This window comes from Canis lupus, chromosome 4 (assembly GCF_048164855.1).
Source record: "Canis lupus baileyi chromosome 4, mCanLup2.hap1, whole genome shotgun sequence".
NCBI lineage: Eukaryota > Metazoa > Chordata > Mammalia > Carnivora > Canidae > Canis > Canis lupus.
In genome coordinates, this window is record NC_132841.1 from 55,376,759 (window position 1) to 55,520,937 (window position 144,179).

The 144,179-nt window shown below is 40.1% G+C and overlaps 3 long non-coding RNA genes across 4 annotated transcripts; all 3 read right to left on the reverse strand.

Annotated features, from left to right (window-relative positions):
* Positions 1–28,660: 28,660 nt before the first annotated feature.
* On the reverse strand, positions 28,661–91,784 carry LOC140631586 (uncharacterized). The gene is made up of 4 exons (XR_012029125.1): positions 91,653–91,784; positions 86,848–86,998; positions 54,543–54,642; positions 28,661–29,097 (listed from the first exon to the last, which is right to left on the reverse strand). It is a non-coding gene; the product is annotated as an uncharacterized lncRNA (long non-coding RNA).
* A 15,008-nt stretch (positions 91,785–106,792) lies between these two features.
* On the reverse strand, positions 106,793–132,270 carry LOC140632410 (uncharacterized). 2 transcript variants are annotated; one of them, XR_012029962.1, is made up of 4 exons: positions 132,190–132,270; positions 128,580–130,046; positions 108,267–108,965; positions 106,793–107,192 (listed from the first exon to the last, which is right to left on the reverse strand). It is a non-coding gene; the product is annotated as an uncharacterized lncRNA (long non-coding RNA). The 2 variants fall into 2 exon arrangements; XR_012029961.1 differs by lacking the exons at positions 106,793–107,192; positions 108,267–108,965 and adding an exon at positions 128,194–128,383.
* A 1,648-nt stretch (positions 132,271–133,918) lies between these two features.
* Positions 133,919–137,801, reverse strand: LOC140631587 (uncharacterized). The gene is made up of 3 exons (XR_012029126.1): positions 136,954–137,801; positions 134,729–134,783; positions 133,919–134,054 (listed from the first exon to the last, which is right to left on the reverse strand). It is a non-coding gene; the product is annotated as an uncharacterized lncRNA (long non-coding RNA).
* Between the last annotated feature and the right edge of the window lie 6,378 nt (positions 137,802–144,179).

Here is a 144,179-nt window from a genome sequence, read left to right on the forward strand (position 1 = left end):
AGTGGAGACGGGACAGGAGCAGAGTCTGGAAAGACCAGCACAGCAGAAGCAGAGAGGCAAGAGCCACTCAGGCAGAGAGACTGGATTTCAGTACCAAGCCTCTTTCAAGCATTCAGCATTGTCAATAGCAAATATATAGGAGAATGCTACCTGTAGCCAGGGAAAAAGCCATCCAACAGGATTAGGTCACAGTTCCCCGTGACACTCACCCAGGTATCAGGCCTATCCCAGGCAGAATCAACCTGGAATCCTGGGCTGGGGGCCTGACATCTGTGTTTCAATAGGCTCACCAGGTAATATTCTGATATACAACCATTTTTTAAATTGCCCTTAAGACTGGTTCTCAACCCTAGCTGAGTATTAGGAAATTGATCATCTGATTTTAAAAATCCTGATGCCTAGGCCCCATCTAGGGGACAATTAAATCGATCTAACTCAGTAGCCTGAGAATCTGCATTTCTAACAAGTTTCTGGGTGAGACTGAAGCTGCTGATCTTGGAACCATTCTTTGAGAACTCCTCTTCCAGGGTCTGACGAGGGGTGAAGTCTGCCCTGGTAGCCTAGTGGCTCTAACTGGGGAGAACACAAATGGCACAGCTAGGAAATCAGGCAAAATTGGACAGATTTCCTCAAACCACTCTAGTGATGAAGAAATAACTAGGTTTTGAAATAGTCTACCTGGAGACAACTCTAGTTATTAAGAATTTCTTGCATGCTGAGCCAAAATCTTGCTCCTTATAACCTTTCTGTTTTTAATCCTTATTAAGGTCTTGTCCCTTTTCTGACTTCACTTGTCTCCCCTTTGAAGGGATTAAACTCCATTACCAAGCTGTACTTAATCATTTTCAGTAAAATGATGCTATTTGATGGATTTGTCAGTTTCCTAATGTCCTGGACTTATTAGGACTAGTGGTACTCAAACTTATTAGGACTAGTGGTCAGTGTACATGACATCACATGGGAATCTGATGAGAGGCAGAGCTTTCTGATTCTGCATTTTCATCAATACCAAGAGTACTGCTGATGCTCGAGGCCACATCCTAGGACCTACAACCTGAGGATCTTGCTTTTTTTTTTTTTTTTTTTAGGATCTTGCTCTTAATCTCAACATCCAATGAAGCATTATTTTCAGAATGAATCTTTCCAATAATTTTTAAACAAATCACTCCTACAGCATCCTAAGAACTTGCATTCTGAACACTGAACATTCTGCTAACATCTCCAGGTACAATTGTACCAATAAGGGCCCCTGCTGTTTCCAGGTGGCCTGGGTAGCAGAGTGGCTGCTAAGGTTATACACACCAGAGGTCTCCCACAACTAGAGGAAATCAGGCCCTCTCCTACCCCCACTAGCCAGTTAAGCACCACCTGGCCTAGTGGGCTTGCTGCCCAATGGAAATCCTGTTCATTTTCTCCCATCCTTTTCCTAATGTTTCTGCCCTTCCCCCAGCCCCCATTTCTCTCTTCTATCTTCTGTCAATAGCTACTGTAGGTGGAGCCCCTCTTATTTGAGTATAGTTGCCACACAATGTTACATTAGTTGCAGGTGCACAGTATGTTTACTGTGTCAACTTCTCTGTGGGTTATGGTATGCTCACAGGTGTAGCCACCATCCATCACCATACAACCCTACTACCATACCACTGACCTTAGTCTCTGTGCTGTGCCTTTTCTTCTCATGACATATTCATTCTCTAGCTGGATGCACACATTTCCCACTTCCCTTCACCCATTTTTCCCACTCCTCCATCCCCTCCCATCTTTTTATAGCTCTAGTTTGGCTTTCTACTTATTTATTCATTGTTTTTGTTTTTGTTTTTCTACTTCTGGAGCCTCTGTTTCAACAGCTGGCACCATGTTAAAAACATTACTTATCCTGTCTCGTTTAGTCTCCATGATGTGAGTTGAGGATTATTTTACAATTTGGGGGGAACAGAACTTACTAATATGGCTGATAGGAAGAGCTCAGAGCTAATTCTCAGAATATGTCAAACACACATGCATGAGACAAAGAAAGCACAGGTCAACCCCAGGTTTTGTGTGAATTCCTGTGTCCTGGAACAGGATAGGGGTCTAGGTCCTTTGGGGATATTTGGAGGCCTACAGCAGGAACAAAAGAAAAAGCAGTGGTTATCAATCCTTGAGGTTTTGACTGGCTCTTGTCTGACTCTCATCCTTCCCAAATCATAGTCCCATCCCTAGCAGCATGCCACAGAAGCTTGTCTCTGGCTTGCTAATCTGCAGAATACTCGGCCTTCCAGCAAAATGTTCATCCATGGGTGGTACACTTACTTGGCACCAAAGAGGGCAGCCTGGGTAGCAGGCATCAACAATAGGAGCTCAGGGGCTCAACTCTCCTCGACAGCTCACCTGGCTCAAGTGAAAGGGTACAGAGACATTTGGCTGAAGAGCCTTCCATCAGCTCCTGTGCCAAAAAGTCAAGGCCACACTGAGCAGAGGATCCCTCAGCTTTCATCCCTAGCATTTCAGCTTCCTTTAAGCACCCGTTAATGACTCACTTAGCGTACTCAGGGTGGTTAGAGCCCAGACTCAGATAAAGTTAGCTGCAATTCTAACAATCACTGCCACCAGAGAAGTTAATGGCTGGTTGGCTACAAGTGGAGTTCTCAGACCTTCCAATAATTCTTTTTTTCTGGGAAGCCCTAGTAACTATGGATCAGAGAGATTTCATACACAAAGCATTCAGAATGTGTGAGAGCATACAATTTTTTCTTCCAAGTAGCAAATATTAGTGTATTTTGTATGGGAAAGAAAACATCGACTAAACTCAAAGATTTCTCTGAACTCAAAGCAGATTTCGAATAGCTACAGAGAAGCATAGCTAGCACCCTGGGTAAAGCCGTGGTCAGTTTAAAACTTTTCCCTGGAAGATAACTTCATAGTCTTAGCTTAGTTAAGGGTAGGATCTTCCCAAACAACTTCGAAGATACTGTTGGTATACTGTAAAGATGACTTCATATACAAGACCTACTTACAGAACTTTGGGCAACCTCCCTAATTCAGTTTCTGGGCCTCCACAGAAGGGATGATAACCCCTGCCCCATAAATTTCAAAGCTTCTTACAACCATAGCAAAATGCCATATAAACTGCTTGTGTGCAAACAGTGAATACCACTTAGATTTTGCCATTACGTGTTTTCTAATTAACCCCTAAAGGGGTGTAATCATGTTCTCTAGAGAAATAGACCCAGTGGGATATACAGATGGAGACAAATAGGTCTATCTGGGGAAATTTATTATAGAAACTGGCTCATGCACTTATGGAGGCTGAGAAGTGCCATGATTTGCAGCCTGCAAACCATAAAACCAAGAAGGCCAATGATATAATTCAATACAAGTCAGAAAGCCTGATAACAACAGGCCAATAGTGTGGGTACTAGCCTAAGTGGGAAAGTCTGAGAAGCAGGAGCACTGAGGTCAGAAGGCAAAAGATAGAGATCAAACCAAATGAGACCATTTGCCTTTCCCTTTTTGTACTATTCAGGTCTCCCAGTGGATTAGATGCTGCACATCCACATGGGTGAAAGCATCTGCTCTTCTCAGTCTCAAACTAATGGTAACCTAGTCGAAAGATACCCTCACAAGCATACCCAGAACTATTGTCTTCCCAGCTTCCTAGGCTCAGTCAAATTGACATATTAAATTAACCATCAGAGGATGAGGCTTTCCTTACTGATCATGGTGCTACTCATGTCCACAAGCCCATCTAAGGAAAACTTCCCTGCCCATAGTCCTTAGTAAGGGGGCAGCCCCAAACCCTACCTACTACCCTCATCACCCATTCTCCAATGACTCTGGTTGGACCAGGATGATACCTATGTCCTAAGGCAGTCAATTCATGAGCTGGCTGATGGCTCTGAATTCTCAGAAGAAAGAAACCTTCTGACCAGTCTCGGGAATTTGAAATGGGGAGCAAAGGGAAGATGATAAAATCATTAGTAGAAAAAAAAAACAGAGCAACAGAAACTATGAGAAGAATGGATGTTTGGACCATAAACAGTTAAGATGGGAGACACACTTAAAGCAGCAGTGATACAATAAAGAGCCGAATGAGTCAGTGACGCACTGTCAGAGTGCCCATCCATTCGTGCCTGCTGTCCACAGCTCCACAGTGGTCTTTAACCTGATTCCTATCTCCAAGAATCCAGATCATACCATGGTGCCTTTGATTGCATTCCTGGGAAATCCCTTTCCTTTATGGTCACATGTCTCCTTTCCCAAGCTGGGGTTTGGGGTGTCTCCAGCTCTTCAAACCAGAAGAACTTAACTCCTGTGACATTCAACACTGGAGTTTGTTGAAGTCTATGCAGGTGCTAACGGAACAGATGCTATAAGAGGAGTTTAGGTCAATAATAAACTGCAGGGACCTCTTTCAAATCCCAGCCATTTTTCTAGGGGTCTTCACAACTTCAGGTAAGAGAGAATCTTAGTGACTCCTACCCTTGAACTTCCTCCTGGGCTGCAAGTTGGACTTGTCTGAGAAGCCTGGACATGAACAATTCAAAGAAGAGAGATACTCACTGACATATCAGTTAAACCAGAGCTTCAACTTATTCCCTTTCCTCTAGATTGCATCATGCCTTTTAAAAATAATAATAATAATAATAATAATAATAATAATAATAATAATAATCAAAGGAAGGGGCCCTTAATGATCTTTATTTTCTCCTCTTAGTTCAATGCAGACAGCAAGGGAGAGGAGAATTCGTGGACTAAGCAAGTTGCCAGAGTGGCTGTTAAAGTGATGTGTGGAGGGGACAGCAGCAAAACCTGCTTAGTACTCAGAAACACCTGCTGGGAAATATTTTTTCTGCATGGGTTGCAAACAGTATTAAAACAATTTTCTTGCCTTTAACAAAAGAGGAGGGGTGCTAGGGGGCAGCTGATTCTGTGGGCTAGCATCATGGAACAAGACCAGAGAGAATTAAGAAATCAGCAAGAGGTGGAGAGAGTAGGCAAGGGGTTTCTGGCTACACTGGGGCCTAGAGCTCTGCTGAATTGACCCTTGCTCTGCAGCTCTGAAGGGAGTTTCTGGCTCAGGTCATCAATTCCCACTTGGCTGCCCTCATTTTTGAGTCTTTGGGGATTTCAGAGTGCTCGCTCAGCCTCAATTCTCTACAGCTGGTGTGGCAATGGCATTTTTATCGTGTGCTGAGGGTGAGGGAAAGACACATCCAGCTCCCTCCTGTCTCTGGGGAGGTCAGGAGCTAACATTCCCCTTCTGTCCACATTCCTTCTGCCCTAGTTCAGGTTCAGAGCACCTCTCAGCAGAATTTTTCAGATGGCCACCTACCAGGTCTCTCCACCTCTAGTTTTTCCCCTCAGTCCTCCACACTAGTGCCATAAACATCTAAAATGAAAGCAATCCTATCTGGCCAATGTCCCATAATATCTAAGGCTTCCTTCTGGCCACAGAATTCAGTCCTCACCTCTCAGCCCTGCTTGCCTTGATCTAACCCCAAGCCACCAATTCATCTTTAAATCTTCCATTAGGCTCATACCATCAATCTATGCTCAGAAGCTCATGATTCCCTCTGCCTTCCGAGAGGCCCCTCTCTCCCTGGCTTTGTTCTTGCTATTTGTTCTCTCAGTAGTGCCTTTTCTTGCCTACAGGGTTCTAAATTTCAAGCCCCAGGAAACTGAAGGAATAATGACATCATGGGCATAAATACAACATTTGGAAAGGAAAACAAGTTCAAATTCGCATGACGTCAAGTTTGAGGTGGTAACAGGCCCTCCAAAAAAATATTCAAAGGATCAGAAATATATTTAATAGGTCCAGAAAGGAGAGCCAAAACCAGCTACATAGATTTAAGAGTCACTGTCTAGAAGACAATAGGTAGTTATAAACTGTTATGTTCTCCAGGGGAATAGGTGCTTTTGAGATTGTCTTTCTCACTGCTCAGATCCTTTTTTGATGTCTCATTTCATGTATTTTTAACCCTCTCAAAATTTCATCAGGCTGGTTTGGATCCCAGAAGAACCTGAATAATTAACATATGGATAGAGAGTGACAGTGGTGAAACATTTCATGAATTATGCCAACACCCATATTCCAAGATGGCCTTCTCCTTTGGGGGCACTCATTAACGTATTATACACAACAGCACTGAGACAGTAAGTTATATTCTGCTTCTGGTCTGTCCCCAGAGCACTTGTAACTTTCTCCCTCACTGTGTCCTACTTGCAAACAATCACATCAACATCGTAAAAGAATATTCCGAACTTTGAACTTTTCTTCTCCAACTGCTATCCTCTCAACAGAAGATCTAAAGAACTGGATGCATGAACACTTATGCAAAGTAGGAAAGATTTCTTTTGTTTTTCATCTTTCATACCTATAAAGAAGTTACATCGGTTATCACAGACAGGTTGTACTCAAGTGACAACCCCCAAAACCTCAGTGGCTCACAACCTTTATTTTTCACTCTTGCTACTTGTCCTTCTAGGTCATTTTATTTGGAATCTGAGGATAACAAAGCAGTGACTATGTAAGACATTGCTGGTTTCATGGCACAGGAGGGAACTCTTCACACTTCTGTGCAGAAATAATACGTGTCACACATGCTTACCATTGAGACTTTGTTTCTACTCGCATTTTGTTGACCAAAAGTAAATCACTTATCAACATGACAAATTATATAATCATTCCATCAGAGGGGAAGCAAATGTTGTGATCAATTACAATTTACGTGCAAACACAAATGTCATCCATTTGCTTATCTCAGCCAAGTTCAGGTACATGTGTTTAAATTGCCACCAACTGCATAAGCACCACATGCATGGACAGGCTGAGGAAATGAAATACAGGGGAACCGTGGCCACACATGGTAGGATAAGGACAGACTCTATTGAGATGCAACAACTCTCAATTCGAAAGCCACATAAAGACCCTCTGAGCTGCATGACTAGGTCTCCAGACCAGCCCTGAGTGAAAGGCCCTGGCAGGAATGTAGCCTAACCAGCACTGTCTCATCCTAAAATCCAAATCTACAGCCACCTTCCTCCGCATTAGGTGATCTCCCATGAATTCAATCTTGTATCCAATTGTTTATTCAACAGCTATTTATTGTGCACCCACAATGCATAGGTTCTAAGCTCTTGGAAAACAGTGAAAATATCAGGACTTCTGCCCTTGGTAAGCTGATATTCTGGTAAATGGAGACCATTAATAAAAGACAAACATAAGAAATAAATTACATAGATTTGAGGATGAAAGTACTATATGAAGAAAAAAATACGTCAGGGAAAAATAGCCTACCTTCTCTAGAGGAAATGCTAGAAGCTCACAAATTAGACCAGGGCTTCTTAACATCAGTGCTATTGACATTTTGGAATGGATAATTCTTTGTTATGGGGAGCTTTGCTGTGTATCGTCAATTGTTTAATGGCATCTCTGACCTCTACCCACAAGAGACCATTTCCCCAGTTGGCATCCACTTCCCAAGTTTCAACAACCAAAAATGCCTCTGGATATTGCCAAATGTCCCCTAAAGGGTGCAGTAATCTTCAATTGAGAGCCACTGGGTTAGAGACACATAAGGTGTTCAACGTGTACTCAAATTTAAGTACAGATCCTCACAACTAGTCTCTTACCAGTTGACAACCTATCATCTACCAGCTGCATGACCTTGATTTCATTTCTTACCCTTTCTTATGTAAAACAGGAATAGTAGTGCTTTTCTCAAAGATGGGTTATAAGAATTCAATAACATGATATAGGTAAAGTACCTAGTACACACTGCCACGAAGAATAAACCTTTCCAGCTCAAAATCAGCAATTAGTAGCCCATTTTTCCATTTTGTGATCTTTTGATTAAGATAGGTTATCACTGTAGAGAATAGAGAATAAAGCTGGACCCTAACAGATTAAGCCAAGTGTCAAAACCCACGATTAGCAAGCAGAACTAAGACAATCCTCTCCATCCCAATTCCATCAGCCTTCTCACTGACCATACCACTTCTACCTCCCTAATTTTGATTGTAACCATTTAAGGACATGCCTACCAAGCCAAGCAAAAAGCGTACAAGTAAAGGAAAATATTTGAGTTATGACAGTTGTTACTGGAAATTGATTTAACTCACGTGTAATGCTGACTGATACACTTTTGATGTGCCTTTCAGGAACCTCCAGATGGAAAAGCTCTGATCAAAAGGGCCCCATCCTGACCACCTCCAACACTGCCAACAGCATGGAAGCCCAGATCAAAGAACATTTTGTGTGTGGCTTCTCCTTGTCCCACTGAGTGTTAGTAAGGCAAGAGCTGGTAGTGCCCTATATCCAAGCTTCCCTTACTGGACCCTGGTACCTCAAAAGTGCAGATGCAGACAAGATTCAAATAACCAAATGAGTTGAGGAGGGGAATAAAGTAGAAAGACTAGATTAGACCATGGTCGACGGCTTTGGACAAGTAAGTGCATGCATCCTCCTGTTGCCATTTTAACAAGACTGGAGTCCTCTCAGAACACTAATTCCTCCCTGGATCACTGCTTCCCAAAGCAATAACATAAATCCACCTAACATTTAAGCAGAAGGATATTGAGCTTGGCAGATCAGTACAGTGTATGTTTGCCTCCTGGAGTGATAAGGTCACCTATTCAAGACCCACAAGGAAAGGTGTGTGGACATGCAGAGAGCCACAACATGAAGTGGCCAGGCCTAGTACAAAAAGTGGAGATAATCTTTGAAGAAACAAAGAATAATTGAGGAGAATCAAGCCAGATCCTTCCAAGAAACACAGGCTTGAGGTATCCAGCTGCCATTAACAAATGCAGAAAGTTAAAAACTGCATCCTGGTATTGAAGGGACATAAAAAGGAAGCATTATTATGTCTGGAACCCAAAAGAGGCAAGTTTCCAGCCCTAAAACATTGAACTTCAACTGCTTCATCCTGGTCAGGTGATTTTTCATGTCATTCAGTTCACAACCTCCCGAATCTAACCTGTACCTAACTTTTCAGACAAAACACCCAGGTGTCCATCATAACAGTATATCTTAGCAGGTGATCAAAACTTCTCAAACAATACAGAAGGAAACAGATATCTTCCCATGTTGTTGATAGCAATTTATATCAGTGCCACGTTTTGGAGAGTAACTGGGCAATGTCTAGCCCAATCTAAAAGTTAACATTTCATTTGAAAATTCCACTTTTAGCAATTTATCCAAAAGATACATGCACATGTGAACAAATTTGTGGGTACAGCTTTATGTAGTGTCTTTAGTAATAGCCAGAAACCAAGAACATTTTAAATGCCTATCAAAAAGGAATCTAGTTGAAACATGCCTGTGGAATAATAATCAGCTGTTAAAATGGATACGGTATGTCTGCAGGTACTATGACAGAACAGATAATCTCCCAAATATACTGTTCAATGGAAAAAAAGAGCAAGATACAAGATTTACTATAGCATGCTACTCTCTATTCACGTAGAAAACGAAATCGGATGTGTATTCATACTTCTTTACATACACATGTGTGAACATATATATACACACACTGATATTCACATATGTTCATATAGAATCTCTAGAAGGATGCACAAAGACATACAAGGATGCACATAGTAACAATAGCTGCCGCCAAGAAGGGAAGGAGACATTTCCTTTAATATGTTTTACTTTTTGCAGATATGACAGAGGACAAATTTTAAGGTAGATTTTTTTGTAGGTTTCATAATCATTGTAGCCTGTAGAGGACCCTCAAATCTACACATCCAAGCAAGCCCCAACCTAGCTAAGAGGGCATACCAGGGATCCAGGAGGAGTCCTGCGAATGTTTTTAACTTCCCGTCATCTGTGTACATAGGATACAAATTTGCACATTATCCACTACAGTTTTTTTCCATTCTAAGGCATATTAACCTTGACACCTCAACACCCTCTTGAGCTACTTCAGCACACCAGTGGTTTGCAGTGAAAACTAATTTTCAAATTTGCCCCAGAAAATAGGATTTAAAAAGAAATCCACTCACTTAGGGACAACATGTTCAAGTCAAATACAAAAGGTTTACTGAAGCAGACAGCATGCCCTGAAAATCAGAGCGAGGGCAAATCATGAAAACACACTCTCATTTGCAGGTATAGGAGAGTGGCTTGGGGTGCCGCACCGGGGAGGAAACCTTCCCTCACACCCCCACCTCACCTGATTAAGGCTGCACTTCTGTGTTCTTCTCACACCCTCCAGCACACCACTTACCGTGCTGTGTTCTAATTGCCCATTTACACATCTGTCCCTCCTACTAGAGCACAGGCTGCTCAGGTTCAAGGGCCACATCATCACTCATCCCCCCAGCCGCTCACTCGGTATGTGGCAAACAGAGGATAGTTAATAAACATTTACTAAACCGGCTGCTCGGTTTCCCAGCAACACACGCAGTACTCATCAAGCACCGTTCTAGGTGCTTGTAACCTTTTGTACAATATTGAATGTTGCTACCCTTTGCTGTTTTAGGTATCCTTCTGCATTTAATACCCAGGTGAGGATGGAGGGGGCTATAAATGATAGAATGCACAGGCAGAGTTGGAATCATGATAGCTGTGTTAGCTAAACAGGTTACCTCGTCTCCGGGAACCAGTTTTGTTATCCATGAAACAGAAATGTTATCACCCACCTTGCCAGTATGAGGTGAGGAGAAAATGAGATCATGTTGTAGTCTTGCTTGCACATGGCAGCCACTGAGGCAGTACTGGTTTCCATCTTTATCTTCCACATCCAAAAGTCAGGGGAGGGGTTTCCAGAGAAGGTCTCCCTTATTCACCTTGTACTGTCCTCATGCTAACCATGGTACCTCATGTGAACTGAGTGTTCCACAAAGGAGAGAAAATACTCTGGATGCAGTTGGACAGAAACTGGAAGCCAGGCTGTAGCTGAGTTTCAAGCTGAGTGTGGACAGACAAGTCACCTCAGCTCTGAGTCTCAGTTTCTTTTTCTGTAAAATGGATAGGTCAATGCTAATCTCATGCAGTCTGGTGACTATTAAATGAGATGATACATTTAAAGTATGTAAAGCCTGAGAGCCAAGTGTCATGAGATGGTAGCACTTTTATTACCTATAATAAAACCCTTTGCCCACTGGGGCTTTGAGACACAAACACAACTCATGTTGATTTTACTATTTCCCTTGGGAGTAGAGAGAAGAGTCATACATCATGAAGAGATGCATTCTGCTAAGAACTAATTGTGTGAAAGGTAACCTGAAAGCAGTCCAGCTTTGAGGGCCCATGATCAGCCTCAGCGGAGAAAAGGAATTTGTCTGAGTAGCTACATGATTTTGCCAAACAGCACTACAGAAGGACAGCCTCCAGCAGGCTACATTAGAAGGTTACACAACTGCCCAGGAACCTGGGTAGTATATTTCCCATTTTTATGGATACAGAAACTGAGATTGAATTACTTGATCAGGAAAACTAAAATGTGGCTAAGCTGAACTTTACACCTAGGTCTTTTTGGACAATTAGCTCAATGCTCTTTCCACCACATCATCTGCCTTTAAAATAATAATAATAATAGTGATCAGAACCTCCCCACATAATAGATGACATTTCTCAAAGTATAATTTCAAAAAGTTAAAAATATAATCCCCCATACAAATATAGAATGAACATATGCCAACAACTTAAATCATTAAGGAAGAAAGCAGCTGGATAGTTCAAAGAGCGTTTGAGGAAAAGAAATTCATAAAGACAGAAAACAGATCCAAGTAAGTTCACTACATTTGTTAGGTTGGAGTCCTAAGGGGCAATAAGCCTATAACCTTTTGAGGTCCTCTCCATCCATGGATGGAAAATTGTTTGAACCTTGATCCCACATTACTGCATCATAGCACAGAATCTGGTCACTAATAAATAAAGGTACATATCCTAGAATTATATGACCCTTGGGTAAGCTAATTCAACTATGCTCCAACAGAATGTTGAAGGAACAAGCACTTTTCTTCTAATTCTGAATAATCTTCTAAACACTTTTTTTTCTTCTAAACACTTTAAATGCACTTACTTTTGGGAAAGCATTGTGTTAACACTTCATGTATATTCATTCATGTGATCCTAGTGACAGTTGCTGTCATTATCGCATTTTTATAGATTAGAAAAGTGAGACGCAGATGGATTGAGGGACCTGCCTAAGGTCAAAGAGCTAGTAAGTGGTATAGCAGGGATTTGAACTCAGACTGACACTATAACCCTCATCCTTAAGTAATATGGCATTTTCCCTTACCAAGATGGGGTCACGTGACACTCAGCTGTTACAGCAGGAGTTCCATCTCATCATTGTTGAATCCTGAGCACCTAGCTCAGTGTTCAACAGATGGATAATTATTAGTGTCTATAGGTTTTGCTTTTTGAACCCAGAGGTGAAACTAAAGAAAGCCATGACATTCCAATGTCAGTATGTGCTGAACACTGAGCTCGTTAATGAACTCCTAACTCGAGGTTTATGCTGAGCGATCCAGAAACATACCTACCAAGCAAACATAAAAGACAAGCCCCACCCGCACAGTCCACAGGAGAAACAGGTGATCGAGGACAGCAAATAGGACACATGTGGGGCCTGGGGGAATACAGGGTGCTGTGGAACACCACTACATGTGGGCTTCATGTGCTCAAGTGACCAGGGTCATTGGAGAATAACACTTGTCTATCTGTTACCGTTAGGCCCTAAAGGAACCATTTCAGGCCAAAGTCAAAGATTAGCCTAGTAGGGGCCTTATAAATGTCCTCATCAATATATTGCAGGGATTGGGACAGTTTGAGAAGACTGTGATGGTAGATGCAGTCTGGAGAATATGTACCACCTAATCAAGATCCCCAACAGGACTGTGCCATAGTGGATGTTCAAATATAATTTGATGAATTTGATGAATGTGTCCATTTAAACGGATAGTTTATGGCTTTGTTTTATAAAGATTAGATGTGACCAATAAAATAAACTATTAGGTAAAAATACCTACTTGAAAACTTTGCCTTGAAGCTGAAGGAAGCATAAGTTGGCACTGAAACGCTCAGCTGCTCAAGCAAAGTACCCCACTGCTGTTCCTGACTTAGGTCAGGCTATAGACCAACTATCTTCAAGCAAGGAAGGAATGGTGTTTCTCCAGGAGGGAGAATGGAAGAGCCATGGTTTTATGAGTTCCGACTCATAGCTCCTCCTGAGAAGAGAGTCTCTTACCAGCTATAATGAAGAGAATGGGGCCCGTGGAAGACACCAAAGAAAAGTAAGCCCAGCAGGGAAGAAGCCAATGATATATTTTATTCAATTAAGCCTGCTCTTTGTACATCCTTTTGGGCTTGAGCTAATGTAGCATGGGCCAATGGACATGGAATTAGTGCCAAGGCTTCCTACAATCAGCTGACACAAAGGCAGAGGTACCTTTGATACTCTTCTCCAGGATTTACAGTGTAGAATTCCATGCATACCTCAAGTCAAGAAGGTTCCAAATGTGTCTTATCCACCTGGTATTCCTAAGGGCCTAACAGAGTGTCTGAATCACATAAGAGATGCCACATATGCTCATTCTCTCTGGGCATGTGCCCTCTTGCATGCTTTGACCTGGCAGTTCCCATTCTAGAAGATGGACAGAAAGGAGCTGCATGCCATGCCTCTCAGCTTAAAAAAGAGCTTTGGTTACCTCACCCTGACAGAAAGTCAATGAGAAGCCATGTGATTTGTAGAGCCTGGCTTGAGCAAGCAGAGATGGATGGCCCAAGGCCAGGCTGGCCTCTGGGGTAAGGTGGCACTGGGCCAGTGAGTTCTTCTGGGAGGGTGATGTGGGCAAAGCTCGGCAATTTTTAATGCAGCTTTGAGCCCTTTCTAAAGGGAATTTACTTCCAAGCTTTGATCTTGGGTCTTTGTAGCTGAGGTCTGCATCTTTCAATAGAGAACTCCAAGTTGGCTTCTGAGAAGGGGTGGAATAGAATTGAAGGGTTTTTGTTTTTTAAGTTCTTGAAGCTTAATTAAGCTAGATATACCTGGTTCTTGGGGCATGCTCATACAGTACTTATTGAAGTAGCTAAAGTGTTCAGAGAGGTATAATACCCAAACTAGGGTTTCTAACAAGGTATATTTACCACTTCAAAATAGTCTATTTCTAATGTGTGCATACTAATGGGAAGGGGTGTAGGTTTCCAGGTTCTAGAATTTTAAGTTAAACAACACCAAAGCACCATCTAGGCCAGAGGTTGACACCAGTTTTTGTAATAAAGTTTTATTGGAACATAGCCATGCTGATTCCTTTCCAGGCTCTCTGCAACAGCAGAACTGAGTAGCGCAACAGCATGATCCGCAAAACCTCAATCGCTACCTGGCCCTTCACAGAAAAATGTTGCCAACCTCCTGTCTGGGCTTTCCACGCATTTTGCATTCTTTCCAGGTGAACAATAAGGGAAATTTCCTTGGCACTTTAGCTTACAAACTTGAACAGAATTTCTTTGCCTCTGACAAAGAACATGTCCTCAGCACTGTATCAATGATAATTTTTAACAATTTAATCAATGTATTTTTGCTCTCATTCCCAAGTCTATTGCAGCCTCCGAGCTTTTTGCCCCAAAGCAGGAGAAATCTTTGCCAGTCTTCAGCAAGATAATAAACAGGCTTGGAGAACAGGCTATTTGGAGGGGCTTTTCTAAATTCTTTATAATTCTTTTAAATCCCCATTTAACATAACCAAGGTCAGGCCACCGCTTCTCTAAACAGTTATATGCACCTGACACCTGATGGTCAATTTTACCCAAATAAAGCAATCACACTTTTCCTGTACTGGAGGGACTTTGGAACCCTGGCTAAAAGGGAACCATACTGAGGCCCCTTGGTCACTTTTTTGACCATAACTTCTGATTAATGTTGACTCCCTATGCTGCCACTGCATCAATTTCCATAACCCCAGGCTAAATGTTCATCTTTCTGGTCTGTGCTCAGTTACTCCCCATCGCCAGAAGTCATGAGTGGATGCAATTCACAAAGGGTAATGGAGGAGGTGGTGGTTAAAAAAAGTCATCAAATTGGGGCACTTGGGGCTCAGTTAGTTAATTGTCTGACTTGATTTCAGCTCAGGTCCTGACCTCAGGGTAACGAGATTGAGCCCTACATCAAGCCCCAAGTCAGGCTCTATGCTAGGTGTAGAGCCTGCTTGGGATCCTCTCTCTCTCTCTTTGATCCTCTCCCCCACCCCAATGACACACTCCCTTGCTCTTTCTCTCTCAAAATATTCTTAATTTTTTAAAAGATTTTATTTATTTATTCATGAGAGACACAGAGAGAGAGACAGAGACATAGGCAAAGGAAGAAGGAGGCTCTCTGTGGGAAGCCTGATGCAGAACTCGATCCCAGGACCCCAGGATCACAACCTAAGCCAAAGGCAGATGCTCAACCACTGAGCCACCCAGGTTCCCCTCAAAAAAATTCTTTAAAAAAAAATTCAACAAATCTACACATATACACATACATGGAAGATCAACTTACCCCCAATAAACTTAGGACTAGTTCATGTGTTCTTTGACTAACTTGTTCATTTATTCATTCAAAAGGTATTTAATATGCACCTAAAACACATCTAGCATTGACCTGGTGTCAATATTAATAAATTCTGGTGATACAGAAGTCAACACAGGAGAGAATGACTATCTCCTGGGGCTTATATTCTAATATGACGATCAACAAACCAGTGAATAAGTGAACATTACAAATTGTCATCACTGCTATGAAGGAAGCCATCAGGGTGAAATTATAGAGGGAACCTACTTGGAATGTTCATTGCCTAGAACAGTTCCTGGTACCTAGACTATGGACCATCTTTTTTTTTTTTATGACTCAATATACAACCAATTGTTTAAAATGCTGTATCTGTAATCACATCTATGTGGGCAGCTCAGGGCAACTTCAATTTGTAAAACAGGAATAACAGAAAGAGAGGAAAGTCCTAGAAGGCACTCCTTGCCTCCAATAAGATTATGATGGGCAAAACATTCTCTTTCAAGAGAATTTTTTAAACTTTTTTTTAAAGATATAATTATTTGAGAGAGTGAGCACAAGTGCACAAGTGGGAGGGGCAGAGGGAGAAGGAGAGAGAATCTCTAGCAGGCTCTACACTCAGCCAGGCTTGATCTCACAACCCTGAGATCACAACTTGAACCAAAACTAAGAGTCAGATGCTCAAGTGACTGTACCACCCGGGTACCTCCTCCTTCAAGAAAATTTTAAGGACAAGATATATACTTTACAAAGATCTCTCTCAGCAAGCTAATCTGGAAATCAGAACTGAGCTCAGTGGTTAAGAGAACAAAATCAAGTCAGATGTCCTAGGTCCAAGACCAGATTGATACATACTCATTATAGAACTTCAAGTTCTTAACTTGTCCAAGGCTCAGTGCCTCTTTAAGCTGGGCCTAAAAATAGTATATTATTATTATTATTATTATTATAGAAGATTCAATGAATTAACATTATTAAAACCACTTAGCAATGAACCCCACCTGTCACATGCATTCAATAAATGCTATGGCCCCCTCAGCTTCTGTGTGCCAGTCTCTTTGTGTAAGGATGAGAACAAATAATATTCACCTCATGGGAGTATTGAGAAGATTAAATGAACATAAAGCAACCACCATAGTAAGTGCTAGTAGGATCCTGCTCCGTAGGATCCCCAATTCTTATGAGGTGCCTTGAGGGGGGTGGTTGGGCTGTGTCTGTATCATAGACGCAAAATTTCAAGGATGTAGAGAAGCAGAAGAAAAATAGGGGGAGTGACTAGGGCATCTTTGCCCAGCATGAGGTGCCCCTGGCCACCTTCTGATGGGGATATAGACATGACCTAGGTACAACCAATCCTGGTACAGGGATGGGCAGATGATTTCAGCTGAGCCAGTTAGCCCTTCCACCAGTTTTTCTGGCTAGAGATGGTAGGAAAGTTCCCCCCACCCCACCCCTCACCCCCCGCTGCAAGTTATAAGAACAAAAGGCTGGAGCTATCTGAGGGCACACTGTCCCCTACATGGGGAGAAACCTTATCTGGAACAGAAGCAAGATGGTGACACACAAAAGATATTAAAGGAGAAATGAAAACTTAGAGCTCATGTCCCCATATCTAGTCACTGAGGTCCCTCTACATCTGCCACTTCCACATTTTATGTCAATGAAAAAAAAAAAAACAGAACTGAACAGTAGTTAGAGTAGTAACAACAGATTTTACTCAGGACTATTACAGTAGGGAATGAGAGACCTCAATATAGAACTAGGCTCGTTTTTAAATAAAACATGAATAAGTGGGAATTTACTGCCAAGGAGCAGTGCAGGGAATCAGTGGATGGAAAAATACCAAGAGAAAACATCAAGGGTAGGAGTGTTGAACTAAATCACCCCCTAACAGGATCTTTACTGAAGATGGACCAGGATGAGCAGTTATCACCTGAGGATAGTAGATGTGGAAAAACCCCATTAGATATTGGGGGTGATCAGATATCAAGGTTGGGGACTCTTGCTAAACTTACTTAGGTTTTTTACTAACACTGTACTTTACAAGGAAGTGCACAGATAGGCCTAGGAGAAGGTGCAAAGTGCCCAGCTAAATCTTGGTCAAGCAGAGAATCTTTGTTACATTGGCTGAAACATTCCATTTTTCCTAAACTAGTTAAAATTGCCTTTCCTTATATCCAAAAGTCTAAAAAGGCTCTAAGAAGGGATCATCAAGCTCATTGATGACAAAAATGTGACAAGTATCACTTGTTGAGGGCTTACTCTGCATCACACTACATTACATATTTTTTTCTGCATCATTTCACCAAGTACAACTCTATGGGGTAAATACTTAATAGTACCCCCTTTTTACACAGGGGAAATAAGCACAGAGGTATCAAGTAATTTGCCCAAGCTCAGAAAGTATCATAACAGAGATTCAAACCATATCTAACATCAGAGGCAAATACACATACCAAAGCCAGTGAGTCTTCAAGTAGAGTTCCTAGACTACCTGCATTAGGAATACTTCTGGTGCTTATGTAAAACGCAGATCACCAGACTCCTCCATCATTAAACCTCAACATGGGGATTAAAATTACAGTTCAGCAAGTTCATGGGAGGCACCGAAAAAGACACAAGAACATATTTTCTGGGTGATATCCTCACCATCACACTCACTATTCACCAAAATAAATCTGTTGAATGAGTAGTACTATTATTTCAGTCCTTCACAGAAGGAACCATATGAAGAATAAAAAGAAAGAAGGACAACAGGATGAATGGACAAGAATCAAGAGACCATCTCCCCAGTCTTATCCCCTCCTCCATATCCAGTCAGAGCTACAGACTCCATAAAAGCAAATCAAGGAGAAACAAGTTTAGCAACATGGCTTGCAGAATATTGTTAATAATTCTCCCCCTTGTACCTTGTGTATGGCTTAGGACCCAAAGGAGATAAAATTAAGAACTTACATAAAGACTGCTTAACCAACAATTTCAGACAGATCCTCTGAAAGCACATGGAGCTCCAAGAAGAATCAAAAGAAATAATAACAAGAATTTATTAGGTGCAGCTCAATTCTTCTTTGGCCACTTTGAATTGCTTTCCTTTCTCTCATTCTGGAAAGACATTTTCATTTTATTCTTATATTTGAGTTCATTTAGGTTTTTTTCCCTGAGAAGTAATGCTTTCTTGCCACTCCTTGTGTTTTATTTATTATACTTCACCCCCCACTAAGTTTCTCCCCAGAAAGGTTTTATCTGTATCTTGCAGATTCACCTCTCCTGTGACCCACCACTAGGAGATGATGGGCAGCTGTCCTCATTATTTTGTTACTCTGCACCAGCAAGCACTGCATTTCCACAGAAAGGAGAAAGGGAATAATGGCTAAGAATGCTGAAGTTCAGCACCTAGCTCATAGGAGTAACAGCAGGAGATCATGTTGGGTTTACAATTCTATCCTTAATCTACTCATTTTTGTTGTTAAGAGATCCAGAATCCATTTTTTTGCCATAGCTGTGGCCATAAAGTCAACACAGTGGAGATAGACCCTCTGAACTCAAAAAAACTCTAGGAGTTTCAACTGGGCACATGGTAGCCAAACTCACCTGAGGAATAATCTCACAGATTTTTCTGAGTCCCAACGTCATATGGACTCTTCTGATTGACTCCAAACCTCACTGCTACCGCCCCTACCCATCACCATGGCAACCCACTCAAGGAAAAGGAAGACATTTTCTCTTATGTGATATGTTTGAGGCCTTGCTTATCACTTGTTATTTCATGGTTTACATCACCACCAAACAGGCTTCGGTCAAACTGATTTATACCACCACCAGAGCACCTGGGTGGCTCCATAGCTGAGCATCTGCCTTCAGCTCAGTTTGTGATCCCGGGGTCCTGTGATCAAGTCCTGCATCAGGCTCCCCGCCCATGGGAAGCCTGCTTCTCCCTCTGCCTATGTCTCTGCCTCTCTCTGTGTGTTGCTCATGAATAAATGAAATCTTTTTTTAAAAATGTTTTCATACCGATGCCAAACAGGCAGCTAAACATAAATATTTAAAATCCCAAATAACCAAATTTAATATATCTTTCAAGGTATGCTACCCCCAAGCCTCCAAACTGTAGCAGAGACCTCTTAAGACACTCAGGAACTAGAGGAAAGCCATTTTGCACATATATGATTTCTCAAGGCAAAAGAGATTTGAAGGACCAGAACCAGACAAGTAGAGAATGGTAGGGTAGGAAGAATTAGAAATTTGTCTTCCTGTTTCACTCCAATACTATTTGAATATTAAATCTCTGAAATATCAACTTATTATCCTGCAACTCATTTTCCTGACTTGGACTCCTAGGGCAACAAATGAAGCAACAAACAATGTTCTGTTGTTGTTTTCACTGGCAATAATAAATGAGAATCACCTCCCCTCAACCAACACTACTTGGCCATTTTGCTGACATGAATTTGATAAGGGACTTTGCACAGTAATAGGAAAACTCTGCCTAGAGCTGCAACAGGCAGGTGTCATGTTGCCTGCTAATGACCCAGAGTCTTTTAACCCTCCTGGACCTGACTGAGGACTAATTCTCAATGTCCACGACATAAAACTAACATCCTATCTCTCAATAAAATATGTACAGTTCACTCTCAATACAATCAGAGATGGATAGCAGACTTAGGTCTTACTTCTTGTGTAGCCTAAATCTGGCTCTCTTTTCTGTTTGGGAAAACTGAAGCATCTTTCCAAGGGGTGTGTCTCTCTTGTCTAGCAAGTCATCAGTGCAACTTCGTTCTGACCTGTTGTAGTGGGCCTTGTGTCTGTTCTGTGATAGGCCCTACTTACTCCTTTCATTCTATCACACTGGTTAATAGATAAGCATAACTTCCCATTGGCTGGAACATCCATCTACATAGTTATTCTTCTATCCATGCGACATATAGTGTAGTATTTCCCACCCTTGTAAACATCATAGCACACCTAGATTTTATTTCATACTAGAGTAAACAGATGAAGCTACTATAGGTGGGAGGAGACTTGTCCTGGGACTCTGGCAATCCCTATTTCTGCGTGACCCCCCAGAAGGGCTGAACAATCAGTAATGCAACACACCTGTAACTCATCAGGGTACATTTATGCCAAGGTATCTGGTTGAGCATGGGTGGGAGCAGGCAGTCTGAGTTACTGTACTTGAGCCACACTAGGCTAAACCATGAGGACACAGGATTAACAACCAGGGTTCTGGCCCTCATGGAGCTTACAGCTTACAGATAAGGGCAAATAATAAGCAAATTACTTCAAGAGTAACAGGTGCTACAATAGAGAAATTATGGAGGTGGCTCAAGCACATAACAGGAAAACCACCTAACCTGAGAAGTCTTACAGAGCTCAGTGAACTTTGGAAGTGATCCAAAACAACTGGGTGAGGATTTACCACTGTGAGAAGGTGAGAAATGTATTTAGAGGACACTTCACAAAGGATTAGCTGTACTAATCTGTTCTCCCTCTCCTTTTGAAATAGTCCTATCTAACTACTCCTTACACTCTTCAAGATCATTAACCATCGGGCTATTGTTGCATATAGAAGATACTTCTGAGATATAAGAATCTGTCAAATACTTTACATTTTCCTTCACATTTACCTATCATTCTCACATGGCCTATTACAAAAAAAAAAAAAAAAAGCAACTTTCTTCTGAAATCTGCAGAATACTGACAAGTAGACTAACGATGCTTAACATTTACCAAGTGCTCAATACATGCAACCCACCATGCTGAGCATATTTACACGCACTGTATCTTTTGACTCCTCACAAGAATTTTATAAAGTAGATACTGTGTGCTTCCTTCCCCTTTTGCAGAAAGGGAAGGAGCGACTGAGACAAAAAGTTACTTATCCAAGTTAGGAAATGGTGGAGCTCCCAGGAAAAGCAAGCAGCACAAAGCCAGAACCACTACTCACACCATCAGGCAATACTGCCTCTGTCACAAAGAGACCAGAAAAACTCAAGACTACAAAAGGATTTGACAGCTGACAGGAACACTCATTTTCTAGCAAATATATTTATGTACTGAATATTCATGATCACAGCACTTGCTTCTCTAGAGCTAAAGCCAGAGCTCCGTCTTGGGACTACTGCTGGAAAGTATCCTTGCCTTCTAAAAGGTAAACTGATATTTGATTTCTATGTGCAGAGGGTGTTAAACTGATACAGAAATGCAAGGAGCAATGTACAAAATCACAGATTTGCCATTTGGAAGTGACACCTGAAAACAGGAAGATCTTGCTGTTTGGGTTTTTCAGCATCAACTCTGGTGTCTGAGATTGGAGTTTTTATAATGGGATTGTTCACACCTGTTCTCAAACTCTAGCGTGATCAGAATCCCCTGGAGGGCTTGTTGAAACAGACTGCTGAGCCCCAACCCCATAGAGTTTCTAATTCATAGGTCTGAGTGTAGCCTGAGAATTTGCATTTCTAACGAGTTCCCAGGTGACAATAATAATGCTGGTCTAGGGCCACATCTTACTCAGGCCTCAAAAGACGAAGTGACTTGTCCTGGATCACACAGCCGGCTTTTGACACAGCCAGAAGTCTTCCCTCCTGAAGCATGTGGTAGCTCTATTCTCTCTTCTCTTTTCCCCATCTAAATTTTTTGATATATTGTTTTTCCTTCATAACGACAGAAAGCTTGTCCATCACTAGAATAAATATGTGGGGTTAGGAAGTGATTACATTGAAAAATAGAGCAGGCCCATGCTTCTGCAATAAACTATCTTGAAGTCAAACTTAAATTCTTAGTTTTTTCCTCATATTTAACAAGCACACTCATGCATTCTGATTTGCCCAAGGTCAACACCAAGGAACTTCATGAAAATCCTTCAGTGGGGCGTCCAAGTGGCTCATTCAGTTGAGTGTCTGCCTTCAGCTCAGGGCCTGATCTCAGGATCCTGGGATTGACCCGTGTTGATTGATAGCGGGAGTCTGCTTTTCCCTCTCCCTCTGCCATCCCCCCACTCATGCCCTCTCTCTGTCTCTCTTTCTCTCAAACAAGTAAATAAAATCTTTTTAAAAATATCCTCCAGTTTGGAGTCAGGCCTCCTAGTTTTCCACGCAAACCTTAAAACTCATATTATTGCTTCTCCGTGATTCCCACAGGCAGTGTGTAAGAAAAAACAAGAGCCTGTGTCCAGTTCCAGCTTTGCCTTGGGCTGTCAGTCCCCTCTCTGGTCTCGGGGTTTTTTTACTTATAAAATGAGAAGCATAGCCTCTAAGGTCCCAATTCAGCTCCAACTTTCTAAAGAGCTGAGTAGAAGCAGAAGCAACATGCCTGAATGACAATGAATTCTTTTTAAATAGCATACCATATAATATATATAATTTAACCACTGGGGAAGAAACATACAATCCTGGTGGAATAATAGTGGGGTGATGATAGTGAATAGAAGGCAGTAAGAGAGGTGGAGAGCCATTTGGGGCTGGGGCTAGGACCAGAAAGAGGAACAAATAAGTGGGCACGTTCACAGTGATTCATTCTGTTTATCCTAGTTCCCCTTCCCTCCAGTGAATACATAGATCCATGACACATATAAGGATTTTTTTAAGACCACTTTATTTATAATGATTTCTCATTTATGCTTGGCAAAGAGACCAGAGAGGCAAAGGATGCTTGAGCATTTTTACAAGAAGAAGAGATGCTGTGGAGGGACACAATGTATTGCTCATTAAAGGAAAATTCACTCCCTGTGTAGCAGCAAAACATATGCCAACCAGAAATATTATTAAGCCAAATTTGCTCCCATTTAGGTAAAAGGATAAAACTGTCAAAAGTCTACAGTGCTATCATATCAGAGTTAACACCTGTCAAGGAGAAAAGGAAAGTACCTTAGCGCATAATCTGTCTGAGAGTCAAGGTCAGAAGCAAGCGGGTCCTTCTTATTTTATTCATTTTTCCACAGGTACGAAAAGATTACATCTAGCAGATGGAGGCTTTTAGCATAAAATAAGCTCCTGTGGCTGCATTTACTTGCAACAACAAGAAATATATGGCTACAGATGACCATCTGTTTCTTAATTTTAAGGTGGAGGGCAAAGAAAGTTTTTCAACTTTAGTTTTTGGATTTACTAAATAATCATTATTATTGTTAAATACAGACATCATTAACAACCCCCCTACTGCACTGTTTGTCATCTAAGATCTTGCATATTGCATGAGGGGTTTTGCCAAAATGATAATACAGGGCATCAACACATATATACCAATAACACTTTTTTTAAGTGACCATGTTTGCAAATTAGCACCTAAGCACCCATTCCTGTTGAGAGCTCAATTTGCATTAGTGCATTATACTGTGCTCTGAGTGATTTATTCACACAGAAATGGGGCTGTTCCTGTTATTATGGGACACACAAAAAAACTGATGGGATTTACTACACCTATTCTGAGACTTCCAAATAAGACCAAGGTGATCAAGAATAGAAAGGTAAGGCCGGACACCAGCAAGAGATGTGCGTGTTGTGACTAATTGAGAACTTCTACGTGGAGGCCCTGAAGAAATTAAGGGGCCTGGATGTTCACACCTGGCTCCTGCGAGGCAGATGGGGCCGCTGTGAGGATGGTGCTTGGAACATGTTCTGGTGGGAGGAACAGCATAGGAAAGATGCAGAGCTTGAGGGAATGGCAAAAGGGCCAATGCTCCAACCAAAGGGATAACCTGCAATGGCTACTCAGAATGGAAGAACTCAAGCCAACCTAAGACCAGCAGTGAGAAAAGCTCCATTCTGAGGTCCTGCACCTAATTTCTTGTGCCAACCTATCACCCATCATGCATGGAGAAGTTCCTTCAGCCTATCATGTCCTCGATGGGATACTTAAAAGGGGAAAGCCTGGTACAGCAAAACAGAATGAACATAGTGTTGTGAAAAAATCTATGCTGTGAACCTAAGGAACATCAAGCAAAACCCAAAATAATACAATTTAGCTAGTTAGATACTGTCCGGGGGTTTCCAAATGCCAGTTTTGGAAGTTAGGCTACAAAGCATTCTCAGAAAATCCACATGAAGACTGAAAGTAGGGATTCCCAAGATAGATTCTCAGGCTTCTTTCCCCCAGTGGAGAATGGCAAGATGGATACAGACCCCCAATACTCTGCGATCATCAAACTCTTGTTAGCGTTTTCAGTGGAAGGGGAAGAGTTTGGGACATCAATGCTAATAAATTAAAATAGATTTGTCTTATTTCTCTGATATAGGCCTGCAAATCAGTAATCTAACATTAACAAACTAAAGTATCCAGGTAGCAGGGTTTTGCCTTCTGAACCAAATTAACAGATGCAAAAGACAAAATTTCCTGCTTTTCAGAGGTATGATTCAGCTCCAGTTGCTGCAAGATGGACACCTCTTAACATGCTGTCATCTCTTTAGGTACAATATTAGGGCAAAGCATTTAAACAAACTGTGTCCTGGAAACTAAAGATTTGAACTTATTACTGACACAGAGGAAAGTCATAGCAGGCTTTTTCAACTAAAAATAGTACCACCAATGCAGGAGAAGGTACAGCTCCATGGTCACCAGAGCCCATCAGGGTCCAACCATCCCACCCTCCTCCCATTTACCCCTATCCTCAAACTTAACTTGTTCCAACATGACTACTGGATTGTCGGCCATCACAAAGGCATTTCAGGCTGCAAGAGAAGAAGAGAAGGACAACGGGCACTTCTGCCACATGAGTAACTCCATTTAAGCAGCCAGTGTTAAAGATTCCACACAGCAATTCCAAAGCCAGACAAAGACCCCGCCAAAAAGGAGAATTACAGACCAATATCCCTGATGAACATGGATGCAAAAATTCTCAACAAGATACTGGCCAATAGGATCCAACAGTACATTAAGAAAATTATTCACCATGACCAAGTAGGATTTATCCCTGGGACACAAGGCTGGTTCAACACCCGTAAAACAATCAATGTGATTCATCATATCAGCAAGAGAAAAACCAAGAACCATATGATCCTCTCATTGGATGCAGAGAAAGCATTTGACAAAATACAGCATCCATTCCTGATCAAAACTCTTCAGAGTGTGGGGATAGAGGGAACATTCCTCGACATCTTAAAAGCCATCTACGAAAAGCCCACAGCAAATATCATTCTCAATGGGGAAGCACTGGGAGCCTTTCCCCTAAGATCAGGAACAAGACAGGGATGTCCACTCTCACCACTGCTATTCAACATAGTACTGGAAGTCCTAGCCTCAGCAATCAGACAACAAAAAGACATTAAAGGCATTCAAATTGGCAAAGAAGAAGTCAAACTCTCCCTCTTCGCCGATGACATGATACTCTACATAGAAAACCCAAAAGTCTCCACCCCAAGATTGCTAGAACTCATACAGCAATTCGGTAGCGTGGCAGGATACAAAATCAATGCCCAGAAGTCAGTGGCATTTCTATACACTAACAATGAGACTGAAGAAAGAGAAATTAAGGAGTCAATCCCATTTACAATTGCACCCAAAAGCATAAGATACCTAGGAATAAACCTCACCAAAGATGTAAAGGATCTATACCCTCAAAACTATAGAACACTTCTGAAAGAAATTGAGGAAGACACAAAGAGATGGAAAAATATTCCATGCTCATGGATTGGCAGAATTAATATTGTGAAAATGTCAATGTTACCCAGGGCAATATACACGTTTAATGCAATCCCTATCAAAATACCATGAACTTTCTTCAGAGAGTTAGAACAAATTATTTTAAGATTTGTGTGGAATCAGAAAAGACCCCGAATAGCCAGGGGAATTTTAAAAAAGAAAACCATATCTGGGGGCATCACAATGCCAGATTTCAGGTTGTACTACAAAGCTGTGGTCATCAAGACAGTGTGGTACTGGCACAAAAACAGACACATAGATCAGTGGAACAGAATAGAGAATCCAGAAGTGGACCCTGAACTTTATGGGCAACTAATATTCGATAAAGGAGGAAAGACTATCCATTGGAAGAAAGACAGTCTCTTCAATAAATGGTGCTGGGAAAATTGGACATCCACATGCAGAAGAATGAAACTAGACCACTCTCTTTCACCATGCACAAAGATAAACTCAAAATGGATGAAAGATCTAAATGTGAGACAAGATTCCATCAAAATCCTAGAGGAGAACACAGGCAACACCCTTTTTGAACTCGGCCATAGTAACTTCTTGCAAGATACATCCACGAAGGCAAAAGAAACAAAAGCAAAAATGAACTATTGGGACTTCATCAAGATAAGAAGCTTTTGCACAGCAAAGGATACAGTCAACAAAACTCAAAGACAACCTACAGAATGGGAGAATATATTTGCAAATGACATATCAGATAAAGGGCTAGTTTCCAAGATCTATAAAGAACTTATTAAACTCAACACCAAAGAAACAAACAATCCAATCATGAAATGGGCAAAAGACATGAACAGAAATCTCACAGAGGAAGACATAGACATGGCCAACATGCACATGAGAAAATGCTCTGCATCACTTGCCATCAGGGAAATACAAATGAAAACTACAATGAGATACCACCTCACACCAGTGAGAATGGGGAAAATTAACAAGGCAGGAAACAACAAATGTTGGAGAGGATGCGGAGAAAAGGGAACCCTCTTACACTGTTGGTGGGAATGTGAACTGGTGCAGCCACTCTGGAAAACTGTGTGGAGGTTCCTCAAACAGTTAAAAATAGACCTGCCCTACGACCCAGCAATTGCACTGTTGGGGATTTACCCCAAAGATACAAATGCAATGAAATGCCGGGACACATGCACCCCGATGTTTCTAGCAGCAATGGCCACGATAGCCAAACTGTGGAAGGAGCCTCGGTGTCCAACGAAAGATGAATGGATAAAGAAGATGTGGTTTATGTATACAATGGAATATTACTCAGCTATTAGAAATGACAAATACCCACCATTTGCTTCAACGTGGATGGAACTGGAGGGTATTATGCTGAGTGAAGTAAGTCAGTCGGAGAAGGACAAACATTATATGTTCTCATTCATTTGGGGAATATAAATAATAGTGAAAGGGAATATAAGGGAAGGGAGAAGAAATGTGTGGGAAGTGTCAGAAAGGGAGACAGAACGTAAAGACTGCTAACTCTGGGAAACGAACTAGGGGTGTTGGAAGGGGAGGAGGGCGGGGGGTGGGAGTGAATGGGTGACGGGCACTGGGTGTTATTCTGTATGTTAGTAAATTGAACACCAATAAAAAAATAAATTAAAAAAAAAAAAAAAAAAAAAGATTCCACACAGCACTCTCACTTATAGCTCATCTGTCAGAATAGTCACATGGTTCTGGTTGCAAAGCAACCTGGGAATGTAGTCTTTCTGCTTGAGTCATTACCATCCCCATAAAATCAGAGTTCTGCTGTATGAAGAGGACTCTCAGATGACAACTGTTATAAGATAAAAGGAGCTAATATGAGTAAAATATTTGGTGCAGTGCCTGATATATAGTAAACCCTGAATAAAAGATGAGAGTAGCATAGGAAGGGAATAAAATATCTTCTCCTCACTTTTGAGTTATTATATAACTGGTTGGTCTTTGTGACATTAACACAGTGTTCCCCAAACCCTGGTCATCTATATACCATCTTTGTGATTTTTCCCATATTGATATACTACCTGTATCATTATTTAAATTTTTCTTTAGATCAAGTCAATTTTTACTTAACTATTTAGGTATACTATCCCCGTAAATAGGAAATCAATATTCCTCTAATACAATAAAAATTATCACTATTAAAATGAAAGTATTCATTTTGGATAGGACCAAAAACCATTTCATATGCCACATTTTAGAAAACGTTTCTCTGTTGAATGCCCTGGAGTAAATGACTTTTGTGATTGATTACCTCATGTTGGCTCTGGTCATTAATCAATCTCTGCTGCCATTTATTTGCTTCATCTAACACTGTACGATGGAGATGATTCTTTAAATATCTTTAGTAATTAGCAAAACTGGCATTTTCTTTAGGTTCAACCAACCTTTAATGAGAATTGATGACAAGAAGGATGTGGTTATGGGACTTTCCAGAAAGCTGACACATTCCACAGCTTTTTATTTTCTTTTTCAAGATCCAGACAGAATCGTATCGAGAGCTAATGATTGAACACACTGTCAACTCAACTATGTCTTCCATTTCTTTTCTTTCCTTTTTCGTCTCTGATTTATCTGTATGTAACTTTCCCCACCAAACTCCCTGACACAGCATTTAGTGTCCTCCATGATGCCTCCCTGTGGGCCTCTGTACACCCTAAAGTTCTTTTCCCCATAGTCTGAGCATGAGCAATTCTGACAATTTCAAGCTGCTGTTGACATCATGGTTACCTCAGATATAAACTGGCAACTTTGCCTCCTATCCCTGTTAACAGCTAACCCTGTCATCAGGGCAAAATAAGACCACTTTTGAAAGTTGTTGGCAAAACAAGAAGGGCTACACAACAAAAGATGGCACCATCTAAGTCAGCTACCTTCATGCTGAAGTGATCCTGAGGATGGACTCCACATCCAGAGGACTTTGCTCACGACTGTTTATATGCTGCATGACCTTGAGGAAGCACTGCACCTCTCTGTGTCTCAGTTTCTTCCTCTGTAAAACAAAGATAGCATACAACACCACACAAGGTGGTGTGAAGAGTCAGTGGGTTAATACGGATAAAGCACCTAGAACACCTGGGACATACTTAGCTCTCAAAACATGTTAGTTATTATTATTATTACCATCTGCAAAGCCTATCATTGAGTCTCTGGGTCCAGAGATTCATAGAATTGAATTCTGTGGAAAAGTAAGGAATTTTATTTGTCTTCCTGCTACTACCTTTTAGAAAAGGATCCCAGGGAGCAAAACTCCTTCCCACGGTCATCCCAGTGAGCTCTAGATTCAGGCAAATGTGATTTCAAATCCCAGCCCCATGACTCACTAGTGATACATGGTTAGGATACGTTGCTGTCCCATGTGCCAAGAAAATGGCGTTTCTTTATCCATCTCCCTACCAGACCTGCTCTTCCACACAAGAAAGAGCACAAGACCTGGGTAGTGGGAAACAAGCAAACAAAAGACACACCCTAGATTCAGTCTATTCCAGCAAACCTACACACATGCAGTACTTTAAAATTCATTAGATGAGGTTCACCCTCCCTCCCAAGATGTTGAACAGGAATATGGGAGGCAGATTTATGTAAACTTGGAGAAGCAAGTACCTCCTAAAATTGTGTGACCTAAGCACCTCATGGCCATCACACTAGCCCCAGCCCTAGGGCAAGAGTACTCTGGTCTCATATTGACTTTGGGTATAAGCCAGCCACTTGGGGATCTCATAGTTGTTAGCAGTTCTATCCCTTGAGCATCCTGCTACTGTTGAAATCAGTGCCTGATGCATCTGTGTCTGGTCTCTATCGATGATAACCTAGAGAGATCCTCACTGCAGCTCTTGCTAAAGCTGCTAGTCCCGGTCACATCTTCCCATCCAGAGCTTAGAAGTGGGCAGTCCACCAGCATCCTCCTTCATGCAGGTTGATGTCCCTCAGACCACTAATGACAGGAAGCACTCTCAGAAGCAGTGGGAATGTCAGGGGTCCCTTCACACCACAAGGACACTGAAGGTGACTTAGAAAGCTATCTTTGGCCTTCTGTTTGCCTAACCATGCTGTGTTGCCAAGCTTTCCTTGATACGGCTCTCCCTCAGTTTGGAGCCGGGCAGCCTGAAGGCAATCTCTGCCCAGAGCCCCATATTCACCTTGAGTCCAAAGCCCTTGACCTGGTCACCTCCTCCACTAAGTCCACCCACCCCTGCTCCATCCGACCCAAAGCCCATAGTGGAGAGATTGGGACCCACATGCCCAGCTCTTGCCACTTCTCTTCATAAAAGCCCTGGTCAGAGGAGCAGGATCCTACTATTCTCATCATCACACTTTGCCATATCCTCATCCCAACATGGAGCAGGATGCCAAACAACCTAGCCAACAGGTCGAAGAGGTTTCTTCTCCACTCCATGAAAGAAACTATGACCTAAACCTTCCAAGTTGTCCTCTTGATATGCTAAAAATAAATTAAAAATAAATAAATGTCCTATCCTCTTCTCTCCCTACACCCCCTCCTTCTAAAACCTGGCTTTTAATCTTACTGCCTTGTCCCAAAATCTTATGCTAAGTATCAGAAGCTGATTAACTTATTCTATTACCTTTGCATTTCTGCTATAATGTTCCTTATACCGCCACCTCAACCTGAAGTAGATGAGTCACTCAGGACTTAGCTGGGGAGTCAGCAAACTATATGGAAGTGACAAAGAAGAAAGTGCACTTAATAATTTTTTAAAATATTATCCATGTTGCATTTATTGCCTTGGGCAAGTTTCATAATTTCTTGACCTTCAGTTTCAGTATCTAGAGAAAAAAATTATCATGGTTTAAACCATAGGGTAATTGGGATGATTAAAATTTTATGTATGTGCAGAGACACATGAGCAAATAGTCATACTGGCATTCATAATAATCTCAAACTGGAAAAATTCCAAATGCCCATCAATTTGTGAAAGGACAAACAAAAAGTTGTATAACTACATAATAAAATACTATTTGATAATAAAAATGAATGGAAAGCTGGCACTTGGTACTACATGGGTGGATCTAAAAAACTTAGGCTACGTGAAAGAAGCTAGACTGAAAAGACTACATACTGTATAATTCTATTTATATGCAATATCCAGAAAAGGCAAATCCATAGAGACAGAAAGTAAAGCAGTCCAGGGCTGGGAGTGGAGATGAAATTGATTACAACCAGGCACCAGAGAAGAACTTGGAGTGATAGCGGTGTTCTAAAACAGGACCGTGATACAGTCAGTACTCACGTCTATATTTTACTCAAATCACTGAACTGTACATTCACACTGACTAAATGTTATGATATATAATTATACCTCGATGAAGTTGTTCTTAAGTGTTTCTGTATGTGTGTGGAGCCACACACAAGGCCTGACACAAAATCATCACTTAACAGATATTGATCACAACTGTTATCATGTTATTGAAATGCTTATTATTGCTATTAAACTCTCATTTCCCAAAAAAATAAAAAATAAAAAATAAATAAACTCTCATTTCCCATCACTTCCATGGCTATTGCCCCTAAAATAACTTGAGAGCTATTTATGTCTGGAAGATCATCTGCTTACTTAAAATGCCTATTATCAAAATCTTTGTATGTTCACAAATTCCAAGAGCTGCAACAGAAGGCCAACAAATGTCCTCATGATTTTATTGTCCTTGAAAATAAAAGGCAAACACACATTGTTAGAGTATTATTAGAATTCCCAACCGCTCTTTTTGCCTGTTGTGAAAGTCAATTTTCCAAATCACAATACTTGAGACTATAAATGAATAAATAAATAAAAACTAAGGCATTTAGCACACCTGCTTCAATCAGGTGCTGCAGCCTTTTTATAGAATGTTAATATTTTTACCCTTCCCTTTAGTTTTTATAATGGATGCTCCTTCCTCAATGTTTAAAAGCATAACTACATCACCTACGTAGAGCTTGTAACCATTTGTTGCTATTCATAAGGTAATGTCTCTTTCAGCAGAAAAAGAAATCTGAGGCACGCATGCCCCTCTCATTAACCAGGTACTCAGGCACATCTTTATGCTTTTTCCTTAAGGAATCTTTTTTGTTTTACTTTTGCTATGATTGACCAATCTACATTCTCCAGGGTTCAAAGACTCTTTGGCTTCATCCTCATTTGGCCTGTTTCCAAAATCCATTCCTTTGGCCTCCCCAAATTGGTCTTTGCCATATAGCCAGCCAGGTCCCTAAATTCCCAGTCCCCCTATCCACACACATTCTCTTTCTCACCACATGCCAATGAGATTTTACTCCCACCTTCAACCCAACCACAACTGCCTTCACCCCTCCAAGTCCTCAGTGACCTGGCTTCAGACTCCTGTCTCTGTCCTTCCAGCTCTATCCTTTAACTCAACACTCAGGACAACTTACCCTCTATTACCTGGCATGCATTTATTTTAGAATAAATGGCAGTATTTTTCTCCAGCATAAATTTGGTTATAAATGTCTCAAAGAAAAAGATCAGTGCTTCTATTTCTTTGAGAGTCCTCTGTCTCTCTCTTTCTCTTTCGGTCTCCCTCAGAGGTGAATTTCTCTAGCTCCATGGTTCTCAAAGCCTGGTCCCTGCCATTGGTGTCTCCTGTAAACTTGATAATAATGCAAAATCTCAGGCCCTACCCCAGACCAACTGAATCTGAAATTCTGAAGACAGAGGCCAGCAATTCACAGTTTCACAAGCCCTCCAGGTGACTCTAATGCACATTTAAACTGAAGTATCACTGCCCTCAATCAAGTGCCTGTATAATGCAACACTACTGTAATTGAGATCAATGGGCTACACACTTTGAAATCCTCACTATGTTACCGTATTTCTAAATTGTCAGCCACCCCATTAAAAAGACCTCTGTCGCCCTTCAGACATTTTGCCTTTACTGTAGCCAGACAACCACATTATGAGGATTAAAGCAAATCAACTGGTTAACTTCTGAGTTTCCAGAGCTGAGCTGACTTTATTACTGATCATCATCAGAGATGCTGATGGAAATAAAAAAGGCCTTTGGTGAGAACCATCTTGGCTTGTGTTCCATTGAAAACAAAGATGGGAGACATTCACCTTTGACAGGTTGAGGAGGATCAGTATAACAGGAAAGATCATTTGTAGCAAAGCTTTGACCAGGACTTAGAAAGTATAGCGCAATGATTTAAAAATCTCTTTAGTTAGTAGCACCTAGGTGGTTCAGTTGGTCAAGTATCTACCTTTGGCTCAGGTCATGATCCCAGGGTGCTGGGATCGAGCCCCTCATCAGGCTCTCTGCTCAATGGGGAGCCTCTCCCTCTCCCTCTGCCTGCTGCTCTGCCTACTTGTGGGGTGTGTGTGTGTGTGTGTGTGTGTGTGTCTGTCTGTCAAATATTTTTTTTAATTTTTTTTTAATTTCCTTATTAAAAAAAAGTGGAGAATAGGCAGTGGCTTTCAAACAGCAGACATGATGGGTATATTAGCAGACTACAAAGGTGTATTAATCTTAATTCTTAAAAACTCCTTTTAAGTTATTGCTCTTTTTTTCACATTTGGAACTTCTAAGAAGATGTCCCTTTTTCTGTAGTCTGAAAACAATACACTTAAAAAGTCTTTGAAAAAGAACATAAGAGTGGAAGTAAAAAACATTTGCCTTGATAAGGCCAGTTTTTACAGATAATAGAGTGGAAGAAGATTGGGATTCATGTGAATGAAAACTATAAATACTTACTGATTGAGCACTGCATGTACATAATGCTCTCTGCTAAGAGGTGATCACCACCTCTACCATCAATTCACCATCATTCCTCCATGGATCTGCTGCAAGAGCCTCCTAACAGCCTTACCTGCTTCCATTATTGCATATAGCAATGGAGAGACTTCTTAAACATGGATCAGTCACCACACTCCCCATCCAGCACCCCACTCCCAAGGTTGCCATCACACTCAAAGTCCAGAATCCTACCCTTAACATGCTCCACCTATGTAGCCTGTGCTCTTCCTACAAGACCTCTAAACTCTTGTCCTACCTCCTCCTCTGACCTTCTTCCCTCCACTCCACCCCTCTTGTCTTACTGCTGTCATTTAAACATATTGAACACACTCTTACTTCAGGGCCTTTGCATCCGCTGTTCCCTCTACCTGGAACTCTCTTCCCCCCATAACAAAGTGGCTGCTTTCCGCGCTTCCTTCAGTCTCTATTCAAATGTCACCACAGCAGAGAAGCCACCTACAGAAAAGAGCACAGACATCCCTCTCTTCATTCTCTATCCTTATTCCCCTGTTTTTTCTCCTACCTGATGTATTATATTCTAATTTTTTAGCCTCATTCTTCTTGAGAATACTAGCCCCATACAAGCAGAGATTCTGTTTTGTTCACTTCTATATCCTCATCCTATGGTGCCTGGCACACAGTAGGTCCTCAGTAAATATTTGTTGGATGAAATAGTTGTTAGATGGATGAGGGACTACTAGGTGCTAAGGATACAAAAAGATAAACTACAGATTCCTGCCCCCAATGAGCTCACAATCAGGTTCATATTTATGTCCTTTCTCCTCTTGAAGACATTAAAATTGGTGGCGTATGCCAGTTCTGCAACATATCTGCTTCTCATGTTCACATTAGGAAAATGTGCAAACATATTAGAACCCAAATTGTTTCTATAAACCATTTGGTAAATCAAATTCATAAGGACAATTGGTTTAAAATTCTGCCTCCCGAAAAACCAATCTGTCACTATTCACTAGAAATAGCCACATTACTTCACTCTGTCTGATGGTAGAGCCAGGTATCTAGAAGTTCTTAATAACTGGTGAGTGACTTTGTTTGAATGTTAGTCCCAAGGAAACAGGAATGATGCACCTTTAAATGCCTCTAAGTGCAGGAAGGTCAACAAGATTTATGGTGTACCTAACGTGTAAAATACTTCACTTCATAAGTGATTCCCCAGGGAGTTGGAGAATCCTCAATAACCTTTCTTCCATGAAAGCAAGCAAAATAATCGTTACTATTAGAAATGCAGTTTCCTCATTAAGTCAGAGTAGTATGTCATGAGATTGACGTAAGCAATATTTTTCCCCTCTTCTGCCTTGTTTTAATGAAGGTAACATTATGAAGACATTTTCTCTCACTTTAACCAGTTGTGGAATAAAATGATTTTTTTCTTCCAAGTTTTTGTTTAAATTCTAACTAGTGAATCACTAAATCCTACACCTAAAACTAATACTATGCTGTATGTTAACAAACTGGAGTAAAATGATTTTAATAACACTCACCCTCCAGATAAACCTCACTTTTGGATTATTTGTTCCCTTGGTTACTGTATTTTTATATAGTAGAATCATGAAATAACAGCTTTTAGCACAAACTAGGATGTATTGGTGAAACATTAATCAATCATTGCATAGCAATGCCCTTGCGGAACCTAACTCAGGACATGGTTTTCAAAGGTCTTCAATGAAAATATATCCAAAGATTTTAAGTCCAATAAGTAAACGTCTAACAGGAGAAATTCTTAGACTCGAAGATATAAAATATCACAAAGGTTGAAATCTGAGCCTTTGTGAATTGACTCCACATGGGTTGGTATCCCATCTCTGCATATGCCCTAAGTAAGGGGGTGACCTCTCTGCAGGGGTTCCCATCTCTCTGGGAGGAGGGTATTCATTGGAAAATTCTCCCATGCCAGGCCCAGCATGTGGGGATTTCTAGTGAGAATCAGTCCTCTGCTATTCCAAAAGAACACCTGGAAGGGACTGATTTGGTTTCAAAGTTCCCTGTGGACCAATAACAACAAGCCTCTTGCCATTAGCCTGGCAGTAAAGACTGGTCCAATAAAAAGTTTTGCTCCATTACATCCAATTTTCATGCCTCAGAATCAGAAGCTTGAAGGCTGGTTGGTGATATATCCCCTTTCCACAGATGGCTCTTACAGAGGGCTCTACTACATACCCAGTCCTGATGGGTTCAACTGTAGAGAAGTACCAGTGTTCAAAGTCTGGACATTAAAGCTCCACTCAAGCTATATGGAAAATCAGAAACTCTAGCAAGCACTGGGGGGCCTGGCCTAAGGTTATTCTGGTGCATAACTTTCTGTTCTGAGCAGTTCTGTTATGTAGTCTCCTGAGCTAAATAATAGATACCAGACCCTAGAACACAAGTCTGTCTACCAGCAAGCGCTTCAAAGAAGGAGGGTGTGGAGTTTTATTAGCCAGAACTTACCAAGATATGGACTAGTGACATTGAAAGAGAGGAATGGATAGAGGAATGGGGAGATGTCTTTGGGTAACAGAGAATGACAAGCTTCGGCTGACATGTCAGAGAATTCAGGCAGCTTAAGAATCTAAGATCTCTCAAATTCCCTTGAGTATAAAGAAAAAAGTAAACAAGATGCAAAGATACCCTAAATATGAAGAAAGATAGAGGTTACAGGTTCCTAGAGATACCAGGTTAGGGGTCTCGGGAGCCTCTTCTCCAGTAATAGTTTAATGCTCAGGTTGGCTGTTATTCTGAATGACTTGTTGGTAATATTTCTAAATTTATGAAATGTATTTATTTATAAGATCTGGGGACTAAATAAATAACAGCAAATAACATTAGAGAAAAGACTTTAAAAATACTAGAGGACACATCAGGGGAAAGACTTTACAGAAACCAAAGTTTTTATGGACATAAACACCCCAGGGGGAGTTGCTGGCCTAACAGATTATGATTATAGGAATACCACCTACCCCCAGTAGTTCCCCAATAGTTCCCTATTGCAGCAGCACGAAATCAATTCGTGTGAGATTGGTCTTTGTCTTATAGATTCATCCATTATGAAATATTTTATCTATTTACTCAGAGACATTTGCCTTATTAGCCTAGGGCCCTCAGTGAAAGTGAATGGAGGTGCTCAGCCACAGTTAGCATGTGGGTTCTGGACTTGGATGAGCCTCAATGTGGACTTCAGCTCTACCACTCATGAGCTGAGGGCCCAGACAAGTTCCTAACCCTCCAAACCTGTAAACCATGTGTCACAGTGCCTGGAGCAGCATCACCCAAGATGCCATTGAAAGAGAAGGGGCAATAGGAAGGGCTTGATGGAGCTGAACAACAGACAAGTCAAGCAAGAAACATCATCTCCCAGTGGAAAGAGGAATTTGGAATTCAGACAGATTGAAGACGTTTTTAGGTCCAACCATGGCAGGAAGATTCTGAATCTGTGTCTCATTCATCTTTTTCCTATGCATTTCCAAAAGTTAGCTAAGGGAAATGGCTCAGCATGTCTTGCTCAAACTGAACTGGATTTGCAAACAAGGCAAGACTTAAGACTTACATCTATGAGTATTTCATCCCACTCGAATACCTACATCTGTTGTTTTTCATTTTCAACACTAAATGGAATATTTAAGGGCTGATTTATTCTCTTATTTATTTCACATGGCTAAGAATGGTGTGTGAAAATGGCTAAATATTTTTTAATTACCGTTAAGTAGTTTCCATGTGTCTACAAAACATCTGCATCCCACGCTGCAGGGGAAAAGAAAGAAAAAGAGGAGATCCCCACTTTTAAGAGGGGGAAAATCTAAATAGGCACATAAAGCATCCAAAAATCTGGAAGGAGTGATGTGGCCTTTTACAAAGAAAAGCAACAATAATGTACTGTTTTAAAACAGACAAAATATCTCTTTAAAAAGCTCGCTTTTAAAAAAAGGTCAGAGAAGTTTAAGGTTTACTCAAGTGTAAATGTCAATTGGAATAAGTGATACCTGTGAGAAAATGGGGAGACCACTGACCTTTTATCCAAAAGAAGGCTAGAAATGATGTCTAAGAAGGGTGAAGGGAGGGAAAATATTGTAAAGATTTTGAACAGAGAAAGAAGCAAGAATGAAGTAAAATTTAATTAAAATAAAAAGTTCCACACACAAGATGCTTTTAGTTGCTAAGCCATAACCAATCTGGTTAGACTTTTTAAAAGATGATATATTAAGTTATTAACTGATCCAACTGCAGGGGAAGTTTTACTCAAGTCTCATTGTGGTGCCAGACAACCTCTTTTAACCTCAGAACAGAGCTTCATCCTCAGACATACTGATCCCTGGTAGTCCCAGAAACTTCCATGTTCACACTTAAAAAAATCTGCTCACTGATATAACTTAACCAAAATCCTTTAGTTTTCTCTTGATTAGTTTGATCTGGTTTATTTGCCCATCCCAGAGCCAAGTGCTGTGACCCAGAGTGGGGGGTGGGGAAAGGACATGCTGATTGGCTTATGCCCTTCGGAGCCTGTCCTTGGAGCTGAGAGGTCCATCCCACCCAAACCACATGGCTTGGCATACTGTGATCCATAGCAAGAAGATGGAATCAGAGAAAAGGACACAAGGTAAGCCACAAAAAGATATCCCCTTCACAAAAGAACTAGGTTTCTGTTTGAAAACAAGCATCATGCCTATGACTAAGCCACCCTTTCTTCAAAAGTTTGAAATGAAGTAATTTGCCCTCTTTTTTTAAAAAGATCTTTTTTTTATTTATTCATGAGAGACACCACGAGAGGGGCAGGCAGAGTGAAAAGCAGGCTCCTCGGTGAGAGCCCGATGGGGGACTCAATCCCCTGACTGATCCCTCCCTGAGCAGAAGGCAGATGCTCAACCACTGAGCCACCCGCATCCCAAACTAACCTGCCTTCTTAAGAGAAGAGCATACAAGCATCCTTGTGAACCTCATAAACTTATCACAACCCTATTTATCATCTAAAGAAATAGTATATATAAATAAGCACCATGAAATCAGCTTAAAGTGAAAAATCTTTATTTATTAAGTTGATGAGAAAAGGTGTTATTTTCTTAAATATTCAATATCACTAATCTAGACCAGTTTATAAAATTTTTCATAATCAGCATCTTACATGCTTTTCCAGCTTTATCTTCTTCACATTCTGTGCTCACCCCATTCTTTCTGTACAGTCAACATTTTTACCAGGATTTTCACAATTTCCTCCATCACAATTTTTACATATCTGTACAAAAATGTAGGTTATTTTTTTAAATTCCATTTTACCTCTATTACTGGCTTACTAAATATACCTTTTGTTATATTTTTAGTTGTTTCCCTAGGATTTATCAGCCTACCTTCAAATATGATGTGACTTCATGTAGAGTATAAGAACTCTACAATCCTATACCTCCAATTCCTCCCTCCCATAATTTATGATGCCACTGGTGTACATTTTACCTTTATAGACACCACACCCCAAAATACATCATTACCATTTGTGCTTTAGACAGTTATCTTTCAGAGTCTTTTAAAAATAAGAATAAAATCCCCTTCTATTTATCTTCATTTTTTACCATTTTTAGAGCTCTTTATTTCTTTGCCTACATCCATGTTTCTGTCTGATGTCATGTTACCTATGCCTGAAGACCTTTCTTTATTTCTTCTATCACAGGACCACTGGCAATAAATTCCCTCAGCTTTTGTTCACCTGAACCATTTCTCTACTTTACCTTCAATCTTGAAAGATCTTTTCACTGGGTATAAAATTTTGTGTGGCCATGGTTGTTGTTTTTTTTTTTTCCTTTCAGTAATTTAAAGACATTACTTTATTGCCCACTGACTTGCATATCTTCTGAAAGAAGTCAGCTGTAATTCTTATCTTTATTCCCATCAATGTGTCTTTTTCTATAGGTTTTTTCAATATTTTCTTCTTATTATTAGTTTTCAGCAGTTTGTATGTGTATTTAGTTGTGTGGTTTTTTAATTATTCTCAATTTTTTAATCCTTCTGGGAGTTTTCTGAGTTTCTTAGATATATAATTTGGTATATTTACTTATTTCTGGAATATTCTCAAATTTTTCTTCTGTCCCATTCTCTCTCCATCACTTTCTTCCTAGTGTTCCAATTATAAAAACGCCAAATCATGCGATATTGTGTCACAACTCTTGGATGTTTTGTTATGTTTTTTCTCATTGTGTTGCAGTTTGGATAATTCTTACTGACCTATTTTCAGTTCATTAATTCTCTCCTTCTCTGTGTCAAGTCTACTGATAAGCCGAACAAAAGAATTCTTTATCTCTGATGTGTGTGTGTGTGTGTTCGTGTGTGTTTCTGGCATTTCTATGTAACTCTTCCTTAGAGATTTTATCTCTCCACTAAAATTCCCCATCTGTTCTCATATGTTATTTTGTCCACCTTTTTGACTAGATCCTTTAACATACTAATCACAATTACTTTAAAGTCTCTGACTGATAGTTCTATTATCTTGATCATCTCTGAGTCTGGTTCTGTTGATTGCCTTGTCTCTTGAAAATGGGTATATTTGTTTTTATAATTCCTGTTTTGTGTGTCTCATAATTTTTATTAAATAACAGATATTGTGTGTAGAGCTGCGAGATCAATATTATTTATACCTGGAAATGGTCATGCATCTGTTTTGGTCAGGCCATCAGTGTCAGGAATTGAGTCATTCTAGCAAATGTAATGTAACAGAGGCTAAAAATGTGCCCGTGCAGTTATACCTTATAGTTATACCTATATCTTTTGAGCCTCTGTTTTTTCCTCTAGCAATAATGGATCCTTAGCTATTTCAGAGGGTTACAGAGTGCTGCCCTTCCCCAGCAGTTTAAGTCTTTTGCTCTGTCAGGAGATAAAGCTTTGGGCAGGAGGGTAGGGTTATTTTTCTTAAGATTTTATTTATTTATTTATTACTGAGAGACACACAGGGAGAGGCAGAGACACAGGCTCTGCCACCGGAGAAGCAAACTCCTCACCGGAGCCTGATGCAGGATTCAATCCCAGGACTCCAGGATCATGACCTGAGCTGAAGGCAGATGCTCAACCACTGAGCCACCCAGGCACCCCATGGACAGCAAGATTTTTTTCCCTTCTCCAGTCTCCTCCTCTATACCTGCATGAATGAGGATGACTCTCTCTTGTCTCTTGCCCTGCCTCCAAACTCTCTTATGAATACCTGGTGAAGATGTATAGAAAAGAGCCTGAGAGAAGTACAAATCCCTCTTGTGCCCCAAGATCCCCACTTTCTCTTATTTTATGCTAGCCCCTACTCACCCTAAAAAAATGATTTGAATGCTATTTAATTTCTTTTTACCTATTTGTACAGCAGCCTCCCTTCTTCCTGTCACAGAGGAAACAGTCTACATGTCAAGTCTCCCGTTGGAGGAACCTCTTCCATCTCAGAATTTAGGTTGTTTGCTCTGTGACCTCGGCTCTTTAATAGGTCCAAAACCCAGTTATGATTTTGTAATCAGCTGAATTTTTCCCATTGTTATACTGGGAGTGATCCTGTTCCCAACTTTCTACATCCAAAGTGGAAGCATAAATCCTCTATGTTTGTGTACACTAATAATAAAAAAAAGCTAATATTTATTGCATATCTATGATGTGCCTAGCATAATACTATGGGATTTACATGAATTAGCTCATTTAATCCTCACCATTTTTACATTCATTTCCTAGTTTGGGAAACCAGGACACAGAACAGTTAACTTACTTGCCCAAGGTCTCACAGTTGCTAAATGGTAGAGACTGAATAGAAACCCAGTCAGTCTGATTCAAAAGTAGTGCTATGACTCTATATTGTTGCCTCTACCTTATGAGCTCCTTGAGGACAGAAAGAAATTCAATTCTTGTGTTTATTTTTCCAGAGTCTTTCACATTGTCTCATTCAAAAGAGGCATTCAGTCAATGTTTGTTGAATTAAAGGCCTTCCTCCTGCCCCTGAAAATCAAAGTGGGGTTTGGAGGTAATAACCTGGTGCGGGGCTAACCCATCTTGTTGTTCTCACCTTCCAGTCCCACACACAGGAACTGTATGTCATAATACATGATGATAAAAAGTCCCCAGTACCTTGAACAATCTCCTCCCCATGCTGAACAAGTCAATCCATGACAAGAAAGCAATGATTAATGGCTTCTCTGCCAAGTGATGTTTGCTTGATTAACAGGAAATATGATCCATATTTCATATAAGTTTCCCTAAACTTCAAACACAGAGACTGGAAGTTCATACTCTGTTCTATCTAGCTACAGCTTCACCCTATGTGTCTTTGCCCTCCTCTTATCCTGATTAAGCAATAAAAACTTAAAGGGCAAAATCTATAAATTGTACTTCTCCATATCCCATACAGTACCTAGTGCGAAGCTCTACAAATACCTGTTGAATGAAGGAATGAAAAAGATTAACTTCCACTGCTCCAATGTTGCAGCTCAAACAAACCATGTCAGAGTCACATCTTCTACTGAATGCTGGAAATTTTTAGGATATATATGATTCAAAGGCTTGGCACCAAACTATTTCAGAGATAAGTAGTTTTATCCAACATGGGTGAATGTCAGTTCTAAATCTTTGTACTTGATATTCTCTTTCTGATTCTTCAATCTAAAAGGACACTGGACTTCAGAAAATAAAATCTAGATTCTAGCCTAAGTTTTACCATTTACTAACATTAAAAAATAAAGGTAATGATATCTCAGAGGCTGAGTTGTTGTGAAAATAGAGTAAGTTAACAAATGCAAAAGCACCTCAGAAATTATAAAGTACTATATAAATGCCTGTTTCTTATAATCATTTGCTCTTGGGTCAATGCATTTAAATCCTATGCTTAATAATTGGAATAATAATAATAACCAGTTTTTATTTAAGGTTATAAGCTTCTAGGCTATAACATCATTTAACCTTCACACAAAATCTCTACATATTAGATCCATTATTATCTCCATTATATAAGGAAACACTGAGACTCAGAGAAGTTAAGGGACTGGGTTAAGGTCACATAGTAAGTTAAAGTGTCTGTATTCAAACCCACACAGTCTGGTTCCAGAAACCTCACTCCTTAGCACAGTACTCTGCTATCTCCTAAATAGAAAGCAGAGATTTTGTTAAATCTGGTTATGGAAAAGCTGGTTAGAGAGTGAAATCACAGGACACTTCATGGGTTCTATTCTTGACCATCATCTCTACCCTATCCCTAGATTATCTCTACTACCTTATTGCTTCAACCTTCACTTATGTGCAAATAGTATCCAAACTTCTATCATCCTGATCTCTATATCCAACTATCTGACCAACTAGTCAGTCATTCATTTATTCAGCCAATGCCCATCAAGCATCTTTGTGTCAGGCCTGAGCTAGGTGTTGAATGGAGCATAAAATAAATAAGAGACATGATCTCATGGAGTTTACGCAGAGTAGAGAAAGGCAAATAAATATATTTACTAATTGAAAAGTAATGCAAAAATTTCAGACAGTATTTATTATATTGCATGAATGTTTCAAGGGTGAGCATCCTGAAAGGGAGAGTCTGATGGAAGCTGTATTGCTTTTTCTAACATAGGTTCAAAAGTCAAAGCCACTCACTTTACTCTATTAATTAAAAGTGAGTAACTAAAGACCAACCCATATTCAAGAGGAGGGGAATTAAAGCCCATCTTTTGATGAGAGCCATGCCAAAGAATTTGTTAATATACTTTAAAACTATCATCCCAGTCATTTTTTTCCAACCTTCAGAAGGATATGAGAATCTCAGGTCCTCTAGTCCAATCTGGCAGCTTTAAGTAAAGCTGCTTTGACACCCCCAGTATAAATCTCAACTATTCTTTAGAATTCTTTAGAATTCTAGGAAGATGGCTTTGTCCATTCTGCTCAATGTAACCTTTTGTCTTCCCTCTTCTGACCTCATAGCACCCACACTCCCATCATGACATTGCCTTAATGATTATTCCATATTTCAACCGATATCAAAATAGAACTTCTTCTGGTCTCATCTAGATCATTGGCTCCTAAAGAGTATTAAATATGTATTGCATGTGATTTCTGAGTATCTTTCACAGTATTTTAATTGGAGCTATAGTCACAGAGCATGGAATAGAGAAAGGAAGGAAGGAATTTTTCTCTATTTTCTGAGAATACCTATTGCTCTAAGACCTAGTCTATTTTTTACACTATGAAACACACACACACACACACACTGTGGATTGCTCTGTACGTTATATAGAATATCACATTCTCTGACACTTAGGAAGTCCTTGAAGATCACCTAAGGTTCAGCCACCTTATTTTTTCCTTGAGTTTTACAAACATTTTTTATTTGATTTACATAATAAACCCATGAGGAAGATACTATTATTATATGTTTCTCCCATGAGAAAAAGGAAACTAAGAGAAAGCTATCCCTGAATTTACCTCAGTCAGCAATGGGAGCTCAAATATGGGTCTTCCTGCACCTAAATTAGGGGAGTTCATCAATGAGAAATCTCAGAGACTTGTCCAAGATGAGGATTAAATTCCCAATTCCCAATACAATGTTATACTCAGATAAATGAGAGAAAACTCTTTTCTTACTAAATTCAAAATTAGAATCAGTTCGCTCTCAACCTAAAATTTCAGATCATATATTTTATCTTCATTTTTTCCCCTCTTGGGTCCGAATTCAAATAAGTGGGAAAAGGTGAAAGGGCAAAAAGAATCATAGAAAGAGGGAGCTCTGATAATACAACATCTTGCCACATGAAAAGGTCAAATGATGCTCTGTTTCAGTCTGTAATAGGCTGCAATTTGAGCAACCCCAGCCATGAAATACCGGGCAATTTCCTGACCTTTTTAGCTGTGGCTGCAAGTGCTTTGATTCTTGGGACATTCTATATCTATATTTAAAACTAACTAAAAAGACTGTTTCTCAAAACTCCACTCTCATGATATAAAATATAACCTACAGGCATGATGGACAATGGTTGTTGGTGGTTTAACTTGTTTGCTAAGCTTCATTTTGGTTGCCAATTATCCAAATGTCCTTCCTACCACTGAAGATATCGCATCTTAAGAATTTTGGTGGGACCATTTGCTTCAACGTGGATAGAACTGGAGGGTATTATGCTGAGGGGAGTAAGTCAATTGGAGAAGGACAAACATTATATGGTCTCACTCATTCAGGGAATATAAAAAAAATAGTAAAAGGGATTATAGGGGAAAGGAGAGAAAATGAGTGGGAAATATCAGTAAGGGTGACAGTACATGAGAGACTCCTAACTCTGGGAAACAAACAAGGGGTAGTGGAAGGGGAGGTGGGTGGGTGGATGGGGTGACTGGGTGACGGGCACTGAGGGGGGCACATGATGGGATGAGCACTGGGTGCTTTGCTATATGTTGGCAAATCAAACTCCAATAAAAAATATTTAAAAAAAGAAAAATATATACATATAATTTTTCAGTAAAATCTCTTCATACAGATAAAAAAAAAAAGAATCTTGGTGGGAGGCAGCATCCACCTCCTACCACAGAAGCTGAAAAGACAAGACATTCCCCTCCCAGTGTCCCTTGCAACTAGGGCATAAAACCTGGGCATGATCAATCAGATGCCTCCACCCTGGAACAGAAGAGAGCAGGAACAGAGGAGAATCTGTTCTGGAAATGGGAGCAACAATAGCAGCAGAAGCTTCCAATTTCCAAAGACATCAGAGGCAGAGCATAGTATCCTCTGCCCATTGCCAATGACAGTGCAAGCCATGGCATCCAATATTCTACAGAGGGAATGGCATTGTCTTCACAAACTGGTTCTAAACATGATTTTGGCAGTGGTTGTAGCTGCTGCATTATCCATTGCTTTTGCCCATATTCTGAGCTTGGATCTCCAACCTTCCCAGGGATTCTTTGACCAAACCTGTATCACTTTAATAAACTCCTTTCCTGTTTAAGTCATCCAAAGACATTTTCTTTTGCTTGCAACTAATACATCAAGGAATAAAACTAAAATGTAACAAAAATACGAGGGGCTGGGTGAGGTAGAATTTCTTTTAAAATTATATTCAAATGTTCTTGATGAAAAATTTCACTCAAAATGACTCCTGTACAAAGGAGTCAATACCTCAGGCTATTATCACATTTTCACAATTTGAAAAACAGGATCAAGATCTAGACTGGTTTCCCACTCATATCCAGGTCTCCCTCTAGATAATCTCCATTTGTGTCAAGGACACTATCAATTTCCTCATCATTCATGCCTGAAAGCCCCACAACTGTCCCCATCTTTCTATTTTCCTTAATAATGACTTCTCTCAGTTCTCTTCCTGCCTTCATACTCCCAGTGGCCAAACTTAATAGAGACAATTATCACCCTTACATGAGTTATTGCTATAATTTTTTAACTGTCCTACCTGTCTCCAATGTGTTCCATGCCAAATTAATTTTCTCAAGACATTGTGCCTCATCACTCTCCAGATCAAAATCCTCAATAGCTTACCACTATCTACAGGATAAAATCCAAACTGTTCACCATGACATATGAGACTCTTCATGATCTGATGGTTTCTTGCCTTCTCAGTTTGACCACCACATGCACTATAATAGTATTTGACCAAGGAAAATATTTTTTAACATAATATACTTACTTTTTAATAAAATCAAGAATATAATACACGCTCAAATAGAGAATTTGTATAGCAATTAAAAATTGCCAAATATGTTGTTAGAAGATTTTTATGGCCGCAATATTAAAACAACCAATGCTAAAAATAACTGTCATGTGCAAAATGCTTATTATGTGCCAGACAACGTTCTAAATGTTCTATTAGTATTGTCTATATAAATATGACAGCAACTTTATAAGGTGGGTGTTATTTACATGTGGGAAAACTGCAGTGCTGAGGGTCTGAGAAATGTATTCAAAATCATTCAGCTAATAAAGGCAGAGCAAAAATTCAAATGCCATGAAATCAATTCTTAAGGAGCATATTTTCTCAAAGGCAGATTATCACAGGAGTAGAACAACTACATAGATATTTAAGGTTTTTGTGATATGTCCTTTAAGCTAATGGTAAAAAGAACAATATTGCTAGCATCAACTTCCCAGTGGAATCTTATTAGCATCTAATAGACTATCGGTGTTCCATGCATAATAACTTGTAAAAAATCCAGATTCTCAAACCCTGCCCTCCAGGAATTCTATTCCAGTGGATCTTGCATGGAGTTCAGTACCATGCATTTTTATCAAACACCTGAGTGTTGCTGGTGCAGCTGATGTAACTGAACCATGACTCTAGCTTTGAGAGATCCTGAGACAGCTAACCACTATGTGGTAATGGCCATGAGACTTGAGTTCTGTTTCTTTGGCTCTGTCATTCACTTGTATTACCTTGAATAATTATTTTATTGACTCTCAATTGTATCATCTCTCAGTGAAGGAATATGGTATATATTATCTAACTTTTTCTGCATATTTTACTCATGAATGTGCTAGTCCAGGAAGACCCAAAAATGCTCAAACTGTTCAGTTGGTAGTGCCTGCCTGAAGCTCTGTTGGGAAGGATTCTGAGGTCCTATTTAAGACCAGTCAGGGAAGGGGGAGAGATGATCATTCAGAGATGTGTCATTCATGTGGGAAGGAGATTGGAAACATGTGTTCTGAGTGTTTGATAATTTCAATATAGCCAACCAGATCTATTTTCCCTTTCTCTAAAAAACCATTCCTTCACTCACATTGTTCCTTTAACTTACTGAAATTAGCCCTCTATTTCCACTTCAAAGGTTCCATAAATACTTTCTCATTACCCCTTTCTACATCCTAATTTTTATAATTCCAACAAGTAATTGCTTCATTTTGCCTTGTAACATGGGTAGTATTTTATCTGCCTCTCTTTCCTCAAAAGAAAGCAAAGTCACTGAATTGATGTGGGGCTATGGTGAAATAACTTATCTAAAGTGCCTAGAACCCAGTAGAAGTACAATTATTATTTATTATAATCTATTCAGTTCTAAAATTCTAGACATCTAGGGTAAAAGTTATTAAATATTGGCAATAGACAAAAGATGCTGGAGATGGAGTTGGAACTCAGAACCTTGGACAGCTCAGAACGTTTTCACAGCATTCCTACTGCAGCTCTGACACTGCCCACAATATTTTCCAGCCTCATCTCTCTGTCAGCGTAAACTAAGGGCTCTTCGCCTAACAATTGTGTAATCTGCCCATCTCCAGAAAGAGGAACATTCTTGTCTATTAAAGATTTATGATGTATGTGATGTCTAAGTAGTTCTCTCATTGCAGAGTAACAGTGAATTTAAGAGTGCAGGCTCTGGGTCAGATTACTCCAGATCCAGAGTCCTGACTCCCCTCACTTGACAGCTGTGTGACACCAGATAAGTTGTGTGGCATTTTAGTGTCTCTGTTACCTCATCTGGTACATGAGAATAATCAGTACCTACTTCATAGAACTTTAGTGAAGACAAAAAGGATATAATCTGCACAGTGCTCAGAACAACCTAGCACATATCAAGTCCTTAGTGATGTCAGCTGTTAGCTGCCACCATGAAGCCAAAGAACTGGTTCTATCCTAGCCCTATTGTAAACTCATGTGACCTCAAGAAAGGCCCCTTCAACTGTGAAACAAGAGAGTTGGACCAGAGCAGATATATCTATAATGTAATCCACAAAACCTGAAATCTTCTTTCTTGTGTCCCAATAAAACTTTTCCTATTTAACTTCTGTTCCTTTGTTCATTCATCCTTAGATGTGGTCAAGGGTCAGACTTAGAGTAGTATAATGATCTTGAACACCATTACCACAGCAATTAGTTCAGAACCCCTGACTTTAGTGTCATGAATTTTGGATGAGAGCCTCCCTACCAAAGAAAAAAAAATGCCTGAGATTCTCAGCCTCCCACTGGCCCAACTTTTCCGAGCCTTTCTCAGGTCCAATTCCAACTTCAACTAACTGGTGAAGGAGATACCCCCAAGAAAGGGGAGGAGGCATAAAGCATCAGTATTTCCATGCCATCATCCCACACTCCACAGCAAGATCTTCCTTGGTCCCTCTAGTCATCCATTTCAATAATCCTAGATTTTTATTTCAAGGGTTTGGATGGCCTGGATATTTTCATTTTCTATTGCATATTTCTTACTAAGAGCTCCTGAAACAAAGGCATGAAGCCCCAAGTCCCTGTATACAGACCTGCTTATGAATTTTCTCTTTAATCCTCAGCATCTTTCCCCAAATGCTTTTAAAAGTGGTATGAACCCAAACAGTTCCCTGGCCCACTGCAGCTTCTAACATGAGATCATGACTTTAAATCTGAAAATCACAGTATACCTAGTTATTAATAGCAGGGGATTTCAGCTCAACACAATGCTCTGGTAGACTGCCAGCAATCCAAGTTTAACATCCTCCAGGGTGTGAAATTAAAAGGAAAAAAATTCTAAAAGCCTGAGAGTTTCTTCATTTGAACTAGAGTTTAACTCCTTCTCTGCACCTTCCATTGGCTATAAGATCACTACACTTGCAGTTCATGATCAATTTTTTAGTGTTTTTAAGGCAAATGACTCTGTCTTACTCATCTTTGTAGCCTTAGTGAGTAGTACATATTAAGTGCTTATAGGAGACTGGATTATTATTCAGTAATATTTATTTTCTCTTTTTTTCTTAGGAGTAACATGTTTCACTGATTTGGGCTTGGCCATGTGTCTTGCTCTTAGCCAATAAGATGCTAACAAATGTGATATAGCCAAGGCTGAAAATGTGTTCCTGCTCTCTTCAACCTCTGGTGGAACCATGAGAAGAAAATTTCTAGGATACCTCACTGGTCTCAGAAGGAGTATAGGAAATATGGGGAGCAGAATTTAATGGCTCCTACTGAGTACAGCCTGTATCAGTCAATCTCCAATAAATAAATAAGCATCATGATTTCAGTATTGTCATACACCAACTATTTATCTCCTAGAGAGTAACAAGAAAGAAACCAGGTCATACATCACTAGAGAGTAATTCCAATACCTGTTTCTCCTTCAACTGGGGATGAAAGCTTAAGAGCATCATAGCCACATTTGGAAAGTTAGTAGACATGATCCATAACATGTTCTTACTTAACCTCAGGTTAAGCAAAGGGACAAAGTTTGCTAATTTTGTTTTATACTCTTTCTTTCACTGACCTTGTCTCTATCTCACAAATAAGGAAACTACTCTTTTGAGAAGGGCAGAACTGCCTGGAAGTCACATTGTGCTGGGGGAAAATCTAGTCTCTGCTGTAATAAAACTCTATAGAATTTATAAGAATCAGGAATTCCCAACAAGCATATAATTGAACCTGTTTTTACTACCATGATAAAACTGGGCCAAAAATTAAAAATTCATTACCTAGTGTAGTTTACAGAAGCTATGTCTCAGCTCCTTGGAAAAGGTTCCCAATCTACTCAATGTAACAAACATAAGAACACAAAAATTACCAAACCAGGTCACCCCTAGTACCGTTCAGCATAGTTCTCTGTCAGTTGAAAAAACAAAGTTGCCTTGATGAAAAGTTAGGTTTTGCAAATAAAAGACCCCGGTTGCCCTCAATAAATCATGTTGGATTTATGAAGCTTGTGATAGAATATCTGATGCCATATTTTCCCTATGCTACAAACAACCTAAAAATAGATACACCAAAGAAACCACTATGACCAGGCACCGAACAATAGTGCAAGAACTGCACCCCTGAGAGACAGGGAACTTGCGAACTGAGCTGCAAAATCACCCTAGTAATATGTGTAGGACAGTTTGCCAACTAAAGCACAATGAGCTGAAGTCCAAGCACAACCTGGTAGTCTTACTGAGGTGAAGTGGCAAAGAGCAAAGTTTGCAGCAGCTGACATAGGGCCCTGGAGAAGAGAGAACAGAGAAGTTCATGTTAGACCCATGGGGTTCCCCCATGTTCGGAATCCCCTGATTAGATACACAAAGGAAACAGCTTAGAACCTGAATCCCACCAAATTAGAGAGGCTTGTGAATTACCTTGGGCTTTTCACAGATAAGGCGTAACAAAAAATAAAATAAAATAAAATAAAATAAAATAAAATAAAATAAAATAAAATAAAATAAAATAAAAAAGTGTACACATTATTGGGTGATCATCCAGCAATTACACTGTCTACTAAACAAAAATAAATCATCTTCAGAGGAAGATTACAAAATCCAGAGTCTACAAAATATCACTAATGAGCAGTTCATAATAAAATATTACAAGATGCAAACATACACACACACACACACACACACACACACACACACATAACCATAGTGAAGAGAAAATTAGTCCAGAGAAAGTGACGTAGATATTTACCCAACAAAAATGAAAACCTACATTCACACAAAAACCCTGTACACAAATGCTTAAGACAGCTCTATTTAGGGATGCCTGGGTGGCTCAATGGTTGAGCATGTGCCTTTGGCTCAGGTCGTGATCCTGGGGTCCTGGGATGGAGCTTCACATTGGGCTCCCTGCATGGAGCCTGCTTCTCCCTCTGCCTATGTCTTTGCCTCTCTCTCTGTATCTCTCATGAATAAATGAATAAAATCTTTTTTAAAAAAGACAGTTCTATTTATAGTCACCAAAAACTTAAAACAATTCAAATGTCTCTGGACAAATGAATAGATAAACAAATGTTTGCACATCCATCCAACAGAACACCACTTAGCAACAGAAAGAAATGAACTATTGAATACTTAGAGCAATCTCAAAGGCATTTTGCTGAGAGAAAGAAACCAGTTTCCAAAAGTTTCATACTGCATGATTACACTTACATTACACTTGAGGAAAGGCTCTATAGCTGTAGAAAACAGACCAATAGTCACCAAAGTTTAGGGATGGGGTAGGATTGGACTATAAATGGGCAGCAAAAGGGAATTTTTTGGATGATGGAACCTTTCCATGTCCTGATTGTGGGGGTGGTAACAAGAGTCTATTACATGTGTTAAAAGTTATAGAACTGGGCACCAAAAAAGTACATTTGACTAAACGTTAATTTTTTAAATAAAGCTTAAAGTCTGCAAGGAAAAAGTTTATAAAGGGAATGTTATAAACATGTTTAATAAATTTAATAACAGAAAACTATTACATATCCTAACCATTTAAAGATAGGCGAAGGACATATACAGACAACTTACAGAATAGGAAACATAAATTACCCTTAAATATATAAAGATACGTTCAACGACATTTTTACACTTATTGGTTGCCAAAGGCAAAAAGAATGTATCATGTTGGTGAGAATTTAAGTCAACAGACACTCTAATACATTGCTGATAAAAGGTAAATTGGTATAACCTTCATAAGGAAAACTGTCAAGAGCTATCAAAAATTTTTTAAATGCATGTGCCATTTCATCCAACAACCCCTCTTCCAGAAATTTATCCTACAGATATATTCGCACATGTATCAAATAACCTATGAACCAAATTATTTATTGAAGCCTTGTTTTTATTAGCAAAAGGTGGGGAAAACCCAAGTGTCCTTCAGTACCAGATTGGTTAAGTGGAATATGATATATATACCATGGGATACAATGTGCCATTCAAATGAAAGAGAACCTCTCAAGTTCTAAAATAAAATATTAAGTGAGTAAGAACATAACAAAGTAAAAAAGAGTCTCTTCAGGGGTACCTGGGTGGCTAAGTCAGTTAAGTATCTGCGTTAAGCTCAGGTCATGATCCTGGAGTCCCAAGATTGAGCTCCACATGGGGCTCCCTGCTCAGCGGGGAGTTTACTTCTCCCTCTGCCCCTCACCCCATTCCTGCTCTCTCCTCTCTCCCTCTCTCTCAAATAAATAAATAAATAACCTTTAAAAAAAAAGAATCTCTTCATGTTAAGCATACATATGCATTGTCCGTTTTTTTAATCCACAAAGTTTGACATTCCACAAACGCTTATTTTTCATTTTTAAATTAACCTATGGAATGTTTTTTTTTATTTATTTTTTATTGGTGTTCAATTTACTAACATACAGAATAACCCCCAGTGCTGTCACCTGTTCACTCCCACCCCCCGCCCTCCTCCCCTTCTACCACCCCTAGTTCGTTTCCCAGAGTTAGCAGTCTTTACGTTCTGTCTCCCTTTCTGATAACCTATGGAATGTTAACCATGCTTACTGTTGGAGGTAATACATAGCCACTTTCAGGGTCTAATATAAGAGATTCTGTATGAGCTCTTAGATTCTGCCCCAAAATCTACCTCTGGCATGTGCTAATACCTAAAATTCTTAGAATCATAATAATAGCAATAATAATAATAATAATAATAATAATAATAATAATGGCTAAAATTTATTGAGCACTTATAGTGTGCTTAGGATATATGCAAGGCACTTTGCTATGCTCTTTACATCAATCCAATTTCAGTCTCAGTTACAATTTCTTTGAAGTCGTACAGCATTGGAGATGGGTTACAAATTGGAAGGAAGAAAGATAAACACAGACACACACAAACTGAGATTTAAAGAAATCAACTTGCATAAGATAATTTCATTCATGATCTCTAGATCCAGATGTGGGCAGCCTGACTTTAAAGTTCATGCTCTCCTCATTACCCAACACCAGATATAACTTCAGAATCTTTGCACAGGGATGAAGTCTTCAGGTCTTCTAGTTAAATCTTTCAATGACTACAGGACCCACTGGACAACATGCTTGACAAGAAGCAATGCAGCCTCTGCAGAGTGACAAGGATTTCACAATCTCCTGAGACATCCTATTCCATCACAAGACAACTCTGATTCTTTTTTTAAAAAGCTCTTCTTTCCGTGGAGCTCAAACCATCTGTTTCCCTCACACTCCCTTTTTCTCCCCACTGGAATGACACAAATGGGCATCTAGTCCCTCCATCACAGACAGTTCTTGCAGTCTCTAGTGTCAGCTCTCCTGCTGCCTCTCTTCTCTCTCCTCTTCTGGCTCAGTCCTTAATTCTTCCTACACAATGACTCCAAGATTCCTCAACATCCAAATGGGCTTCATTTCAATACCTCCTTGGTTTTTTTATGTTACAAATCAACCCTATTAGGTACAACTTACATATAATGAAGAACACAGACTTTAAATATTATATTTAAAGTTTTGACCAAAAAAGCACCTATGTAACCCATGCCTCTATTAAAATATAGACTATCTCCATCACCTCAGAAACTTCTCTAGGAACTCCCCTGCCCACTCCCACCCAAGAGAACTTCTGAACTGACTCCTATCACCATAGATTAATATTAACTCTAATCACATAGTAAGTACTCTTTTGCATCTGACTTCTTTAACTCAGCACAATATTTTGGGAATTCATTGTGTTGCAAACTACAGTAATACATTCCATTTTTATTGTTGAGTAGTATTTCGTTGTGGAAATATACCATAATTTTTGTATCCATTCTCCTATTAATGGACATTTGATTATTCTCAGTTGGGGGCTCTTTTGAATACAGTTCCTTCAAAATTCTAAAACAAGTTTTTGTTTGAGCATATATTTCTATTTCTCTTGGGTAAATACCCAGGAATGAAATAACTGAGATCATGGGGTGGGTGTATATTTAATTTTCAGGGAAATGCAATTAAAAGCACAGAGATATACCATTTCACACTCAGTAAAGCAGGTATAATTAAAAAGACTGATGACCCTGAGTGTTGGCAAGAACGTGAAACAACACTCCATTCAAAGGGAGATTCTTCAAATTGCATAAACAACTCACTGTGTTGGTTGATTAGCTCCAGGTACAGTTATCTCCTCTGCTCTGGGCCTTCAGCATCCATTCATTAATCCAGCTGGACTTTCTCCTGGCTCCGAGTGACCTGGCCATTGCAGAGACATTGTTGCATTTAGTCTTATTAAGATTATTCCCTTGAACTTCTTCTGTGCAAATAGTTTTTCTGATCCAGGTGCTGAACACAATTTTCCAACTTTAATGAACTTTATAACAAATTACATTTGTCCCCACACAAAAAGAGGAAATCACTATTTAACATCAAAGCAATCAAAGAAAGCACATAAGAAAAACTGAAATTAAAATGTTTATGAAATATCTAGAGAACAATGTCTATAAAACAAAATCCAAAAACTACAAAATACGGAAAAGAGGAATGCAAGTAGTTGAGAATGAAGATATAGTAACTATCTTTTAGTCTAGAAAACTGTCCTAGACCTGATCTCACTTAGTAGCTCAGCCATCCTGGCAGGTGTTTATATTCCTTCTATTTTGTAAATGAGGAGGCAAGTTCAAAGAGGGTTAAGTGCTCAAGATCACACGACTAATAAGATCAAATCATGACCTAAAACCAAGTTCACGTCTACAAATTGTGTGATTTTTCTGCTACATTGGCACATCTCACCCTGATTACTCCAAATATCCCATGAGTAACCCAAATCCATTTGACCCATTTGCAATAGACTTACCGAGGATAGCCTTTGGCCCCCATTTTATAACCCTTGGTTAGAGTTAAAATATGCCTTTTGAAACACTTTGATTAGCATTTTCTTCATCCTTGTGTCTGAGTTCTGGTAGCAGCCTGCCACAGAGCCAAGAACACTGACAGAAGAGTCAAGAGGCTTGTATTCTGATCCTGCCTAGGGCAATGACAAGCCCTAGGACTTTGTGTAGAGAGAAAATGGTGGTGGAAGAGAATGTGGGCTTTGAAGACAAAAAAGACCTGAGTTCAAACCAGCTACTACAATGACCCTGGTGACATTATTTCACCTCTCTGAGCCCTACTTTCCCCACCTGAAACTAGGATAACAATACCTCTCTTGAAAAGTTATTGTAAAGATTAAATGAGGTAATATGTGTAGAGGAGGTCTGAAATAGTAGGTGTTCAAAGAATGCCATCTACACCATAATAATCCTCCTCCTCATCATCATGACTTAACTGCTATCTCAAAGTGCAATAGATGAGTTTTAAGCTCATGACCAGCTTTTTCTGATATTCTTTGAGCCCATTTATGATCACATCTTTGTATATATAACAGAAAACTAGTTGCTTAGAAGTTCCTTTAAAATAATTGGACAGTTCCAAATAATTGAATGGTTACCATCTCACTCTCTGGAATGTTCACATAGAAGTATTTTCTTGACTCAGTCATGCATTCATCCATTATTGCCAACCTAGTATGGGCCAGACACCTTGTTAGGCAGGGAGTGAGCATCCAATGAACCTGATAATTATCCTCTATATAGGAGTATGCATTTTTTTTTCCTGAAGGGAGTGCTAAGGAACCAGTGCAGATCCTTTCTAAAAGTAGTATTGCTCTTTTAATGTCTGTGAATGTTTATCCACTTCTGACAATCACCATTCAGCTAGAAGGACTTACCAGAGAACCTCCTTATTGTTCCACAGATGGTATGTTTGGTGGGGGGAAAATGTGAATTACACATTAATTCAACAATGCTGCATATTTCTTCAGATTAGAAGCTGCTTCCAGTAGGACCCATAAATGCAGAACTAATGAAATGGAGTTAAAAGCCAAGGCCCAATACCAGTTCTAAACACAAAACAACACAGAATTCATAAGCATTTTACTTCTCTTCCAGGGGACTGCAGGTAGGCTCCTCACACAAATGGCATTCTGAACAACTGTGTGCAAATTGATTACTCCTTAAATGAAAGTCCACCTCAAATATACCTAAAGTAGCTATCTTTAAAAGGAAACTATACCAAATGCTTTTGCAATGCTAAAAATTATCTTGGAAAATAAATAATGAATCCTGGAATTTATAAATCTAGACTGTCACATATCAAGGTTGCTTAATAAAACAACTTAGATGAACATTTTCTATGAAAATTCCATTTAAACCTTCCACATGTGTGATTATTCGTCATCGTGGTCTGCAGCCACCAACGAAGTCCAAAAATAATTCATTCCTACTTCATTTCGTTAAACAGGCACATTATGGATATGAGGCAATAAATGGCAATTTTCATAACATTTAGCTCTTTCACACAATGAATTAGCAGGAACTGAGACTACAAGAAGGTTTGAGTCAATGAACAACTCTCATCCTAATTATGAAGGATTTACAAGAAGGGAGTGGAGTGACTAGGGCATGGTAATGGGGCTGGAAAAGGCCAACTTCCAGAACAGGAAATCTATTTGACTATCAAGCTGCAAACTGTAATTTATTAAAAATGTAATTATCCACAAAACTCTTATTTGCAGAACCCATTGAAGAAATATTGACATTTGGAGCTGTGTTAAGGTCTCTGAAGTCCTCATAGGGCAATGGAACCTTCCTTATCTAGTTTCATGTTTGTGAAGGTTTTCTCCTTCCCAAAAGGCACAAAAAAACAGGAGGAAATTGCTCTATAACAACAGTTCCTCAGGTCAGTTATTGGAAAAGAAAAAAAGAGGTGCAGGGCCTTGGGATCCTTCCTTTGGCCCTTCTCATCCCCTTTCCATAATGACCCCAAGTCCAAGGGCTGGTGTCATGGGTAGGTGTACAGCATGTGCACATGCTTCCGTGCTCTGGGCTCGGAAGAGCCCCCATGCAGGCTTTAATGTTCTGCTGTCACTGTCTTTAAATTCTGAATTAATTTTTAACAAGGGGCCAATCATTTTCATTTCTCACTGGGCCACACAAATTATGAAGCCATCCTGCCAAGCCTCCTTCCCACCCACGCACACACACCACAGACATCTTCTCCAGGACCTCTTCATAGCCACTTGTTCTAACCTCCACTGGGTCAAGATGATGGAACACTGGTTTGGAGCTAGAGGTCAGAGTGCACTACTGGGTTCAAACCGTCCTCCTTGTGAGCTTTGTGACTCTGATCTCCTCATAGAGAGATAGCACTCACCCACCTCACAGGGTTGTTACAAGAACTAAATGAGATAAAGCATGTAAAGGTAGGTGAGAACACATACCACAGAATATTCTTTCTGTGGTAATTACTACATTAGGAACAGGAAGAGAAGAGGAAGGAAGAGGACGGCCTCACCTGTGAAACGCTGCCTGCCCTCCCAGGCTGAGTTCACTAGCCTCCCCTCTATTTAATGAACCATTCTGAGTATAGCATTACCATCCCACCAAAATACTGCATTTTCCTAGACTTTAGACATCCATGTACCACTTTCAAATTCCACTCTATCACTGCTATCTATCTATCTAATAGGTTTGTTTAGATCAACTTACTTGTTTAAGTGAAATTGTTTTACCTTGCAAATAAACTGTGTAAAGTGAACACCAATATCCCACATAAAAAGGGAAGGTAACACACAACAATTAGAATTTTTACATGGTTATTCACATACCACCTAAAATCCTCTTAGACACCACCAGTAGCACCCATGTTGACTTTGTGTCCTCTTCCACTGGGCTCTGAGCTCTCTAAGCGTAGCAATTATAGTCTCAATTCTATTTCACCAGCTAGAGAACAGTGCACTATGAGCAGAAAGTTCTCTGGAACCATTTGCTGAATGAATACTTGTCAACAAACTGTTAAGAGTGATAGGCCCCTACAAAGATGCTCATGCTTTAGCGGGCGGCTTCCTAAGGCCCTAAAACCTTCATATCCTAAAGGCAATGGATCTCTCCAATGCAGCATTCCTCAAAATGTGGTCTGAGAACCACCTGTATCAGCATCACCCTGAGAGCTTGCTAAAAAGGCAGATTCCAACCCTAGTCAGAACGTATTGAATCAGAACCTCTGTACATAAAGTACAGCCTAGTGGTAAAATTTCAGGTATTGACATATAGTAGTAGTAACAGTAGTACTAAAAACAGCTAACACTCTCTTTGTTTTGCATATGTACCAGGACTTATGCTAAACATATTACATACATTATCTCACCTAATCTGCTTATCAATTCAATGAGGTAGGTGCTTGCCAAAGTCACAGAACTATTCAGGGGCAGGGACCATTTAGGCCAGGCAGCCTGACTCCGGAACCAAATTCTCAATGACAGTACTATACTCATGAGTAGAACAGAAGTTTCTGGAGAGAAGAACTATGGATCAATCCATGGGTCCTTTGGATCTCACCATGTATTTTTCCGTTTATAAGCTCAGATCTGCCTGCAGTATAGTCATCAGCCAAGTAGAAAGCATCACACACAAAAATTATATTTTGGCTCATCATGTGCATTCAAAGTGCAACCTATCAAAGTTGACTGAATACAACTGGAATAAAAAAGCATTCCTCATTATCAAGGGAATAGGGACCTCCATTACTTGGGGGGACAAAGCTGCCCTTTCAGAGTCAGAAGACCACACTGAGGAAGCCACAGTCTCTAACCTTCAAGAAGTGGTCGAATGTTCTCATAAGTGAGCTGTCTCAATCTGAAATACTGAGTTCCCTGACACTGTAGATGAACACTGCAAATGAGCTAAATCATCAGTGTCCAGATATTCTAGAGATTTCTGCCCCAGGGAGAATTAAAGTTGATTAACTCCTGAGACAGTCTCCAAATCTAACTTTGGGATGCTTCCATCTTGCAAATAACAAAAAGAAAATCAATTTAAAGTACTGTTTGAAATAGATACATTTGTGTTCTGCTTTAAAAAAAAAAAAAAAAAAAGAACAACAACAACAACAAAGAAGAAAGAAAAAAATGGAAAAAAAGAAAAGGAACCCCACTGGCTGATGTTAAGAATCATAGAAGTCTCATAAACACTATGGAAGAACAGACCAGATGCAAGCATTGCTGAGCAGGCATATTATTAATCATGAGTCAAAAAGAAAACAAAAAACGCACTGAGTTGGGTGACATCCATTCTGGAAATATTTAGCACAGCCTGGTTCCTGCTGAAGTCCCGATGTGGGAGTTTACAGTTCAGTGCCCAATGGAAACATTTACCTTAGAAAGAGCTGAACACCATGCACATTCTTGTTCCATGCAATTATCAATCTCAGTGGTGGCAAAAAGATTCTTAAATAAATAGGCTACACTGCCTGTTCTTGAGTCTTCTGATTTAATAAACCAAAGAGATAGGAACCATCTTTATCTAAACTGGATTAGTAGGTCAGTGATGAGCAATTGTTATTATAGAAGAGTCATTTCTGAAATAGTCACCACGAGAAGAAAGTCCTAGAATGAGTCCCTTTAGTGTTTTTTGTTGCTGTGAACTTCGTTTGGATACTTTGTTTGGAATTTTGGATGAAAAGCCACATATATAGGCCATGTTCCCAGGGCTGTTGTTAGGCTGGCTGGACATTTCAACAGTATTAAAAGCTGCTTATTAACAAACTGTTGTGATTACAGGGGTAAGGAGAGAAAATGAATGGGAAATATCAGAGAGGGTGACAAAACATGAGAGACTCCTAACTCTGGGAAACAAACAAGAGGTAGTGAAAAGGGAGGTGGGTGGGAGGATGGGGTGACTGGGTGACAGACACTGAGGGGGGCACTTGACGGGATGATCACTGGCTGTTATGCTATATGTTGGCAAATCGAACTCCAGTAAAAAAATATACAGAAAAAAAAAAAAAAAAAGACTGTTGTGAGTACACAAATCTGCCCTCAGTGCTATGAGGCTTTTATGTGGCTCAAATAACTTCCTGTATGTAGGTGGCAATCATGGGGTTGGCCATTTTTTTTTCTCCTTGTTAGTATTTTTGTTCACTTAGCTCTTTAGCTAGTTGTTATGCTGCTGCCATGGTTTTGACTTCCAATTTTTTTTCATTTGTTAATTTGTTTCCAATGTAACTACTTGTGGAAAGAAACATTTAGAGTTACTTTGCATAAATGGAGTTATTTGGGAAGTATATTTTCTTGGACTTTTGCATTTCCTTTGGATCTCTTGTTCAGAGAATACCATCTTCTCTGGATATAAAATTCTTGGAACACAGCTGAGATCACTTGGATACTCTGTGTCCTTCTGATGTTAGTTATTTAATGTGAAAAGGCTGAAACTAATTTGATTTTTGTCCTTTTAAAATTACCTCTTTTCTTTTTTTCCTCTAATTTTCTGTTTGGAAGATTGTCCCCAAAACTTGAAATCCTTACCAGGATTTGTCTTGACATAGAGTCTATTTAAGGTTTGGTGGGAAAATCTGGGAAACAATTTCTATCCAAGTGGGTTTTTGTTGTTTTGTTTTGGAAGATTTTCCTTGATTGTTCATTTAATCATTACAGATAATCTCTTTGCTCTATATTTTTCTTCCAATATTCTTATCATTTGTAGGTTACACTTGTCACCTCTGGTTTCTGTATCTCTCCCTGCCTTTCATCTAAATCACCTTTCCCTGCATTCTTTCTAAAATGTATCTCCTGGTGGCACCTGGGTAGTTCAATCGGTTAATTATCTTCCTTTGGCTCAGGTCATGAACTCAGGGTCCTGGGATCAAGCCCCACATTGGACTCCCTGCTCAGTGGGGAATCAGCTTCTCCTTCTGCCCCTCCTTCCTGCTCTTGTGCATGCTCTCTCTCTTACTCTCTTACTCTCTTGCTCTCTCTCTCTCTCTCTCTCAAATAAATAAAATCTTAAAACAAAATAAAATAAAATGTATCTCCTGTTCCTGATGACATTTCTACAGTATAGACTCCATTTTTCCCTGCTTCTAATCAACAATCCCAGTTGTGACTTTCATTTTGTTTTACTTTCTTTCATCCCAGACATTTTAAGAAATTATATCCTCTATTTATCTCATTCAGGATGAAGTATTTTCAAAATTGTGCTTCTGCCCATTGGAAAGTTTATTTCAAGAGAAGAACTTTCCCCTGCACTTCTGACACTTGACTCTCCTCCCCTGGTGCTACAGAGTTTCTCCCCACACCCAGGGAGTTCTTCATTTGGCGCAAGTTCCACGGGTGTTTGTACAGTCTTGATCTTTCTCAGGTTCTGGCTGGGACAAGTAGTTTTTTGGGTTTGGGATTTTTAAAATATATATACATTCTTATTTTCTTCAACCTATGTCCACGGGGAACATGGAAATCTTAGTGTGATAAGCTTGAGGAGTGGCACCCCAAAATATACCACTTTGGCATAAGGATTATTTTAAGCTAAAGATTCTTCAAAAAGCAAGAAGGAAATTCCGATCTTTCCTTTTCTTCCTGAAAACGAGAGATAAAAACTCCCATATGAAAGATACCCTCCCTGTACCAGAAAAAAAGAAACATTTTTTCAATGGTGAATCATAGAAAAGAAAAATCAACAGACCTTGTTAAAATAGTTCATATCTTCCTTTAGCCTCCCCACATAGTTTACTTTTTCCAAGTTGCTTCTCTTTGTTCAAGGCAGCACAAAACTATTTAGGTTTCACCATTTCATTGGGTCTTCCCTCCTTATGAGGACTCCCTTGACACATAAAACTCGTATTAAGTACATTTGTGTGGTATTTTCCTGTTAATCTGTCTTGCATTGGCCTTGTCCCTGTCCTTGTCCCTGTCACTCCACTTGAGAATCTCCCACCCGCATCCCTGAGCACTTATTGAAATCCTCCTTATCCCCAACCCCTGGGTTAGTCTCAGGGCCAATGTTATTAGTCTTAGCCCTGTTTTGTATCTCTCCTTCTACAAATCATTTCTCTGCCATGCTTCTTTTAATTCTCTTAGTATTTTCCACTCAAGGTGTATTAACAGGTCCTCAATATAAAATTTACTAATGCAATATTTTCTATTTTTTATATGAAGCATTCAAAATTACCTCCTTGAGGGTTTTCTGGTTTTGCTGACCAGGTCTGGAATTGGCTTCTGATCAATATTTATTAAAGTGAGAAGTATTCTTCTGCTCTTTTAGAGAATATGAACAACTTTCCAGTTACCCACGTTCCATATTTCAAGAATGGACTAGATTTCCACTTCCTCTTTCCCATCAGATCGGCATCTGAGCCTCAGCTGTTGATCTGCAGCCACAGGGCCTAGCACAGGCTTCCATACTTCTACTAAGTGAGTGTGTTCATCTCTGAGATGTGAGGGGAGAACCTCTATGGGTCTGCTTAAGAAAAATCAAGTCTTGCACGGTTTGTCGGGACGGAGGATGTTAGCAAGCAGCCCCTACGCTGAATCTAGCACGCATGTGTTGCATGGCTTGTATCATGTCTTTAAAAATTGCCAAGTTAGTTGTTAATGTATAAGCCCCTGGATTTATTGCTGAAATATCCAGATTTTGACTAGGATGGTTAGCACTTTCTGCGGTTACCAGCTGTCTCTGGCACCACCTGCTGGCCACATCACTCAGTGCATCCATCAGACAGTTGACTACAAAGATGAGGTCCCTAAAGGTGAACCAGAATCCATTTGCCTTGAGGATCAGAAACATCCCTTAAAGGCCAATGTTCCAAGGCTCAGATGGACACAACAGTAAGTTCTTCCCAAGAAAATCTCTGTTTATTCTTCTTCTGCTTTCTAGGGTCAAAACGTGTGCTTTATTGTGGTTGTTGTTTTAATAAATACAGCCACTATTGTGTATGGTTGAATGACCATAATCATGACACTGCCTTCCCCATCTAGTGAGTTTACTATGTAGTCTGCACTGCATTACCTCACGATATTCCCAAAATGGAAGGTGCTGGTAATAGAAGGGCAGACACCTGAGTCCACTTCTCAAAGACCACCCCTCAGCCACGTGGCCTTGATAAAGTCACTTCTCCCTGCAGTGCCTTTAGTGAGTGCTAGCTCACCAACACTGAACTCCTCTCCAACTGAGATAATCCTATAAAGCTGTGAACACAGGCATCTTGTTGTATTGCACCTCACAGATATCCAACTGTTTACAAACTGAAGCTGTATAGCAACCCTGTCTGGAGCAAGTCTATTGGCACAATTTTCCAACAGCATTTGCTCACTTCATGTATCTGTGCCACATGTGGGTAATTCTCACAATATTTTAGGCTTTTTTATTATGATTGTATTTGTAATGGGGCTCTGTGACCAGTGACTACACCTTTTAACTTTAATTTTTTAATTAAGATATATACATGTTTTTAGATTTAATAGGCTACAGTATAGGGTAAACATATGCACTGGGAAACCAGAAAATTCATTGGACTTGCTTTGTTACAGTATTCACTCTTTTGCATGGTCTGAAATTGTACCTGTGGTATCTCTAAGGGGCACCTGATTAGGGTCAGGCCCTCAGGCACCATCCAAACCCATGCTGTCCAGTATGAAGCTACCAGCCATGTATGACTATTGAGAACCTGAAATGTAGCTAATCCAATCTGAAATATGCAATAAATATAGAATGTATACTGAATTTTGAAGACAATATGAAAAAAAGAATATAAAAATACCACATTCAGGGTTACCTGGGTGGCACAGTCGGTTAAGCATCTGCCCTAAGCTCAGGTCATGATCCCAGAGTGTTAGGATCAAGTCCTGCATCAGGCTCCCTGCTCTGTAGGGAGCCTTCTTCTCCCTCTCCCTCTGCCTGCCGTTCCCCCTGCCTATGCTCTCTCTCTGTTGAATAAATGAACAAAATCTTTTTTTAAAAATACCACATTCATATTTTTATATTGATTGCAAGTTGTTATGATAATATTTTGATTATATTCAGTTAAATAAAATGCTATTAAAATTCATTCCACCAGTTTCTTCTTAATTTTTTATTGTGACACTAGATAATTTTAAATTGTACACATGATTCATGTCATATTTCCACCGAATAGCACTGCTCTAAACAGCTGAATGTTTAAAGCACACAGTTATCTTACATAGCAGCAGGAAGAGCAATTCTATATCCAGGACCTTTTTAATTTGTGTATTTTGTCCTTTTATGTATGAATCTCTATGATAAATATAAATACCTGGGTCTTCTGTTCATAGGATGGTCACTTTAGTCTGTCAGCACCTGTGAATCTTGAAGATGGCCTCCTGGGAGCAGGAGTCAGGCTGCCTGGGAAATCTCATGAAATCTTCTCTACAAGGCATCTTAAAGAGGTGCTCTGGTTCAGAGATAGAATTAGAGGGAGTCAGCAGCGACTGAAGAAGAACTATAAATAACTAATACACTTATGAAAATGCTCTCTCATGCTGATAATCAAAGAAATGAAATTAAAACATGAGATTTCATTTTTAGTCTGTCAGGACACAGAATTTTTTTTAATTATAGCCAAAGTTAGCAAGAGTATATAGAAATCAGTATATGTATTCCCTGCCTGGGAGAGTTGAAGTTTACACAGCCTTTCTAGGGGGTAAGTTAGCAATATGGAAAAACAGCCTTAGAACTGCACATGTCCTCTGAGCAAGCAAGTCCACCTCTAGGGATTTCATCTAAAGCAATCGTCATGGCTGTGCACATTAACTTTTCTGTAAGGATATTCATTATTTTGCAAATTATAACAAAAATAACATCAAATAGAGGACTTTTTAAAATTAAGTCATATTGAAAAAATAAAATGCTGCCATTAAAAATTATGCAACAGACTATTCAATGATAAATTCCTCCTCCCCCTCCTCCTCCATCCACACTCTTCAATTCAGCGTGTGTGATCTTTTTATGGTGAAGCAGACTGTGTCACTCTCCTGTTTAAAACCTTCACTATTAAAAAACAAATTAAAAAAAAAACCTTCACTATTGTGGCACCTGCGGGGCTCAGTCGGTTAAGTAACCAACTCTTGATTTCAGCTCAGGTCATGATCTTGGAGTCATGAGATGGAGCCCTGAGAGGGCTCTCTGCTGGAGATTGTCTCTCTCCCTCTCCCCCTCCCCCAACTCTAAATAAATAAATAAATAAATCTTAAAAAAATAAATCCTTCACTCTCTTAATTGGGTGTTAGGATGAAGCCCTTAATCCACGTATGGCCCTGGGGTCTGGGCCTGACTCCCTCTCCAGCTTCATCTCCCGCCAGGCTCCTCCCTCTGCTCCCGTCCTACTGGCCACAGGGACCCTCTTTCAGCCCCATGGGCCTAGAAAGCTCTTGTTGGCTCTGGGTCTTCATTCATATCACTCTGCTAAGATGCTGCCTGCACCCCACTCTTTCTGGCAAAAACCTCCTCATTCTAGAAGGCTCATGTTAAGTGCCGCTTCCCCAGAAAACCATTCCCTAACCCCTCCCTGTAAATTAGGTCTCTTTGTTTCCTAGCATCTTCTCTTCCTCCCTGTGACTTCTCAGTTTCTGACTCTGCATTTATTACTGTGATTATTTGTGGAATGCCAGTCTCCCCACCTCCCTGTAGGACTTTGCTCATATCTGGCATGCAGGAGATGTCCCATAAATGCATGCTGACCAGGGGCACCTGGGTGGCTCAGTGGTTGAGCATCTATCTGCCTTTGGCTCAGGGTGTGATCCTAGGTCAAGTCCCGTGGGGGGAGCCTGCTACCCCTTCTGCCTATGTCTCTGCCTCTCTCTGTGTGTCTCTCATGAATAAATAAATAAATAATATTTTTTAAAAATGCATGCTGAACAAATGAATGATATTTAATTCATAAAAAGCAGGTTATACTAAACGAAGTCAGACACAGAAAGACAAATACTATATTATCTCACTTATATGTAAAATCTTAAAAAAGAGAGAAAGAAAAAGCCAAACTCACAGTTATAGAAAACAGATTGACAGAGGCAAGGGGGGTGGGCAGGGGGGAATGGGCGAAGCTGATAAAAATAAATAAGTCCTGGTGATGTAAGTTACAGCACAGTGACTATAGCTAATAACTTTGCATTGCATATTTGGAAGTTGCTAAGAGAAGTAGATCTTAAAAGATCTCATCACAAGGGGAAAAAATGTGCAACTATGTTGAGGTGACAGATGTTGACTAGATGTATTGTGGTGATCATTTCACAATAAATACGAATATCAAATCATTGTGTGGTGTACCTGAAACTAGTATCATGTTGTGTTATATCTCAATTTTTGAAAGGCAGGTCATAAAATGGTGTAATAGGATTTTAGTATCAATGTGCATATGCATATGATTCTAACATCTAGACGTAGAAAATAAAAAAGACCAGAGGAAAATCCAAACTGTTCATAGAAATGTTTCTGTGTCATGATGTTACTTTGCTTCTTTCATTCTGATTTTCTACAGGGAACATATCTAACTTTCAAAATCAGGAGAAAATTTATTTCAAAAATACTAATAATCACAAAAGCCCTGGGTTTGAGTCTCCACTCTTAACGCAAGTTTGATCTCGGGAAATCTCAGTCAGCTCTTCACAGACTCTTCACTATAAATGGGGACAAGGACACCTGCCCTGACTATTGATAGGAGAATTAATGGAATAATATACTTGTAAAGTTTTGCACATATTACAGTAATTACTCGGGTGCTTTAGGGTGTGAGATGGACCCACTGTGTAGGGTGACTGGCATTTGCCCAGTGGTTGTGTACTTTGCAAATACCGCAAGGAAATGAGTTGGGTAAATGGAAGCTGTGTCTTTTGATGGACACCTTGATAGTCATCACCACCCAGTGAGGTGAGGCTTGGGCTTTGTTAATGCAGAAGGAGAGCCACTCTGGGGAGAGAAGTGTAAGGAATGTTACAGAACAAGGATATTGCCTCTCCTTTCCCCAAGACCAAAAGCTGGGGAAACAGGTGGCCTCCCTGCTGGCTCTCAGCAAGGGTGAGAAAGATGCAAACGGCAACATGCAGCTATTGGGAGAGACAGTATTTTTTTTGTACTGAATAACTCAACTTGGTGGACTCTTTCTACAGTCTCTTGGTAAAAATCCAATGATTATGGGCATTCTTTCGGGGTTCTTTCTCTTCAGTCTTTTGCTTGTTGAATGCAACTTCGAAGAAGAGCTGCTCTGATTCTGATGGAAGAAAGCAGCTTATTCAACTTATTCCATAAATATTTATTGAGCATTTGTAAGTGGTGAGGCACTATGCTAGGAGCAGAGGATCAAGTGGATGAACAAGGCACTGCCCTTGCATTCAAATAGCACAATCTAATCATTATGATCTCCTGATTGTAAATTCCCTTAACCTCCCCCCACCCTGCACTGCCCACTTCCTGACTTCTTGCTCTGTGTCCCCACCACCCCCATTTTAGCATTTATCCCACTGAACTGTACTCATGAACCTTGGAGCCTATCTCATTTAGCCTGTAATCTCCTTGAGGACACAGACACTACTCTGAATCTGCATCTGCAGCATAAGTCTGTTATATATGGTGCTCAATGAATCAGCAAGTGAACAAATGACTTAAATAATTTCGTAAGCAAATGCCAATAAAATAGGGAAGATGATCTAGGAAGTAACTGTTCAGTTAGGCTTCATGCTTTGCAAACTGAGTAGAGATATCCGCTACCTTCACACCTGTGTCCTTTCTACAGGAAATAGACTGGGGGTTCACCTAGAGGATAGGTACAGGAATAAGGAGCTGTTTCTCCAAAGCTCTCTCTAATCCAGATGTATGTCTGATACAGGTGCTTCAGTGCCCCTGGAGAAGCTCACAGCTAACAGGATTCCAACAGACTAAGAGTTCCTCCTAAGAGAAGTCATTGTATTTACTGAAGGCTATCAAAGATATAGGTCATCACTACCCTCCCCCCATTATCACAAGGTATAAAACTGGACAAAACTGTATAACAGCTTGTGTACCCAATGGCAAGGGCCATATTCTGAGAAACACAGGAAGAAACTGAAGATAAATAGTTCAGAAGAAACAAAGTTCAGGGAAGATGTAATAACTGATTTCAAACATCAGAATGGGGATCCCTGGGTGGCTCAGCGGTTTAGCGCCTGCCTTTGTCCTGGGCCTGATCCTGGAGTCCCATATCAGGCTCCCTGCATGAAGCCTGCTTCTCCCTCTACCTGTGTCTCTGCCTCTGTGTCTCTGTCATGAATAAATGGATAAAATCTTTAAAAAAAAATCAGAATGACCAAAGTTAGAAAATAAATGATATTTTTTCCTTAATGCCCCCCAAGGTCAAAGCTAGGCCCCCACAGGTGGGTATTAGAGAGAGGTGGGTTCCATGAGAGACTTCTAACTCTGGGAAGCAAACAAGGGGTAGTGGAAGGGGGGATGGGGTGACTGGGTGACAGGCACTGAGGGGGGCACTTGACGGGATGAGCATTGGGTATTATACTATATGTTGGCAAATCGAACTCCAATAAAAATATATATACAAAAAAAGAGAGAGAGAGAGATGGGTTCCTGGCTCAATGGAAGAGGTACAAGTCAGGAAATGATTATAAAGGATGCATGTTGGTAACTCAAGGTCAAAGGCAATAACACAAAACAGAACTGCCTTTGAAATGTTTCTTTCCAAGTTCACAAATACAATGCTGGATATGCTTGCTAAGGATACTTAACTGAATCACTTAGTTCCCTTCTACTAGGAAAGGATGCCAAAGCTAACATCCTGTGAGTGCTCTTCTCAGATTGATGGACTCATGGCTTTGAAGGGGCTTTGGCTTTTCGGCAACTTGCCCCCTTCATAACAGCTCTACTTACTTTGAGTGCACTTTTGACCTGTTCAAGTCCACAAGGCTCAGCTAACATTTCTATAATGAAATGTCCATGGATCGCTGTGGGCCACAATTATCCCTCCGTTCTTCAAAACTCATCGCCAGGGTCCTTCTGCTTTGACCTCTTTGGACTTGTCATTTCAGCTGTTCAAGTATTTATGTTTGCCCTCCAGTTAGATTCTAGTCTCCTTAAAGGAAGATGCTATATGCTTTTAATCCACAGGGACTAACAGAGTTTCTCACATTTAACAGGCCCTCAATAAATGTCCACAGATCTGGTGCTGCTGGATTCAAGCCAGAGAATGGAGGGAACCCATTCTGTCAAGGTCTTGGAAAACATCTGTGTTTTTTCAGCACAGCATTTGCCATCCATCATAGAGGAGATTGAAACAGAAAGAAGTCAAGCAAAGTACAAGGTCATTCGCAGGAGCCCCAGCAACTCCATTCTCCAAGGTTGGAATGTTCTCTCCCTCTCTCCAAACAGCAGACCAGATGGTCTCCTAAATCTTGGCTTTCATGGTTTAACTCTAATTACAATGTTAGTTAGCAATGAGCTCGGTGATTCAAAATCACTAGTAGATACTTTCCAGGCAGTCGAGCTTTTTTTTTTTCTGCTCTCACTACCAACAGGGCGGCTTTGTCATCAGCCTTGCTTTTGCCTCCTGTATTATAATTGCCTAGCTGTTTAGAAAATGAAATGAGCTCAAGACTACCAAACCTAGCTGAAAACAGTGAGCACTCCAGGAGACAGGAGGTAGCAGCAGCCAGATGGCTAAGTAGCCTCTGATGATATTGCAGTCAAATTGGGAGACACAAATCAGAGAATGCTCCTCAGTTGTGCAAATGCCATGTACCAGGTGTGGAACTCAGAGGTGCACATGTGTTTGCCTAGTCATTTTGTGAATGTGGGTGAGAAGAAACCCTTACAAGTGAATCCCTGGAATTGTAAATGTTAGAAAGAACTTTTCAAGGTCATCTCATCAAGACCTTTCCAAATACACAAATGCTCCATTAAAAGGACTCACTCAAGTTCTGGTTCAAACTTCCCATAAAGGAAATTCATAAAAGGGCCTCCTCATCCATCAGATAAACCTTTTCAAATAATTAAAGAAGATCTCATGTCCCCCCAAATCTTTACTTGTTTAAATATTCCCCCAAGTACTTAACTACACTACTTGTTTTAATCTCAAATTTCTGCCCTTAACCTCACCATATATTTTCCCCAGGGAATCTATTCCCCACCAGAGCCCTGCTGAGGTGGCTTGATCAGGTTCCATACCACATGACCCTACCTCCTGGTCATGGTTGATTGGTCCAGAGGTGGACACCTAGCATAAGCACAGCTACCCATTGGCATCCTGCATCATCAGTCTGGCAAGAAAGATGAGCTGGGCCAATCTGGTTACCCTCCTAAAAACTGGGACCTTGGTAGCTGAGAGATTGTTGTCATTCAACTGTGGGCTGCTAAATTGGAGGGTTATGCAGTCAGGGTAGGAGTAGCCATTTGAGGCCAGGAGCAGGATGAGTAAGCAAAGGAAGGAAGCATTTTAGGAAAGACAGAATATTGGAACAGATGTAGAGAGAGAAGCAGAGTCCCCACCAAGTAAGATTGAGATGAGAAAAAGACCATTCCTGCCTACCCCAAGACTTGAGTCGTAGCTTTTTCGGGATCCCAGGGCTCCTCAGCCTTTAATTAAAGGATGAGGAAAATTGAAAGAATCTCTATTCCTTGCAACTCTAAGATGCTGGGCTAGGAACTCTCTTTTCTAGTGGCTCTCCCCTTGAAGGGCAGTCATACATTTCCATGCTACTCCAAGGGTAGACTTTTTTCAATTGGGTTTGCCATATGTGTATGTGTGTGTATGTGCACATATGTGTATGATAGATACCACATACATTATAAAGTCTGTCTAAATGAAACAACTTAGAAATGACAGCATGTGACAACCATGCAGATATTTATTGTATGCTCACTGCCCACAATGTATATAGTACTGGATACAAAGTAGTAGTGGCCATGTTCAAGGAGGGTAGAAAGTCCAGTAGTGAAGTAAATGCAGTCACATAAAACACAGCAGATTGTTATATGCTACAGTTAAAGATATGCTACAGTTAAAGATATGGGGGGGGGGGCGCCATTATTTTTTCTCTCATTCCTTTCTGTACTATCAGATTTTTCCAACAAAACACACGCATGATTTTTTATGTCAAGAAATATTATCTGGGCATGGAAATTATGGGTACTTTCTTTTGTTTTCTCCCATTTATTTTTGACTATGAAAAAAAGCTTTGGATTTTTAATAAATGCAAAGTTAAGATAAAAGAGAAATTTAAGATAAATAATTTCATGAGAAATTTAAGATAAAATACAGACATCAACACATTTGGAAATACAGGGGAGAGAAAATTCCTGACTGGGGAGATCCAGAAAGATGTGGTAATGACACCATTTCATTAGGACTATGACAGATGGAAAAATAAAATAGGAGGCTATGTGAGGAGAAGATCCTCCAGGGATCTGCAAAAAAATAGCTAAGGCAGAAAGGCACGATACAAGGTGGTATGTCCAGGGTGAGCAATCCAGCATAGCTGAACAATGGCTATAAGGCAGGGAAAAGCACAAAGGTTATTTGGCCCAATTTGTGGAAGGTCTTGAATGCCCAGCAAAGGAAAGACATGGTCAGAGTTTTGCTTAAGATGGCAGCAAAGAGAATGGAAATGAAAAGAAAGAGCTTAGAAGCAGGATCAGTAGTGAGAAGTCATTGCAATATCATTTCCCAAAAAAAGTGACCTTTTGTTCATGTGAAGCTATCAACATGAAAGTTATATTGTATGATGAGCATGTTTGGAATCGCCTTGAAACATGTTTCAAGGCACCTGTGACTACATATCTTTTTTATCCATTTCATTCATTTTAAGCTAACTGTGTCATCCAGATTGCTTGCTGGCAAAATTGAATTCAAGTACTTCTGTCTTTTCCTTGGGGGATGCAGGGAAGTATTGGGGAGGGCTTGTGTGAGAAGCCAATAACCAAATAAATCTGTGAAGATGAAAGTGAAAGTAGGGTAAAAATGAAGACAGCATTGAAAACTTCATCTATAGTTTCATCAGGAAGAAGGTAATGGTGGCCATGTGTCAGAACTTCAAGCAGCTTCTCCAGCTTAAGCTTATTCCATGTGGTTGGGTTGTGAATACTACACTCTTCCCTCCACGAGGAGTTTTAAAATATTACTACATGGCTTTGATCAACTAAAAAGATGTACTTCTTCATGTGTCAATGCCCACATGAACTTACAGAAAATTCAGGAATCAAAGTTCAGCCTCATTCAGCCTAGAACCCAGACCTAGCATCAACAGATCACAGTTTATTCTAATTTGTGGCAACTTTCTATTCACTGGGATGGTAGTTTGAGGCATTCAGCAAGGTTGTAACACACTATTAGAGAGTCTTTACTTCCAGATTCAAAGACTGCTTACAGAAAGGTGAGCCACAGTCACTGAAAGTGATCAACCTTATTTCACAGAATAATCTTGCTCGTTTATCACTCAATAAACTGTTTCTTTGCAGAAATAAATGCTTGAGAACTTTACTGCCCACACAAGAGATCATGAAGCCAAGCTAAGAGGCAAGGAAATGGGAAGTGTGCAGTGGGATGGGAAGAGAAGACACTTGAGAGGTAGGAATTACAATATCTGATGACTAAGTATAAAGATCGAGAAGGAGAGAAGAAACAAAGGTGGTGCCTTTCCTCCATCAATAATTAGGCACGTGTGCCCACTATGTCTTCCACATTGTGCTGGGTGGGGAGGTTACACCTGTGAGGGAGCCCTCATGTTGCTCGCTCTCTGGTAACCATGACAAACAAGTGAGTAGGAGATCACAACAAAGTGGAGAAACAAGATGACGCTGTGGAAATGGTTAGAGGAGAATTCTAACATAGCCAAGAGGCATCAGAAAAGATTGCCAAGTAGAATGAATAATAAGAGGTACTGTATAAAAGTAAGCCATGTGAATGGCAGATCACAAGAGGAAGTGATTCAAGGCATATACCCTGAGTCAGATGTTGCAGATTCAAATCCTGGCTCTGATACTTGCCAGTGGTGTGACAAGTTACTAATTCACTTTGTGTCTCATTGGCCTTATATATTAAGTGGGCATAATAATTCCTTCTTTGCAGAGCTGTGGTAAGGACCATATTAAATCAACTAACAAAGCTCTCGGCACAGTGACTGGCACATGGTAAGTGTGAAGTGAATGGTAACACTATTTCTGAGAAGAAACAGCATGTGCAAGGCTATAAGGTACAAAAGAATATGTGAAAAGGCTGTAAGGTAGGAAAGAACGTTCAAGGGAAGTAGTTCAGTGTTGACGAAGTGAACAATATGTGTCAGAGGAACCGGAAATGCTGAGCCTAGAGAGGGAAGCAAAGGCGAGATGGGGGAGGCTCTTCTAATATTACCTAGATGGCCAATAGGATGCAGTAATGTTACTTGAAAAGACACAAACTTGGAGAGAAATCTAGCACGTTCTTCAGGGTTTCATAGTCTTGGGGATTACTTAACAATCATTTTATAACTACTCCCATGAGGAAGCATGCATTTCCCAGAGGAGAAAACAATGGAGATGAGACTGAAGTAAAAGCCATAAATGTCAGGTCAGTAGTGGGAAGCAGCCAAGGAGTCAGGAATGGTAGGAAACAAGGAGGTAGCCAAGCCCTTGGATCAAATTCCTCAGAGAAGGAATTGGGCCCATTTCAATAATGTGACAGAAGGAAAAGTTACTTTATCAAAACTATTTCTGACCTGGCAACTTACTAGTGACAAAACCACTCCCTTCCTCCATGTCTTAGTAAACAGGGGAGTAGCCTAGCTTGGTCCTTTTCAACCTAGGAACGGCACCTAGGAATCCATGAAGATGCTAAAGAGAGGTTCACACTCTCTTGTCAACACACTTTTTTAAGACCCCAAGGCAATGCTACTTCTTTCAAAGCTCCAGTAGACATGGTACATCTTCAATTGATTCATAATCATTAGGAGACTACATCATTTGTTTGTTTTTCAAAAAATTGAAAAAAATATATAATAAAAGGAGGACTGGTAGTAAAGAAGTTTGAGAACACTGGACCAAATCGTTTCAAAAGACCATTCGGGTTCTAACATTCCAGAATCCTACTTTCACCTACAGTAGGTATTGGGCCTATAAAAGTCAATGTCTTTGAGGTTAAAAACATGGGATTCAGAGTCAGAAAGACCTGGGTTCAAATCCCAGTTCTAGTACTTGCAAGATAAATGCCCACAGCCAAATTATTTAACCTCTATAAATTGCAATTTTGTAATAACTAAATTGAGATTAAAATAACATTTTCCTGACAAAGTTGTTGGAAGGAGTGAAATAATACAAACTTCAGTCATTGGTGTATTCCTTCCTGATCTTTACCATATCTGCTAAAACCTGAAATATTAGTCAGATAATATTTTTCTTTAAATCAATTTATGTTTTCACTTAAGTCAATGTACTGTAACAGGAAACTTTAAATTGTTATCATAAATAGAAAACCAGTATCACCATAAATTGATAGTAACCATAAGAGATGCCAATAAAAATCATATTGAAAATTTTGTCACAGTAAATAACAATTACATTTTTGTTAGATTATAGCTAAATACTATTTCCTGCTTAAGGCTCTGGGCCTGAGGCTATCCTCTCTTCATTAAAATGGAGATTAGCGTGCATTAAGAATAGAGTCAAAAACACAGCAATTTCCAAAAGCTCAAAAGAGAGTTAAGAAGGAAACTTTCTACATGATTCAGTGCTATTCAGTGCTTCAACTGGTATTACCTAAAATAATCTCTCATAACACATATGCCACATTTGAGGTACACTGAGATAATGTATTCAGAGCTCTTGTCATTAGGCTTCTCATAAAGTCACTGGATAAGTGTTCATTTTATTGCTCTTGTTAAGAACCAAGCCACCTGGCCCTGACACAGGCCCCTGCCCTCCCCACCCCACACTGGCTAGAGGCAGCCTGGCCACATCACTGCAGAAGCCTCCATAAGGAGCATAGTCATTCACTCCTCCTGTCTTTCAAGATCACTTAGTCAGTTGGATACATCCAGGATACATCTTTAATTTACCCCTTTCTGTCCATTTCCATAATGACTGCCCATCATATAAACCTGGTTCTTATAACAATCTACCCTGCCTCCTTACCCTTCAAGATTCAGCTGGAAACATTGCACTAAGAAGACTTTCCTGGCCCTCAACCCCATGCCAGGCTGAGGCAACAACCCTAGACTGGTGTACAAACTTCTATAAACCTTGCTATATTGCAGTACTCTGTTTGTGTCTGTCTTCCCCACTCAATCATAAACCTCGGGAAGCCAGACGCTATGTTCAGTTCACCTTTGTATTTGTTTGTACTTAACATAATAGATACTGAGTTCAGTTTTCCTACAAGGACAGAAAAAAGAATGGATGGATGGATGGATAGAAAGAAGGGAAGGAGGAAGAGAATGAGAGAAGGAAGGAAGGAAGGAAGGAAGGAAGGAAGGAAGGAAGGAAGGAAGGAAGGAAGGAATAGTGGGTCTGACAATGATAGATCACATTGTTTCTGACTTCCTGATTTCCTAAAACAGAAGAAAAACAAGGTAATTCAGGCAGAGTTGGCTTAATTCCCTCTTGTCCAATTTCTGTACATCCCCTCCACACACCATCCGTGGCATTTTCCTCGTCTTACAAATACCTAAGGACTGTAGCCTTCACAGAAACTACCTTGGCTCCCTGCCAGAAAACAAACAAGCTTAAGAATAAAGAAAAATAAATAAATAACAACAGTGACATCTCGTACTTTGAGGTCTGGGAAATGAATTCCAAATGGGAGCTGAACTCCAAACCAAATGTTTGGCTTTCAGTGACAACCAGCTACTTGGCCGAAAGCCTCAGCCCCCTCCTGAGACCACTTAGAAAATGTTGGCCCAGAGCTCTTCCTGAGAACTGCTGTCTCCCCTACACCTTTCCTAAGCAAAGAAGAAATTACTGCCAAGAGAAAACAATCAAACTTGTCTACCAACTTCCTCAAGGCTGTTGTTTGTGGTTGATCTTTTTCTTACTTGGGAACTTTCCAAATAATTCCTCAGCAATTAGACTGTGTTTAGAGAAAGTCTACTCAAATCGGCTGATTAACACACCTCTCTCTCTCTCTCTCCCTCTCTCTCTCTCTCTCTCTCATACAGACACACACACACATGAAATCAGACTGTTAATCTGGTGACTCTGTGCTATTCAGATTGCGCAGAAATTTAGGTCTCACAGCATGTAGCTACTTACACACCCTGCACTTGGGAACAAAATGAGCTTCCAGAATGTGGACAAAATTGAGAAGAGGGACCACGGAGGCTCCAAGGCATGCCAGGAGGGGACACTGGGAAAAATGCACACAGTAAAAGAAAACATTTCCTGTGTACCTGACTCAGCTAGACTAAGCTTCTGGAAAAATGTTAATAATGCTGGTTCTGACCGAAATCATGGAGTTATTTCTCTGCTCCCATCCTCTCTTTAAATTTCTCCTCAAGACCAATATCCCTGATGAACAAGACCAATATCCCTGATGAACACAGATGCAAAAATTCTCAACAAGATACTAGTCAATAGAATCCAACAATACATTAAGAAGATTATTCACCATGACCAAGTGGGATTTACCCCGGGATGCAAGGCTGGTTCAACACTAGTACAGCAATCAATGTGATTGATCATATCAGCAAGATAAAAAACAAGAACCATATGATCTTCTCAATAGATGTAGAGAAAGAATTTGACAAAATACAGCATCCATTCCTGATCAAACTCTTCAGGGTATAGGGATAGAGGGAACATTCCTCATCATCTTAAAAGCCATCTACAAAAAACCCACAGCAAATATCATTCTTAATGGGGAAACACTGGGAGCCTTTCCCCTACGATCAGGAACAAGACAGGGATGTCCACTCTCACCACTGCTATTCAACATAGTACTAGAAGTCCTAGCCTCAGCAATCAGGCACAAAAAGAAATAAAGGCATTCAAATTGCAAAGAAGAAGTCAAACTCACCCTCTTCGCAGATGACATGATACTGTACCTAGAAAACCCAAAAGACTCCACCTCAAGATTGCTAGAACTCATACAGCAATTCAGCAGTGTGGCAGGATACAAAATCAATGCCCAGAAATCAGTGGCATTTCTATATACTAACAATGAGACTGAAGAAAGAGAAATTAAGAAGTCAATCCCTTTGACAATTGCACCCAAAAGCATAAGATACCTAGGAATAAACCTAACCAAAGAGGTAAAGGATCTATACCCTGAAAACTACACAACACTTCTGAAAGAAATTGAGGAAGACACAAAGAGATGGAAAAATATTCCATGCTCATGGATTGGCAGAATTAATATTGTGAAAATGTCAATGCTACCCAGGGCAATTTACACATTTAATGCAATCCCTATCAAAATACCATGGACTTTCTTCAGAGAGTTGGAACAAATCATCTTAAGATTTGTGTGGAATCAGAAAAGACCTTGAATAGCCAGAGGAGTATTAAAAAAGAAAACCAGAGCTGGGGCTGGTTCACAATGCCAGATTTCAGGTTGTACTGCAAAGCTGTGATCATCAAGACAGTGTGGTATTGGCACAAAAGCAGACACATAGATCAATGGAACAGAATAGAATCCAGAAGTCGACCCTCAACTTTATGGTCAACTACTATTCGACAAAGCAGGAAAGACTATGCACTGGAAAAAGGACAGTCTCTTCAATAAATGGTGCTGGGAAAATTGGACACATGCAGAAGAATGAAACTAGACCACTCTCTTGCACCATACACTAAGATAAACTCAAAATGGATGAAAGATCTAAATGTGAGACAAGATTCCATCAAAATCCTAGAGGAGAACACAGGCAACACCCTTTTTGAACTTGCCCACAGCAACTTCTTGCAAGATACATCCATGAAGGCAAGAGAAACAAAAGCAAAAATGAATTATTGAGACTTCATCAAGATAAAAAGCTTCTGCACAGCAAAAGAAACAGTCAACAAAACTGAAAGACAACCTACAGAATGGGAGAAGATATTTGCAAATGACGTATCAGATAAAGGGCTAGTTTCCAAGATCTATAAGAACTTATTAAACTCAACAGCAAAGAAACAAACAATCCAATCATGAAATGGACAAAAGACATGAACAGAAATTTCACAGAGGAAGACATAGACATGGCCACCAAGCACATGAGAAAATGCTCCGCATCACTTGCCATCAGGGAAATACAAATCAAAACCACAATGAGATCCCACCTCACATCAGTGAGAATGGGGAAAATTAACAAGACAGGAAACAACAAATGTGGTAGAGGATGTGGAGAAAGTGCTCTTGCACTGTTGGTGGGAATGTGAACTGGTGCAGCCACTCTGGAAAACTGTGTGGAGGTTCCTCAAAGAGTTAAAAATAGACCTGCCCTACGACCCAGCAATTGCACTGCTGGGGATTTATCCCAAAGATACAGATGCAGTGAAACGCCAGGTCACCTGCACCCCAATGTTTATAGCAGGATTGTCCACAATAGCCAAACTGTGGAAGGAACCTCGGTGTCCATCAAAAGATGAATGGATAAAGAGGATGTGGTTTATGTATACAATGGAATATTACTCAGCCATCAGAAATGACAAATATCCACCATTTGCTTCAACATGGATGGAACTGAAGGGTATTATGCTGAGTGAAATAAGTCAATCGGAGAAGGACAAACATTATATGGTCTCATTTATTTGGGGAATATAAATAATAGTGAAAGGGAATAGAAGGGAAGGGAGCAGAAATGGGTAGGAAATATCAGAAAGGGAGACAGAACATAAAGACTCCTAACTCTGGGAAACGAACTAGGGGTGGTGGAAGGGGAGGAGGGCGGGGGGTCGGGGTGAATGGGTGATGGGCACTGAGGGGGGCACTTGACGGGATGAGCACTGGGTGTTATTCTGTATGTTGGCAAATCGAACACCAATAAAAAATAAATTTATTATTAAAAAATAAATAAATAAAAATAATAATAAAAAATAAAAAAAAATGTGGTCTATGTATACAATGGAATGTTCCTCAGCCATTAGAAACGACAAATACCCACCTTTTGCTTCTACATGGATGGAACTGGAGGGTATTATGCTGAGTGAAATAAGTCAATCGGAAAAGGGCAAACATTATATGGTCTCATTCATTTGGCTAATATAAAAATTAGTGAAAGGGAATAAAGGGAAAGGAGAGAAAATGAGTGAAAATATCAGCGAGGGTGACAAATATCAGTGAAGGAGACACCTAACTCTGGGAAATGAACAAGGGGTAGTGGTAGGGGAGGTGGACAGGGGGTTAGGGTGACTGGGTGATGGGCACTGAGGGGGGCACTTGGCGGGATGAGCACTGGGTGTTATGCTATATGTTGGCAAATTGAACTCCAATTAAAAAAATAAATTTTAAAAAATTTAAAAAATTAAAAATTCTCACCAAAAAAAAAAACAAACAAACAAACAAACAAGAACTTCTCCTCAGACCACATGTTGAAAAGCCAAGTTCAAGGCCTTACTTAGTTCTCATTTCCAATGCTACAATATTTGGCCTTAGCTTTCTTTCCACTAATGTCCCTGGTGGCAAGGTATCCATGACAACACAGGCAGGCCCACCATCCTGACTCCTCTGTTCTGGTCTTAACTCAGTCTGAGGGAAGCATTGAGCTCCAACTATACTATATGCAACAAAGCCAGTGAAGACCTAAACAGTCACAGAGCTTCGATGAGGGGCAGCCTTACAGACCAGATATACACAGATTTGGGAGAAATATTTGAGCTTCAGATCCAAGCTCAACTGTGCAAAGTACTCATACTTCTGAGCTTGAATTCCTCATCTGTAGGAATGTTCCCTGTTTTAAAGGATTAAATATGATGATGAAATTAAATGATGCTACATATATAATGTGCAGGATCTATTATGATGTAGGTGCTTCAACAAATGTTATTGAATGCTAAAAGAATGATGAATTCCCTTGTTCAGACTCCTAGTTAAGAAAATCCAGGCAGATCTTGGAGTCTCTAAGAGCAGTTTGCTCGGTCCCTGGATCCCATAAACCACTCCTCCTTGCCCCTATTCCCCAAGCACCAGGACACAGGCAGTAGGAGCAACTGGCCCCGTGCAGGAATTAAAGGGGAGCATTATCTTTAGAGAATTTAAAACCAACAAAAGTCAGTCTGATTTTATTTTCACCATACTCCAGAGATTCTAAGCACTGTCAGTGATAAAATACTCCTCCTCACCCCCATCCCCCACCTGCATCACTCAAGGATTATGCACCACATCTTGGCTGAGTCCTTGCCTGGCCTCACATTCTATCTGGATGGGTCAGAAGCCAAACACCTGGATTCATCCAGGAATCAGAGATACTCTTAGATCTTTGCCTGAATCTATCTATCCTTAGGCTTTTTGGTTTCAAACCAAAAGAGAAGAAACATTCTGAGAATAAGAGATAGTTATTCTAGGCCAGCAAGTACGTAAACAGGCCCAGACCAGAATAAGGGCCCAATTATCAGACAGAGCTCCACTCTCCTCTTTCACTGCCCCTTGTTTGGTGTCAATGGGCCTATTTCTTTGAAAATTGAAACTTGATCCTTAGGCCTCTATTTGGTTTTTATATATAGATAAAGGGGAGTGCAGGGAGAATCATGTGACCAAGCTAGAGGGGCTATCTAGTTCAACTTTTTAAAATGGGGTAACTGATGCTCAGAGAGGTAAAGTGATTGATCCAAAGTCACACAGCAAGAGAGCAGCAAAGGGGGTAATGAACACCTAACTGTGCCTTTGTGAAAAGTAAGGCAGTGCAAACAAAATGGCGTGCTCCCTGCTGGCACAAAGTAAGCAATTGGTAAGAATTAACTACCACTTCTATGTTGCTGCTGTTGTTTTTGTTAAAACAGGACTAGAACCCACATCTCCAGGTGTTGGGGAAGTCTCTTCCCAGCACCTAGCTCAGTAACCATCCAACCTGTGTGTGACCATCTCTGGTGTGAAACACTCCCCTCACCTCCAGAGACACCCCATCCTGCCTCCAGGCCCCTCTATGAAACAACTCCACTTTATAATGAGTTGATGTGAATCATCTATCCTCTCATCCCTTGTGTCCATTGGTGAGTCCTAGATTTAATCTCAGTAGCATCAAGCCTTTTACAAAGAGATTTGGATATTAAATCAGACCATGTTGGTCTCTGGATAGAGACCATCCAACTAGCCTGCCTGAGTGGTAAAAAAAAAAAAAAAAATTGTGTATATATATATATATTATCAGTCATTCACCTCAAGAAAGAAAAGGCCAGTCTTTATCTAACTAACAAAGAGGACACCTTCATCATGGCAAGCCTGCTGAATAAATCAAAACAATAAGTTTGCAGGAGGCAAATGCCCTCTATTAGATAAATTAAGATGAGTGCCTCAGTAGATGCCCATTATCCTGACAGGAGCAGAGAGGAGAGCTCGTGTCTGTCAATCTTCCCTCTGAAAAGACAGCACTGATTAGATGCTGACACGCAGTTGTGTCTGAAGAGCAGAAACAGACAACAAACAAAAGGGGTGCCTTGGACATCATCTTTCCACTCGATGTCACACAGAACATTTAACACAACCTTACAGCTCTACACAGCCTTTTGTACCCTTTAAAAGAATGTTTATCACTTTATTTGGCCCTCAAGGAAATTCTGTGATATGAATTTACAAAGGTGTTTGATTTTACAGATGTGGAAATTAAATAGAGAACAGCCGGCCATGGAATGGACAGGCCAATGATGCATTCACTGGGCAAGTGAGTGAATACCCAGCACTGGGCCAGGCTCTGCAGAGGTGAAGGGAAGCAAGACAGATACTCCTCTGCTTCCACAACCCTTAAAGAGAGAGAACACAGAAAATTAAACACATGTGTGGTCAGGTAAGTGCTCGGATTGGGGAAGCAGAGCGGGAGAAGCAGGAAACCTGGTTGAGGGTCCCCAGGGATGAATAGGAGGTGGCCAAGCAGAGACTCTAATCCTAGGAGGGCAGGCCTCACAGGGAAATCCAAGAATATAGGGCAGGCAAAGTGATGAGAAATACCAACAAGGCCTCACAAGAGAACACAGCAGGATACAGGAGACTGCTAAATAAGGAGATGGGAAATAGTTTGGTGAATCCAAATGCTTTAATACCCCACAGGCTCTGGGGGCTTCAGAATGTTCTGGAGTTTCACAGTGTTAGGGTGAGATATAATGAAATTTGACCACATTTGAAAGGTAAGGGGAAGCCAGAACAACTGCTTTTCCCTCCTGTCAGGCGCCCCCCACTGGCCCTCAGGTTTGCCTCTACTGGCAGGCCAGACAAGGCTAAACACTCAAGTCCCAAGACCTGGTTTTACCTGTAATTATATCCCTGCCAGCCTCCCTGCCTGTACAACAGCAGGATGTGCCAGAGTTGAGGGGCCCCTCCAGCTGGCCGGGCTGACAGGAAGAGGAAAAAGGCACTTATCTCCTCTCTCCCCTCTCAGCTGAAGGCCTGGACCTACAGAGACACCCCCCCCACCCCCACCCCCACCCCCACCCCACCCCCACCCCCGCCAGGCTGTGAAGAAGAGGATGGCGCAGGCTCTCTGCACAGGAAAGATATGTCACAACTCTGTAACATTGTCTCTGTGGACACTACCAGTTGATTTTTCAAGGAGCACAAATGAGAAATGCCTCAAATCTAAGGCGTCTCTATTTTGGGGTCAGATTGATGGTTCTTTTTGTGAACTCTGCATTTTTGAAACAGGTTTCACCCGGGATAGTTTATTCCCACTTTCATTCCCACATAAGGGGTGGGCAACATGATCCAAATGAATCCAGGTTTGCATCCTCTGTTTGGTTCCTTGAGCTTCTCCATTTGTCTGATTGCTTCTTGCCCTTCCCTTCCTCTCAAATTTGAGTTCTCTCCTGTAACCACTTTCTCCAGCTCTGAGTCCTACCCATTCCGATTTGTTTTCTAGATCTGTAAAATACTTTGCCTTTCCTCAGTCAACAAAATTTATTAAAGTTACTTTGTTATGAGTTGGCTATTGCAGTGCCCCTTCTCCGGCAGCCATAAATTCCCGAGGCAACTCCTCTGTGCTCCGTTACCCGGAAGACTGAGGAGCTTTTACGACATTGCTGTAGGTACAGAAACATTGCCAAGGAGCTCCAAAACATAAGGAAATAAAGAGCTCTCGCCACAATCCTCTAAGCCAAACTCCCATTCAATCAGGTAAATGAAGTTTCTCTTATGCCTCACGGGAATGCTAAAATTACAACTGATCTGGTTCTATTCTTTATATTCTTAAGAGTATCTACTGTCAACCTGTGGTCTGGGGCCATTGATGACCAATAAAAAGCCTTTATTGATTCATATAACAACTATGTAGAACTTGCTGTCTCTAAGGCCTACCCTCACTTCCTTTGTATGAAAATGCTGTTCTCATCGCACAATCACCATCTAAATTTATGTTTTTATCTTTGTTTATTCAGTCTCTCCCAACAAAACATATGTTCTGTGAAAACAAGGACCTCATTTGTTTTACCTGGAATTATATCCCCAGTGTAGAATGTCTGATAGACAGTAGATGCTCAGTAAATACTTGTTGGATGGATGAATGGATAGTATTAAGGGCTAAGATGCACTATGAACAACTCAATACCCTCAAGGCTTTTACAAGTGGAACAGCTGATTTTTATGCCCTGATGTTTATAATACAATTACAAGCGGGCTTCCTCTCACATATAAATCTTTTTTTTCCCCCACACCAGGCATTATGTCATTCAGATTTCAGTCAAACAAGTACCTTTGTTTCTTGCCTCAATGGGGGGAATTTGGTCATATACACACTGGAGCCCAAAGCCCAACGCACCATTGGTAAGGCTGGGAAATTTTTCATTACCACTTTCTGAAGATATATGGGGCACCTATGAGAATTCAAACATATCTGATAGTGCCTATGCCACACCAAGAATCTGGGAAGCCTCATGAGAAATAAGGAGCTTCAAATAGAATATCACCACTTACTGGTTTATTGTATTTATGGTATTGGGTACCATAAAGGATTGTGGGAAAGGGAGTCCCTTAGATTTTTTTAAAAAATTGAAACTGCTTTTCTAGGTAATATCTAAGGCCCTTCATGCAGAAAGGCCTTATAGCTCTCCCATTTCCACTCAAGGACTCCAAACTTTCCTTTCCTTATTCCTTCCACACTTGTAAAATAAATAAATATATTTACAGTAGAGCTCCAAATCTAATATACATAGATCTGTATATCCTTCAGAATGGGAATGTAACAATATATTATAGAGATTTCTATCCTTTTAAATCTTCTTTGATCTTATGACAGACTTGTGAACTTTGTATAATAGACTATTTATCTCCCTTCCTCCAAAGTGGCATGTAAGAAAACCGTAAGGCTGAGGTTTGTCCAAAGTCTCATAGTGCATTATGGCTAAGCCAATACCAGACCCAATTCCTAATCTTGCAATCTTCGTCCCAGTGGAGGATGGCAAAACGAATGACACTCTGTCCCTCTAACACACGTCAGGCATTACTAATCAAGCTCTGCCTTCCTTCCCCCCCTCAGCCATGCCTAGAGGAAACTTGATTTAGAAGCCACTACCAATCAATGTCAAGTTGAAACCTATTTGCCTTCAGTGAGCTAACCAAGTTCCCTCTGTAAATTAGGGAGCCCCTCGTGAAAAGCAATGCAGAGTGAAAACTGCTGCTTGAAACAGGAAGATGAATATTAAAAAAAAACACAGGAAGGTGAGCTACTGGGACATAGATGGGATAAATTGTGAATTGCATATTCTATAGTTGCCTGAGAGTCATAAGACCTGGGTTTAATTTTCATCTAGTTGCTATAGGAAGGAGGGATGAATCATTGTCACCACCATGAAATAATCAATTGTTACATGCAAATGGTTGTTAATTACATTCCCTACTTCCATTAAAAAGGTAAATGACCATATCAACCTCTCCCTGGGTGACCAGTATGTACATATTCTGCCTTTAATCCCTCCATGGAAACATCTAAATGGTGCTTTTTACAATCAACCCAGCTTTAAGCAAGGCACATTTAGAGGTGATGTGTTAACTCTGAAATAACATCTTACATAAACTCAAATGATCCTTAGTTATGAGGAAACAATGTAGGTGCATCTCTTAGAATCTTTCTTTCTTTTTTGGGTGATTCATTCTCATTCCTAATTTAGCAAAAAAAATGCTAAATAATAATAAAACTGATAGCATACCTGAAGAGGTGAATCATCCAACACCACCAGATCATTTCCTATGCACTGACTGTATCTTTCATAATTTTACCCAATAAGTAGCTTTTCAAAGAGATGCTTCTTAAATTAGCACTTAGCAGAAATAAAACTCTATTTATTATTTGCTGGATAACTGGAACAAAAATAGAAATATGCATGGATCCAAAGATTGATGACTTTCCAACCTAAATAAAGGTTGTTGAGATCATCTGTATCTGAGAACATCCGCCTTTTGAGTTCTGCAAAGAAGTTCCCCTGCAAAAAGTCTGTGAGCTGAAAATAAACATTTTCCCCTGCAATGCCTAATCTCTAATCTTTTCCTAAACTAAGCACATGGGGCCTCAAGGTAGGTCTACAGCTGAAGATCACTGGGCCTTTTCCTATCTAATTATATTTGAAAGCAGATTGTATTCTCAAGCACCTTTGGCCAGGTGCATTTGGGAATTTCCCCATCTCCTTGATAGAGGTCACCTATTTTAGCTTTCATTATGACCTCTTCCCCCAGATTAGCCTTGAAGGTATGTGTCTGGTACATTCTGGACATCAGCAGGCCTTGCATTCTGACTCTTCCGGCCAGTACTCAAACTCAAGTTTCTCTAAGTTAGCCATGATAACTATCACTTACTAAGGACTATTATATGCTTAGCACTATCCCAAGAGATTTATGGATGTCATCTTCTAAGAACTCAAAATATGAGGTAAAGGTAATGTCCATTTTATAAATGAGGACACTGAGGCTGAGAGAGATTACGTACTGTCTTCCAAGTCTAGTAAGTGGCAAAGCCTGGATTAAAACCTTTTGCGTAAATTCTATATAACGTTGTCTTGTAGCCAAGGACATTACATCAGATACTCAAGGACATGATAGAGAGAATGAATTCTGTCATGGTCCTCCATCCATCCATGTGGTTGTGTTGAACCAACAAAACATTTTAATAGTAGAACTAAAATATCAAATAGATGATTTTTTTATTACCAAAAATAGCTTAAAATGAAATGTCATAAGCATTTGTATTTTGGTGACCCAGACGATGAAATTCTTTTTCCTTGTTTGGAGAATTCCCTCCACCATAAGTAGCTTATTAGGAGGCAGAGCCTGAAAATGTGGGGATGCTTGCCTTCCCAGTTTTCCTTGAAAGTATGATATGGGAAAGGGCCGAGGCCCATCTGCTCAGACAGTCCCACCCAAGACTTTGAAATAACAACTACAGATGCAGAGAAGCAGAGACTATGAAAAATTTATTCCTGAAGCTAAGTGGTAGCAAAAAATACCATGAGTGATGTCAGTATGTGACCACACCCCAACGGTCTGTGGTGTCCAGGTCAGGGGCAGCAGGCACAGGAAACTTACCAATCTAATTCTGTGACTGGAGTCTGTCTGAAATTCTAGCTTGGTCCTCCCCAGCTCTGCAGGCTTTCAGGTTATTGTTAGGGTTGCCCTGTGCTCTTTCAACACACTTCTCTCCTTATAACAGTCAGTCAGTTTTCATTGCCTGCTTTGCCTAGAACAAGGAGGTAGAAGTTGATGATCACCAAGGTCTCCATTCTCCACAATCTTTACCAATCATATCACTAAAGGGGAAGGGAAGGGATAGAAGAATCTAATTTTATTATAAAATCCAGAATCTGAAAATTCTGCACCTACGTATACATGGGATTATCTATCTAGGAGTAAAAGTCTATTCTGAAAGAACTCATTTGTACTTGGCCATTGCAGCTAAATTTACCAGGTCTGCAGATGCCCCAAACAATTCAAGTTTCATTTTAGAAGCATGGAGCTGGACCCCAGGAATGACCACAGGGTTTGCAAAAGTACAAAATATCCTGGGGAGCAGGATAATGTGTCTCCAGATTAAAGAGACTAAACAAGGCAAGGAAACTAATTTAAACGAGGCAGAGAACTTTCCTATGTAAAGAAGGTTTTTTTTTGTTTTTTTTTTTAATTTTTATTTATTTATGATAGCCACAAACAGAGAGAGAGAGAGAGGCAGTGACATAGGCAGAGGGAGAAGCAGGCTCCATGCACTGGGAGCCCGATGTGGGATTCGATCCCGGGTCTCCAGGATTGCGCCCTGGGCCAAAGGCAGGCGCTAAACCGCTGCGCCACCCAGGGATCCCAAGAAGGTTTTTGTGAAAGAAAATATTCCTCAAGTCATCAAGTGAATAAAAGCCAAAATACACAAGGTACATAAATCCCAGTGCTTTATTCTCTATGACCCTGTGCTTTCAAGGCTACACGCCCTTGTGGAGTGGGTTTTAAACACGCACATGCTACAAAATGATGTTTAAATATTTTCCACAAAAATGTACCCCTTAAAATTCCTAGCTGCCTCTGATCATATTCCCAGTAAGATACCCACATATACATATTTCAGTAAACTATAATTCATCAGATGTTTTCTATATATTAAGCACTTTGCCAGGCATAAGAATGCACAGTCCTTGTCCCTGAGAACTCTCAGGCTATTTCAGAAATGGCCTCATGAACAGATACACACAATGCAGTGTGAAAGAGCTAATGAAGAGAAATAAAGCATGACAGGAACATGGATGATGGAGGAGCTGCCTGGAAGATCCCAGAAAGGCAAAATATATTTAAACAAACTTCAAAGGAAAAAACAGTATAAAGTTCACTCTTCACTAATAAGTAATCAACCCTATCATTTCACATGCTACAAATGCCTATATCCAATTCCTCCATCTTAATAACACTCCAGTTTCCTTTTGGAGATTTACCTTCACACCATTGTATATAATGGAGGGAGGGTAATTCCAGGTGCCCACCTCCTAATATAAAAGCTAAAGCACCAGAACCTTCGTCTCTCCACTGTCAAAACTGCCAAGGAGTAGACCCACATCCTATCCTCAACGAGTTGGATCTTTTTCTAAAGGACCCTGAGTCTAGAACAATATCTGGACTTTTAAGTCCTTCCCTTGCTGCAGAGAAGAGTTGACCGTTATCAGCCAGTAGATAAGTCAGCCTCTTATCACCACAAAGCAGTGCTGTTGCTCCTATTGCCCAGTCTTTCTTGAGTCCTGTTTGGTTCCTGCCCTTTCCCAAAGCTGTTACAACAGCCTGTCTTATAACCTGTGAACCTCCCATAGTTTCTCACTATGGGATCCACTTCCCATAGCTTCCATTAAATTCCCATTTGCTTATGTAACCAAAATATTTACAGCCAGGATCCTTTGTAGCTGGACCTCTTGTGACAGACTATATAAAGCCCACCAATGTTGAGGTCACATCCTCCATGCCAAAAACTACCAATCATTTTTCTTTCCCCTGCCACCTTCATATTCCTCTTACATTTTGTCTTCCCCCTCAAGGGTTCAGCAGTTCAGTTCCTCATTTGAAAATCTATGGCCTCCAAACCCAAGAAATTATTTCACATGGGGTTTTTGGATCATATCTAGCCACTGGTTAAGGATAAGCCATGCACACACCCTTCCAAGCCTTTGAAAGCTGTTAAATGTAATGTTGTAGGATTAGCCACATAGAGATTACTGAGCTGGAAAATGATGTTAGACCTCAAGTATCCTTGCTTCAGCGTTGTGGGTGATTAAGCTGAAAGTGCTGCCAGGGCTTGAAGGATCAATTAAATTGAATGTATGGTGTAGAGTGTCCATCTCCACAGCTTGTTCTAGAAGGTGTTGGGGGCTTACTGTACAAACAAGTCACTGCTGGAGCTTCATGCTCAGTCTCCACACATAAAACAAATGGGCTAGCAGTAGAGAGTTATTGCTGAGAATAATAAACAGTTACTACTACAATTTATCAAGCATTCCAAGAGGGCAGAGACCAAATCTACTTTGTTTATTGCTGAATCCCCAAAGCCTAACAGGTTGAAGTAAGTACTCATCATGTATTTTTATGAATCAGTGAATGTCAGGCATAGGGCTAAGCTCTTTATTTACATTATCTCATTTATTCTCTTAACAGTGTGGCAGGTATTATTCTCCATCTGTGGTGGATGTGGCATGGGAGTCTCTGAAAGGGTAAGCAACTAGGAAGTAATGGAGTTAGAACTTGAATCCATACTCAAGTGACTCCAAGGCTTGTACTGTTAAGGCTATGTGGTGCTGCCGTGCCCTATGCGGCCTAATCCCCACCACAAAGGAGCCACTGTCCAATGAAGAAGGCAGATGGACAGCACTATTACTGTAGGAAGCTGAGCAGGACAGGGTTAAGAAATGGGTCACAGGCAATGCCCACATGTCCACTGGAACTACCTCACTTGACAAGTCTCACATGACTGCTCACATGCTTCCCTACCATCACCACCACTTCACTGATTTCCATTTTCCTTTCATCACACTGCTGGAAATGGTATATTCGTACCACACAAAGAGGCTATTTAATTCTCCTTACCTAAAACTTTCCCATGATTTTCCCATTGCCCTTATGATACATCAGAAAGCTTGCTACTCAAAGTGGACCATGGGCCAGCAGCACCGTTATCACCTGGGAGCCTGTTAGAAATGCAGGATCTCAGGTTTCACCCCAGACCTTCTGAATCTAAATCTGCATTTTAACAAGATCTCTAAGTTATTAACAAGCACCTGGATATAAAGTCTTTAAGGAATCCATCAAGGTCATATGACCTGGTTACCCCTACAGCCAGATTTCCACTCTATCACACCTCACACTCAAGCCTCTCTGAACATGTCCCTATTCCTTGCATGTGCCAACTCTCTCCATGCTCCAGTGCTTTACATGTGCTGTTTCTCCTTTTGTATTAGCAATGTCTGCCTCATTGCTTTGGCCTTAGCTAAAACAAGACTCTTCTCTAGAAGCCATCCTTGCCCATCACCCATGCCCTCAGCCTTAGATATTTTATACGCCCCTGCTGCACATGCTCATAGCCCAGTGCAGTATCCATTTGCAGTTGTGTATTAAGTTGTATCTCTCTCCAATAAAACAAAAAAAGGGATCAGTTTTGTCCATGTTCTCATCATATCCCTAGTGCCTAGAGAATAGCATAAAGTACTGAATAAAATCAAACACCGTCTTAAAAAACAATGTCCAGTTCCCTAATCATTCCGTTGTCAGCCTCATTTCTGGCTCTAATTCCCCAAAATTTAAAAAAAGATGCATGAAACCTATTTAAACAGCATTTCTCTCCTTATCGACTTTCGTGTGGAATCAATAGTAGAGGTGACTGATAGCTGAGACCAACACACACTCATACATGCTCACCTACACAAAATAACAGCAATTATTCACTCAGAAAAAGGGAGAAGGAATTTATACACTCAAGTCAAAAGGGCTAGGTGAAGGAGCATTAGAAAAGAAAATTAAGTCCCTGCAACATGCGCTGAGTCATGAAGCTATCACGGGGAAGACCAATGAAGCTTCACAGAGTAAGGGATGGGAAGGCAAGGAAATATTTAACAGACAAGGCACAAAAACAGAAGTGTTAGGGGTTTCTCCAGTGCCATTTGTCTCTAACTTTCTTGAGTTCAGGTGGACTCTAGGGAACAAGTAAAAAATCAGAGAATTTTTTTTTCAACATCTAAAGATCAGTTTCATTTTTATGCACCAACAACGAACAATCCAAAAGGGAAATTAAGAAAACAATTCCATTTATAATAGCATAAAAAAGAATAAAATACTAAGGAACTTAACCAAATAGGAAAAAGAGCTATACACTGAAAACTATAAAACGTTGTTCAAATGAAAGAAAGCACAAATAAATGGAATGACATCCCATGTTCATAGATTAGAAAAACTTGATACTGTTAGGATAGCAATACTTCCCAAAATGATCTAAAATTCAATGCAATCCTTATCAAAATTCCAAATACAATATTGGGTTGTTTCTTGTTTGTTTGTTTGTTTGTTTGTTTGCAGAAATGAAAAACTGATTCTAAAAATCAAAAATTTTTTTAACTTGTGAGAAAACCTAGCCAGAGAGGTGACATTAAAGTGGCAGAGTATGAAAGATGCCTCACACTCATGGTGACAACTTAAACCATCTCTATTTCCCCAATTCCAGTAAGGCCTTAACTTTAAATCATTTTGCATAAATCTATACAGGAATTAACATAAAGTCACTGACACTTTCATATAACAAAAACAAATTTTTGTCAAATCCAACTATGAAGCAGCACCAAGGTGACATGAGAGAAGGGAAGCTAACTAACTTCAAGACTTACAGAGATTATACTTTCAGAAAATCCAATACACCAGCCTGTGTCAGTCTGCAAGTCTGATACGGACTCCTCCCAGCTCTGGGAGGGGTGATAAGCCCCTGGCCAGCATGCTGCATGTCCCTCTTCCTCAGGCACCACCAGTGCTCTGGTCACTCTTACCAGGATGTGACTTCTGAAAGTTCTTGTACATCATGTTCCAGGCAGCCACCATTAACTGATCAGGACCTGCATCCAAAATGAGCTGTCTTTGCCTCTGCTCATCTAGAACACAATGCTCTACTTAAATTAAGCAGATTTTCTCCCCACTTCCCATGTAGCTACACACTTAGCTCAAGTCCTGTAATCTATCAAAGATTTAGATATGAATCAAAAGTACCCTTTCCGTGTACATCTTGAACATAGAAGCCTTCTCTGAATCAAGTCAAATGATAATCCATTTAATGTCTTTCTTTTTATTGTGCTTTTAACTTTTTTGAAAGCATTCTAAATTACATTACTATTTCATTTTCAGAAAATCCCTGTGAGCTAGGTTAAGCAAGTAGTATTATCTCCAAAAGAACTAAGGCCCAGAGAGTTGAAATGAATCAGGAAATCACCTAGTGGGTGAGAGAAAAAACTAGGTTGAACATCCAGGCTGCCTAGTTGCCATTCCACACCCCTCCTACAACACCACACTGCCTCAGATTCTTCTGCATCTCCCAGGTGACAGAGCCTTAGCTTCAAGTAAGCTCCCTTAGCTCCCCAGAGCTCACACACACATACAGCTGCACATGTGCATGCCTACATATACACACATACTCACGCAGACCAGGATACCCACATACACACAGAAAGAGATACCCTCACACATGTGCATGTGCATACATATACTCATGCAGACCAGGATGTACCTACACACAGAAACCTATATATAGAAAGAGATAACCACATAGAAAGAGATATACACACAAACGCTAAGAGAAAGAGACAGAGATACAGAGGCAAAGACTCAGGAGGACACACAGAGAGACACAAATAGATGCACACACATAGATGCATACACACAGACACACAATGAGATACATACAAGGACATATAGGTACACAGCAACCCATGCACAGACAGAGACAAACGCAGATACAGAGGCAGACACACACACAGAGACACACACACACACAACACACTAACAACTTTCATTTCATAGGCCCAGGGTGGAAAATCCTGTTTTCTTGTGGGATTTTACCAATGTGAGTCATGGGGAATATCACAGCCTCTGACCTTGTTCCATAAAGAACAGGCCTCCCTCTGTGAGCTCAGTGATAAGAGCATGGGATATTATGATGGGATATTATGGCTCCTTGCAGAACTCAGCAGTGGCATGTGGAGATCTGTACAGCACTCATCCATTTATTAATCAATCATTTATAACCTAGTCTGTGTTGAGATATTCTCAGAGGCTGTTACGCTTATTATGGGGAATCAGGGATGCATTGTGGCTGTCACACTGGGTTCTCATGACCCCATCTGGGGGCCGAATCCCTACTGCAATGGTCACATTTGCTTTAAGAACATGCTATTTGTGCCATCATCTGATTTCCCAAGAACAGAGTCATTTGCTCTTGGTACTAAAAATTGTAATGGATCTCTGTGGAGTGGTAAGGTGAGAGAAGGAGCAAATACAAGAGTGAGAAAATGGTAGAGTAGATAAGAATAATAAAGAATTCAAAGTTCGGTCTTTTTTGGGGTCTTAGGCTATGGGAATAAGGAAAGCCACCTTTATTTTCTTTCTCCTGCGCTTCCTAATTGAGCTACTCTCCTTACTGGAAGTTTACGCAGACACTATCAGTCACCCATCCAAATCCATTCTCTCTTGAGGCCCTTTTATGGTGGCAGAGCATCAGGTTGAGGAATATTTGCTACATCCATGAGGCGTGATGCTCAAGAAAAGTCATCTCATCTTTAGCCCAAGAGTGGTATGTCTTGATTTGGCTGAGCTGATTACAGTTAATTATATTCTTTCTGGCAATGACTGACCTGGGAAGGAACATTTGACCCAATTCTGTCCATGAGACATGAGGAGAAGCCTGGTGATGAAGCCGCTGGGAAATGCTTTATTTTTCTACGTCTAGAGATTGATGCATGAGATCATGATGCATAGACCTGCGGCTACTGCCCTCCTAACAGCCACCTGGGGAACTAGTTCACATGCTGAGTGTAAAGTAGAAAATTTTTTTAAATAGCTGAAAATTCTTTGACACTTCTCTCAGAAAAGATAATATCTATGTCCTCTCTTCTGGAATCTGGGAGGGCTTTTGAATACTTTGGTCAATAGAACATGACAAAAGTGACACTAGGTCATAAAAGGCCATGCAACTTCTGCCTTTTTATCTTGCAACACCCTCTTGGTGTGCTTATTCTGAGGAAAGTCGTCCACCATATAAGATGTCTGACTACTCTGAGGCCATCATGCTAAAGAAGCCAAGTGTATATTTTCTGACTGACAGTCTCAGAGAAGGTGTCCTCCAGCATCCCAAGGTTCAAGACATGTGAGTGAAAAAGCCATCTCATAAATAGAGTTTTCAGCCCCTGCTGTTCCAGTTCCCAGCCATGAAAGTCACCTTCCATTGTTTAAGTCACCTCCAGCCTTTCAAGGTACCCAGCTAAGGATCCAGCATAGTGAAGCAGAAACAAGCCATACCTGCTATGCCTTGTCCCAAGTCCCAACCCACAGAACCCATGAGTATGATAAAACGGATTTATACACTACTACGTTTTGAAGTAAGTTGTTTAGGTAGCAAAAGTAACTGGATCAAATGGCAAAGTAAAAAAATGGAAAAAACCTGTCTCCTTAAATGGCAACACCTAGTGACTAAATTAACCAATCCTGGAATGCCTCATCTCTGGGCTGCTGATTAAGTAAGCTAATTAATTTATATAGTGTTTAAGCCCTTTGAAATGATGTATTAGTCTGCTGGGGAAGCCATAACAAAATACCACATACCAGGTGTCTCAAATAACAGAAATTTATTTTCTCATAGTTCTGAAGACTGGAAGTCCAAGATCAAGATGTTGGCAGGGTTAGTTTCTTCTGAGATCTCTCTCATTTGCTTACAGATGACCACCTTCTTGCTATGTCCTCACATGGCCTTTCCTCTAGGCACACTCATCCCTGGTGTCTTTCTGTGTGTCCAGTTTCCTCTTCTTACAAGGATACCAATCAAATTGTATTAGGGCACATCCTAACATCCTCAATTTAACTTACCTCTTCAAAGATTGTCTCCAAATAGAGTCATGTTCCAAAATACTTAGGGTTACACCTTCAACATACATATTTGGAGGGACACAATTCAGAACATAATAGATGAGTTCCTTGCTGCTAAAAACATCTTTAGAAATAAAATGAGAAAAAAATATTAAACTACTTCAGCAAATGCTGAAAAGCTCAAGAATTAAAGAGCAACATGACAGCAAATCCAAGAATGTCAGTAACTAGAATTGGGGGCTCAATGACACTCAAACACACCTCACTTCTCCCTTTCACACAACTCTGATTCTGAGTTTTGCCTTCATTCTCTCCAGAGCCACCACACTGAGCATTATCTTACCTCTCTCACACTGAAATACATCAGTCTTCCAGTGAGTTATGGGAATGTTGAGAGGAATGAAGCTAGAACTGGCACAGTTCCACACACCTGCTTAGGGAGAGCAGTAAGACTCTCAGTGCTATGTGAAAGGAGTAATCAACGCTTCCCAGCTTCCAGAGTTGCCTACCATATGCCTGCCCACCTTTTGTTCCAGCCTAAGACACACTCCACTTTATGATACCAAGAGAAAAATGAACCATGAAATAATCTGATGAGAGCAGACATATGGTAGCCTCCTTGGAACTCATGGTAGAAAAGGAGCTAGAAACTATTGAAACTGAGGTTTCTGCTACTAATGAGACTATGAGTTCACCTCACATATGGATTTTAAAATAATTCTCGCTCTTAAAAAACAAACAAAAACAAAACAAACAACCAGGGAGTAACGTAAAACCTGGAATGTAAATAAATTATGAGTTGTCCACAAAAGAAATATTATAGAATCACTTAAAAAGAATGCAGCATCTCAATGTGGAAACATCTTTAATTATCCTACAAAGATGAGAGCAAGGCGCACATTAGTATATATACTATGCTACTATGGGAGGAGGGGAGAAATATTTACCTCTATCTTTCTAAATGTATACATCATCACTGAAAAATACTCAATAAGCCAGTAACAGCAGTTGCCTTAGCACAGGGGAATTGGAAGATAGGTACACTGAGTCAGAAGAGGGATTACTATATATCATTTTGCCAGTAGATTAGACACTGCAGAAGAAAATATTCATGAACTTAAAGACTTAGCAATGGAAATTATTCCAAATGAAGCACAGACATCATAGAAATAAATGAACAGAGGGAGAAATAAATGAACAGGGAGAAATAAATGAACAGAGCATCAGTGAACCCTGTGACAACTTTAAGCAGCCTAATATATGTGTCATTAGAGTTCCAGAAGGAAGGAGAGAAGAAAAAGGTACTTAAAGAAAAATGACCAGAAATTTCCCAAATTTGATGAAAACAATAAACCCACAGATCCAACAAGTTCAATGAACCCCAAAAAAGAACACTGAGGCACATCATAATCAAACTGTCTAAAATCAATGATAAAGAGAAAATCTTAAAAGCACCCAGAGAACATGAAGCACAAAGGAAGAAAAATAAAAATGGCGCTTGACAGATATTGGGGGAAGCCATTGAAAAGGCATGACCAATGGTTGACCTTTGAGCCAGATCCCAATAGTTGGAGGCTCCTCACCTCTTCCCCTATCCTTGGAATGTGGGTTCCACTTGCCTTCCCTACTCCCAGAGTTTGCTCCAAGGACATAGCCTTGATATAATGATGTGGTACTGAGATCATCTAGATGGTGTATGTGATTGAACTCAGTTAAGGCCTCTATGTAAACTTTTAAGACTTGGCAAGTGGGCATCTGCTGTCCAAGACAAGCATTATACATAAATCCCTTTGCATATTAAAACTTCCATCTACTAAGCTGGAGTAGCCTGCCTCTTTCTTTCCTCTCTAGGCCTCTGTGTATGGGGCCAGCTTCAGATTATAGCCAGAAAGCTCCTGAGGATTGTAAACAAATAACAGAAAACTAGAATACAGGTGGAGCACCATCTTTCAGGCACTGAAAGAAGAAAAGTCAATCTTGACTTCTCTACTCAGTGAAGGTATCTTTTGAAACAAAGGCAAAATAAAGACTTTATTGGATGTAGAAAAATAAAAAGCTGAAAGAATCCATTGCCAGCAGTCACACACTATAAAAAATGTAAAATGAAGTCTGTCGGTCAGAAGGAAAATGTACCAAATGGATATCATGGACTACACAAAGGAATGGAAAGCATTGGAAATGATGAATATGTGGGTAAATACATAATAATTTGTTCTCATTTACAAATCACTTTAAAATATTTAAATAATAAGAAGTATGAGGATGCATTTCACTATAAAATATGCAAATATATTGAAGTATATATATTAAAGTACATATGTATAAATACTTTAATGACAAATTAATTGCAAAAACATGCTAAAAAGCAACTGAATTCAGTAATAGTTTTCAATGGAAGTTTTAAAATTTTATCATAATATTATCCACGTATGTTTGAAAACAGCCATTTATTTATGGTAAATACATATGTGTAAATACATTTATGTTTATTACTCATTCTTGGTGAACATGCAGATTTGTGGACTTCTTGCAACAAGTCACTGTCCAGGGTGCTCTGCAAGCCACGGATAGGACTGAGATTCTTTTGTAAAGCAAACAAGAATCCTATGACAGTGTAAACATTGACACTTTCCCTCTCATTAGCACCTTGATAATCCATTTTATATATTTATATAGTCCATTTTATATATTTCGGTTTCCAAAGCCTACTCTAGCCCCCATATTTGTTATACCATAAAATGGAGCCTTGTACATAGCAGGCACTCAATATAGTTGACCAACAAATGCATGGCATCTTCAACATCATCAGTATATAGCTACTATTTTCTGATGGCTACCAAAAAAGAGAATCATAAGTCCTGAGTCACAGATATCAGTAAACTTGATATCTAAACTGGAGTATCTCTTCTCAATTTACTCTGTCTTTCCCACTGCAAATCCTTGAACTCTTCAAGCCATGTCTCCAATGACTCCAACCACATTCCCTGAAGCTACACAGCAGTGGCTGGAGCCGACACAGTAAATCAGCCTTCAGAGGGAGGCTCAAAAGGATACATTTAAATCATAAAAGAACGAAGCAGGAGTTGTAATTATGCTGAGCAAAGCAGACCTCTGTGTTGTGCATAATTTAAATGACTGTAGGACTGCTCTGTACATAGCAGCTGGAAAAAACATCTCTTTCTTTAATGGGCATAAAAATGAGACATGAGCAGCCTGTTGTAACTAGGTGCAAACTTCACCTTGAAATAACTTTACCAGTCCCAGACCTTCATAAAGAAGACTACCTCCCTACCTGTTGCCTTTAGCCTTGACAAGTTGAAGGTGTTAGAATTACTACAGTCATAAACCACTCAAAGAGTCAAAGGTTACAGTCTACTCAGAATGTACATTGTCAGTCAGACTTCCTTAAAAACAAACGGGGGTTCAAAATGAAGATCTTGCTTTTCCTCTGGGAAGTTCCCATGCTTACAATCTAAAACATGCCTGCAACAAACAATGGATTCCCACCCAAGCTTTATCTCATTCATGCCTATTTTACTTACTGCCTATCAGTTTTCCTCAGTCGTGCCCCACTCATCCGCACGGCTCAGACGGAACTAAAAAAATTCTCACACCGCTGGCTCAGTCAGCTTCATGGGAATGAGGAAATATTATCCACACTCTGCCTAAAACGACAGCTCAGGCAGAGTGGGAGCAGTCAGCGAACCTCGTTTTCCTAATTTCATATTTGATTGAACATTATTAAAAGAACTGTTAAAGTTATGAAATTCTACGCTCATATTAGGTTTAGGATGGGGTGGCTAAGGACACATATAAAAAGAGTTATTCTCCTTCTTTTCTTAGTAATAATACTTAGCACTCAGATATTGCTTTTCATCTCCATCACTCTTTAGGAACATTAACTATACAATTTCACTACGTTAACTGCAAAGAGAGAGAGTCAGAAATGGCCCTATAATTTTGTAGTCACTTTGGTAGCATTCATTGTCTCTCAAAATGTATACTACACTCCAGAGCCTATGTTTTAACCTGGTTTAAGGTAGGAAGGTACGAGATGGGGGAAATTGGGGGAAATGTCATATTCTAAAACAACAGAGATCTCAAAAGCCTACCTAGGACTCCAAGGATACAGCCTATGGATTTATACATGGAATGGTTAGTGAACTGAAGGATGTAACTACATTTTGAATAGTAGTATTATGCTTAGCATATAATACTTTGTATTTCTTTAAAGGCAAAAGTTTCCAAATCCTGCCTAGCAGAGAAAAGTTCCTCCAAATTAAAAGAAAAATTTGTAGAGCACAATGAGTATATGGATTTAATATAAAAAAAGTCATGCTACTATTATTATCATTTTTGGTAATACTTTTATAGCTGCCATTTGTGGAATAGATACTGTGGGAGAGTTGCCATGCTAAGTATTTCAAATGTACTCATTTGACTTAATTTTCCCACATGCAAAATGAAGAAATTTATGTAGAGCAGAGATCAGACAACTACAGCCCATGAGCTAAATCCCAATACTACTTTTGTAAATGAGGCTTTATTGGAACACAGCCATGACCATTCATTTATAAATTGTGTATGACTGCTTTCTCACTACCAGGGCAGGCCTGCATAGTTGCAACTAAAACAATATGGTCCAAACACCATAAAATATTTACTATCTGTTTTTTTACAGCAAAAGTTTGTCATCCTCTGGTCTAGAAGATGGCCTCATAGGACCTTCAGATACTAACATCATATGCCTCTGACTCTGGGTACTGAGAACTCTTTCTCTACTTTGTCCACTATATCCTAGTAGCATTAAGCAGCAAAAAACAGTATATTGCCCTGAATTTTCCTATGCTGTTAGGTAAGCTTCTATATCAGTGTCAGTTCTTTAGAAAAATATTCCTTGTGCTTCCAATTCTACATAATTGATTTTTCAGCCCACTGTTGCAAGCTAACAACTTCAGTTAATCCCATTTTAAACTGTATGCTATTGATAACACCTATATCAACTACTAAAAAGTAAAATCACAAGGGCATCTAGGTGGCTCAATTGGTTAGGCATCTGCCTTCAGCTCCAGTCATGATCCCAGGGTCCTGGGATCAAGCCCTGCATCAGGCTCCCTGGTTAGCAGGGAGTCTGTTTCCCCTTCTCCCTCTGCCCCTCAACCCCTGCTTGTGCACACACTCTTAAGCTCTCTTTCTCTCTCTCTCTCAAATAAATAAATAAATTTTTTAAAAAGTAAAATTATAGAACTCTAGTAAATTACACTGATAAAAAAAGAACATCAAATTCTGTTATTTTTTCCCCTCACTCTCTCAAGTCATTGCTTCTCCTTTTCTCTGCCATGATTGAGCCCTACTGCTTGTTGCCACTTCATCTCATACTTGAATTATTGCTTGAGCAGCATTCAGCCCAATCCTAGGCACAAAGTAGAAGTTCACACATCTGAAATCCAAGACTCGTCTTTTGAAAGAATCAGAGCTGGGGTCATAGGAATTTTTCTTAAATGTTCTCATTTATTTCAAAAACCAGAAGCAATTAAGTGCTACCCTATTTTTTCATATCCTTTCATATTTATAATATTCATGTAGGATGACAATCTGATAGAATACATGAGTAGGATGAAAATTTACAAGGCTTTAAGCAAATTTTATTACCATACCTGTTGTTTCACAAGGGCCTAGGAATGCCACAAGTTTACAAATAATTTGGTTTCCTATACTACAGCTTAGATTCTGCAAAGATCATTCTAAAACAGCCAAAGTGATGTTGTAGAGAGGACATGAGCACACTGCATTACAGAAGACTGCCAAGTTAGTGTCAGTATATTCAGGGCACAGTTTCAAAGACATATTTTTAGCCTCAGTAAAAATCAGGTGCTGGATTTTAGTATTTTTCATAAGCACTTTTTTCCTGTTCACCCTAAAATATTAATCGTTCTCTCAATTGACTGAATCACTAACTTTTCCATCCAATTTGTTAATAGTCATCAGCGGGTTCACTCTAAACTACTTAAGTACTGACCCAGTAATCATCTAGATTCAGTTATTAATTGCAGCTTGAGTATTAGAAGAAAAGGAAGTAAAGTTTATCTCTTTGAATATCAACTTCTGATTGTATCACCAAAGTATCTGTTAAATACCATTCTTAACCTTTGAAGTAAAAGATAGGACATTAAAGAGAAAGACTATAAAAAATCCAAATTTGGCCCATATTGAAATCTTCTCATGGAATTGAAGTTATTTTTATTCTATAGACTAATCCTACTCATGAGTCTCCAGGAGTAGTAACAGAACTGAATTAGCTTCTTTAATGAACTGGTTTACAACCTCTGTGGTATTGCTTGTGCTTGTCCTTTTTCCTCTCCATCTAGTCCTGGGCTTTTTTTTTTTTGTTGGGAGGCTTTTGATTACTAATTCAATCTCCTTACTTGTTATTGGTCTATCCAGATTTTCTATATCTTCATGATTCAGTCATGGTAGGTTGTAAGTTTGTAGGAATTTATCCGTTTCTTCTTCTTTTTTTTTTTTAAGATTTTATTTATTTATTCATGACAGACACAGAGAGAGAGAGAGAGGCAGAGACACAGGCAGAGGGAGAAGCAGGCTCCATGCAGGGAGCCTGACGTGGATGCAGGGAGCCCGACATGGGATTCGATCCTGGGGCTCCAGGATTACACCCCAGGCCGGAGGCGGCGCTAAACCGCTGAGCCACTGGGGCTGCCCCATTTCTTCTAAGTTATCCAATTTGTTGGTAATCATTCATCATAGTTTCATGATCCTTTGTATTTCTGTAGTATCAGTTGCAATGTCTCTTCTTTCATTTATAATTTTATTTGCTCAAATCCTCTCCTGTTTTTCTTGGTGAGTCTAGCTACAAATTTGTCAATTGCATTTATCTTTTCAAAAAAACAACTCCTGGAGCACCTGGGTGCTCAGTCCATCAAGCATCAGACTCTTGGTTTTGTTGAGGTCATGATCTCATGGGTCTGAGATCCAACCCCACATCAGGCTTGCCTCAGCAGGGAGTCTGCTTGAGAATTTTTCCTCCTCTCTCTCCCTCCCCCTTCACCCCTCCCCCCGCTTGCCTACAGGCTCATGCTTGCTCTCTCTCTCTCTCTCTCCCTCTCTCATAAGTAAGTAAATAAATAATAAATAAATAAATAAAATCTTTTAAAAAACAACTCTTAGTTCCATTGATATTTTCTATTGCTTTTCTAGTCTTTATTCCATAATTTCTATTCTAACCTTTCTAATTTCCTTCCTTCTGTTAACTTTGGGCTTAGCTTATTTTTCCTTTTCTAGTTTATTGAGGTGTAAAGTTAGGTTGTTTGAGATCATTATTTCTTAATACAGGCATTCATCACTCCTCATAGAACTTCTTCTGGTATATCCCATAAATTTGAGTATGTTGAGTTTCCATTTTCATTTATCTCAAGATACTTTTTGATCCATTGCTTGCTCAGGAGTGTATTACTTAATTTTCTCCTACTTGTGAATTTTGCTGTTTTCTTCCTGCTATTGGCAGAAAATTATTGATTTCTAGTTTAAGACCAGTGTGGTCAGAAAAGATACTTGATATAATTTCAGTCTTCTTGAATTTGTTAAGACTTTTTTGTGGCCTAATATGTGTTCTATCCTAAAGAATATTCCGTGTGTATTTGAGAAGAATGCATATTTTGCTGCCATCAGATGGAATGTTCTGTACATGTCTGATAGGTCCATTTGATCTACAGTGCTGTTCAAAATCACTGTTTCTCTGTCTCAATGATCTACCCACTGTTGGCATTAGAGTGTTAAAGCCCCCTACTCTTATTGTGTGTTGTTTATTTCTCCTTTCAGTTCTATTAATATTTGCTCTCTATATATAAAGGTGCTCTGATGTTGGGTGTATAAATATTTATAATTATTACGTACTCTTGGAGAATTGGCCCAATAATCATTATGTAATGACCTTCCTTGTCCCTTGTGGCAATTTTTGACTTAAATCTATTTTTTCTGACATTAAACATCTTATGGGGTGCCTGGATGGATCAGTTGGATAAGCATCTGACTCTTAATTTTGGTTCAGATCATGATCTCAGGGTCATGATCTCAGAGTTGTGAGATTGAGACCCACTCAGTGCTCTACCCTTAGTGCAGAGTCTGCTTGAGATCCTCTCCCTTTGCCCCTCCTCTCACTCTCTCTCTCTCTAAAAGAACAATAAATAAAACGAGTCTTTAAAAAAAGATTATAGTAGTCTATTTTAAACTGATAATTTAAGTTTGATCACATACAAAAACACCATCATTTTATCCTCCCATGTGCTATGTTTTTGATGTCATAATTTACCTCTTTTTATACTATGGATCCATTACCAAATTATTTTAGTTATGATTATTTTTAAGATGTTTTCTTTTAACTCTTATACCAGAGTTAAAAGCAATTTATGTACCATCATTACAATATTAGAGAATTCTGAATTTGACTATATATTTACCTTCACTAGTGAGTTTTATACATTCCTGTTTTATTTTTTTTTTTAAGATTTTATTTATTCATTCATGAAAGACACAGAGAGAAAAGCAGAGACATAGGCAGAGGGAGAAGTAGGCTCCCTGCAAGGAGCCCAATGTAGGACTCGATCCCAGACCCTGGGATCATGCCCTGAGCCAAAGGCAGATGCCCAACCACTGAGCCACCCAGGCATCCCTATATATTCCTATGCTTTAATGTTATTGGCATCCTTTCATTTCAGCTTAAAGAACTCCCTTTAAGATTTCTTGTAGGGCAGATCAAGTGTTGATAAATCCCCTCATCTTATGTTTGGGAAAACCTTTTCTCTCCTTCATTTATGAAGGACAGCTTAGCCAAGTATAGTATTTTGGATTGGCAGTTTTTTCTTTCAATACTTAGAATATATCATCACAGTCTCTCCTAGCCTACAAGTTTTCTCCTAAGAAATTCTCTGATAGCCTTTTAGGGTTTCCCTTATGAGAAGTCTTTGTGATAAGATAGGGTTTCCTCTGTGACAAGGCTCTTTTCTCTTACTGCTTTTAAAAATCTCTTTCTTTGATATTTTACATTTGAATTATAGTGTGTCTTAATCAGATCCTTTTTGGGTTCAAGATGTTTGGGGTCCTTTGTGTATCATGTACCTACATGTCCATATCTCTCCCCAAATTTAAGGAGTTTCAACCATTATTTTTCTAAATAGACTTTCTTCCCCTTTCTCTCTCTTCTCCTACTGAGACTCACATAATGCACAATTTACCATAAATCCTATAGGTTTTCTTCACTTTTTTTCTTCTCTGACCAGATAATTTCAAATTATTTGCCTTTGATTTGATTCTTTCTTCTGATCAAGTCTATTGTTGAAGTTCTCTATTGAATTTTTCAGTTCAGTGGTATTCTTCAGCTCTAGAATTTGTTTGGATTTTTTTATGGTTTCTATTTTTTGTTGAATGTTATTTGTTCATGTGTTGTTTTTCTAATTTTGTTTAGTTAGTCCCAGATATCAAAGGTCAATAAAGCCTAAGATGCAGAAAGTCAGATCCATGTATGGCCTTTTTATGTTACTCTAGAACCCTAAAATTCCTTATCTAAAATGTAATCCTGGAGGGGCGCCTGGGTGACTCGGTTAAGCATCTGACTCTTGGTTTCAGCTCAGGTCATGATCTAATGAGTGGTGAGATCAAACTCTGCACTGGACTGCGCACTCAAAGGGGAATCTGTTGGAAGATTCTCTCCCCTTGCCCCTCCCCCAACTCACACATCTGCTCCCTCTCAAATAAATAAAATCTTTAAAAATCAAACAATAAAATAGGGTCCTGGAACTGATCCCAACACATATTTTGAAAAAAAAAAAAAAAAAGAATAATCTACTTTTATTTGGGTTTTAAAAGTTACCAGGATCAGAGACAAGTATATTTCACATTTCCACTGTCCTTTCCCCATGTCTCTTAGATTTCCTGGGTCCTAGCCACAGAAATAGTCCTTAAGTGTACATACATATAGGCCAAACTCACACAGGTTGCACTAACCCATCTTCCTGACACAGGCCTTAATGAGTACGGCCATAGGAGAAAAAGCATAGCTCCTGGGTCTTTGGTTAGGCAAATACTCGGAACCAACTTTGGAGCAGGAGCTAGAGAGGATCTAACTGTTGTGCATAATAAAGTAAAAGGAATTTGTTGGAGGAATAGTGGAAAGGAAGAGAAAGTGAGGAGCTGGAACCTCTGTGAACATATTTGACTCAGGGAATACTCTTAAGGAACAGAAATATGTCTATATTCACATATAAATCACATATACTAAGACAATTTTAAATGTTCCCACCTCTTCAACTCTTTCGGAAAGTTAGCTTGACCTCCCTAAACCACTAAATCACTTTTTCTTCCCTAGAAAAAAAGTAACTGAAAAGATTGAAAGAAAGGTCAGAAAAAAACTTCCTTAATTCTTTCAAAATGGTGAAACTTCCTGTGTCATAGACTAGAAGAAATGTAGGAGGAAGATGGTGTCACCTCAGAAGCTAGAAAGGAAAATACTGTTGGAGGACCCTGGCCATCAGTTAAGAAATCTTATAAACCTATGCCATTGGTTTTCATTCCTATATGGGAAGTTATTGCATATAGAAAAATTAAGTGTGTTTCCAGAACTTTCTGGAACCTGAACAGCCAGCCCCTAGTTCTGATTCAGTTCTACAATCTGTCTCCCTGAGAGGGCACAGAGAGCAAGTATCTCAGCTAGTAGACACCAGAGTTAAACTCCAGTGAACTTTCAGCCCACATTTTCCACATGCTTACCCTCCTAATCTGATTCAGTATCAGGATTCATGCAGAGGTTGACTCTTTTGAACTTATTTACAAGTTTTATCATTATGCTTGCCCACATTATGCAAGCAGTTTGCAATCTCCCCTAATTCTCTGACTTTAATTATATAATTGAACAAGCCAAAAACTCATTTTTCCCAGGAAACATTAAACATTACCATCTTAATGAAATTCTTAATGAAATGGTCCACTATGCATGCAAATGACCCATAGTGGCTGGGCCCCTATCTTATCACTGGGTGAGGCAGTCACTGGGAATGGCAGTCCTCACCCACACTTTTGGCTGGAATGATAATTCCACAAGACCAGAAGATGGGCCTCTGCGAGACACATGGATATAATTAAGATCGGATGAAAGAGTTTAAATGAAGTAGGAACTGATCTTAACCTATACGAATCAAAACTTATTTTCAAAGCTGAAAGAGCTCACTTAAACTTGTCTTCCAATTAAAAAATAAAAGTTATCAATTTTACTTGCTTTCTCCAGAGACCAGAAGTCTGAGAGATTAACAGTTCTCTTCTCAACTTATGTTCCAGGACAGAAAGCAGAAAATGGCAAGAATATAAGAAACTTGGGGAAACTTCTGAAATTTTCAGCATAATTAGTGGATAATTCGTCAAGTATCTGTTCCTTCCCTGCTGCATTTTTCAAATGCCTTTGTTGCATCAAACTTAAATCTTATATACACCACACACTGTCCTCATGCCAAAATCATTGCCTGCCAAAAGCTAAAATGGAAGGAAGGCAGACCTGTTCACACTTTTGTTCAAATAGCATGGACAACAATGTCCTGTGCCAAGTAGACACCAAATTAAAGTATTTAATAATAGGTACTATTTATGTAACAAACTCCCAGTTCTCAAGCCTTCTAAAATCTTTCCATTGCCAGGAAAATGTCAAGATGCCCAAAATGTCCAACGGAACCTTACTCTAAACATTCATGGTACTTTAGAGAAAAGAATGCAATTGCTGCAGCTACCACAGTGGCTGGCTGAGGAAACATTATTTCCCTTCTTCCATCTTTCCAAAGAAGGACTTAAGGAGAAGGAGAATTATATTCATAAGTTTTTTAACAGCTTTATTGAAATATAATTCACATATCATATAATTTACTCATTTAAAGTGTAAAATTCAGTGGTTTATGGTATATTATATTATTAACTTTTTAATTGTGGAAAAATATATATATCATATTTGCCATTTTTAAGTGGAATCATACAGCATTTGTCCTTATGTGTCTGGCTCACTCTACCTAGTATAATGTCTTCAAGATTCATCCATGTTATAGCATGTATGAATTTCATTTTTTTGGCTGAAAGATATTCCATTCTATGTATATACCATATTTGGTTTATTTGCTCATCCGTTGATTGTATATTTGTTGTTATTGTTGTTGTTTAATTCTTTGAGTGCAGAGAATTGAGAAATCTCAAACTTCAATTCACAACACACTCTTGTCATCAGTCAAGATATGCCTCTCTTGGGTTTTCTTCATCTGTAAAAATATAACTGTGTTATTTTAATTTATATGAATGCATTTGATATATATAAATCTCATTCTGTTTCTTCCTTTTCCACTCAATTTTATGTTTTTCATCTCTGCACATATTATTATCTTTAGCTAACTGTTCATTGTTGAACGTTTAGTCTCTCAACTGTGACATAAGTAGACTAACTGGTCTCATGTTATTATAATTTTTCCAGTGAGAAAAATGACTCCCAGGGTAATTGCTGTCCTTCTCTGTGAGCCGATGAACAAACTCTTAATCTCTCCTAGCCTTGGTTTCTTTGTCTGTATAATGAGAGGGTTCCACCAGATTAGAGATCCTTGATGGGCAGTATGCATCAAATGACCTGGGAAACTTTTTCAAAATAATATGCCCAACCCAAGAGCAGAATCTAAGGCAGTAAAACTCTGGCATCAATAAGTGTTGGGGGAAAAAAACTTGCCAGATGATTCGGATAGGCACTCCTGCTAAATCTGCTGCTCAACATGGATCTCTGAAGTCTCTTCCAGTTAATATACTAGGATTCTGTGACTATAGAGATAATCTCCTGGCAAAGGTCCTACAGTAAACCAAAAACTAGAACCTGGCAATAAAAATGATGCCTCTGTCCCAGCTCTCTGTTTTCTAGATATAAAATCTATTTTAAAAGCATTAATGGTATTTTATTGCTACCCTCTATAAGTATATTCCAAGAATTAACTGCTCCCTGGTTAACACACTCATCCACAACTTCTCAGGGCTCAGTCCTTTCTTAACTTGGATCATGCTCTCTCATTCTCATACTTGATAAAAGCTGAATGATACTGGGAATATTGGTGTTCAATTTACTAACATACAGAATAACACCCAGTGCCCGTCACCCATTCACTCCCACCCCCCGCCCTCCTCCCCTTCTACCACCCCTAGTTCGTTTCCCAGAGTTAGCAGTCTTTACGTTCTGTCTCCCTTTCTGATATTTCCCACACATTTCTTCTCCCTTCCCTTATTTTCCCTTTCACTATTATTTATATTCCCCAAATGAATGAGAACATATAATGTTTGTCCTTCTCCGACTGACTTACTTCACTCAGCATAATACCCTCCAGTTCCATCCACGTTGAAGCAAATGGTGGGTATTTGTCATTTCTAATAGCTGAGTAATATTCCATTGTATACATAAACCACATCTTCTTTATCCATTCATCTTTCGTTGGACACCGAGGCTCCTTCCACAGTTTGGCTATCGTGGCCATTGCTGCTAGAAACATCGGGGTGCAGGTGTCCCGGCGTTTCATTGCATTTGATACTGGGAATATCTTTCATTTCTATTCCCATCAGAAAGTTGTGTAGCTCAAGAGGGTCACCTTTGTGTCTCTGCTTTTGCAAGGAATATAGATCTAGTTTCTATAGTCTGGTTTAAAAGAAAATATCAGTCCCATTCTGAACATATGGCGCTGTTCCTGCCTCATCCTCCACATCTCATTCAGAACTAACAGTCATAGGCTTCTCTTTCTTGCCCACAAATAACATTGTTTTAAAACTCGGAAATAGAATAGAAAGAAGAAAATAAAAAGTACTATAATTTCCCTACTGACATAATTTTTCTTCACAAACATATCCCCTTCATTCAGGCTGCTATAACAAAATGTCATATGCTGGGAGGCTTATAAATAAGCACTTATTTTCTCATGGTTCTGGAAGATCAGGGGACCAGCATGATCAGGTTCTAGTGAGGGCCTTCTTCCAGGCTGTAGACTGCCAACTTCCTGTTGTAACCTCACCTGAAAGAGAGGAGAGAGAGGAAAGGAAGCAAGCTCTCCATAACTCACACCAGGGCACTAATCTCCCTATGAGAGGGCCCCACCCTCACGCTTTCAACTAACCTGAATCACTTCTCTAAGGCCTCATTTCCCAATAGGATCACTTTGGGGGATAGAGTTTCAACACAAGAAGTTGGAAGGGACACAAACTCTCAGTCTCTAACATTCTAACCTATTCCTGTTAGTGATACTGTATTGGTCCCATTGCTTAACCCAGAAACCCAGGAATTATGCCAGACTCCTCTCTTTTCCTTTCTACCCCCAACCCATCAGCTCAACTACCAAATATATCCTGAATATATCCTCATTTTTCTGCTGCCATTCCCACCACCTTAGGCCCAAACTGCCATCATTTCTTACCTGAGCTGCTACTCACTTTGCCTCACTGGTAAATTACTGAAAGGATAAAAAATATTGACTGACAGAACCAGGAGACAAAAATACCCAGACCTGCTTGAAGAAGTAGGCCAAAAATAACAGGACTAAATTTAATACAAATAAATATAAGCTTCTGCATTTACTTTCCAAAATTCCATGGCACCAGTTACAAGATATTAAAGGACTTGGGTGACTTACTTGACTGCAAGCATAATTAACAAATCAATGTGATACACTCAACCAAAAAAAAAAAAAAAATTCTTACTACTTTGGCTGAATGAATAAAAATACTAAGTCTGGTACAAACAGCATAATAGAGTCCTTTTACACTAGTCATACACAATGTTTTATTCTGGGTGCCAAATTTAAGATATATATACATATATCTTAATCAATAATCAATTATGATTAAAAAGTATTTGGGCTAAGCTAAATTGGGTCACATGACAACAGCTGAACTAACTGGGGATGTTTGTCTGAAAAAGACAGAAGACTGATGGTATAAAAGGCACACCCACTGTGGAGGGTAGGACATGTGAAGGTCTTGATCCTGCCACGGGGAGACATTTCCAACAATGCAGCTCCAGAAGGAAGGGCAGACTTTGATTCAAAAGAAATCCTCACAACCTTCATGCATCAGCTGAAATGCCTCCTCCTCCTCCAGGCAGAAGCCCTCCCTGCTTACCCTGTCTGAATAGCCTGGTCACTCTCCCCCATGTCACCCTATTGCATTCCCTTCCTTGTACTTATTGCCAGCCAGCATTAGCCTGGTTTTCACTGAAGTGGCTGCTGTCTCCCTGACTTCACTGTGAGAGGAAGGATCCTGGGTATCCTGTTCACCATAACATTCTGGGACTGAGAGAAGTGTCTGGCACACAGTAAGAGCTCCATAAAGACTCTTGGATGAAAAGAGTAAATGGGTAAATGAATACCTTTCCTCCCCAAAGAAGCTTCCACCATGAAAAGTTCATGAAGAACCATTCTCAAGGAGACATGGTAAAGCATTTGGGGATCCTTCTAGGAAAATAGGTTGCAGAGAGTTGAATTCATGATCTCCTACCTCCTGTGCTTTCTCCCTTACTCAGTATTTCTCATTCCATGACTCAATCTGCAGATCCATGACTGCAGATTCCTTACATGTTCCCTGGTCTCAGATTGTCCTTGGATGAGAACCTTATTTTGGTGTCTCCACAGAGGGAGCTCCTGCTTTTCCTCAAGATTTGGCTGGGTGGGGCTTCCTTAAGCCCAGGACATTGTTGACTTTTGGCCTCCTCATTCTGACCCCACAGAGGTGTCTGGAGACCCCAGCTTATAGAAACCAAGAGGAAGGCTCCAGAACACTGTTCCTCTCAGCCTGGCACACTCCTTCCTGAAAGGTGAACTGAATCTAGCAGGTGGATTTTGTCTCCAGTCATGTCTTTAGAAGGCCGCTTAAAATGTAAGGCCATTAAAATAATAATAGCATCTCTGTCTATATACAGAAACCTACAGGTATACAGGTTCCCCCAATATCTGAAGGTAGAGCATTCCTATGAAACTTTTCCTAAAGCAAAATGGTATATGGAGAAGAAGCAATCATCATTTCACAGAAGGAAAAATCCTCTTTGGATTTCTTTCAGTTAGCATAACTAGATACTAATGTAGTTCTTTTGTAAAAGCGAATTGGTGTAAAGTGAACTTTTGGATAGTGGAGGAAACCTGTATTTTTAAATTAAAAAGCAGAGTACAAAACAATATGTTGAATATAATCCCATTTTTGTTGCAAAATACAGTACATATAAAAAGTATGTCAAGAGATACATTAAAATGTTAACTGTGTAATCACTAGGTAGGGGGAACATGGGTATCTTTATTTCCTTTTCTATAATTAAAAAAAATTTTTGCAATGATGCAAAAGCAATTTTTAATTTTCATAACTTAAAAAATGGTGTTTTGCAGTTTAAAGGTGGTTTGCTTGCTAAAGAAAATTTTTGACTTTCTGCTTGAGACAGATCAGGAAGTGTGGGAGAGGACGGGTTACATTTGTGGGATGTCCACTTCATACCAGGGGCTGCAGTAGGCACTTCTCCTACTTTCTCTCCTTTAATCTGCACAACCGTCCCATGAAGTGACGGTCCCATTTTATAGCTTGGAAAACTGAGGCTGAGGGAAGTTTAGCAATTTGCTGAAATCATACTATTTGGGGGAGATGAGATTTGAATCCAGCTCTGCTTAATCCTGCAGAGGTGCTTCTCTAGTTAAAGCACCCTTTCTCCCACTAAACTGGCAAGGCTGAGGCTGGGGCAAGAGAGGCACCAGTCCTTGGGATTTGGTGGATTCATTATTTGAGGAGTCTTCTCAAAGTTTTAGACTTCTCTGTCTACGATGAACTTTGTTCCTGGCGACAGGCTGCATGGCAGTGCTGGCACCTTCTAGAAATGAAGGATCTCAGGCACCCCTCCAGGCTTACTGAGTCAAAACCTGCATTTTCACAGGACGCCCAGATGATTCACATGCACCTTACAATTTGAGAAGCGCTGCTTTACAAATGACTCCCCAGCCCCACTCCCAACCCATGTTACTATGAAAACTACCAGTCCTGACCTCTGTCCCCACTTTCCGTCTCTGTCCCCAAAGCAAAGTCTTCTGTCATACTCATGGGAGCCTTGGGGTCCAAGAGGGAAAAAACTATTTCCAAAGACACTTTATTCATCAAAATAATGCCTGGTACTTGGTGGGGTTTTTGTGTAAGCCTCAAGAGTAGCTGGAGTGGGTCCCTCTATAACAGCCAGAGCAGTGATGTGTTGGTAAATGTTTAACGAGCAGCTTGGGGTGGAGCCCTGATTTGTAGCACTTGCCATTTCCATGGAGCAAATCCCCCCACCAGGGCCAATTCCACACCATCAAGGCGATGGCACTGGAAGAGATGGCTCACATGAGCAGACATAGGCAGATACCAGCTCTAGCATGCCACTCGGCCAGAGCCTCATTTTTCTGAGTCAAGATCCTTCATATGAGAGGGGAAGCCACAGCATTATTTCAGCTAATGAGGACATAATGTTTTGTTGTTGGCTTCCACAACCATTTAAATTTATCCATCTCTAATTAGTTTTGGAAAACAGAAAATGACTCGCCAAATATACTCCGCAACAGCCTGTCAGACCGTAAAATTGTCTGTGCTGGCTGTTCTTTCAGAAAACAGAGGAAGTCTTGGGTTTGCAACAGAGAAGAGCTGGGAAGCCTGGGACCAGCCTCATGAATAAAATACCAGCAGCTTCTAGATGGGAGGACAATGGGGGTCAGGAAAAGCCTGTGCCATGTACTTCCCCCTAATTCTTCAGTGTCTATTCTTGCTCATCTCTCAAAAGGGACAAAGTACAGCAGATGTGTAATTTTGAGTTAAGGTGAGAGTAAGTCCAGTTGGGAACCTGGGGGAGGTGGGGATTTAGCCTGACTGAGAAGAGATGGAAGACAGTGTGGGTAATGGGAAACTGGCAACAAACATATAGAGGCAGGAAACAAGAGCTATTTGAAAAACACGGAGTCAGTCCATTTGTCTGGAGGAAAAAGTTGTTCCTTATTGTCATCATTATTAGCCACTGCTTCCTGAGCACTTACCATATGCCAGGCTCTATGCTAAGTACTTTAAGTCAATTATCTCATTGACTTTTCAAGAAATCCTGTATCATCATCATCATCATCATCTCCCTTTTACACGGGAGGAGACAGTGGTTTAAAAAGTTGAAGATATTTGCTCAAGGTCACACAACTAGTAAGAGAAGGGGCCAGAACTCTAACCCAGGCTTGCCAGATTCCGAAGCACATGCTGTAACTACTGTGATATATCACCTGTAAATTTGTGGGAGAGGCAGAGGCATGGCTGGAAAGGAAGATGTCCCCTCCTGAGGCAGGTTCCAAGAACCTCTGAGCAGGCAGAGGAAGGGAGAAGAGATGGACCACCAACAACCCTTCCCTCCAGGGTCTTGAGGGATGAGAGCATAGTGTCTAAGTTCCAACAGACTCACCTCAGTTCTACCCAGCTCAGACCATTTCTGGGCTCCATGCTCAGTTCTGAAAATGACATTTTCCACAAAATACTGACAAATCAATGCATAACCACAAGGGAATGACTAGACTGTGAAGAAATTCAAAAGCTAGCCTTGTATGGCCAGGTTTGGTCCCTAAAAATCTCCCATATGCAGTCCTTCATGCTCTTTCTCCTTCCACAGGGACCACAGCGGTCATTTGTTGAAGAAGGCAGAGCCACAGGACAGAAGAAGCTGGGTCTTTGAATTACTGCTTGGGGACAAGCCCCTTACTCATTAAAAACACTGAATTAAACTTTATTTGAGCAAGAAATAAACTTGTATTTAGAAAAGTGTTGTGGTGGTTTTTTTTAAATGTATTCTTGCCAAAGCAACTGGAACCATTAGCCTCAAGAAAACTCATAGGTAGAGAGTCATCATCATATCCAACCTCAAATATCTGATGGGCCACCATAAGTTAAAAGTTTTCTTGATATTATTCGAAGGGAAGGAACTAAGACCAGGGCTTACATTTATAAGGAGACTGATTGTAACCCAGTATAAGGAAGAAACTCCTAAGAATCAGATGTGTCCAAAGATCTGGCTCCTACCCACCCTCTGACCTCTGTACCCAGCATTCTCCGCTTGGCTACCCACTCTTCCTTCTGATCCATAAGCATCATGGGTACTTTCTTTCCTCTGAGCCAAAAGGCATTAGATCCCGCTGTCTCAAACACTCTCCCTGATTCTTTGCTGGCTTTATTTACATATTTGTGCAACAGCTGTGCATTGTTCCACACCTGCTCCATGCCATGCACTGTTCAGGGTGCTTGTGATACAAATCAGTGAACAAAACAGACAAAAAAAAAAATCACTGTTCTCATGGAACTTCAATTCTAGCCAGATAAACACTGTAAAGAATAAACATAAGTAATGACTTAAGTACTAAGTAATAAAAAGAAAGCTAAATTATAACAAAGAAAGGAAGAGTGGGAGCTCTGGGACAGGAGACAGGGGGCGCTAATAGGCAAGTTGCCACTACAAGTAGGGTGGGCATGGTGATAGTAGGCCTCATTGAGAAGTTGATAGTGAGCCTATAGTTGAAGGAGGTGAGAAAATGAGTCGAAGACTACTTGGGGGAAAAGCATTCCAGGCAGAGTGAAGGCCTTGAGGTAGAAGTATCTCCACTATCTTCCAAGAACAGCAAGAAGGCCACCTCAGAGCAGTGAGCAAGAGGTGTCGTAGTCAGAGAGGGGATGAGAGAGGTACCAGGGGCAACTGAGACTTTATATTAAATGTCACCTCCACAGGGAGGCCTTTGTGAATCCCCAAATCTGCACTACATTTCCCTCCTTCAATCCCATTATTTTCTCTCACAGCACATTTATCTTTCATGACATTATACTCACTTGCCAGGGCTGCCACAACAAAGTACCACAAACAAGAAGGGTTTTGACAACACAAACATATCATCTCACACTTCTGGAGGCTGGAAGTCTGAGATCAAGGTATCAGCAGGGTTAGTTCCCTGTGGGGGTCGTGAGCGAAAGACGTATTCTAGTGTCTCTCCTTGGCTTGTAGATGGCCATCTTGGCTTTGACTCTTCACAACTTCATCCCCTGTGCTGGTCTCTGTGTCCACAATTCCCCCTATTATAAGGACGTCAGTCATATTGGAGGAGGGCCCATCTCAATGAGCTCACAGTAACTTGATGACCTCCGTAAAGACCCTATCTCCAAATCAGGCCACATTCTGTGGTCTTGGGGTGGGGGGTAGCAGCTAGAACTTCAATACATGAATTTGGGGGAAAACAATCAACTCACAGCAGACATTGTAAGTTATACTTATAACTGAAGCTTATAATATAATATTATAATTATAATTATAAATGTGCAGTGTTATTATAATATTATAAGGTTATAACCCAGGCACTGAATTGTTGAGCACCCCTAATTCCCACTGGACTGCTGGTACCACCAGAGCAGGGACCAAGGCAACATCAATCATCCCACTGCTCCCAGCGTCTTGTGCAGTGCCTGACAAGTGCACAATTGCTATTTGGTTCTTAGTATTTGTGTATTTCTTGATGAAGTGAATGGCTATTGGAATAAGCTGCCTCCAGAGGCAGTGGGTGCCTGACCCTGGAGCCACTGGGACAGTAGTTGGGTGGTCATCAGGTGGTGATTCAGCCACACAGGACATGGGTGTACAAAGCAAACTTAAAATCCTTTCCCACCCTATAAGCTGCAATTCCCTGACATTCCTGAACTAAAGCCCTAAACTCATTTTGTTCTGCAGGAAAACAGGCAGCACAACCTCCTCTTGTCCTTCAGTTCTGCCTAGTTCTTTCTTTCTGTTTAAAATCCTCTTCCTCAGGGCTACCCCTCGAGGCTGTGCTGTGTTCTGTTGACAAATCAGAAAGCCTACTGGGTTTCCAGCTTGATACTGCCTGTTGGCCCTTTGAAAGAACAACCACGTAATCATCCCTGTAGTTTTAATGAACCTGGGTTTATGGGCTCTCTTGTTTCCCTCACCCCCTTACAGTCTCCATTACACAGCCAGTTGGCTGCGGAAGCACATCACATAATATGGCATAAACCTCTGGACAGAGACCAATAACACATCAGAAGTTTCATTTAGAGAAACACATGGCAAATTCATCAAAGAAAGCAAAGGCATAGTGTAGACTTTGGTCTTCATGCCTTGTCCCCATGCTGATTTGTGGTAAAACTTCAGAGATGTAATTTAATTTGTCTGGGCCTCAGTCTCCTCATCTATAAAATGAAGAGAATAACTAATGGGTTTGTAGCATAATGACATAGGGATATCCACACACAGTGAGGGTTTATATGCATTATTCTAATGTGGAATGCTTTATTATGATATGATGATGATTTTGAATAGCTCTCAAGCATTTCATTAAGTGCATTGTGAGATAATGGAAAATATATACATTGGTCTCTTTCCAGTTCCTGATGCAGAAGTCCAGAATACCACGTCATTTCCTAAGTGATAAGAGTACTAGGAGCATCTTTTGTCCTAATGAGGCTACTTTGGGTGCCCTTGGATGGGGACTGGTCCCCAGAAAGAGCAAGCCATGATTAAAAGCTTGGGCTCTTCAGCCCCACCCCACCCCCATCCATTCTCTAGAGGAGAGGGGCTGGAAATCAATCATGCCTACATGAGGAAATTCCAAAAGTGTGAGGTTCAGAGAGCTTCCATAGTGGCAAACACATTCACACCGACAAGGTGATATACCCCAACTCTACCTGGACAGAAGCTATTGCACTCAAGACCTTCCCACATCTCACCCTATGAAAATCTTCACCTGTATCCTTGATCATGCCCTTTTAATAAACCGTAAACATAGGTCTTTCCCTGTTTTCTGTTCTCTTTCTAGCTATGTGAACTTGAACAAGCTTATTTACCTCTATGAGCCTCAGTTTTTGTAAACTGGGAACAATAATTCCATCTCCTACGGTCCTGATACAGATAAAGATGATAACTCATATAAAGCTCTTTGCAATAGGCTTGGTATATAGCATGCATGCAGTAAGTTTTAGCTAATTATAGCAGCCATCATGCTGGCTGAAAAATCTTTCCAAAATGACCACAACCACTAGAAGGACTCTGGTTCCAAATGACCTTGTTCCCAGAGTTTTGCCTGGAGTTGAGACTTAGTTGATATGATGAAGTTCAGGATGAAACTGGGCCATTCCAGTAAAAATCCTGCCAACTTCTGTGGCGTTCCCTTATTGAGAATTAGACCCCATAGAGGGTGAAGAAGGAGAAAAGTTCAAAGAACCCATAAAGAGATACATTGATAAATCAGGGGAGAGAATGTGGTATGCCCAGCTAAATTTGCAAGCAAAACAGACACTTTTGGAAAGCTTCTGAAAGGAGTAAGGCATTGGCCTTGAAATGAAGGTAAGACTTGGGTGGGAAAGGCAAGGCAGAGCCAGGTGTGCAGGAAAAGTGTGGGGGGGGGGGACCTGTGGCTGAAGCAGAGAGTGTGAGTGTGTGCCAGGGAGCTGTGAGCAGAAGTTTCCTTGCCTTCCATTCTTCGCCTGTTCCACCATCCTCTTCCCTTCCCAAAATAACTCAGCCCTATGGCTAAGCTATCAGGATGTTCCAAGTCGGTTCTGCTTGCAGTGTTTCTCCAGCTAGCTAATTAAACATAGCACATTTAATTGAATCATAGTGAAGCCCATAGCTGATGTCTCTACACCCGGAGGGGAAAAGGTGGATTGTGATGAAAACCAGCTGAGTCTTACTGGTGCCAGCTAGAATTCTGTAGATATTTTCAAACCTCAGCATAAAAGGCATGATATTCGAGGCAATATCATGTATAGATTAGAGTAATCTCCCAAACAAGGGAAGAGAAGATATCCCTTTTATACAACAACAGTTCAGTAAATTTTGTTTAGCTTGCGTAGGATACAGTTAATTACAGTAATTTATCAAAGTGGCATAAGGTGGTATTCACACACACAAAGAGGATTTTCCCACAGTTGAAAATCCTTAGTTTTATATAAGCTGGAGCCAGTACTAATTGAATTTTCACTTGGGTAGATAAAATCTTTAACAACTCTGGAATAACTAAATGGTCTTTGCTCAATGATGTGGATCAGGATGATTTACAACACCTTTCACACAATCATGCTAATTTTGCTTTCATATGATTAATTAAAACAATATGTTCATTCTTCCTAAAGTGGAATTAGGGCACCCAAGGAGTTGGCTTTTATTACCAACTTCCCTATCCAGCAATAAAAGCAATTTTCACACTTTGTCATCAAGAAAGTGGTAAGTACACAGGGCCTGATGGAAAGTCTTCGTCAAGTTCAACATTGTTCTTTGGAAGGCAACAAAGGTAGTTTGATGAGCAGATAGAGGTTTCTAGGACTTCAGAGTCAGAAAGAACTTTAGAGGCAATCTCATGAAAACCCCCATTTCACAGAGGAGAAAACTGAGGTGGCCAGCATGTTGTCCCCAGCTTGGAAAGACTCCATTTGGGGCAGAACTGATATCAGTATCCAACCACCTAGTCTTCTGGAAAAACAGCACTGGACTAGGAGTCAGCCAAACCTGGATTTAAGACCTGATTCTGCTGCTGACTCCTATCACTGCCACCCCTAGATGCTGCCTCTTCCCTAGCCCATTCTTCGGACCCCTACCCTCTGGCATGAGTGGCAGTGGGTGGCAACTCTCTCAGATGGTGGTCCTTAATCCTGAGGGAGTCCTACTCTACTCTAATGTTTTGGTTCATCTAGCCCGTCCCAGAAAGGGGACCCTTTTTCATCAGGACCTCTGACAGCAGATTCAAATTCTTAAACAATTAAAGATATATAAAAGACTTCAGCCACCTTCATTTTACAGATGGGAGAACTGAGGCCTAGAAGGAAAGAAAAGAAAGCACTAAGTACATCTGATATACCAGACATCCCTTCAGATGCTTTCTCACATCACCACACGGACTTCAAGGGCAGAAAGGAAATATGACTTGTCCAAGGTCACCTGGCTGCCAAAGGCTTAATCAAGACTCACTCAGAACTGCTATTTTCCATGCAAATGCCAGTCGTCTCTGAGGCTTACTCTCTACCATTTCTGGAGTGTCCAGTGTAAACTAAGTGTTTTACATGAATACATGTATTCATTGTATACTTTGAATAATACTCAATGGTGTTAGGGGGAGGCAGGTACTACTATCACCCTTACTTTGGAGATGAGGGAAGGGAAGCACAGAGGTAAAGTTTCCTGCCTGAACTCACAGGACCATGAGGCCAAAGGTTGAGACTCAAATCCAGGCATGGTATCTCCAAAGTGCACAGTCCAAACCACTATACTCAACGGCCACCTCCAATACACTGGGTCTGCTTAAACTTCTGGTAGGTCTGCAAGGTCTTTGGACTTTAATGGAGCAATGCTCACTATACAAGCAAAGAACAAAATCAATTAGGAGGTGCCAACTACAGGTGTCATAAGCCTTGAAACTGATAGCACAAAGACTGCCAATGGACCTTCAAGAGTTCTTGCTTCCCTCAAAGGGTCACTGGCTCTGGCTCCACAGATGCCATTAGCATAATGACAACCATGCATGCAGCCTCAGCCCCCATGCTGCTGTGCCTGTGAGACCAGCTGCCTCCCACAGCCTCCCCTTTGCTTCACGCTCCACTGGAGAGCACAGACAGCTGTGTTCATCTACTGCAGAAAGCTTAAAAACCACTCAGCAACAGCCGCCCTTGCCCTATGGCCAGTTCACCAGAAAGACCCATGGGTTTCTCCAAGCTGCCCTGACATTCAAAAGGAGTGAAAGCAATAAAATAAAAACCATGGGTGACATGGGGTAATACAGCAGAAAAAAATCAGGGGTTTTATGCAGTTGAAAACATTAATTCATTCACTGAAGATTCTTATTCTCACAATTTCTCACCTTCTCAATCTCCGTACTCCTAGGCAAAGATTCTAGAATTACACCAAATTATTGAATATTTCTTCTGGATTCTTTTAAAATAAAAAAAATTATAAGGATTTGTATTTCACTTCTGCAAAACAGAATTATACATACTTCTACAAAACAGCCACAAATGATTTTGTCATGCTTTGAAGAGAAGGTCAGAGAAAGAAAAAAATAGAAAACACTTTCTATAAACCTTGTTACCAAACTCATGCCTGGGGGCACCTGGGTGGCTCAGTTGATTAAGTGTCCGACTCTTGATTTTGGCTCAGGTCATGATCTCAGGGTCATGAGATCAAGTTCCACATCAAGCTCTGAGCTCAGCATGGAGTCTGCTTGAGATTCTCTCTCTCTCTCTCTCTCTCTCTCTCTCTCTCTCTCTCTCCCTCTCTCCCCCTGCCCCTCCCCTGACCTGCTCATGCTCTATCTATATATCTCCAATAAATAAATAAATCTTTAAAAATAAAAACAAAAAATACTCATGCTCATGGAGAAATGCTAAGACTGTGAGCTTGGGAATTGAGCTGAGTCTTATTCTCCTCCCACCACTTACAAACTGTGTGCCCTTGAGCCAGTGACCTGTCTTGGCTGGCTTTACTCTCTTCCTCTGTAAAGTGGGGATGACACTAATAAGTATACCGATGTCATGGGATTGTTATCAGGGTCAAATGAGATTATGTATGTAAAGGTTTCAATAAATGCTGGTGGTTATCAGCAATGAGATTATTTCTGTCGACAAATACAATATTTGTTATATTAATGAGAATTCTACTGGAAGAGACAGAAACCAACTGAAATTAGTTTAAACAAAAAAGAAAGAGAATGTATAGGCTGACGCATGTGGACACACACAGATGGTGCTGGACCCAGGCTAGTCAGGATCCAGAAGCTCAAACAGCATCAGAATCACTCTCTGTTCAATATTCCTGATTTCATGTCAGCTTTGGTCTCTCTGAGTTGTCCTCATTGTCTCAGGCTCCTCAGGGATCAATTCCTTACAGCTTATGACACAGGGGGCAGATGAGGGCTACCACTCCCATCTTCAACTCAAAAAATTCCAGGGAAGTTATATGGCTTTTCCAGTGGCTAGGGGAGTGGAGGCTATAATTATCTACCCCATCTGAACCACATGGAGCATGAGAAGTTTTTCAAAGGAAGAAAGCTGCACTACGCTGGTTAGAACTAGAACAGATGTTCTTTACACCTGTTATTAATATATGAAGTAGCTTGTCATGAACAAAATCCCTTTAAAGAGTATATGCTACACCTATCTATAATATTCAATATATATACATGTTATTCAACCAACAATAGAGATGAACCATGAATTGTATAGATTTTGCAAACAAAGATTAAGTTTATCTTTCTTCCCTCCTCCACAGTGCCCAGCACAGAACAGGCTCTCTGCGAAGTATTTGTGAGATGACTAATAACTTAGCTCTGGAATCAAATTACATACTGTAGGGTAGCCCAGGTGGCTCAGCGGTTTAGCACCACCTTCAGCCCAGGGGGCGATCCTGGAGACCCGGGATTGAGTCCCACATCAGGCTCCCTGCGTGGAGCCTGCTTCTCCCTCTGCCTGTGTCTCTGCTTCTCTCTCTCTGTGTCTCTCATGAATAAATAAATAAAATATTTTTTTAAAAATCTTTAATAAAAAAACAAATTACATACTGTATAATTTGGAACGAATTAGATTATGCTTCAGTTAAAAAAAAATAACCCCCAAAATCTTAGTGATTTAGCATAGTTGGTTTCTCATTCACACAAAGTCCACTGTAACATAGGTGATTTTCCAGGGCAACTGTCCTAAGAAGATGCTCAGAGACCCAAGTTGACTGAGGCCCCACGGTCCTGTAGTGCACCCTTAGTAACAGAGGGACTCCTCAGGGAACATGGAGAAGATAAAGATCTGGTCGTGAGCTTGGTGGGGGAAGGTGTTTGTTACTGGCAATTAAGTCCTTCACTCCAGAAGTGACCCATATCATTCTGCTCACAACCCACTGGCTAGACGTAGTCACCAGCTCCACATACTGCAAAGAATTGGAAAATATCTTCTATATGCTTGGAAGGAGAAGAGAATCAGATATGTGTGACTTCTAGCCATCTCTATCCAAATCAATTAAAATAAAACTGTATTTTATAAAAATTATACCCCAATTTTTAAATATTAAGAAGATCTCAAGAAAAAAAAATAGCCTAGACCTATTAATAGGGCTTTCCTACTATATCACTGAACACCATTCCCACATTTCTGACTAAACCCATAATACAACCCAGCAGAGACTAATTCCATTTGAAAGTTCAAAGTTTATTTATTTTGCACGCTCCACTATTAGACAGAAATGACCTTCAAAATCCAATTGAGCATACAATCTCACTAGAGGCAATTGACAGTTCTTTGCAAAAGCCTTTAAAAAAAATATGCCTACTCTTTGACCCTGTAATTCCACTTCTGTGATTTAACCTGAGGAAATAAGCATGGATGTGCACACAGATTTTGCTATAAGTATGTTTCTTGCAGCCCATTTTTAACAGGAAAATGTAAAAATTGACCTAAGTGCCAGCCAAAATGCATTGGTTAAATAAAGTGTATCCTCACATCAGAGTAATATGAATCCATCAATAATCACACTATGAAGGTATATTTATTAATATGAAAAGAGATTTGTGGCACATGAAGTGGGGGAGGGAAGCAAGCTATAAAATGGTACATATACCACATATGCCTGGGAAAGATTCTAAAAAAAAAGTAATGTTTGCTCCTATGTGGGTGGGATTATGGATATTTTTATTTTCTTTTTTGCTAGACTATTGTTTTCTGCTATTATGAGTAATGCTGTTGAAATAAGAAAAACAAGGTACTCTAAATTATAAATAAATAATATGCTTGGGCTTATCACACACCCACTGCTCCTAATGGGGCTTTTATCTTAGAAACTACAGACGATTAGGTTCTTCTAGTCTTCACTGCTACAGTCACTCCCAGCGACAATAATAGCAAGAGAATTTGGGAGAGACAGCACTTCCCAGTTTATAATCCCTTTCATTTTCACAATCTCCCCCACAGGTATAAAGGGAGAGAATATAGGCCTTGCTGCCTGCATTTGATAATTAAGACCCAAAGCCATTAAGGGACTTGCTCAAGAACAGAGACCACACCAGAATCCAAAACTCTTCCATCCCCTGCACTGTTCGACTCCAGGGAGCATCACTGTATTCTAGTGGTGCCATTCACTTAGCATATAATGTGAAAAGCACACCCTGGAGTTGTGCAGTGCTCAATCCTGCTCAAAACCTTACTAGATGGTCACAGGTCTTCCAACAAGAATTAGCCAGCCTGTATCATAGTAGATTACAGGTAAATAAGCAAATCTGTACTCTACAGGTATCTATTGAGTACCCCTATAGTTTAGCATTGTTGAGGCACCTGAAGCTAATAAGTTTGGCTTTTATCCTTTAGGCAAGGAAGAAATATTTGAGGGTCCTGAGTAGTAAAATGAGGTAATCAGAGCTGTATCTTGGAAGGAAAATTTTGGTAAAAATAAGAGTCAGTGGAGGTGAGCAAGACCAGAGGAAACAGGGAGACCAATAAGTTAGGAGGCTATTACAATCATCTGGACAGGAAAAATAAATGCCTAAACTAAGGCAGAGCCATATGCTATCTTAGCAATTTACATAATGATCCCATTCAACTTCAAACTAAGCCAATGAGGTAGGTACTATTTTTGTCCCCATTTCTGAGGTTAGGGTTCAGAAGAGTTAGGTCACCTGCCCAAGGCTGCACAGCAACTATATGGCAATTATTCCAACTTAAGCCCATGTAACTTCCAATTTCATCACTGGGCCATCATGCTAACAATGAGTAAAAAAGAGCGGATGATAATCAACTTAATATAGACTGCTATACGAATAAAATAATATAAATAAATTTTATGGTAATCATGAATCAAAAACTTTGATATACAAAAAATAAAGTAAAAATATTTCAAGTAGGGATCCCTGGGTGGCACAGCGGTTTGGCGCCTGCCTTTGGCCCAGGGCGCGATCCTCGAGATCCCGGATCAAATCCCACATCGGGCTCCCGGTGCATGGAGCCTGCTTCTCCCTCTGCCTATGTCTCTGCCTCTTTCTCTCTCTGTATGACTATCATAAGTAAATAAAATTTAAAAAAAAATTTCAAGTATATCACTAAAGTCATCAAAAAGCAAGAGAAGAAAGAAACAGAAAGGAGCTACAAAAACATTCAGAAAACAAGTGACAAAATGATAATAAATACATACCTATCAATCATTACTTTGAATGTAAATGGACTAAATGCTCCAGTTAAAAGGCAGAGGGTGACAGGATGGATAAAACAGCAAGACTCATCTATATGAAAAACTTATTTCAGACCTAAAGATACATGTGGATGGAAGTAAAGGGACGGAAAAGCATTTATCATGTAAGTGGAAATGAAAAGAAATCCCGAGTAGCAATAATACTTAGACAAAACAGACTTTAAAACAAAGACTAACAACGACAACCAAAACAAAGACTAACAAGAGACAAAGAAAGACACCACATAATCATAAAGAGAACAATTCAACAAAAAGTTATAACAATTGTAAATATTTACACACCCAACATGGGAGTACCCAAATATATAAAGCAACTATTCACAAACATAAAGAAAGAGATCAACAGTGACACAATAATAGTAGGTGACTTAACACCCCACTTATATCACTAGGTAGATAATCCAGACAGAAAATCAACAAGGAAACAGTGGCTTTGAATGACACATTGGACTAGATAGATCTAACAGATGTACTCAGAACATTCCATCCAAAATCAGCAAAAGATATGTTCTTTTCACATGCACATGGAACATTCTCTATAGCACACATTAGGCCACAGAACAGTCTCAAAAAATTCAAAAACAATGAAATTACATCATGCATCTTTTCCAACCACAACCTATAAAACTAGAAATCAACCACAAGAAAACATCTGGAAAGAACACAAATACATGGAGGCTCCTGGCCTTTTTCCACGTATACTGGATTCATCCATCTAGATATCCCACGGCAGTCCACATTTCTGGAAGTGAACTCATTGTCTTCCCTGTCATCATCATCATCCACTTATTTATCTACCATCTTTCATTTCTTTTAAATATTTATTTATTTTTTAAAAATTCCAGTACAGTTAACACACAGCATTATATTAATTTCTGGTATACAACAGTGATTCAACAATTCTTTACATTAGTCAGTGCTCATCATGTTAAGTGTACTCTTAATTCCCATAATACATTTAACCCATCTTCCCCCTCCCTTCTGGTAACCATTAGTTTTTTCTCTATAGATAAGAGCCTGGTGTTTGGGAGCAGGTGTATCTTTAATTACACAAATGAGTTAAATCATACAGTATTAGTGTTTCTCTGATTTATTTCACTTAGCATTATATCTTCTAGATCCATTTGTATTGTTGCAAATGGCAAGTTTCATTTTTTATGGCTGAGTAATATTCCTTTGTGTGTGTGTGTCCTACATCTTTATTCATTCATCTATTGATGGACAATAAGATTAGTTAGGGATAGTAGACCTATTCCTGAGGAAATTAGGGCATGATCAATCAGCACTTGGTGGATGAAGGTGAGTAGACAAGAATCTTAAAGTTGAAATGTAGAAATTTAAAAAAATCATAGTTTGATGAAAGCTAAAGAATTCTAAAACTTTAGTGTTGGAAGAGGCCAGGACATTCATCAATGCTGTTCACCAAATGCCAGGTGCACAATACCACTGACTGCACTATCTGGTCCCCTATGTTTGTGTAGGGCCAAAGGATGTGTTCCATCCAATGAATTGTGAGAGCACATGACACCTGTCACTTCTCGGCCACAGGACTGCCAGTGAGAGACAGCCCCTCCTCCCCCCAGTGCTCCCCTCTGTCACTTCCATCACAACAATCTGCAGCAACAGAAACTAGCTGCTCCATCTGAGTCCCAGAACAAGGAGACATGGAAACAAGCCCTTGCTGACCTACAGTGAACATGTGGCACGGATGAGAAATAAATCTGGCTGATACAAAGCCTTCAGTGTGACCTGGATAGAGAAACTGAGGAGCCAAAAGGAAAGAGATCCAACCAATATCATAGAGCTGGCTACTTAGAAGCATGGAGGCAAGTTTCCCAGCCCCCCACATCTCCTCTGGTTGTCTTCTCCTTTAGACTTCACTGAGCATGTCACACATCTTGCAGGTTGCTACCCCTTCTAACCCGAAGCATATTCTGCTTCTGTAAATTAATGCAAAGTCTGAATTATCATTGCCTAATTTTTACAAACTGCCTCCTATTGCACCACACTCAGAAGAGATCTATCTCTCAGGAGATAGAGGGAGACATCAAGGGGGTCTGGAGGGATGGGGGAGGGAAACTTGCTCTATTATTTATAGAATCGAGGCTAATTTAATTAAGTTTTGACAGAAAGTGCTCAATTTCGCAGACAGTTGCCACCCGTTTCTCCTGCAGTCTGGATTTCCTCACAGTAACTGACTCCGCTCCATCTTCCTCTTTGATGTATGAGGCTATAAAACAGGGAGTGAGCAAGTCACCTTCGAAGAGGCCTTTTGTCATTGCAATAACTAGAAGTAATTTATGGGCACCTGGAATTTGGGTTCTCTGTCTCTGACTCGGCAACAGACTGAAATCACAATCTGGATGCTGGCAGCCAATCAGAAGGTCAAAGTGACTCTGAGATGTACCAGTCTTCTAGAATCTAGGGTAAGGAAACAGCAATGCCTACCTGCAGTGGTGAAATCATCAGCAAAGATTTTAGATTCAGGCTGTCTTTTGGGTATTTGGGGTGTCCTGGGATACCCTCCCTGATCCTGATCACCATCCAAGTCCCTGCCATCCTTCAAACCTAGTTTAACTCCTGCCTCTTCTAGGAAGGGCTGACTCCCCTTATCCAGACACGTACTGTATACTCTGACTTTACAATTATCTTGGCACCTGTCACCCTCTCACTTGGTGCATACTCTTTATGTATGCAGGTTGACACTCTACAGATCATCATTCTGTAGACATAGGTTTCATTTCCCATGCCACTGACCATGTTAGTAGTGGCTGTCTCGAGTGCTGGAGGGAGAACTCTGAAGCTGCATCTGGGCTCAGTGGTTAAGAGTGGAATGATTGATTGGCAAAGTCTGCAATGGGCAGGGCCAGCTGAAAACAGAAAAGGTATGCCCTGTGTTTGCCCTCTGTGCTGTATGTAGTAAATTCTTTAAAGATCAAGTCCATAATGTACACTTTCTTAAATTCCCGGGGACATTTGCATAGGTACACAATGCATGCCCCAAAATTATTTGATGAATAAGTATTTCCCATTTTAAGTATGACTTAGCTTTAATACATTAATCTTCTGTGTTCTAATTATAATTCTTTCAAACAATCCTTAACATACATATATGTGGAGACCAGATTCCCCTCAGAAATTTTTATAAAACCAAATTTTATATGAGGCTTTTGATAGATCAGCCCCTTGAATCCAAAAATATTAATACTTTTAAAATTCCTAACATCTGTACAGTAACTAAGGATTGTCAAACTTTTTGTAGCTCATTCCTCATTTGATCACAACATGAGTTTCATGAGATAAAGAGTTATTTCTATTTTACAGCTTTGAAACAACTCATTTAGTACCATAATGATTAGGATCAGAAAAGGTAACCCAGCACACATTAACCAACCCCCTCTCCCCTGGTAAAGTAAAATAGGCATTGAAGGTGTAGGCCAGTGTTTCCTATGGTATTTTTTCTCACAGAACACCATGGATTTTTTGTGGCCAAATAAGTTTGGAAAACACATCGGGTTTCCCTACGTAGGACTCCTCAGAGCTGCTACTACATGAATGTAGATGATTAATGTAATAGGACCCTCAATGTGAAATATTCCCCACCTATTCGACTCTAGAACTCCTTTACAAAAAGCATCTGAGTCCTACAAAACCTTTTGGGAAATGCTAGCCTGAGATCATCAAACTCCTTTCCCCAGATTTATCTGAAGTTACCAGCAGAGGCACTAGAAGGAAGCAGAATAGTGAAGAGTCCAGGCTCTAGAATGCCACTGAGTTCAAGTTTTGACTCCAGCATTTACCGGCCGTGACCTTGGATGAGTCACTGAATGCCCAGCCTCATGTCCCTACCTCTAGCACACAGATTCTAATAGAGCCTCTCACCCAGGGCTCTCGGAAAGACCGAGTGAAAGGAGGCAGGTAACAAAAAAAAAAAAAAGAAAGAAAGAAAAGAAAAGAAAAGAAAAGAAAAGAAAAGAAAAGAAAAGAAAAGAAAAGAAAAGAAAGGAGGCAGGTAGAGTGCCTGCCTCATACAAGCACTCGATAACATGTCAGCTGATAGTATCACCAGTGAGGAGGAAGGTCAGAGTGGAATCTATCCAAAAACAGAACAAAATGTGGCAGGTCCATCTCCATGGGAAGCAGACTCCAAAATGGAATCTAGAGTGCTGGATGTTGTTTGAGGGGTGCTCCTGGGGTCAACATCTGTGGAAGGGAAGGGAGGGAATGGCATGAAGGGAACGTGAAACTGCGATGCAACCCAACAGCAGCCCACCCCATGGGGAGAGATGCTGAGCTAAAATGACCCTTTGGAATTGTCCCCGTTGGGCTGAGAAAGTTGGGTCTTTATAACCCCATGTGGATCAATTGCTGAATTTGGGTCACCCCAGGAAGGCCTCACCTTGGGCAAGACGACTCTCTACAACTCAGTCACTCCAGGGGCCACCAGCACTCCCAGCAGCTGGGCCAAGTCCTCTACCTCCTCAGACGGGCATCTGAGCAGTGCACACATTGACCTCACACAGTGTCCACCATGCAAAGAAAAAAAAAAAATGTCAAAAAAAAACAAAACAAAGCAAAAGCTTCCTCTGATCCTCTGGGAAGGAAAAAGGGCAATCTGCAGACATCAACCAAATCTAGTCATTTATTCGTTCATCATTTATTCATGCCTACCATATGCCAGGCCCCAGGGCTTAGGGCTTATGAATCAGGTAGTGATTCTCTAGCAATAATAATAATAATGTTTTCTCCTGACTTTTTAAGGCATGAAAATAAAGACAGGGAAACAGAGAAGGAAGAGTTATCAAATCACTTGAAGCCAGGATGTATTCTCAGGTGATCAGTCACCTGTCAGCCCAGTATGAAAAGGTGTTAATTTGAATGAAGAAAGGGACACGGCAATTTTTTTCCCCACAGCAATACATCAAGTTGTTCTCCTGATGACTTAGCGTGCTTGGCAAACTGTGTGCGCTGCACAAAATTGAATTCCCAGGTTTGGGGAAGCCTGGGCAGGCTCGAGGTACATGAGGATTTATTGCTTTAGGTACTTAAAATGCCTCCCACTAAATTTGTTGTGACCTTCTCCCCCTGCCCATGGCCCCAAGTTAAACACAGCCTGGGGCTGAGCAAAGGTTAACAGCACACCAAATCAAGCAAAGCAGCCCCAGGGAGACAGGTCCCTGTGTGGTGGAGAAATGGAGAAAGTCCTTTGTGTCCCTGAAAGTCTCAGCTGCCTTCCTCTGGCCCCCCGGAGGCTTCAGTCCTCAGGCCTCACCCAGCCCTCCAACCTCCTCTCAATCTCTCCATCCTGCTGCTTAACTATTCTCCCTAGGGGCCCCTGGAGCACTGTTCTCCTTGAGCATCAGAGGGCTCTCACTTTTCCCACTGCACTTCTCACCTGCTTATGTCAAGTCTTCTCAAGAGGCCAGCAAGATAGTCTGCAACTGACACTTCACATTCGCATAGCACGCTACCATTCTCAACCTGCTTCTGGGCCTTGCAACCAGCCAAGAGGCAAAATGATCACTCCTACTCTAGAAGTGAGGGCAGTGAGGCCTACAGAGGCAAAGAGACCTGCCCAAGGCCACAGAGCAAAAAAAGGCAGGACATATGCCAGACCCTTTCTGCCATGAACTGGCCCTACTCTCTGCCTCTCAGCCAAAGGTACCAGGCCATGCCTTGGCAATGTGCCTTATACTTAGTAGGACAACTGATCCAGATCCTGCTCTGGGGGGATTACCTGGGAATCCACAGTGAAAATGGCCAGCCTCCCAGAGGAGGCTCCCGTCTACACTTCTGTGCAAATATATTATCCAAATTGAACCCACCTGGAGAAGCCAAAGTTGGGTTTTTTCCCCTCTTCATGTACCTATTGAGCCAAAGCGACAGGTTAAAGTTTTGAAGCAAAATAAGTGTTGTTTTTATTTTTTCTTACTTTCATCATCTCAAGTGAATTTAGAGAATTAACATCCTCCAAGCTGGAATATTTTTCTTGTCAGTTAAATGTCTTGTCTAAAAATTTCCCCGAGTATAATTTTCAGAATGAGTTCTTGGCAAGTATTTACTCTACACGTTCTCTCTCACTCACACAAATACCAACTGAACACCTGCGGTGGGGAGACGCTGTGCTAAGTGCTGAGGACCAGGTTGGCAGATCCCTGCGAGGAGGACGGGGATTTGCCAGCCTGGTCCTTGCATTGTTATTAAACAGGTAAGTATAATGCAGGATTTAGAAACACTGCTCTTTGTACCTGTTGGTGGGAGTTTAAAATAGGACAAGCTTTATGAAGAGCAATTCTGGCAGTAGCTACAGAAATTTTCAATGTGAATAACTTAGGACCCAGTTGATGCAAAAGTAAAACAAAGCAAACTACACTAAAATAGCAGATACTAATGAAAGGGCAGGATGTTATGGGTATGAAAAGATTCATTTCAGCATTGTTAATAATAGTCAAAAGAAAAAGAAGGAAGGAAAGAGGAGAAGAGAAGGTGGAGGGTGGTTCTAAAAATTGTACATTTAAACCATAGATTGCAAGGCAGGCTATAAATATGAGGCATCTACCTGTACTGATTTGAGAAAATGCTTATAAAATATGCTGAGTGAAAACAAGCAAGTTGGAAAATGATGTACACGTAGCTGTGGATGAGGATACGTGGATACACCTACACAGGCACGTATGTACATAGGAGTTCGTGTTGTACATGTTAAACTCAAAGGAAAACAAAAACAGGAGGAGTACAGACCAAACTGTTACTGGTGGATCTCTCTGAGGAGAAGAAACAGGGATGGGTTAAAGGGACAAATTTCTCAATTATTTGCAAAGTAACGTTACTTTTGTAATTTTAAAAACCCAGGTTAGCAAAATAAAGAGCACTAGACGCTCTGGCAGGGGAAGAAGAGAACTTGAGAACTTGTGACCACCAAGGAAGTCGCCCTCACTTGTCATTTCAAACGCTTGTCCCACTATCTCCGACAAGCCCCAGCAAGACCCCACACATCCTGTGATTTGCAACCCCACCTAGGGGCAGACAGGTGCCAGCCAGGCGCCCAAACCTGTAGGGAAATCCTGTTTGCAAAAGGAGGGCAAATGGGGTGGACTTCATAGCTAAATGCTGTGCAACGACAAGCGACAAAATGGGCCCTTAGAGAGCCCCACCTACCTCACAGGTCAATGAGCGCAACAAATGAGCCAAGTATGTGTAGAGGCTACGATTGATTCCCAGTTCACACATTCATTTGTGCAAAAACACAATTTCTTTCACTCTTATGACTCAGCTCAACTTGAATGTGAGTTCTTATTCTGTCAAGATGACAGAAACTCATTTTCAATCCACATAGTACCTCTGGTTCCCAGTACACACGTTTACCCACAGATAACACCAGGATCATGTCAAAGCTCATGGGTGGGGTCTCTGGGGGCCAGTAGGCTGGGAGTGAGGTCAGGTCTACACAAGATGCCCCTGTGGCTTCACACTTGGCTTCTTCGGGCCCAGCAACCTGCCCTTGCTTCTGAGTGGAGCACTCTGTGCTTGGCCTGCCTGCCTCTCCAATAAGATTGGCTGCACCACAATGCTCTCCTATGAGCCCAAGGGGCAGGATGCAGGATATCTCTCTCCCAGACCCACAGCGTCCACTGTTTATATCACCTCTCCACACCACGGGATATTTTTCCAGTCCAGATAGGGCTGTGGAGAGTAGTAAATCTCTCTTTCAACACTACTTGAACTCAGTGGATGGGAGCACAAAAAGCCTAGAAGCTCTGCCTCACCCTCCCCTGAGGGCAGGAAGCTCAGTGTAGGCACAATGCAGGGATGGGGAAAAGGAAAAACAGAAGGGGAAAAAGAAGAGGCTAAGTGCCATGTGCAAATGTTGTAGCCTTAATTAACAATTTGGTTTTTGGCATATAGTTGTCTAGGTTTGAATCCCCACTTTAGCATTTGTTGGTCAAATAGTGGTCAAACTATTTCACTTTTCTTCAAGGATGGCAGTATCTATCAATGATATTATCTACCTTTGTGGGCCATTGCAGGAATTCAGCGAGGTAAAGGGATGCAGATACTGAATCTGTCTTTTCTTTTTCTTCCCACTCCACCTACGAATAAAGGCTGAAATTTGACATTGGTCCATCGCAATTCAATTAAGAGTGCTTTACACACCACCTCTGCCTGAAGGTGGAAAGTGTCCACTGTCTCAGTGTGAACCTCATGCTGACATCACTTATTCTTCTGAAAGATAAAAGACAGAGTAGTACCACCTTCTATAGCTGAGCCTCTAAAAGGAGTTCCCAGGCCAATATCTATCTCTTCAGGAATTATAACTTTTCCCAAGGCTGAGAGAAGCTATCATTGGAACTTAATGGCAATACCTACCTAAGGCCTCCTGAGGGCTTAATCTCAAAGACTTTGCTCAGAAAAGCCTTCACAGAGATATATCCTATGAAGCCTTGAGCCAAGAGACAAGCCTCTCCCTAAAGAGATGAAGGCAATGGTTTTCCCAAATTCTGCATGCATGGGGCTCATGGGGAAAGCTTCTGTAAGCCCAGGGTAGGGGCCATGAATCTGCATTTCTAACAAGTTCCCAGGTAATTTTGATGTGGTCAGGAGGAGATCATCCCTGAGAACAACTGGATTAATGAAAAACACAGCTCAATAGAAGGGCCAAACTTATTTTAGAATACTAAAATTGACATGGATTTGCCTATGTAACTCATTCTCCCTGGGGTAATATTATAGATAACTTACAGGAAAGAGTGCAATGATCTTTCGCACACCTTGCTCAAGAACTAAGGTCTAACATTCATTAACACTCATCATTCCTATTAGAACAGAAAATGTTACAAGGCTGGTACACAGGAAATTTCAGGCCTCAATGGGAAGAATTTCTTTCATATGCTCCCAAATACCACTCCATATAAACCATCCAGACAGAAACAGGGAATCCATTCATTCTTTAATTCTCCATACACATTTCTTCATTTCTTCCCACCCAGACTCTGAAGTTAAAGACTATGCTCCCAGCCCACTCTCATCCCTTCTGTGGATGGGTCCCTTCTTCCAAATTCAGTAAGGCAAGGCAACCACGGAACCAGTCCTTTACTAGCTCACAAGAGCCAGCTCATCTAGAAATTTCCCCCGATCTATGCAAGGGGATGAGAGCCAGGGAGCCCTACTCTCTATCATTTCTGATTAGACTAAGAAGTAATAGATCTGGCCCAAGCCAATCAGATCACTCCTGGGAATATGAAATCAAGACTCAGACATCTTTCAGTATCTGAGACTAGCTGGACTGATAATTATGAGGTAGCCAGAATTTACCAAATAGCCTGAGGAGCAGAAGAAACTAATCTACAGGAGATAAAAGAACAAAGTAACTGTGCACAGGTAGACAGAGAATTGACAAGCCTGTCCCTGTGGCATTCAAGACCCCAGCTTATATCTCTTCCTGAGGCCTTCCTCATCCCCACCCATGGGTTCATGTGACAATTGATGTTTTCTACATTATTTTCCCCTCTATACTTATGTTAGCTCCAGGCTGGCCACTCATCTATTCAGTCACCAGCTAGCTGTCAAGGCCCCAAACTGAGCCAGGTGCTGTTCTTGGTGCTGATCCCATGGAGCTAACCTGCAAATATGTTCGTTATCTGCAACCCAAGACCCTTAGTATAGCCCCTATACTGGCCCCAATAAGAGATATGCACACACAGAAGAAAAAGTTATACAAAAACATACACAGTTTATTGAGCATCTACTATGTGCCAGGCACCCTGCTAAGTGCTTCACATGCACCTTCTCTCAGTGAGGCAGGTATTATTATCATCTTCACTTTCTCAAGGACACCCAGGATTCACAACTAACATGGTCCGAATCTTCAGAACCACTAAGAGACAAGAGAGAGAGAAAGGTCCAGAACAAAAGCACACACATACAAACACACACCCACACGCACATACACACCCACACGCAGACTTAAGGCCAGCCGCATCAGCACAGACTCGAGCATCCTCTTGTTCTTTATCAGATGCTGGCTTCTGTTCTTCATCTCCACGCTATGAGGAGACAAAAACCAACCCCTCCCTCTTCAGAAATAACCTTGAGGAGTAGTTGGGCTCTGTAATACTTTAATTGGACAAGAGCCTTCCAAATGTGCCCTCCTGAGAACAGCAGGGATGCATTTCCACCTGCCTTTCAGGGATTGTGCCCTCCCTGGATTGCATATGAATGCTCTTAGAGAAATGCCAGAGAATCATTTTGAATGCTTTCCACCAGCAGGTCAGCACTTAGCCACTGGATGCCTCCCTGGGAGCCCCATTCCCCTTCCCTTTCACTTCTGACCCCGGACCCTGTCTGCTCCTGGCAGACCCAGAAGAGTAGGGAGCAGTGCTGACCCAGGTGGGCAGAAGAATGGATCTCTCTGCCCACAGCCTCTGCCTCCTCAGGGTGGTAAGCAAAGCACTCAAGCCTGGCCAAGGTTTTGGGGCCTGCTGTGCCTGGAAAGGACAGGGGATTCTAAGAGGAGAGAGAGAATATGGGAAGCAGAGCACAGAGACTCACTGTGTGCCTCTCATCTTCCTCATCTGTAGAGCTGGGATCCTCAAATCTGCCCAGCCTAGAAATGGATATCATTCACTAAGCACAGGCACTGTGCTAAACACATTTGCACATTATCTTTAAAAACCCTAGTCTATAGCGATGTCTCTCCCACTTTATAAGGGACAAAATTGAAGCTCCAAAAGACACAGCTGTTAAAAAAAAAAAAAAAGAAGAAGAAAGAAAGAAGAAAGAAAGAAAGAAAGAAAGAAAGAAAGAAAGAAAGAAAGAAAGAAAGAAAGAAAGAAAGAAAGAAAGAAAGAGCTGGTTCACATAGCTAGTCCTGGTTCCCATTATGAGCAAAGGCGGAACTGTCCCTTTCCAGATTCTACACTCTTAGCCACTAGCTGGCCTCCCTCGACTTGTGTTTAAACAAATAAAGCTGGCTGTCTGGGGAAAGAGGAAAAGGTCATGCCACTGGCACATCTCCTTCTCCATAATGTGCCAGAATTCAGCCTCATGGAGCTGGAACCCCGCTTCCTTACCTCCCCCACCCACACCTGAATCATCTCCTCACCCAGCAGCAGACTCCTTGGGACCATTTCCTGAATCCTAAGGCAGGAGGCTCAACCCCAGAACCCCTCAGCTGCCACCCAGCCCAGCAAGTCCACAGAGCTCTGGAACAAACGTGCTGACAAATCCATACCCCATCATTGTGGCTAGAGATTCTTAAAAGATGTAAGATGTGCTGAGGGAATTGGGAAGTGGTATCAGAGTTTAGGCTTCGAAGACTCTTGAAGGAACAACAGGAAACGTCTGCCTTAAAGCCCCCTATATTGGAGCTTTATGATAAATTTGGGGAACCCTCTTTGAAATCCTTTGTCTCCTATCCTCTCACTCACACTTCCCATCTAGTGTTTCTAGTTTGGCTCGCTCGTGGCTGCAGAGTGAGCCTCCTCTCCACTTGTCTGCCCTGGATTCTCAAGGTTCTCAACAAAAGAGGACAAAAACAGAAACAGCCAAATACTATCCAGTCCTCTTTGGAAAAATAAATCCTCATTGACACATGTCTCAGAAACAGAAAAGGCTATGTTTTTTTTGGAGGGGGGCTAAATATCTTCTTTATTTCCTTTCCAGCTTTTATTGAGATATAATCCACATACAGCACAGTGTACATTTAAGGTATAGAGCATACTGATTTGACTTAACCCATCATGAAGCTATTACTGCAATAAGTTTAGTTCACACCCATTACCCTATATAGATACCAAAAAAAAAGAGAGAGAGACAGAAAAAGAGAAAAAGTTTTCTCCCCTGTGATAAGAACTCAAGATTCACTCTAACAACTTCCAATATACCATACAGAGTGTTAACTGTGGTCATCATGCTGTACATTACATTCCTAGTACTTATTTATCCTCTAACTGAAAAATTTGTACATTTGGACAACCTTCATCCAATTCGCTCTCTTCACACCTCCCTAGAAAGACATGCTTTTATCTGATGCCAGATATGGCACATTTCCAGTCACAGAAGAGAACAATCAAATCCTAGAGCTAACTGTGACGCAGACGTCAGCTAGAGTCTCTCTGTGCTCATCATCCAGAGAAGGTAAAATGAAAGCTTGTTGAGTGCAGGCATTTTGCCCTTTCTTTTCCTCCACTGCTATATCCTCAGTGCCTAGAGTAGTGTCTTATTATTGTGCTTTACATTTAGATCTTCAAAAAATATCTTTGAATAAATAAATAAGATTGCCTGAACACACACACACACACACACACACACACACACACATCCTCCAAGGTAGGCAATCTTATCAAATGGTCCCAGTGCTTCTCACCTCCTAGTATTTTTGCTCTTGAACAATTCTGTAATGGATGTGTTACTGAACAAGATGTGGGGAATGTTTCACAAGACAAGCTAACATACCTGTAACTGTATATCAACTCATCACAACGTACACCTTAAATAATCTTACAACTTTATGTGTTAATTCTGCCTCGGTAAAGATGAAATTTAAATTTTTTAATTAAAGTTTTAACCTAGAAAAGTGCAGCTTATATATGCCCTCCCTTTACTGCCTTACTTCCTTACTCCCCTACTAGCGCTTCCTAGAATAAACTAAATAAAGTATATGTCTTCAAATTCTTGTCTCAAGTCCTATTTCTGGGACAGTACAAATTAAGACAGCATGTTTGTTCTTAAAAGTCCTCGTGCACTTCACTTCTAGAAAATTCTAACTCACTTACTCTAGCTTCGTGCCGTCCCTTGGTTTCCTTTCCTCTTCCCCCTTTGTGACAGAGATGATCAGTTATTCGCAATATATGTTCTCCCTCCTTCCTCACCTACAGAATCCCTGGTTTTTACCTGGGCACATGATCTAAGTACAGATACATTTTCCAGCTTCCCTTGAAATTAGGTGCAGCCATCTTCATTCTGGCCAATTAGATATAAGAGGAAATAGTTTGTGTTCATGGTCTTTGAGAAATGTCCGTATTGGGAGGTATGTGCTCTCCTCTGCCCTTCCTACTTCCTGCTGGCTAGAGTGTGGGTATCATGACTAGAACTCCAGGAGTCACTTGGAACAGGAGGTGACTTTGACACAAGATTGAAGGAGCATAGATCTCTTACAATACTACCTAACTGAACCACTTACACATGAGAAAAAATATCTCTCTACCTTATTTAAATGGCTGTTATTTTTATTTTCTATTACTTTTGTTAATCCTAATCCAAACTGCTAAAAGCCTCTGGAATCTCACCTCCACCCATTCCTATCAAATTTAAATTTAAATGTAAAGCAGTTTACCTATCTTCTTTGGTGACCCATAACCTTTGAATCTCATGTCTCTCATCAGGTGGCTTTTTCATTGTATTTCCCTAAAAGTATGATGAGGAAAAATGGTGCCAGCTAATATATTTCACCACTCTACACAATCATAATAATTTTACCACTCTATATGAGATTTATTCTAGATACTGTGCCCAGTGCTTACATGATTAACTCATATTTAAAAATCCATATTTTCATTTTGTAAAAATAACAGCTTTGTATGTCTTTCCTTTATAAGCTATATCTCAGTATATTGAACTAGTTAATGAAGAAATATTTTCAGTATATAAGAATTTCAGTTATTAAACTGTGAAGAAATTTGGAATTGGAATAGCACCATTTTTGCTCTAATAAATTATGGACCTATGCAATGATTTTTCAATGGCTACTAAAATTATAAAAAAGAAAGACCAACTATACTTGCAGTTCTTGCCCACTCCCAGCTGGATGGCAGTGTAGAATGCTGCAGCCACCAAGGCTCTCTTTCTACCTCTCAGAGGGGCTTTGTGGTATCATGGAAAACTTGGCTCTCATCCCCAGCTCTGGCACTACTCACCAGGTTACCTAGAACAAGTAATTCATGCTGGACCTCAGCTTCCCCATCCATCACATAAAAGAAGTTAAACCACATGAGCTTTAAAAACTCACATTTTTCTCTGACAAGGCATAATTCCATGAAATAAAATAGATCTTTCTATATCAGTGAGGTGAGGGAAGGGAAAAGAGATATTTTTTTAAATCTCCATTAGCAGAAATAAAATCCTATAAAACAGAAAATAATACATATATGTAAACATATAAACTAAACAGATGTATATTTATTTCACTACAGACTGTTAGGGTACGGCACTATTTTACACCACTAATAGTGGATTCAGATATCAGACTGAAGCTTGCAGTCCAGCTTGCAGACTGAAGCTTTGTCAATCAGTAGATATATTACTTTATTGATAATAATAATAATAATAATAGTTAAAAGTCAATGGATATTACCTATATGTCACAAACTCAAAACTCTACTGTTCCATCTGTGACAAATTACTTAAGTCTCAATTACCAAGGATGAATGGGAGCACACATAATACACTAGCTGCAATATTACAGATTCTCAGCAAGCACTTTTAAAAATCATATCATGTTATTTTGAACAATATGTAAGTTTATCAAAAATAATTACTCCAGGGGCACCTGGGTGGCTCAGTCAGTTAAGTGTCTATCTTTGATCGTGATCAAAGGGTCCTGGGACGGAGACCCATCTCAGGCTCCCTGAACAGTGGGGAGTCTGCTTCTCCCTCTCTCTCTACCCCTCTCCTCTGCTCATGTATTCTATTTCTTTCTCTCTCAAATAAATAAATAAAATCTTTCTTTAAAAAGAATAATTACTCCATTATCGTCCAAGCTAATATAAAGTTTGCAGCCACCAGCTGTGGAAAAAATCTCTTCAAATATGTTTGCCTTTACTTTTCTTGGAAACTACTATTTTTAAATATCGCATCTTTTAGGTTGTTCATTCCAAAGGCAATAATGGTAATAAATATATTATTTCCCTACCTTTCCTATTATTATTCCAAAATGATTTCTAACAAATTCAGGCAGCTTATCAAGAACAAATGAGAAAAATGACATCTGTGAGAGAGGTAAGCTCTATTGAAAAGCTATAGCCAAAAACTAAAGATTTTTAAATTAGACAGTTGCTCTAACCAGGCACTTAAGTTCTTAATGAGACTGTTTTTATCACCACATGGCTATGTTCTTTCATTTAACTTTTATTATTTTTAGTGATTCAACAACAGATTCGGAAGAGCACCTAGAAATCAACCAGTTTGATATCCTTCCAGTTCCAATCCCTGTGTTCAGAAGAAAAAAATGAGACCTTAAAGAACCAGCCAATCAGTCAGCTATCAGCTGTTGTACATTTATCATTAATTGCTAGGCTCTGTGTAGGTTCTTGGGGTACCTCATGAACAAAAGAACACTAAAGAGAATCCCTGCCCTCACAATGCTCATATTCTAGTGGAGAGAAATGACTTATCCAAGCAACATTTAAGGCCAGTGGCAAAGCTGGGTCACCAAACATCCAAGACCTCAAATAGCCAAAGCAATCTTGAAAAAGAAAAACAAAACTGGAGGTATCACAAATCCAGGCTTTAAGTTATACTACAAAGCTATAGTAATCAAAACAGTATGGTACTGGCACAAAAAAAAATAGACACAAATCTATAGAACAGAATAGAAAATCCAGTAGTGAACTCACAACTACATGGTCAATTAGCCTTTGACAAGGCAAGAAAGACTATCCAGTGAAAAGTGGTATCTTTAACAAATGGTGTTGGGAGAACTGGACAGCTACATACAAAAGAAAGAAACTGGACCACTTTCTTGTACCATATACAAAAATAAACTCAAAATGGATCAAAGACCAAATGTGAGACCTGAAACCATAAAAATCCTAGAAGAGAGCACAGGCAGCAATTTTATCAGCTGTAGAACATTTTTCTAGATTCTGATGTAAGAGAAATAAAAGTAAAAATTAGGACAACATCAAAATAAAAACCTACATAGCAAAGTAAACAGTCAACAAAACTAAAAGGCAACCTACTAAATAGGAGAAGATATTTTCACATATCCAATAAAGGGTTAGTATCCAAAATATATAAAGAACTGATACATAACTCAATACAGACAGAAAAAAAAACAAATAATCCAATTTAACAATGGGCAGAAGACATGTGAACAGACTCTCTCCAGAGAAGACATACAGATGGCCAACAGACACATGAAAAGATGCCCAACATCCCTCACCATCAGGGAAATGCAAATCAAAACTACAATTAGATATTACCTCACCCTGATGGGAACCACTAAAATCAAAAACACAAGAAACAAAGAAAAATACCATATGATTTCATTTGTGTCTGGAAATTAAGAAACAAAACAAACAAGCAAAGGTAAAAAAAATAATAATAAGAGAAAGAAAGTAAGAAACAGACTGTTAATTATAGAAAACAATCTGATGGTTACCAGAGGGGAGGGGGTTGGAGGGATCAGTTAAATATGTGATAGGGATTAAGGAGTACACTTGTCATAATGAGCACAGGGTGATGTGTGGACCTGTTGAATTACTATATTGTATATCTGAAACTAATATAACATTGTATATTAATTAGGGACATTTATGAAAAGCCCAAAGCTAAAATCATACTCAATGGCTAAAAAGTGACAGCTTTTCCTCAAAGATCAGGAACAAAGCAAGGATGTCCATTCTCTCCACTTCTCTTTAATGTAATTCCAAAAGTCCTAGCCACAGCATTTGGGCAAGAAAAATAAATAAGAGTCATCTAAATAGGAAAGGAAGAAGTTAAATCTGTCCCTTTTTGCAGATAATATAAACCCTATAAAAGAGACCCTAAAGATACCAAAGAACTATCAGAACCATTACACAGATTAAATAAAGTCACAGGATACAAACAAAAAAAAAAGTTGTGTTTTTTATACACTAACAATAAATTATCTGAAAGGGAAATTAAGGAAACAATCTCATTTACAATAGCACCAAAAAGAATAGAATATATAGGAAGAAAATTAAGAAAATAAATGACTTATACGACTGAAGACTACAAAAGAAAGAAATTAAAGAAGACACAAACAAATTGAAATACATCCAGTGTTCATGCATAGGAAGACTTAATATTGTTAATATTTCCATACTACCCAAAGCAATCTATAGATTCAATACAATTTCTGCCAAAATTCCAATGGTATTCTTTACAGTAACAGAAAACCAATTCTAAAATTCATATGAAACCACAAAAGACCAGAATTGTCAAATGAATCTCAAGAAACAGGAACAAAGCTGGAGGCATCACAACTCCAGATTTTGAAGTGTATTACAAAGCTACTGTAATCAAAACAATATGATACTAGCATAAAGACAGATACGTAGGCCAATGGAACAAAATGGAGAACCCAGAAATAAATCCATGTACATATCAAATGACCTTCAACAATGATGCCAGGAATACACAATGGAGAAATGCTGTTAAGAAAACTGAATATCGGGATCCCTGGGTGGCGCAGCGGTTTGGCGCCTGCCTTTGGCCCAGGGCACGATCCTGGAGACCCGGGATCGAGTCCCACGTCGGGCTCCCTGCATGGAGCCTGCTTCTCCCTCTGCCTGTGTCTCTGCCTCTCTGTCTCTCTCTCTCTGTGTGACTATCATGAATAAAAAAATAAAATCTTTAAAAAAAAAAAAAAGAAAACTGAATATCAGAGCACCTGGGTAGCTCAGTCAGTTAGGCATCTGCCTTTAGCTCAGGTCATGATCTCAGGGTTCTAGGACTAGGTTCTAGTCCAACCCATGTTGGACTCCTTGCTCAGAGGGGAGCCTGCTTCTCCTTCTTCTGTCTCTCCCCCCAAGCCTGTTCATCCACTCTCTACCTCTCTCAAACAAATAAATAAAATCTTAAGAAAAAAAAAAAGGAACAAAGCTGAATATCTACATGCAAATTGGACCTTTACAGCATAAACAAAAGTCAATTTAAAATGTATTAAAGACTTAAACTAAGACCAGAAATAGTAAACTCCTGGAAGGAAATATAGGAGAAAAACTTCATTGACAGTGGTATTGCCAATGATTTCATAGAAATGACACCAAAAGTATAAGCAACAAAAATAGACGAGACCAGAAAGCTTCTGCACAGCAAAGGAAACAATCAACGGAGTAGAAAAGGCAACCTATGGAATGGGAGAAAATATTTACAAGCCATATATGTGGTAGGGAATTAATCTTCAAAATATAAAAGGAAGGAAAGGAATAAAAATAGTAAAAATAACCAAACAAAATATATAACAAATTTCTAAAACTCAATAGTAAAAAGAACTAAAGCAGTTTAAAAATGGGGTAAGGATGAATAGACATTTTTCCAAAGAAGACATACAAATGGCCAACAGATATATGGAAAAAATGCTCAATGTCACTAATTATTGGGGATATGCAAATCAAAGCCACTATGAGATATCATCAGCTTAAAGCCATCAGGACAGTTATTATTAAACAAACAAACAAACAAAGAGGGAGCCTGGGTGGCTTAGTTGGTTAAATGTCTGCCTTCAGCTCAAGTCATGATCCTGTGGTCCTGGGATAGAGTCATGTGTCAGGCTCCCTTCTCAGTGGGGAGTCTACTTCTCCCCACTCATGCTCGCTCTCTCTCTCTCTCTCTCTCTCTCTCTTTCTCTCTCTCTCTCTCAAATAAACAAAATCTTTTTTTGAAACAGATAACAGGGTTGGTGAAGATGTGAAGAAATTGGAACCTTTGTACACTTTGAGGGAATGCAAAATGGTGCAGCCGCTATGGAAAATAGTATAGAGATCTCTCAAAATATTAAAATTAGAACTACCATAAGATCTAGCAATCCCACTTCTGGGTATTTATCCAAAGGAATTGATATCAGGATCTTGAAGAGATATTAGCACTCCTACGTTCACTTGCAGCACTATTCATAATAGTCAAGATATGGAAATAACCTAAATGTCCATTCACAAATGAACAGATAAAGAAAACGTGGTATATACATATAGTGGTATATCTCACCTTAAAAAAAAAAGTTCTAACACATGTTCCAACATGGATGAAACTTGAAGACGTTATGCTAATTAAAATAAGCCAGTCACCAAAAGACAAATACTACACAACTCCACTTACATGAGATATCTAAGAATCAAACTCATAGAATCTAAAAGTGGAATGAATGCTGGTTGCTAGGGGCTGGGGAAAGGGAAAAATGGGGAGTTACTGCTAATGAACAGGCATAAAATTTCAGTCAAGCAAGATAAATAAATTCTAAAAATCTGCTGTACAACATTGTACCTATAGTCGACAATACTGTATTATACTTCTAAAATTTTGTTATAAGCAGATTTCATGTTAATAGTTTACTAATAAATAAAAATATTTTATTAATAAAAATAAATTTATTGTTAATAATATTAAATCTATTATAATAATGTATTATAATAATAAAATGTAATATATTATTATTAAATGTCTTATAATAATTAAGGATTACTTATTAATGATAAAATAACTATTAATAAATAAAAACATTTTTTAAAGAAAAGAGCTTTGGAACCAGAAGGTTCAAATCCCACCCTGCCACTTTCTGGCTGAGGAATTTGGGGTGGATTTCCTCATACATTTCTTCTTTTTACAAAAAGAGGCTAATGGTTCCCACCTCACAGAGGTAGGGCGGATTGAGAGATTGCCATAGAGGTCAGCACAACACCAGCTTCCCATGTAGCCCTTCCAGGCCCAGGCCCCTCTCTATATCCTCAGAAATGGCAAAGGCTTCAGGGAAGCAAAGCTTCTTCAAAGAGCAGATATATCAAACCAGGGGCTCTAACACTGGCTTGGCTGCTCACAGACTGGTTCCCACCTGGAGGGGAGGCCCTCGCAATCCCATTCAAAGTCTCTGAAGGGCTTCTTTTGCCACCTCTGTTCAAATCAAAATCTGCTCTCAACCCCCCAGGGCTCCTCTGCAGCTTCATTCTCTTTTACACTCTTTGCCTGGTGGTGGCTCACGGGTGAAAAGCCCTAGATGCTGCTAATCTTTAGTTTGCATATGAACAAAGGAAATGGTTTTAGC